The 144,179-nt window shown below is 40.3% G+C and overlaps 1 protein-coding gene and 1 long non-coding RNA gene across 7 annotated transcripts; one reads left to right on the plus strand and one right to left on the minus strand.

Moving 5' to 3' along the window:
- Nucleotides 1-2,031: 2,031 nt before the first annotated feature.
- On the plus strand, nucleotides 2,032-71,686 carry NLGN3 (neuroligin 3). 4 transcript variants are annotated; one of them, XM_075184467.1, is made up of 8 exons: nucleotides 2,032-2,298; nucleotides 45,053-45,671; nucleotides 53,595-53,654; nucleotides 64,169-64,228; nucleotides 65,464-65,613; nucleotides 66,380-66,565; nucleotides 67,575-68,364; nucleotides 69,023-71,686. In XM_075184467.1, the coding sequence occupies exons 2-8, from the start codon at nucleotides 45,233-45,235 to the stop codon at nucleotides 69,867-69,869; spliced, it is 2,532 nt and encodes an 843-aa protein (XP_075040568.1). In that variant the 5' UTR covers nucleotides 2,032-2,298; nucleotides 45,053-45,232; the 3' UTR covers nucleotides 69,870-71,686. The 4 variants fall into 4 exon arrangements, with proteins under 4 accessions (XP_075040568.1, XP_075040571.1, XP_075040572.1 ...); XM_075184469.1 differs by lacking the exon at nucleotides 2,032-2,298 and adding an exon at nucleotides 31,576-31,676; XM_075184470.1 differs by lacking the exon at nucleotides 53,595-53,654 and having other exon boundaries at nucleotides 2,034-2,298.
- A 48,015-nt stretch (nucleotides 71,687-119,701) lies between these two features.
- Nucleotides 119,702-125,069, minus strand: LOC142101626 (uncharacterized). 3 transcript variants are annotated; one of them, XR_012679083.1, is made up of 4 exons: nucleotides 125,046-125,069; nucleotides 123,483-123,851; nucleotides 120,473-120,673; nucleotides 119,702-119,732 (listed from the first exon to the last, which is right to left on the minus strand). It is a non-coding gene; the product is annotated as an uncharacterized LOC142101626 (long non-coding RNA). The 3 variants fall into 3 exon arrangements; XR_012679081.1 differs by lacking the exon at nucleotides 125,046-125,069 and having other exon boundaries at nucleotides 123,483-123,999; XR_012679082.1 differs by lacking the exons at nucleotides 119,702-119,732; nucleotides 125,046-125,069 and adding an exon at nucleotides 120,056-120,143 and having other exon boundaries at nucleotides 123,483-123,999.
- Between the last annotated feature and the right edge of the window lie 19,110 nt (nucleotides 125,070-144,179).

A 144,179-nucleotide genomic window follows, 5' to 3' on the forward strand; every position in this document is an offset into this window, starting at 1 on the left:
TAGTCAATAAAATTATCAGATGGTTAATAGCATCAAGTGTGCCAGACATGTGAGAGACAGTGATCTGTCCACTCTTGTGATTATGGTAGTGAGAACATGGCTACATGTGCTGTAGGCAATATCATGATATAAGGAGGGGAATGGAGGCAAGAAGCTACATACTGAGAGCTCTTGTGTTAATGCTGCAGCATTGAGGTATCACGTGCAATTTTATGTGAAATGAAGTAAATTCATACAACTTGTTTAAATTATTAGGGAATGAATATAAACATATACTTCATAGAGGACTAACCCATTAAAGGACAAAGGGGCATATTTAAGAAAGCACTATCGTGCACTTACCGTGGAAATCAGGTCCCGATGTGTCCTCCGCATATTTATTAAAGGTGCATCACAGTAGATATCATGGATATCTGCTGCTTTGCACTCCTCTTCGTTTTTGGGAGCAGTCACCATTCAACAGTATGGTGACTGCTCCCAGCCGCAATCTAACAAGTTCCGAATGTTTTTCCGGAAACTTGTCTTGATAATGTACGCCAGCTGAAGCTGCCGTACGTTATCAAAATTGAAAAAATCCAACGCTGTCAGCTCTGCTCCGAAGAGCAGAGCTGGACAGCGCATGTGTGGAGGGATCACATGATCCCTCCCTGTCACTCACAGCTCTCTCTCTGCAACGATAGTTGCAGAGACAGAGCGGGGATCTTTGTGTGTGTTCTTCGAACTGCACATGCGCAATTGAAGGATGAAGAGGAACGAAGAACACCTGGAGGAGATCCTGAGACAGCGCTTCCGAAAAGGGGGGTAAGTATGATTTTTTTTTATCACAGAAACAGCAGTTTTTCGGAACTGCTGTTTCTGTGATTCGTTTTTAATAAATTTGAGAAATAGTTCAATCCTTATCCATGCGATAAGGATTGATAACTATTTCTCATTTTTGCCGATGAATGATAAATGTGCCCCAAAGAGAGTTGTGTTTCACCTGCATAACAGGGGTGCTCTGGGCCAAGTACCAGAACTACCAGTAGCATCATATAAACTACGAATAACAATGAAAGTACCAGGGTTCCCTGTGGGAGTCAGAATGAAGTAAGAATCTGCATCTTACACAGTCATTACCAGTGGCGGATCCAGGGGGGGGGGGGCGATCGATCGAGGCGATCGCCCCCCCTATCAGGGGCTTGCTGCCGACGGCTGCACACTGTGCAGGTCCGTTCAGCAGTGACAGTGTGCTGTCCGGCTCCTCTGATTGTGTTTCAAACACAATCAGAGCAGCGGGGCAGCACACTGTCACTGCGGAGCGGACCTGCACATAGTGTGCAGACCGCCGGCAAACGTAGAAGTCAGAAAGGGGGCGGGGCCTAAATCGCCCCCCTAAATCGCCCGGGGTAGAAAATGTTCCTAGATCCGCCCCTGGTCATTACAGGAAGTTGCTGAGTGCAATCTATACTTGTTAACATGTGAAAATTGTCTATGTTTTTCAGATTGGCTACAATAAAAATTATCCTTTTATTTTTACTGTTAAAATACAGTGCCACTTGATGGAAAATTTTCATAAGACTGGTATTCCCAAACAATCAAACTATTAAAAAGAATAAACTTGAGAATTCTTCAGAAGTATTCCTAATCCTCCAAATTATTATCCAAATACTTTCTTGAAAGCCCTAACCTTTAGAAAGTATGGAATAAAAGAAGCTGAGCAGAAAGATGCTGGAAACCCTAGATCTGATGACACGACACAATAATGTGTGATATGCAAAGGGCTGAATGTGTAACCACTACCACGTCAACAAGACAGGTAAAAATAAGCTATTGAATTATCACCAAGGCTAGAGCAAAACTTTCCTCCATTTTAACCTCATCCTTCTTCCTGATTCCTCCTCCTACTCAAGGTCAGAGAAGTGGTACTGCTTCCCCTCCCCCCAAACCATAAACAAGGTCAGACAAGAAGGGCCCCCCCATTCAAACATCACAAATAGTCATTTACACAAGCAGTTCTGCCAATATCACAGCTAAATGCAGTTATTCCACCATGCACGGTTACTTCCTCCAGTGATAAAGATATGTTAGTACTACGCCAGACAATAATATATATCCCTGCCTAGCATCACCAAGACTGGGACTCGCTATATTAGACATAGGCAAGTGAACTAGCCCCGCCCTCGGTGCGCGCTCCCTTCATCCTTCGGTCCTTCGTCCTCCTCATCCCCCTGTGCGCGCTCCCGGAGCTGATGCTGCTGCTGCACGAGGGGAACCGGAGAGGCCCCGGGCCGGACACACCCGGAGCAGAAAGACAGCCGGGTGAGACCGCATTTGTATCAATATACCTTATACAATTTCGATGGACCTTCAAATATATAGCTTTTAATTTATATGTATGTTCTTGATGCATCATCTATATGTATAATAATATTCTTCTAAAATCACCCCCATCCTTGCATGCATACCTATGTACATACCATATTGTGTAGGTATAAAATGCATCACTATTCAATGTATCTTAGATTACATCATCTTCTTATGCATATGCCAATGTATTCCAAAATTACAAATCTTTTATTCTTGAATCATTTATATCTCAGTACACCAAAGCAGATTCACATATATTTGTAGAGTGGTTACCAATTATCTATCTATCTATCTATCTATCTATCTATCTATCTATCCAAAATTGTTTGATGTATAGAGTAAAGACACATCATTATATAGTAGCATGTACCGAAAATACAATGGCATTGCCTTTATAATGAAAAATATGTATACTCAATTGTGGTTTGTTTGTATTATATAAATACAAATACCTAGAAGTAGTGTAGAGCTTTGGCTTACCTGTTATGTTTATTATTAAATCTGCTGCTAACCTTTGAACGCATTTGACCCCTGCCATTGTATTTTCTTCAAAATAGCCATATGTCTATCAGGAGCATGTTGGTGTTTTCCTCATGTGTTTAAGTGTGTACCTGCTCTGCTGGAAAATCATTCCTTAAATCTATGTACCCTTTCATGTGATGCTGCTCTCATCTCACTGAGCCTGTCATCCACCATTTGCAATGCTAGGGCTCATCTAGTACTTATTCTGAAATATATTCCCAGTTAATCCTTTGAAGACTGTAATGTATATATGGCTTTTCTTCATATCTCTCTCCTACGCTATCTCTGTACTTAGACCTACATCTATTTATATATACTGTATAATATTTATATTATTTCTTAGTTTCTTGGTTATGCTGACACTTAGCAATGCTGCTTTTTTTCTTTACATTTTGCTAACATCAAATCATCCATAACATCATTTTAGAATCACTTCTATATAGATGTAAACTTTTCTGGAATAATTTGCTACAATGTGTGCCTTATTTAAACAGGATTGTTATTAGGTTTTGACTTTACCTATGGAAAGTTCTGTATTTATATTTTTTTTACAACATTTTTTCTTTAGATTGCAGCATAGATTGTTCTGATTTACATGCATTGCTTATCTTTTGTTGGACGTGTATGTTATTCTGTGACATACACATATTACTAATAAAGATAATTGAAATTCCCCCTATTTTAGAACATTTCCCAGGGGAACTCCATTGTAGCACTTGCATCCCACAATGTACTTGTAGCTGCATCAATCTATTCTTGCATCTGCTTAGCCTGCTGTATTTAACATATTTTGAATCCAGTTAAAAAAATCATGTCTTCAACCTAAGACCATATCAGTGTATAGAATGTAAAATAATACCATCCACAAGCTTGAATACTACAAAATCCTCGGCTTTTGCAGTATAATTTCTAACTTTAACAATATCCAGAGTATGACCACATGGCGGTGTGCATGGTCAACATAGGTCTATGTTATTATTTGACTTTTTAGTTACATATCCAGTAATACATTCAAGTTGCATACTTTCTTTGTAAATGTCCTGCTACCCACACACAATAGTCACAGAAATTTGTACAAAGAGCAAAAGATATTACTGCACTAGATACTGAAATATCCTCCTCCAGAAAGAGTATGAGTATATATATTAAACCCGGAATAGGTAACCCAGGGGGTGCACCCAACACTGGTCAAGTAATAAGCACAAAAACAAAGGGACAAAAGATGTGTATATGGGGCACTCCAATAGCAGAATTAAAATAATTAGATTTTATTGGTATGCGTTAAAAAGGTAGAATTAGGAGCGAAATAATTAAAAGAAAACATATAGACAAACAGTGATACAAAATATAAAATGCAAACTATGTTGCAAGGGCTCCAAAGCTCAAACAACACACTCGTACAACAGCGGTAAGTATATAATAACCTGTTACTGTCAAAAAAAGAGCTTTAATAAGCCCAATAAATTGGTACGGTGCGACTCCTAAATAACAGTATGCTTAATTGCCTTGATAATAAATATAAAGCGCTGGTCAAATGTCGCCTGATATGCCCTGTATGGTAATCAACAGAAGATACGATGGATAGTATCTCAATGGTAATTATGCTTATGAAGCAAGGTGGGCATAAAAAATACAGGCTCTCCGCTAGATATTAATATTCTATCCGGTGGAGAAACGCTGATGACGGCAAAGAATAACAATTTTTGTATTTTGTATCACTGTTTGTCTATATGTTTTCTTTTAATTATTTCGCTCCTAATTCTACCTTATTAACGCATACCAATAAAATCTAATTATTTTAATTCTGCTATTGGAGTGCCCCATATACACATCTTTTGTCCCTTTAGTCACAGAAATTTGTTGGATGAAACAATATTCAGCCTATCAATATACTAGACAGCACAAAGTGGGTAATGCATCAGTGATATCAGTATTTTCTAGTAAATGCATAGGTAACATTTTTAACAAAAATGGCTGCCTCCATAAGGAGTGGGCCATAGGTACACTTTAAAGCATACCTGTTGTGCATTTTTGAGAAATCTAGCATTAATAGTAAAGACTGAGTAAAAGTCTAAAAGAAAAAAATCTGCTATTAAACAGTGTCCTTCCTCTCTGTGTCATAAAAGCAATGGGCATTATTTAAATTAGTGTTAGTGTGGGCAGGAGATCCTGTATTGTTAACCTCATGTGATCATTAAGAACCAATGTCCAGAGAGCAGGTTGATTGATATAAGCTGTTTTTCAGGAACAATCTGAGCATAATCCAGTCAGTATATGGGCATCTCATTAATAATAAATATTCATAGCTGCCCAGAAAATGGCTAACGTCATACTGGCACGTAAAAAGGTGAATATAGAAGAAACTATACAGCTGTAATACACAATAATGCTCAGTAAATTTAAACATATGTTTAATTATGTGTTTTCTAATCATATATCTGTTTAGCTTGCAGTTGTGTGTAGATGGCAGGTCAGCTATATTTCCAGATTGTGAGTGCTCTTAGCTTTTGCTTTATTATATATCTTAAAGGCTTTATTATATATCTTAGTGGAGCTGAAAATTTTAATGGTTTAGCTGGCCTGACTGCTCTCACACTCCCACAACTTTGCTTTATTAGTAATAATGCATTTCCTTAAAATGTATTTTTCTAGAAATAGTTAGTTAATTTTCCCAAACGTTAAATTCCCTAGAAAGTGGGCCCACATTGCTTTAAATCAGTCTGTGTCTCCTGATGGATATCCTAGCTTTTCCTTGCCTCTATTACGTTAAGGTGTAAACCCACTGACTAAAATCCTTAAACTCTTTCGGTCGTACCGATTAGCGTTTGAACAATGCAAGTTCAAACCCCAGTGATTTCACATGTCAAATGTGAACGTTTGTCCTGCAGTAGCTATCAAGCGCTTGTACTTGCATTAAAGGAGGCGATACTCCATTGTCCTCGGTGCTTTCAAGTGTGCTTTCAATCTTTTTTGAATGCAAAAAATGGAGTAGAGGCGTTCAAAAAAGCATGCAACAGTGCAAACGCCCTAATGCAAGTGTAATGCAAGTGGGTATGGTGATATTGGAAATAATGGGTTCCAGTGTCACCGACGTTTATAAAAATTGCTAGTAAATCATGTGTTTTGATGCCAGTTGGTATTTGGCCTAAAGATATATTTTTTATAAGTAATTCCTCTTCCTGGAGGCTTCCGTTGACCTGGTAATGGCTGGTGCTAGCATGATAGTTGTTTTTGGTTTCCAGGGGAAACTGTTTCTGCCCCTGGAGTCAGGGAATAGGGGTTCCTCTACTACATACACTGGTAGCTGCAGTGCCCCCTGGTAACCAGGAGAAAATATTATGTGAAGACCAGAATGTTATCAAGGCAAAGAGAAGCCTGTGTTTTCTGAACTAAAGCTTCCAGCTCCCGACTGGCCAGAGTACGTTGGGCTAGAAGCTCTTTGTCTCTAACCTGACATATCTATACTGCATCCAGCAATGGCAGATGCGTGATACTACCAGCTGCAATCTCGGACGTGGCCTGTCAGTGACAGCCCAAATGTCCCATGAAGGGTTAGGCACTGAATTGCTCAGTTACTCCCTGCTTTATTGTGTCTGCATGCTGCTCAAAGCGAATGAAAAAGTGTTAATCACTTCCAGATTCTACAGCTGGAGATGCTAACTAACGTCATCATGAAGATGTCATAATGAAGGATGATGACTCCAGGAATTCCCTGTGGTGGGTGCTCCAATTGCAGTGTAGGGGAGCTCCAGTTTGCATATCCTGTGCTACTAAAACTATTATCCTGTGCTACTAAAACTATTATCCCGTGCCACTAAAACTATGTCACCTAGATCTAATAGCAGCCTACATATACTGTTAGATAACCCTGGTCACACAGATAAGGCCATGGCTAGGAATCAAACTTATGACCCCAGTTCCGTGAGGCAGAAGTGCTAGCCACTAAGCCACCATGCTGGGTCTAGTTACTACATACAAATAACATTGAATCTAATAGTGATAATGGGGGGGAGATTAATTAAAATCTCCCATGACTATTGGGTCTCCCTAAAGAGTAAATAAAATTTAAAAAATCTAATAATAATAAAGTAGTAAATTGCAAAAAAAAATAATACATTTTAAAAATAAATATAAAAAAATCCTACCCAAGGCCCCTCCCATCATACCTAGAATCCTTCACACTTTATGTGTGAAACTCAGACATTTTTTGTGACTGTCATGAACTCTTGTTGAAATTGTGTTGATATCACATAAAATGAAAAGTCAACCCAAACAACCTCAAATTACAGTCATGGCTAAAAGTTTTGAGAATGACATAAGTATTGGTTTTCACAAAGTTTGCTGCTTCAGTGTTTTTAGACCTTTTTGTCAGATGTTGCTATGGTATACTGAAGTAAAATTACAAGCATTTCATAAGTGTCAAAGGCTTTTATTGTCAATTACATTGAGTTTATGCAAAGAGTCAATATTAGCAATGTTGACCCTTGTTTTTGAAGACCTCTGCAATTCGCCCTGGCAGGCTGTCAATCAACTTCTGGCTCACATACTGACTGATGGCCGCCCATTCTTGCCTAATAGAGTTTGTCATAATTTGCTGGTTTTTGTTTGTCTACCAGCCTCTTGAGGATTGACCACAAGTTCTTAATAGGATTAATGTCTGGACCCAAAATTTCGATGTTTTGAATGCTGAGCCACTTAGTTATCACTTTTACCTTATGGCAAGGTGCTCCGTCATGCTGGAAAAGGCATTGTTGGTCACCAAACTGTTCTTGTATGGTTAGGAGAAGTTGCTCTTGGAGGATGTTTTAGTACCATTCTTTATTCATGGCTGTGTTCTTAGGCAAAATTGTGAGTGAGCCCACTCCCTTGGCTGAGAAGTAACCCCACACATGAATGGTCTTAGGATGCTTTACTGTTGGCATGACACAGGACTGATGGTAGCGCTCACCTTTCCTTCTCCGGACAAGCGTTTTTCCAGATGCCCCAAACAAACAATCTGAAAGGGGATTCATCAGAGAAAATGACTTTACCCCAGTCCTCAGAAGTCCAATCCCTGTACCTTTTTCAGAATATCAGTCTGTCCCTGATGTTTTTCCTGGAGAGATGTGGCTTCTTTGCTGGCCTTCTTGACACCAGGCCATCCTCCAAAGGTCTTCGCCTCACTGTGAGCGCAGATGCACTCACACCTGTCTGCTGCCATTCCTGAGCAAGCTCTGTACTGGTGGTGCACCGATCCCGCAGCTGAATCAACTTTAGGAGACGGTCCTAGCACTTGCTGGACATTCTTGGGCGCCCAGAAGACTTCTTTACAACTATTGAACCTCTCTCCTTGAAGTTTTTGGTGATCCGATAAATGGTTGATTTAGGTGCAAACTTACTAGCAGCAATATCCTTGCCTGTGAAGCCCTTTTTGTGCAAAGCAATGATGACTGCACCTGTTTCCTTGTAGATAACCATGGTTAACAAAGGAAGAACAATGATTTCAAGCACCACTCTCCTTGTAAAGCTTCCAGTCTGTTATTCTAGCTCAATCAGCATGACAGAGTGATCTCCAGCCTTGTCCTCATCAACACTCTCACCTGTGTTAACAAGAGAATCACTGACCTGATGTCAGCTGGTCCTTTTGTGGCAGGGCTGAAATGCAGTGGAAATGTTGTTTTTGTGATAAAGTTCATTGTCATGGCAAAGAGGGACTTTGAAATTAATTGCAATTCATCTGATCACTCTTCATGATATTCTGGAGCATATGCAAATTGCTATTTTTAAAACTGAGGCAGCAGACTTTGTTAAAAATAATATTTGTGTCATTCTCGAAACTTTTGTCCATGACTGTACACATGACCCCCAGTGTTGTCTTCCTAATCCCAGTGCCATCACACAATTGTCCCATTCATTGCACCAGTTTGCAGTGATGGTATATGTACATGTGTCAAGCCTTGTATAAAGTACTCATCTTTGGTATACCTATACTCATAAAGCAAGTTGATTGAATTTCAGTGTAAATATCTGAGGTTTTTGCAATTATGTGGAAGTAATTTTGGGGAGACTCATGGAAAAGCAATTTTTTTCATGTTTTAAATCATTTGTCACTATAAAATGCTAATAAAATGCAAGTATAAATTAAAAAGTTATGCTATTTTAATGTTCACAATGCAAAATGTGAACTTTGGTCGTAAAGGACACCTGTAACTTGAAAAGTATAGCATTTAGATTTGAGGGTTTCTATTAACAAAAATGTTAGTTAGGCCAGAAGGCATGTTATAGTAACATATCCGAAATATGGAGTTGGTCTAGTAAAAATAAGGCTTTTCTGGTTGACCTGGTAACCAGCCCTGTTCTCAACTATATGATTTTTGTTGCCCTAAGGGCACCAGTACAAGTAGAGTACAGGTGAATATCCTGTAGATCAGAAATATTGCCTATTTTACAAAATGTATAGCCTTTTATCATGTACCTCTTCCCTGCAGAGAGCTCATAATGCCATCTGCACTATTTATGTTTTAAAACATAATGAAGTTACCCTATGCTCCCTCTGCCTGGGGAAGAGCATAATATTTGCAAATGCCGTCTGCTATACTCAGTGTCAGTGTCATGTTGCTCACTAGCAGCTTTCTCCTGCGGTTCCTCTGCACTTGTGAAGCAGAAAAGCTGTGATACAGGGGGAAGCCCTGCAGGAGAAAGCATAACTCTGACTATTTAGCCAGCTCACATTATTTGCATAGTGAGTGTATCCATATATCATGTTCCTTCCTGGGTGGTGGAAGCATAAGTTGACTTCTTTGTAACACATATCTGCTGCTCAGAGCACTGTGTAAAATGAACTTTTTTTTTACAAACCTGATAAGTCCTCTTCAGTTCAACCCTGCTTTCAGTGAGATTCTGTGATTCCCATGTGTGTTGCTAAGATATCTCTAAAGAGTCAGGGTGCATTATGGACATTTAAAGGTAAAATATGTAAAGCTAAACATGGGAGCTAATCTTGCTTGTTCAGGTTGACCAATCATCATTATCACCATTTATTTATATCATACTTGCCAACTCTCCCGGAATGTCCAGGAGACGCTCGCTTTTCGCGAGAGTCTCACGGACTCCCGGGAGAGTGTGGCAATTTCCTGCATCTGCCCACTTCCTAGTGAAGTGGGCAGAATTAGGTCCAAAATGCCGGGAATCGCGGCGTTTGGCCCTTCCCCTTGCTGTAAAATGACGCGTTTGCGTCATTACGTGACAGGGGCGGGTCCAAAATGCCGCCAAATTTGGAGCCCCGCCCCCATCACTCCCACCTCCCCCTGCAGGCTCCCAAAAGCCAACTTTCAAAAGTTGGTAAGTATGATTTATATAGCGCCACCAATTCCGCATCTCTGTACAGAGAACTCACGCACATCAGTCCATGCCCCATTGGGGCTTACAGTCTATATTCCCTAATACACCCAACATACACAGACATACACACACACTAGGGTCAATTTGTTAGCAGCCAATTAACCTACCAGTATGTTTTTGGAGTGTGGGAGGAAACCAGAGCACCTGGAAGAAACCAACGCAAACACGGGGAGAACATACAAACTCCTCACAGATAAGGCCATCGTCGGGAATTGAACTCATGACCCCAGTGCTGTAAGGCAGAAGTGCTAACCACTATGCAAATTGGCTACTTACATTGAGTTATCGAATGTGAATAGGAGAATGTTTGCAATAGTTGTTTTATTGACGTCATTGAGAAACAAAAGAACTAAAGTACAGCTCTTACACATATGGTCCTCACTGTGGGACTGTGTGTTTTGTAAGGTGTTCTGTAGGTCTAGACATACATGTGGTGACAACATAAAATAAACTTTCCTTTTGTATACTTTGCAAATCATTATTGTATGTATATTTATAATAGTAATAGTTTGGAGAAAGGCAAACATTTTTTTTTTGTTTCTCACTGGCAGATACCATTGCATATTTTTATTCATACTTTTTCAAATAGAACTAAACATGAAAATAAATGTAGTTAAACAAAAACATACACTAACCCTACAAACATAGCAATGCACACCATCTATTTGAGGAAGACACACATTTATATATATTTAGTTTGGTATTATGTAATGACTAGAAATGTGTAACTACTGAAAAAATATCCTGAATAAATAAAGAGACTTGGTCATGGCAGTTTTTTGTTGTTATAACATAATAGAACAAGAGAATCCTCTTTTGGGCATTAATTGATATTAAAACTTTTGTATTACGGAGCTGAATAATATACTTGAAATAAGTGTTTATCCTTGAGTAAATCTATTCAGCGCTGTATTTTCCATTATCGCCTTGCAGATTTAATGAAAAGCGGATGTGTATTACTGACCTGAATAATATGCATGACATAGCTGGAGTGTTTATATTTAATAGATGGCCCTCCATGTTCTGTTTCGCTCCTCTGCGGAGGGTTGCCTTTTCTATGGTGACGCGACAAAATGTCACACCACGCCCCTCCTACCCCCTGTCACATGACCTTACATGACTGTATTCTCAGCATTTTGACCTGTATAAGATAATATTAGGACACTTCCATAAACATATTAGGGGAATTTCTGATGTCTGTATTGGAGTGGTGGGATAGAGTTGAACTTCTTAAAAGAGCTGCAATGAAATTTCAGGTTAACACTGAGCAATGTATTATACTTTCAAAGTTCTTATAAGAAAAGTACAATTGAAGATTAGAAGTCCTTTAGGAATGCTAGACGTCATCATATTATTCATATCATTCTATGTCAGTGCAAAAACCCTGAGAATTATTTTAAGTTCAACAGTAAGACTTAGTACAGATTGGTGGATTCACTCAGCAGACATATGTAATGAACAGATATGATATAAAATAAGTGTCATGCTATACTTTGTCCTGTGTCAGTGCTCTTTGTGGTTGTCAGAACTGATGTAGGATGTGCATTTTGCAGTTTCTATTAGACTGGGAGGATATTCTGATAGGGTGAGGGTATCACTATTTTTACTTTTTGAGAAAGCTACAGGGGTAAGATAGGTGAAACCCTGAACAGATCATTTTATGATTATATATAGGTTATTGGATATGTGTTAGTTTAAGACTAACTGCTTAAATATATTAACAATAATTATTGTTACATTTTAATTTGAATGATATTAAAGCTTCCTCGCCATGTGGAGCTAATTAGCTCTTCCACCTCCGCGGAGCCTGGGAGCTCCTCCGTACAGCCATATATCCAAGGGTTCCATGGTTCGTCTCATAGCCTATGTGACACTGTGGAGTGAGTGAGTGTGTCCACAGAGACCCAATTAGAAGCCGCAATCTTAAAGTGGTTAACGAAAATGTTCACTACATTAAAAGGTAATGTAGCTTTAAGAAATAAAAATATAGTGTACCAAACTGCAAATATGTTAACTTCAATAAACAAACATCTAATGGTTTTGTTTTAAAGGACCACTTAACCTAGAATAAAAGTTTCTTTTATATGTAAGGAATACTAATAACATTCTGAATTTGAAAGACAAGTCAGACTATGGGGTCTATTTAACAAGCATTGAAGAGCCAAATTATTGGCATAAAAACACCAGTAAAAGGCTCTTTAATGCTGTTTCTTATTCATCAAAGGGTTAACGCAGGAAAGAGCAGCGATTTCTCTGATGTTACCTCAACGCCATCTCCATAGACCTCTGAGACCTGTGACCAGTTCATTAAGCATCAAAAAGCTTTATTTTGTGCTGCAGACTAATGCCATCTCATGGTTGTGTTAGCTTAGCTGGTCAATGGAGTCCAGTGCCACCGGAGAAGCACAGCGGAGCAGGTTTTTTTTCACCAGGGCTCGCAAAGCAGCCCAAGCATAGTGAATAACGGCGGTACTTCATTATGTACCGCTACAATATGCATTGCATACATATTGATAGTTGCCGTCAGCCTACTGGCCCCAATGATAAATAGACCTCTGTTTGTTTAAGGAATTGAATAGACAACTACACCTACACTACAACTACACCTTGCACTTTTTGAATGTTCTCTACAAGCGGAACTTATCACACTGTTCACGTCATATGATCATGGGGCACTCATTGATTGCTCAGTATACACATCTTTATATTCAAATCGAAAGGAACACACATGACATCACTGCATGCTTTTGAGGTTTAGCCTATGTTATTCTGCAGATTACAGATCATCAAAACATTTTGAGGATAAGATGTGCCTTTTATTAGACAGTAAGCTCCTTGCCACAGGTGGTAAGATCAAATCAGTTCAAATCATGTTCTTCAACAATTAATTTTTGCACCCCTGTACCTTTTAAGAATATATGCCACGGTGGTGTCTCCCACAGCTACAGAACTTCAGAGAAGGTCATGGGGACCCACTCTAAATGGGTTATAGCCCACAGGATAAGAATCCATATAAGATAATTAAAATAGACTTAATAGAGACAAAATTCAAACAAAGGGTACAGTGAGGTGATACATATTTAAATATTTGATATTCAGACCTCACAACCACAGTCTATGAACTAAAGAATACATGTTAGACAAAGATTAGTCTTGTTATGTCCTTCTACAGATGAGTATCGGGTATCCTTTTCCTTTTACATTCTCTTTAGTTAATTAGTAGAGATCGGAAAATGTACTCTGTCAACACATGGATTATTAGAAATCAAATCAATCAATAAACAGCAAATGCTGTAATGGATTGATTTTTGCATGGCAGTACTGATTTAATAAAATAGCAATCCAATCATAAAGGCAGATCCGATACTAAAATGACACAGGGAAATGTTAGTGAAAAGTTTGACCTTTCTTTTGAGTGTTTGACGGTAGCGACTTAGATTTGAAGCTTCAGGGGCCGGGTAATTCTTCCATAGTTGCCAAGTGTCCCCTATTTCCTACTTTTCAATTATTTGACAATAGATGTCTCCCAAAAATGTAATATACGAAAGTTGTAAAGAGCTTTACTGTTTGTACTAATGTACCAAATTGTCCACGTTACACCTTAATGGGTGCATGGCTATCTCTCAGTTTTTGGAACTGCCTCTTTAAAATCAGTCTATGTCTACTTTTGTGGGATTACGGGTCTGGCAAGAAATGGAGGAAAGAGTAAAAACATAGCTACTAAGTCCTGCCCACTACCTTATAACCCTTCATTTATTTTAACTTTTCTATGTTGCTATTAAAACACTACTCAGCTTAGCCTCATTTATGTCTTCAATTAATCATGAGAGAGACATTGGGACTGTCTTTGTTACATTGTCACTTTTGTGTATTATCACCATTTATTTATATAGTGCCACCATTTAAGTTTTTGTTCAAATAACATCTGGATATGCGCTTCCATATAATGTGCACCTGAAAGGTGCAAAAGGGATTCCATTGATCGTTTAGAACAACTCTCGATTACCAGCACCTACCCAATAGAGCTGACCGAAATTTTTAAAAATCTTTGCCTTTGCATTTGGTCATGAAATGTGTGTTTGACCTTAATGGGGGAATTCAATTACCCTGCAACAATGCGGCGCTAAACCTATTACCGTTAATATGGTAATTTTAACCCTGCTTTCTGCTCGTGGCTACAGTGAGCAAAAAGCCAGCGTTGAAATTATTGTATTAACGGTAATAACGCGCTCTATTACCAACGTTACTTTACAGTAACAAGGCCAATTGAATTCCCCCCTAAGTGTTCACAGTCCTACCCCAACCATTTCATCCAGCAGAATGAATCGACTGTCATCATCTCAACTCTGTTCATAGATTATCATTATTATTATTTAATTTTAATTTATATAGCGCCAATCGTACTCAGCGCTGTACAGAGAATATGTAATCCTCCGAATAATTCACTGCCCATTTGGAGCTTACACTCTAAATTCCCTAATACACACATACACACTAGGGTCCATTTGGTCAGAAATGTGCTAAATTTTACAAATACAGTGCAGAATAGCAATCTTGGAAATGGTGAAGCAAAAGTGGAACTCAAACATTGTAACGCTGGGTGTTTACTTAGATGCAATATGTCACATAAAGCAAACCGCCTTCCTCCATTCAGCTCCTCCCATAAGATGTTGCAAAATTTTGCACCCCTGCAGATGTGTCATTTTGGCTCACAAATGCATGTGTTTCCTTGTAAAAATGAGCACATTTGTGAAAATATAGGATCAAAAGGCTTAAGAACTGCGGGAGGTACAAGTTTTTCAATGTTATAAATTACCTTTTCTTGTCCCTATCTTTTAATATTATCCAACTCATAGAAAGCAAATTGAGTGATCAACCTTTACTCATGATCAACCTTTACTCATCAATCTGAATGTGTTCTCTATGAAGGGGCACTGCTGCACGATCCCCTCTTAGAATTGTAGTCTCTGTATAAAATGCTGTAGAGTGTAAAAGTGTACATTTTAAAAATTGAAGGCTCTGTCTAAAGTATTATGCAAGACTGAATGACAGCATTAGGTTGTTATATTGAACTGCCGCCACATTTTTTTCTGTTTTTCTCTATGCCATGTAAGTTAAGATCAAACTTGCCTGATTTTCATACCTTGATTCTAGGACATGTAAAACAAGGTATGGAAAGAAGAGTTGGACTTGACTTAATGACATCATAACGTCATCAAGAGGGTAATACAAAGTATATGATAATGCTAATTGCGTTTTCCCTTCCCTGCCCACTTGTTATTCACTGAAGTGGGTGAGGCTTGATCATGAGATTTGCTTCATCGCAGCTTGTCTCGGTCCACCTTGTAGGCAAGTACATGGTTTTCCTGTAGAATTGGATGCTCTCCTGGGACTCTAGGAAGTTTTAACCTAATACAGAAGTCTCCCAGACATTTATTAAAGAGTAAACAGCTATGGTAAAGACTTATTGAAAAATAATCATTTGTGAAACATAAGGATTGCAATATGATCATGTACACTAGAGAGGCCATATTGCAGTGTACTTTGTCAATCTATCTGTCCTGCAATCATCAAATATAGATGCACCTGCTCAGCAGTAAAGTGTCCCTGGAACCTGTAATCTGCGCTCATTTTTTGTATGCAGGGATAGCCGTAGAGGATTGATTGCATGATTATGCAGTACTTTAAATATCTGGCTAGCGGCTAGCTTTTATAATCTAGGATCACCAAATAAGCTTATATAAATTTTGGTCGTCTTTTGAATCCCTGTGAAAATAGACTAGCGGTTTCTCTACCTGTATTTGCAACAAAAGATTACCCATTTACTTACATGTGAAGCTGGCAAAGTGATGGTCAATATTATTGCTGAAGGAAAGTAACAAGCAGTTTCCATATTTGAATTGCTGCTTTCCAAATGGTATCTGGCTCGCAAATACCAATAAACTTGAGGGACACAAATGATGGCATATCAAATAAATAGCAACTATTTTTATGTCTTGAGTTTACACAGTATTGTAAATCAGCAAAATAATTTATGCATAGAACACCGTTGTTTTCCCTTGAGACGCGTTTCACATCTTTCTGATTAGCTCCTTTTATTCATCCTTTTTGAACTTGCAAAGGACAGCATTGGTTTTTTAATCCAAAGCCATTTTTATTAATATCTATGCTTACGTTTCCACTTCCTTATGTATCAGGTGTTCCCGAAACCTCTTAGATTGTAAGCTCATTTGGGCTGGGTCATCTTTACTTTTTGTTTCATGTCATTATATGTAATGTATTAATGTCATGATCCCCTCAGTGTACATGTTTTATAAATAAAAGATAATAATAACTATAATCAATACCTCTGACAAGCAAGCACTTAAGTGGACCGACACACACAGTGGAGACAGTCATGTGGGCTCAACCATTATTCACAAGAAATAACATGTTTCATGCCTCAGTGTTATAACTAGTTCCTAATGAATTGATTGTGTTCTTATGAATATTAGTTCAGCCCATAAAAAGTCGATCACAGTATCGTGTAATAAACTCAGTTAGCACTTGTGTTTGTCATGATTTTATCTGTGGGAAAACCAAATCACAATTAGAGCAACCCAAATGCAGCAAAAGTATAAAGCATATATGGTTTACAGTAAGTATGTTACTTATATCATTGTCATGCTTTCAGTTTTTATAGAACAGTCAGGTTGATGTTATCAGCATAAACTGAAATGATGGTTTGTTCAGGATGAACTGGTGGGCATTTGTAAATGAAAGAAGATCTCTTAAACACGTAGTTGCTACCTCATGCACTAATCCTTAGGAACAAACATGTGTTTGCAATGTGCTTATAAAGAGACTCAGCACCTCAGTTAGTTTGGCCTAGTGATAACTTACGTAATCAAGTAAACAAGGCAATTATGAAGAACAAGAAGAGTTGATAAAAAATTCTCAGCAAGTCTAATGCTGTGTTGAACTGACATCCTTTGCGTAGTGTATAAAATAAGCAAATTTGTACTGTCCATGCCCACAAAAACACCCAACTAGAGAGGCGGAAATGAGGTTGGCTGAGTACAGTTATGGGCGTGTTTGCGTAATTCCAAACAGAAATAGATCAGAACGGACACACAGATACGCCTGTTAAATCTGCATCAGTTGTAGGTGCCTGATGACTGCTGGTGATGATAATGGTCATCAGCACTAGTTAGCCACATCTGATTGGCTGATTGCAAATTCACAGCTGATAGGTGCATTCTTCATTGATCTTAGATATGTTATTGGATTTTGTGGCCATATTTTAAGGATTATTTTTTTGCTATGTTGATTTGTACATGAGAAGGAATATTATATCTGCTGTATTATACAATGGCTAATAGTGAATTTGCTTTGCACTGTCAAAACAAATGTTAATAAACTTTTCTTGTGATTATGACCTAGATGTGTGTATGTGGGTGTATGATGCATGATTTAAACCTGGCCCATATGCTTTTAGGTGCAGAGCTGGTGCAGGTTTAGTGTTGTGCAGCAAGCTTTGCTGATATGGAGATGACAAGTCAATAGAGGGTCCAAGTAAAAACAATACATATGATGTCACCCAGCAATATCCACCAAATCGTGTCCACAAATGTTCATCACATTTTTTAAGCACCAAACAAAGATTTGTTTTTTTTTACTGTAGTATTTTAATAATAGAATAGATCTTATGCTAGTATTGTTTTAGAGCAGGGTTGTCCAACCCACAGCCCGCGGGCCGCATGCGGCCCAGCCGGCCTGCAAATGTGGCCCAGTGGTTGTGGCAAGGGGGCAGCGCTGTTAATGAAAAAAATATTCTGCAAAAAAAAAAAAGAAAATACTTACCTTGCGGTAACGTCAGCTGGCGCTCCGGCTCCCTCCCTGGTCTCCTCCTCCGTGCGGTGCTCGCAGTGAATGTCGGGGGTGACGTCATCACACCCGACATCCATTGCGTAGCGCAGCACAGAGGAGTCACCCGCGCGAACTATCAGCAGCAGTGAAAGATTATCCAGTATCTTATTGTTGTTACTCTGAATTTGGACTTTCTGCACCATGCAATTATGAACTAGCTGTGTTCTCTGTATGTATCTAATATAAATATTAAGAGAATTAATATTTTAAACCATTTTAAATGTGCAGTGCTGAGTAGGGTGAAATTATCACCCACTGTTACCCTCATCGGAGGCTGCTCCATGAGCCATTTTTCCCGCCACCCTATCTTTAAATCTCTGTAGATTTCTATTAGTCCTCCTGATGCTACTTATATCGGTGACCATTTCAAACTGGTCAATAACAAAAATTATTCATGGGTGCAGAAAGAGAGGAAAAAAAAGTTTGGCATTTAATTGCAGCTGGTAATGGGACTACTGCTTTAATCATGATTCTGCAACAGGTTTCCTAACTCTTACTAACTTAATTTCCAAGTAAGTGTAATATGTTAACTATGTTTTCTATGTTTTTTTGGATGATCAACTATCATTAATGTTAGTGTATTTTATGTGCGGCCCAAACCAACTCGTCGTCTTCCAATGTGGCCCAGGGAAGCTAAAAGGTTGGACACCCCTGTTTTAGAGTAAGGGGCATCTACTACTTTACTACTTAAATACTTGTTGAACCCATCTCCTCCCTGTACATTGATTATAGGAAGGACAATTTTGCTCCCCTAATATAATAAAAAATAGAATTTGCCCCATAAGTTAATTCTAAATTATTTTTGCCCCTTCAGCAATAAATAATGATTGCCCCTATAATGTATATGTCTCTGGTGTCTCCTCATAGGTTCTGAATGGCAGAACAGCCCAAACAGCATACAGTTTGAGCAATCTAGCCTCTCACAACCATCTTTTGTTTTGGCTGTTTTTCTGGCGGTTTCCCGGCAATTTGTCAAACAGCAGCTTAGTAAATCTGGCTGTTTGTATTTTGATCATGTTACAAATTGGAATGGTTATTTGTAAAGTGGTGTTTTGTTAAAATGTGGTCTTCTGCCTTTTAACTAGCAGTTTAGCCTTTAGTAAATCCAGCAGGTTTTAAATGCCAGAAAAACCGCCGAAAACAGGCGATTTCATCAACCTACCCTTTAGTAAATGTAGCCCTTAGGTTTTGGGAATACACGCTAGATGAAGGTGGGGTGCAAGCATTTCGAGATGTGTAGTTCAGCCCTTGTTCTCTGCCTACTAAACATGGCAATGTTAGCTGCGGGAAGCAATCCACCTAGTAGGTGGCAAATTGTTTTTTAAAAAAGGGCTCCAGCAGTCGACAAGGGAGAGTGATGCAGCATACTGGAATATCTGCGTAAAGAAACAATAATTGCTGATGTAGTGTAGGGAATTGTTTCGGTTAGGGTTTTAAGCGCATTATTATTTTTTTTGTATTATTAGACATCTCCTTTAATAGCAAAGTATTCTGTCATTCAATCACGGAATTAACAGATAAGATTCAGACTACAGGGTTTAAAACACCTTAAGGGTGTTTCTATGGAGATGTCAGTTTGTAACATGGCCAATAGTTGTGTGAGATCTGATATCTGCTTGGCCAAATATTTTACCTTGTAGATAGATAATAACAGTGTGGACGTTGTCTGATGCGATTATGTAATAAAATAATATTGTTGCTTGCTAGTATGATATAGACACCACACATCAATCAGTCTAACTTTGGGAATCAGGTTTTTTATGAAGCATGTCTTGTGAAACAGTTTTGAAAGTTTTAAATTACATTAGTATAACCACCTATTCATGGTACTGGTAAGGGTAATTAAATATCTATTTAGTACATTTTTTAAATTAAAACTGTAGTGTTGTTGAGTGTGTACAGGTTAGAATTATTAAATTGCATTATTCTTATTATTTATTTATTTATTTGTTTGTTTGTAAAGTGCCACAGATTCCATAGCGCTGGATACAGAATCAAGTAACAGATAAGGTAATATACATTAAGTAGCACAGATCAGTGTGAGTAATGGTATGCGAACTCACACAGAGTGCAGTAAAACACATGACTGGACATACAAGGGAGTCAGACAGTGGACAGACATGGGACGATAGTTGTGAGGACCCTGTTTGTAAGAGCTTACATTCTAGAGGGAGGGGTGGTGAGAGACAGTATGATTAACTATGAGAAAATGGAGATGACAGGCAAAGGAAGAGGTGAAGGATAAGATGGTTAGGAGGTGGTACAAAAAGGTGAGTTGAAAAGCTGAGTTTTGAGTAAGTGTTTGAAGGACTGAAGGTTGGTGAAGAGTCGAGTGAGGCGGGGTAGGGAGTTCCAAAGGTGGGGGGCAGCATGGCAGTAGTCTTGGAGGCGAGTATGGGAGGAGGTAATAAGAGGTGAATTGAAGTGGAGGTCAAAGGCAGAACAGAGTGGTTGGGTAGGTATGTACCACAAGACAAAGTCAAAAATGTAAGGGAGAGAAGTGTTGGTAAGGGCTTTGTAAGTGAGGGTAAGGAGCTAGAAGTGAATTCTGAAATAGATAGGGAACCAATAAAGTAATTTACGCAGAGGACTAGAGGAAGAGGTGTGACCGGAGAGGAAGATGAGCCTAGCCGCAGCATTCTGTATGGATTGAAGGTTAGAAAGTGAGAGTCAGGAAGGCCAGTGAGAAGGAGGTTGCAATAGTCGAGACGAGAATTGATGAGTGAATGGACCAGGATTTTGGTTGCTTCCTGAGAGAGGAAAGGATGGATTTGGTGAGGTACTAGATATGAGGGTTAAAGCTAGGCAGAGTCGAGGATGACTCCAAGGGAGCGGGCTTGGTTGACAGGATAGAGAGTTATATTTTCAGCCGAGAGGAAGATATTGGGAGTAACAGAAACATTGGCTGGAGGAAAGATGATGAGCTCAGATTTGGAGATGTTGAGTTTGAGAAAGCGCTGTGACATCCAGGTAGTTACAGCTGAGAGACAGCTAGACACTTGGATTAGGAAGGCGAAAGGGAGGTCTGGGGAGTAAAGGTAAAGTTGTGTGTCATCAGCATAGAGGTGGTATTAGAGGACAAATCATTGAATAAGTTCACCGAGGGGGGCTCCAATAGAAAGAAGAAGAGGGGGGGGGGTTTGGAAGCAGTTACACTAAAAGAGGGGCCAGAGAGGTAGGAGGCAAACCAGGAGAGAGCTGTTTTGCAAAGACCTAGGGAGTGAAGGGTGGTGAGGAGAAGAGAATGATCATCGGTGTCAAAAGCAGCAGAGAGGTCAAGGAGTACGAGAAGGGAGAAGTGACCTTTGGACTTAACTGAAAGTAAGTCGTTTGTTACTTTAGCGAGGATAGTTTCAGTTGAGTGCAGGGGACGGAAGCCAGACTGGAGAGGGTCAAGAAGACAGTGGGAAGAGACAAAGTGAGTCAGACGATTGAAGAAAAGTTGTTTGAGAATTTTAGAAGCAAAGGGAAGCAGATATACAGAGCGATAGTTGGAGAGGGAGGATGAATCAAGAGAGGGTTTCTTGAGAACAGGGGAGATGAGAGCATGCTTGAAGGCCGAGGGGAAGATACCAGTGGAAGGAGAGAGGTTAAAGAGGTAAGCAAGGTGACGACAGGCATTGGGAGAGTGGGAGTGGAGGAACTTTCAGGGGTCAGGGTCAAGAGGACAGGTTGTAGATGAAAAGGAGGAGAGAAAAGTGAGGATCTCGGACATAGTTACAGGAGGGTAAAAGCCAAGGGTGGCAGAGTGAGCGATAGAGAGGACAGGCGGAGGAAGGTGAGTCTGGCGAGAACAAATATCATTGTGGATAGAGTCAGTCTTGTTGAAGTAGGTGGCAAAGTCGAGCAGTGATGGACTAGGGGGATGGTTTGGGGGAGGAGACAGTAAAGAATTAATGGTAACGATGAGGTGTTGGGGTTTATTGGACAGGAAGGAGATGAGGGATGTGAAATAGGTTTGTTTGGCAAGAGAGAAGGTACAATAGTAGGAGGAAAGGATGAATTTAAAGTGGATGAAGTCAGTGATGGAGTGGGAATTCCTCCATTGGCGTTCAGAGTAACAGGAACACTTTTGGAGGAGACAAGTAAGGGGAGTGCCAGGGTTGGGGTTTATATTGGCAAAGACAGATTGGGGTGGCTGCAGTGTCAAGAGCAACAGAGAGTGAGGAGTTATAAAGAGTGACAGCGGCATTGGGGCAAGATAGGGAAGAAATGGGAGCGACAAGGAGTTCGAGGGAGGATGCATCGATGATGGGGTCAATGTTGTTGATGGGACGCAGCGTGCAAGCAAATTTGGGTGGGAGTTGGGGGGCAGTGGGTAAAGAGAAGGTAAAGGAAAGGATATTGTTGTCAGAGAGAAGTTGGAGATGTCACAGAGATGGGAGAACACTAGGTCCAGGGAGTGACCCTCATCTTGGGTGGCAGAAGTTTTCAATTGGGAGAGGCCATAGGAAGAAGTGAGAGTTAGGAGTTTAGAGGCAGCTGCTAGCAATAGGAGTGTCAGTAGAAATGTTTAAATAACTGATAATAATCATGGGAAGATCAGAGGAGAGGAAATGGGAATGCCAGGTGGTGAAGTTATCAAGAAATTGTAAGATCAATGTTTCTATTAGAGCCAGGACACCAAAGGTATGGGAGAGGAAGATGTAAAGAGAGTGAGCTTATTGCAAATAGATCTTGCACTCCTGAGTGCACAGGACAGGGGAAGGTGTGCAAGATGAAAAGATGAAAGATGGGAATAAGATTGGCAGGAGTGGAAGACCTGGGGGACAAGGTGATATGTGGTGGTTTTGGGGGTGGAGTGACAGAGGATAGAGACGATAAGCTTGGGCATGTAGTATAGAGTAATGATGTGGGGGAGTGGGTGGAAGTGTTGAATAGAGAGCAATAAGGCACAGGAAATGTAGTAGCTTAGTTCTTGCAGAGTCATTAAATAGGAGAGTAGGCCAAGTCCAGTTTCAACTTTTCATACTGAAACAATTGTTGTAGGGGGAGGGAGTGGGTAAGCAAATACAGTCATGGCCAAAAGTTTTAAGAATGACACAAATATTATTTTTCACAAAGTCTGCTGCCTCAGATTTTTTTATAGCAATTTGCATATACTGTCATGAAGAGTGATCAGATGAATTGAAATTAATTTCAGAGTCCCTCTTTGCCATGACAATGGACTTTATCCCAAAAACAACATTTCCACTGCATTTCAGCCCTGCCACAAAAGGACCAGCTGACATTAGGTCAGTGATTCTCTCGTTAACACAGGTGAGAGTGTTGACAGGGGTGGAGATCACTCTGCCATGCTGATTTAGTTAGAATAACAGACTGGAAGCTTTAAAGGGAGGGTGGTGCTTGAAATCATTGTTCGTCCTCTGTTAACCATGGTTATCTTCAAGGACATATTCAGTCATCGTTGCTTTGCACAAAAAGGGCTTCACAGGCAAGGATATTGCTGCTCACAGAGATTGCACCTAAAGCAACCATTTATCAAATCATAAAGAACTTCAAGGAGAGATGTTCAATAGTTGTGAAGAAGGCTTCAGATCACCCAAGAACGTCCAGCAAGCGCCAGGACCATCTCCTAAAGTTGACTCAGCTGCGGGATCAGGGCACCACAAGTGCAGAGCTTGCTCTGGAATGGCAGCAGGCAGGTGTGAGTGCATTTGCACACACAGTGAGACGAAGACTTTTGGAGGATGGCCTGGTGTCAAGAAGGCCAGCAAAGAAGCCACTTCTCTCCAGGAAAAAATTCAGAGACAGACTGATTTTTTGCAAAAATGACAGGGATTCGACTGCAAAGGACTGGGGTAAAGTAATTTTATCTGATGAATCCCCTTACAGATTGTTTGGGGCATCTGGAAAAACGCTTGTCCGGAGAAGGAAAGGTGAGCGCTACCATTAGTCCTGTGTCATGCCAACAGTAAAGCACTCTAAGACCATTCCTGTGTGGGGTGGCTTCTCAGCCAAGGGAGTGGGCTCACTTACAATTTTGCCTAAGAACACAGCTATGAATAAAGAACAGTATGCTGATGAACAATGCCTTTTCCAGCATGATGGAGCACCTTGCCATAAGGCAAAAGTGATAACTAAGTGGTTCAGGGATCAAAACATCGAAATTTTGGGTCAATGACCAGGAAAGTCCTAAGACCATAATTCTATTGAGAACTTGTGGTCAATCCTCAAGAGGCTGGTAGACAAACAAAAACCAGCAAATTATGACAAACTCTATTAGGCAAGAATGGGCGGCCATCAGTCAGTATGTGAGCCAGAAGTTGATTGACAGCATGCCAGGGCGAATTGCAGAGGTCTTCAAAAACAAGGGTCAACACTGCTAATATTGACTCTTTGCATAAACTCAATGTAATTGTCAATAAAAGCCTTTGACACTTATGAAATGCTTGTAATTTTACTTCAGTATACCATAGCAACATCTGACAAAAGGGTCTAAAAACACTGAAGCAGCAAACTTTGTGAAAACCAATACCTGTGTCATTCTCAAGATTTTTGGCCATCGCTGCAGGCTGGCTAAATAGAGATGTTGCAGGGGGGAAAAAATGAAATAAGGTATGAAAATAAAACATCCACTTGTGCCTAAATGAGCTTGTAATACTGAGAAATTAACAATTCGTCTTACAGGGTATTCAAATGATCCTTTCTAAAGGGAGAAGTTTCTAAATAGTTGTTTTAAAAATAAACTCCCCACCAATATGCAGACACCTGAATGGTGGATGTTTCTCCGCTATGACATCATTCTTCTGTGGTGGGGGAAACTGTCACATTGATTGCGCAGAGGATATTAGGCCAGCTTGCAGCGGACCTTTCAGCGTGCAGCGTTGTTGCATTTGAAAGTGCCACTGCTAATAGTTACTGCAAACTATCAAACAAAATACATTGGTGGACTGAAATGATGAAATTAAATATTGAGTGTCTGGCCCATTACATCCTGCTGTGGCAATCTCTGTAAATTGAATTCTCCTTTGTAGAGACCCAATTTCAGTGCAGAGGAGGAAGGTTCTGGGTCCCAGGGAAATTTAATTTTTAAAAACACTTGCAGTCATTCTTTAATACATATAATTTGTACACTTAAAGCTGCACAACCACCTACTGTAAATTCTATGTCTATGTTTACATGTGAAAAATGATTGATTGGATCTCTTACATTATCTACTCTTATTTTTGCTCCAAATCGTCTTTACATCCACAATATTACTAATACTGTACTTACTGTACTTACAGAATATGTATACTCCTCATAAAAATTTAAATCTAGAATTAAAATGTTAAAATACCTGACCCATGCAGCATAACACTGTCCTCTTCCTGCTTGGGCTGTTTCAAACAAACCAAGCTGGTGTTGATGCCCATCCCTCATGAATTGTCTTCCTATTTAGATGAGTGGTACTTTCATCATCATCATCATCATCATCATCCATTTATATAGCACCACTAATTCCGCAGCGCTGTACAGAGAACTCACATCAGTCCCTACCCCATTGGAGCTTACAGTCTAAATTCTCTAACATACACACACAGACCGAGAGAGACTAAGGTCAATTTATTAGCAGCCAATTAACATAACATACTAGCAAAAACACGAGGAGAACATAAAAACTCCTCACAGATAAGGCCATGGTCTGGAATTGAACTCATGACCGCAGTGCTGTGAGGCAAAAGTGCTAACCACTAAGCCACCGTGCTTCAATGTCACAGGGGTCTTAGATTATTGGGCCACTCAGATGATTCAGTGAACTGAGAGCAGCAGATAAGTAAAAGTTTGTATTTTATTGTAATGTTTTGTACCCCACCCACAACTATTTTTTAGTTATTTTTTTAGCCATAATTTTTTTTAGTCATAATAAAGCAAATACATTTTTTTCAAGTTTATTTTATTGCCTTTTGCAAATAAAGCAAGTACATTGTTAAAAATACACTTGAAGCTGTGCATTACTACAACAAAACATTTCAAGTTTCATTACTCTGCTCAATAAATAAGGAGGTATACCCTTGAATTGAATGGAGTAGCCACATAATGTTTATTTTACAGTATGTGTCTATTCACTAAATATTCAACAGTTCAATACAGGACAAGCGTTTAGTTTACCAAAGCATGTATGAAAAGGAAGTGTATATGATAATAGATAGCTTCATGTTCTGGTTATTAGGGACATCCTATCTTCCCTAGCAGGATTTACGATTCTGTCCTTTGCATACACTTGTACATTGTCTCTCTCCATTCACAGATGTGAATACATTCTGTCCTTCACATGCACACTACAAAGACATGTTCACCTCTCCTCTTCATATGCACATAAAGGCTTATTTAATAAAATGGTGTACACCGAACACTTGATGTCATTTCTTTTTTGCACCATATCATTAAATAAATCCCAAAAGAAAAAGAAGAGATGTACAGCACAATCCGAAACCCATTAAATAATGTATGTAATATTTTAATACAAGGTGTTCCTACCACAATATTTACTATTCTGTCTGTTATATTCTCATCTCCTTAGACTAGCCTTCTCTCTATCTATCCCTGTGTAATGCAGAGTACACACTAGCACTCTGCCTTGTATACTAACATTATGCATCTGGCCATAGCACTTTGCATTTCACACTACTGCTTTGTCTCTCCCACTACCACACTGTCTCTCCCACTGCCAATCTTACACACATTGCTTTTAACAGTAATGCTGGGTACATATCTATGCAATTATCTTGCAGACCACACAATTCATGACCATTTGATCAGATATTGAAAGAGTGTGTATGCTCCCATGATCATGTTTTATTGTACCAAAATATATCGGATCTCTTGGTTTGGTTTTCTAAACTTCTATGGAACGATTTCGGGCAAATGTGGAAGTGTGTACACACAGAGTCACAAACTTTTCAGCAGATGGTTATGAGAAATTAAGTTTTGCCTTTAAAGATGTTGTTTGAAATCTGCCCTGCAAAGTTGCTGAGTATCTGCAAATGCAAGAACCGCAGATTAATACATTTACCCCTTGTTCTCATATTGGCACTATGTTTGCATACGACTGCTCTTTCTCACACACTGGTGCTTGTCTTTCATATAGCTATCCTGCTTCTCACACTAGCACACTGCCTCTCTAACACTCTGCTGCTAACACTAACAGTTTGCCACATATACTACCAATCTGCTTCTCACATTAGCACTCTGGCTGTCACAGTAGCACGCTGCTTCTCATCATCATCATCACCATTTATTTATATAGCGCCACTGATTCTGCAGCACTGTGCAGAGAAGTCATTAACATCAGTCCCTGCCCCATTGGAGCTTACAGTCTAAATTCCCTAACATACACAGACAGACAGAGAGAGAGAAACTAGGGTCAATTTTGATAGCAGCCAATTAACCTACTATTATGTTTTGGTAGTGTGGGAGGAAACCGGAGCACACGGAGGAAACCCACGCAAACACGGGGTGAACATACAAACTCCACACAGATAAGGCCATGGTCGGAAATTGAACTCATGACCCCAGCGCTGTAGCACTCTGGCTCTCACAGTAGCACCTCTCACAGTAGCACGCTGCATCTCACAGTAGCACTCTGCCGCTCACAGTAGCACCCTGGCTCTCACAGTAGCACGCCGCTGCCTCTCACAGTAGCACTCTGCCGCTCACAGTAGCACTCTGCCGCTCACAGTAGCACCCTGGCTCTCACAGTAGCACCCTGGCTCTCACAGTAGCACGCCGCTGCCTCTCACAGTAGCACTCTGCCGCTCACAGTAGCACTCTGCCGCTCACAGTAGCACCCTGGCTCTCACAGTAGCACCCTGGCTCTCACAGTAGCACTCTGCTTCTCACAGTAGCACTCTGCCGCTCACAGTAGCACCCTGGCTCTCACAGTAGCACCCTGGCTCTCACAGTAGCACGCCGCTGCCTCTCACAGTAGCACGCCGCTGCCTCTCACAGTAGCACTCTGCTGCTCACAGTAGCATTCTGCCGCTCACAGTAACACGCTGCCTATCACAGTAGCAAATCGCCAAAAACCATCGATTTGACGAAATCGCAGTTAAGTACATTAACCCCCAAGTGTGTAAAAGGTAGTATATTATTATAAAGTAATCTAAGTCAGGGGTGTGTTGTACTATGCCCCATTTAGTGAGTTATCTTTTACGATAGCTGAAGAATAGCATGAATATTTTATGACAGCTCTAGTAATACTTAAACATTTTGATGACAAAAGAGAATGATGTCACTAAAGTGCAACAGGTCACTTATGATATCATCAACATCATCATTACCATTTATTTATATAACGCCACTGATTTGAAAAGATGGAAAATGTGTTCTTGATTTCAAAATTTATAATTAGTTTTCACTTGAATGAATAGTAGTAAATAAAATGAATTTGTGAAATGCTGTATATCTTGTTTAAATACCAATGTATTTGAGCCATTCAGACTGAATCCATAGAAACATTTTAAAGAATATGGGCCTGATTCATTAAGGAACTTAGGCAAGAATTTGAGTAAGTTTTCTTACTTAAGTTTTCTGGACAAAACCATGTTGCAATGTAAGGGGTGTAAATTAGTTTATTATTTTGCACATAAGTTAAAAACTGGCTGTTATTTCAGTCTCCTGGACAAAACCATATTACAATGCAAGGGGTGCAAATTAGTATTCTGTTTTGCACATAAGTTAAATACTGACTGTTTTTTCATGTAGCACACAAATATCAACTTAAAATTCCAGTGTACAAATAAGCTATCAAGTATTTGTGTGTTTCATGAAAAAACAGTCAGTATTTAACTTATGTGCAAAAGAGAATACTAATTTGCACCCCTTGCATTGTAACATGGTTTTGTCCAGGAAACTGAAATAAGAAGTTTCTTAAGTTAAGATCCTTAATGAATAAGGCCCTTAGTCCTCATTGCTATTCTAGAGTATCTCTAATTACATTGTGTTTTTGTTTTATAAATTGGGGACCAAGGATTTATATGAAGGCGAGATTTACATTTCATCTCATGAGACTCCTTGGCTTTAAATACATGATAATATTCTTCTATCTATATTTGGCTGCTATTGCACAGTACACAATTTGCTATTAATTGTTTAGTTTATAGTTGTAGAAATGTACTTATTACACAGTTGCAGAACTTTACATTAACTGTCATTTCCAGTTCCCTATCTGAGATGTCTATATAAGCTATCCATGCTTTCTTTTGTTTTGAAGTAAGATTCTCTGCTGGGTCTACTCTCTATAATGTGTGTTATCTGCAACATTTAAGACACTCCATTTGTAAGTGAAAACACATGTCAAACACATTTGCTATGTAGTTGTTAACTAGCTTTTTCTTGGGTTTGGAAGATCATTGTAGGCCACTCCACTGATTGCAGTATGTTTAACTTGTATTAAACGCATGGAATGAAGCAAGAATCATTTGGAAAATTGTGATTCAACACTAACGCAACGCATTGGAATGAAAGTAAATAGTGGAGTCTGCGTGCTGTCATCGGAAACAATGACAGCCATTGTCAGTCCTGTTTACTTGTGTTGTACTAGTTTTACAAATGCTAGTATATTTATTTTAACACTATTGGATATGCGTTTTGTCTTTATAAAAAAAAAATATTCCCCGTTATTGTTAACTAATGTTCCTGTACCTAATGTATCTTGCGTGAATTATCTCTGCGCATGCGGCATGCGCCAGAACGGGACTTACGCCACAACTTCATGCAATTCATGTCCAAACGCAAATGACACAGCTGCCTACAACTTGAAAGATGGAAAGGGTTGTGGATGGACGCAGGCAAAGTACAGTAAGGGCGTGCCTACGCAGATGTGGCATTAGCCGTTATAACCTATGGGGAGAGCCTCGCAGAAGAGGAATCATCACATCCCCTGGTAGTCTTCATGCTCTTCTCATTGCAAATTCTGCCTGAACATAGAAACCTGCAATTGTGATCACTTACTATAGATTGTTCGCTGGGACAGGTTCCTATAGGTGCTGCTGTCCCAGTTAATCAATTTTGATAAATTGTCACGTTAATTAATTTCAGTGCAATAAGAAATGAAAATTAACATGAACAATTTAAGTTTGGTCATAAATAGATCTCATAAGGTGAAACCTGATGTCTTCCAGCTCTGAGCTGGTGTAAAATCTCACTTTAATAACATCACTCCTGATAAAGAAGCCTATATTTTCTTCTGATATGCTACATAATTAGTAAGGAATGCCCTAACTCTGGCAAACTCCTCAACCAGTATAAACATCTGCCCTATTCGCAAACACCATCTTGCTCGCAAACTATAGACTTTGGCAGAAATCTAGATGCACCTGCCCAAATTAATGTGACATTACCAAAGAGAGTTTTCCAGGGTGCTTTGACCATTTTGGAATTGAAGCCTTAAGTATTAAGGCCATGTTAAGGTTGCTTTCATACAGGTAACAGACCTCATATACCAGTGTTGGCTAACCTGTGACACTTCTGGTGTTGTGGAACTACAAGTCCCAGCATGCTTTGCCAATATATATATCAGCTTATTGCTGGAAAGGTATGCTGGGACTTGTAGTTTCACAACACCTGGGGGTAAATGTATCAAGCTTAGAGTTTTCCGGCGGGTTTGAAAAAACAATCAAATTCTAGCTATCATTTATTTAGTACACTCTACAAAATGATAGCTAGAATCTGATTGGTTGCTATAGGCAACATCTCCACTTTTCAAACCCGCCAGAAAACTCTCAGCTTGATACATTTACCCCCTGGAGTGTCACAGGTTAGCCAACACTGTCATATACCATATCTCCTATCCACAGAACACATTCAAAGAGAGTCATGTGACATCACGGCTGTGTACCTGTAAGTTCTATGATCTTACAGGAGTGACTTCACTACTAGACTAGAAAGTGTAAGTTCTTTCTGGTGATCAGTGTGACGGACGTGGTGCTGTTTCGTACATGCAGCATGGAGTTGGTCAAGCAGCTCATTTACATAAATATTGCGCATGCAGGCAAAGCCGAGCTCATTAGGGCAGCTTTTTACAGTCTCTCCAGGCTCTCAGTGGTTTTCTCACAGGGGTGTTTGGATAGAAAATAGGTGAGCACCAGTGGAATAGAGACGGCTTTTTCACTCATTAAATTTTACTGGGTTTTTATGCATCTGATTTGCAAAAAAAAAAGGTGACTTCATCAGATGCCATACAACGATTGTTTATCTGGCTGGGTAGTGTGACTCCCGAGTTTAGTATGCTTGCTTTCTGCAGTCTGTAACCCCTGTGATCTTCTCCTGCAGTATAACTACTGATTTGTTGTCTTGCTGCTTAATCCTGGTCCATGCGTTCATATCATCTGCCTGTTGATGCAGAGAGTGGCACCTGCATTCAGCTCTTCTGCCTGTTGCTGCAGAATGTGTCAGGCAGGAAAGTGTTACTGAAAAGTTGGGGGAGGGTAGCAGGGCTGAATGGAGGCGCGCGACAGGCTGCAGTTTCCTTGGCAACGGCGTGAATGAGTGAACATGAAAATGAGCCGCAGACCCTCACTGCAGGAGAGAAGAGGTGGGGAGAGGGTGCTCCTGTGTTAGAAGGGGGAAGGGGGCAACATAGAAGCTCTTGTCTGAAGAGGTGGTGGTGGGGAGGGATGTGTTCCATATTTTCGATATTTCTGCACCTTTCCATCCCTGTGTCTAGTTCCGTTTGCTAGCTCTCATCTTATGCACCATTGCCTTTATTGCAGCGCAGAGTACTTATTTTCAGCTATGCACTGTCCTGGTCGTGTCTCCATAAATCCATCATTTCCTGTCTCTATATTATTATATGTTAAAATCGTTTCTGTTGCTCTCATATATTATGCTGCCTATAACAAAACAGGAGACAAGACTCTGCTTCTTATCTTATTGTCCTTATTCTTTTTTCAGCTGTTTTCCAGGTGTTCTGCACTCCTCTCATCTGATTCATCACCTTCTCCTTTCATTTATCTCTGATAGTCTCTCATCTTTTCACCTGATGTTATCCCCTGCCCTAGTCTCTTTTCATGCTATCATTACTTCCTTTATTCTTGCTTCTCTTTTTCCCCACTCTCTTCCTGTTCTGCATTTTCGCCTTGAGTTATTCTTACCTCACACACCTCTCCTCCTACCTTTATCCAGCCCTCCTTCTTCTTTCTATTCACTCTCCCTCTATTCTCCTCTTTGCTGCTGAAGCACATCCGTGCCTCCATATCTCATCCCCCTCCTTGTTTTATTCTCCTAGTACCAGTCTCTCTGAGTTGCTCCCACTCTTTTGTCTTCTCTATGCTATCGCTCCATTTTTGTCTCACCTACTCACTTCTTTCAATTATTTACACTGTATTTTCTCACCTTTCTTCCTCCTTCCAACACATTCCTTTCCTTATTTACCATTCACTTTTATTATGTTTCCTTTCATTCAACCTGGGTTTTCTACTAACTGCATTTATGTGCTCTTTCCTTCCTGAAGGTCCCATATGTGCAGCTTGGCATTTTGCTGTATTCTGTGTGTCCTGTTTCCCTATGTCTCACTGCTAGCATCCCACTCTCCTTGCCTGTGCCTCCATGCCCTCCCTTTCCATGACTCTCTCAACATCCATTTACATTCTGCCCTTGTGTCTCTTCTGTCACTGTCTTAAAGTGACAAAGCTGTAAACTCTAGAGGAGGGGAAATTGTTTGCTGCATAACTATACTCATGTGTGTAAAGATGTGACTTAAGTTAAAAAAAAAACCAATGAAAACCTGTAGGTATCAGATCTAATTTTTAAAAAAAAAAAAAAAAAAAAATCATCTTGCAGATGTCACTTCTTTAAATGTCACTTTGGCAGCAGAATAAAAATGATTGTATGCATGAAGAAAGGAAGGATAATAACGGAATGCCACTAATCTGAAACAGTTCCCAGAATATCATAAATGAATTAGGACAATGATATGCAACATGCGGGGGTGAAAGAGAAGGCGGAGAAGTGAAGAGGAAGAGAGAATAATTCTTGAGCATTTCGCTGTCTCCTTCATATTGTGTGCCATATTCAGTGAAGCATGCTGGGAGTTTCACCATGTACAGCCCAGGATACTGTCAGATGCAGGCGCTGAGATTTTCCATCTGGGGTGGGTGACTCGCAATAACTAGTATTAAGCAACAAAGCTATATTTCTTACTTGTAGGAAACTTGAGAACAGAGAAAAGGAAGCAGCAAAGGAGAAACCGGTGCTTTTTTATTATTCAGTTTAACTTGGAATTATGTATTTAGATGGTAAAAAGACAAGCAAACCGTGCTGGACAGTGGGAGAAGCTAGTAGAAAGTGTGGTTGTAAAGGAAGAGGTATTAGTAGTAGTAGGAAGACGGTATATTGACCACTGGTAAAACCGCGTCTTGAGTACTTTGTATGTGGGCTGCATAGCAAAACTTCTCAGGAAATATGTGTAGAGCTGATTATGTGCAGTTTGGAGGAGATAAGGGGAAGGTATGATATGATAGAAACCTTCAAATATTTCAGTTGTGTTAAAAGAGATCAGGACATATTCTTTTTGAAAATAAGGGGATTTTTACAACATAATTTATCAACCATATTCACTGTCAATAGGACTTCTCGCTTTTCATAAATATGCCACATAGGGGGGAATTCAATTCAGTGCAAGTTCCCATAGGAGCCTTGTGCGTTGTGTTGGCTACACATGGTTCCGGGTGTTACGGTACCCAGAACATTGCTGTTTTTGATGTGGGAGTTTGCTAATAATTGAGTCCCCCCGCATACAGTGAAATAATTCAAAGATGAATGGGACAAACATGTGACTATAGTTATGAATTAGAAAATAAAGAACACCCATCACAAAAAAAATCACACAAAAAGGCACTTCGTGAACCTGTAGGATATTTTGTGCCATCAAATGTTGTGTTTCTATATATTCAGAAATTTGAGACGTAAAATGTAATCTTTGTTGCAGAGTGCAATTTATGTTTCTTCATAGAGAATTATGATGGGCTTTGCATAAATGAATTACTTTATTATTTCAATTCATGTGTATTGTATATGGCAGTTACATACTCAATGGCTCTACCATAAGCGACTATGGTGTTTGTGAAAGCACAGGTTGCAGACTAGAAAAATGGTTCATAATTTGGGCAAATGTGTTTCCATACCTGATTATAATATAGATTAAGTCTGAATTACTTAAAAATATATAATGTACAAATAAAGAACAAAACAAATTACATATAACCTGATCTGCGCTACTACCTACTTTAGCTGTCATACTATCATGCTCCTACCATTAGCCCGAGCCCCAGGGTTGACTACATGCAGCTGCGCAGTGCTGACTAGGGGGAGGAGCATGTTAGTAAAATTTCACAGTAGGTGGTAGTGGAGCTCTAATGGAAACAAGTGGTCGAAGAAAAAAAATGGGAGAATCAGGTTTGTCAATTAACATCATCCTGTTCTGCAATTGTTAAACCATCTAACAATATGAAGCATTATTTACAATTAGAATCTAACCTGTTCTGTAAATCAGTGTTGGTCTCCCTATGTTCTATTGCAGTGGTTCCCAAACTTTTGCAGTTCGCGGCACCCTTAGAGTCTCCAAATTTTTTCAAGGCACACCTCCAAAATAATTACTGAGCAGTCCTGTTTTAGAAGTAGTTGGGTCAAAAAATTGTAATAAGTATTTAGGTCACGACAGAAATACTTATTTAGTTGTAGGCAAAAATGCCCCTCTGCATCCAGACACTCTGCCCCCTCTGCATCCAGGCACACTGCCCCCTCTGCAACAAGGCACACTGCCCCCTCTGCAACAAGGCACACTGCCCCCTCTGCAACAAGGCACACTGCCTCCTCTGCATCCAGGCACACTGCCCCCTCTGCATCCAGACACACTGCCCCCTCTGCATCCAGACACATGTTGCCCCCTCTGTCACGCTGTCCCCTCTTCTGCCCTCTGTCACGCTAGCCCCCTCCTCTGCCCTCTGTCACGCTGTCCCCCCTCCTTTGCCCGCTGTCCCCCTCCTTTGCTCTCTGTCACGCTTTCCCCCTCCTCTGCTCTTTGTCACGCTGTCCCCCTCCTCTGCCCTCTGTCACGCTGTCCCCCTCCTCTGTCCTCTGCCCCCTTCACTGCTCTCTGTCACGCTGTCCCCCTCCTCTGCTCTCTGTCACGCTGTCCCCCTCCTCTGCACTGTCTCCCTCCTCTGCCCTCTGTCCCCCTCCTCTGCCCTCTGTCCCCCTCTGCTCTCTGTCCCCCTCCTCTGTCCTCCTCCTCTGCCCTCTGATCCCCTCCTCTGCCCTCTGTCCCCCTCCTCTGCCCTCTGTCCCCCTCCTCTGCTCTCTGTCCCCCTCCTCTGCTCTCTGTCCTCCTCCTCTGCCCTCTGTCCCCCTCCTCTGCTCTCTGTCCCCCTCCTCTGCTCTCTGTCCCCCTCCTCTGCTCTCTGTCCTTCTCCTCTGCCCTCTGTCCCCCTCCTCTGCTCTCTGTCCCCCTCCTCTGCTCTCTGTCCCCCTCCTCTGCCCTCCTCCTCAGCCCTCTGTCCCCCTCCTCTGCTCTCTGTCCCCCTCCTCTGCCACGATCCCTCTCACTCTGCCCCGCACCACACGCCAGCCATAGAGAAAAGAAAGAAAACAGGAACTTACCAATCCGCGCGTCGCTGGGACCCAGCAGCCTCCTCGCCCCTCCTCCTCTGCCCCCCTTCTCTGCTCTCTGTCACGCTGTCCCCCTCCTCTGCCCTCTGTCCCCCTCCTCTGCCCTCTGTCCCCCTCCTCTGCCCTCTGTCCCCTCCTCTGCTCTCTGTCCCCCTCCTCTGTCCCCCTCCTCTGCTCTCTGTCCTCCTCTGCCCTCTGTCCCCCTCCTCTGCTCTCTGTCCCTCTCTCTGCCCTCTGTCCCCCTCCTCTGCTCTCTGTCCCCCTCCTCTGTCCCCCTCCTCTGTCCCCCTCCTCTGCTCTCTGTCCTCCTCTGCCCTCTGTCCCCCTCCTCTGCTCTCTGTCCCCCTCCTCTGCCCTCTGTCCCCCTCCTCTACTCTCTGTCCCCCTCCTCTGCCCTGCTCCTCTGCCCTCTGTCCCCCTCCTCTGCCACGATCCCTCTCACTCTGCCCCGCGCCAGGCGCCAGCCATAGAAAAGAGAAAGAAAACAGAAACTTACCAATCCGCATGGCGCCGGGACCCAGCAGCTGCTGGGTCCCGACGCCGCACGGATTGGTAAGTTCTTGTTTTCTCTCTTTTTTTCTATGGCTGGCCCGCGCCACCCTAGTGACAGCGCCGCGGCACCCCTGGAAGCCGCCGTTCTATTGCATTTATGTTTATTGTTCACTATGGGCCTGAGTCATTAAGGAAAGTAATGCAAAAAAAAGGGAGTAAATGTTCTCTGGGACAAACCATGTTACACTGCAAGGGGTGCAAATTAGTTTATTATTTTGCACATAAGTTAAATACTGGCTGTTGTTTTCATCTAGCACACAAGTACTTGATAGCTTTATTTGTACATTGAAATGTAAAGTTAATCTAGGACATGTCCTACCCCAACTATAAATCTGTCCCATTTTAAATTTATCTCCCCCCGCCAATGCAGCATGGTTCTGCCCAGGTGCAAAGTTACTTCTTTTTTATGCTTTGCTCTCCTTAATGACTCAGGCTCTATATGTCTAATCTCCCAATATGTGTAATTATCCTTAGTATCATTATTGCCAATGCCCACTCCCCTTTTCCTCACACCCCTCCACAGTTTGCAGTTGTTCCTCCCCTTTGTCCTCTTTTTTTTTTGTACTTTCATTTATACCCTTTGTAATTACAAAGTTGTTATATATTCAAATGATCTGTATGTCAATGATATATTTCTTAATAAAGATTCAAGTTAAAAAAAAGAAGTAGGGTCCTGTTAATAATGCTTGATGAAAAATTGTTAATGAAAGCACTAAAATGAGCAGCTTGTAAGTGTGCCAAGTCAGTCTATTAAAAAAACAAAAAAAACAAACATCTTTAAATATAGTGTGAAATACGAAATCACCATGTGTGACACAGAGCCAGTGGGAAGATTGCGTCACACAGTGGGCTCCACTCACCTTGGAAAAAGTACCCTGACATTTATTGCCGTTCTAGCACTTTGATTGGCGGTTCCCAAAGTGTGCGCCGTGGCTCCCAGGGGTGCTGTGGCCAGGAAGAGAAGAAAAAAAAATAACAAAACACCAATCCGGCTGAGCATGGGACCCAGCATTCTCCCTCCTTGCTTCTCACTGAATGTCAGGGTGACGTCTTCACGCCCGACATTCAGTGACAAGTGGCAGGAGAGAGGAGGATGCTGGGTCCTGGGTGCCGCCGGATTGGTAAGTTTTTTTTGTTGTTTTTTTTTCTTCTCTTCCTGGCCCCCGCGATGCAGAGGGGGCACAGAGTGAGGGGAGCTGCAGAGGGGGCACAGAGTGAGAGGAGATGCAGAGGGGGTATAGAGTGAGGGGAGATGCAGAGGGGGTATAGAGTGAAGGGAGATGCAGAGGGGCACAGAGTGTGCGGAGATGCAGAGGGGGCACAGGGTGTGTGGAGATGCAGAGGGGGCACAGGGTGTGTGGAGATGCAGAGGGGGCACAGGGTGTGTGGATATGCAGAGGGGGCACAGGGTGTGTAAAGATGCAGAGGGGCACAGAGTGTGTAGAGATGCAGAGGGGGCACAGAGTGTGCGGAGATGCAGAGGGGGCACAGGGTGTGTGGAGATGCAGAGGGGGCACAGGGTGTGTGGAGATGCAGAGGGGGCACAGTGTGAGTTAGCTGTAAATTATTCTTTGACAGAAATATAATTGAAAAAAATATATAAAAATATTCTTTTCCCTTGGATTTATGTGTATTATTTTTGCCTACAACTAAATAAGTATTTCTGTCCTGACCTAAATACTTATTAAGTTTTTTTGACCCAACTGCTTATAAAACGGGACTGCTCGGTAATTATTTTGGAGGGGTGCCTTAAAAAAAATTATGGAGACTTTAAGGGTGCCACGAACTGCAAAAGTTTGGGAACCACTGACTTTGATTGTTTTATAGCATCAAGGTTGTCCTTTCTGTAGTGAAATCCAGACAATTGTAGTTCACTGTAGGCTACAATAAAATCCATAGGACTAGAATTTAGTTAAAGACCTACAACCATAGTGCTATAGCCAATCACATTCCTTCCTATGTGTGAAAGAGAAAGACACATGGTGGATAATGCCTTTATGTAGCTTTAAAATGCTAATGCATTCTGCATAATGGTGGCATTTATTGAGGTTGTATTGTTCCATGGACTGACCATGTATATATGGTTTAATGTAACTGTGTGTTGGGCATAGGGAAATACTAGATGTGCTGTATATTGGGCTGCACATGATAATCTGTTGTTCACAGTATTGGAAAGTATTTACAATATTATTATTACATGCTGCACTAAAAACATATATTTAAACATACAGTGGTATGTTAAAATGTGTATTCAGATATTTAAAGATCTTTTAGATCTTCAATGAAAAAAAAGTTATTCAGCACCTATATCACCATGTGAAAAATTAATTGCTCCCCTAAACTGAATAACTGGTTATGCCACCTTTATCAGCAACCAAATGCTTCAGATACTAGAGATTATTCTTTGATATCACTGTGAAGGAATTTTGGCTCAGTCTTCTTTGCTGAATTGGTTTAATTCAGCCACATCAGAGAGTTTTTGAGAATAAACTGCCCATTTAAGGTCCTACCACAGCATCTCAAATGGATTTAAGTCATGACTTTGACCAGGCCACTCTAAACCTTTGTTTTGTTCCTTTTGAGCCATTCAAAGGTGGACTTGCTCTTGTGCTTCGGATCGTTGTCTTGCTGCATAACCCAATTGTGCTTGAGCCTCAGATGATGGACTAATGACCAGATATTCTCCCTCAGAATTTTATGGTAGTGAGCAGAAATCATGATTCCTTCAATTATGGCAAGTCGCCCAGGTCCTGAAGCTGCAAAGCAACCCCAGACCATTAGACTACCACCTCCATGTTTGACTGGTGGTATGGTGTATTAGCTTGATGCCAGATGTAGCAGGACCCATGTCTTCCAAAAAGTTTCATTTTTGGCTCGTCAGTCCACAGAACATTAGCCCAAAAAGCTTGGGGTTCATCAATGTGTTTTTTGGCAAAAGTGAGACAAAACTTTATGTTCCTCTTGGTTAACAGTAATTTTCACCTTGCAACTCTCCCATGGATAGCAATTTTGCCCAGTCTATCTTATGGGTCAATCATGAACGCTGACATTAACTGAGGCGAGCGAGGCCTGCAGTTCCTTAGATGTTCATCTGGGTTCTTTTGTGACTTCCTGGATGAGTTGTCTATGCAATCTTGGAGTAATATTGGTAGGTGAACTACTCCTGGGAAGATTTACCACTGTTCCAAGTTCTCTCCATTTGGAGATAAGAGGTCTCACTATAATTCACTGGAGTTCCAGAGCCTTAGAAATAGCTTTGTATCCCTTTCCAGACTGATGTATTTCAATAACTTTTTTTCTCATCTCTTCTGGAATTTCTTTTGATCATGGCATACTGTGCTGCTTGTTGAGATCTCTTAGCTAACTTCAAATTGCCGGAAAGGTTCTATTTAAGTGATGTTTAGATTCAACAGGGATGGCAGTAATCAAGCCTTATTGTGTCTAGTTTAATTGAACCCAATTATCAATTCAATGTGGCTTATTGGTTGAATGAGTAACTAAGGGGACAATGACTATTATACACAGGGCCAGTTGGTGTTGAATAACTTTTTTCCTTCAATAAATGAAATAACCATTTAAAAACTGTATTTTGTGTTTACTCATGTTGTCTTTGTCTTTTATGCAATTTTGTTTGAAGATCTGAAACAAATGTGCCAAATAATGCAAAAATAGAATAAATCAGGAATGGGGCAAAAACCTTTTCACACCACTTTAGCATACATGGGAAGTATTCACTTTTATGGCAGTGTAATGTCACTTCTTTTGTGATATCACTTACAGATTTCAGCATACACGGCACACTAAATATACTATTTTGCCATAATACACCTTTCAAATCTTCCTTCTGTAAGCCAGTTACGTTTGTCACATAGATCACACTGTGAAAAATTTACAGAAAAATATATTCATTTGTGTTTGTACAGGATCTAAACTTGTTTACACTTATACACTAGAGTTTTGTCGTGAACATAGAGAGCTTGCAGTTATTTATAAGGGATAAATCATAGCTGCAGTGTAAATAGGTTATATCAAATTAATCCATTGATAAGTTTAGTTAAAGTGTAAAATGTGAAGTCAGAGAGTCTGATGTAAATGTATTGGATTGCTTTGCACATCCCAGTGTGAGAAGATACGAGTCTCATCTGGGGCAGCTTCAAAGAGCTCCCGCGGTGAGATATAGCCTGGTTGTGACACCTGAATTGACGTTTAGGTACCGCTCAGCATGTGGTCTGGCTCAAACAGGCCATGTGCTAACATAGGCTATATGTAATATACACAAAGATAATTCAGTTTTAAGCTATGCCACTTAAAATCAATAAAAGTAGTGATCAACCACATAAGGGTTTTAAAACATAGATACCAACTATACAGGGAGCAGCCCTAGTCACATGTATGTCAGGACAAGATCGGATATTGTTGTAATCCCATCATATTTAGTTTTTAAGTTATGACCGGTTTATTGAAGGGAAAGTTATGTCGCTGGGATATATCGGAGAAAAGCTAAGACAGGTCAAAACTTAGGAATAGTTTTGAACAAACCATAGGTGACACCCAAGGAACATTACCGCCCACACATTAGCATTCACACTGCCTTTGTGAATGCCGTCCCATTCGAGATTGCTTAAAAACCTGTGTTTTGAAGGGACAAGCTGTCAGCTTCTTGGGTAACAATCTAATTAATGGACTGTCCATCTTTTCTGCCTACCCCCAGGCATATAGATTATTATATGTAAGTGATGCTCTGGACATTCATCCCATTTGTTTTTATAACTGCTTGCAATTTTTTTACTTGTATGTCAAATCTTTCTCTAACTGTATTTTTATTCTCTGTAAGCATTGTACTTTTTGTATATTAAATCTAAAATTTAATAGTTCTGTCCTTATTGCTCTAAACGAATCCATTGCCTGTTTAGAAGAGACAGATTGCTTGGCTGGATTAACCAGTGTGTGAAGGGTCAACTGTTTAGCTACCAGAGCACAGTGTGCACAATTGGGTGATTAAGTCATGGGTTTGCTACGGGCCTTATACGTACCTGGTGGCAGTTGCTGAGAGGTGTGAAGCGTGCGTCTGTGTTTGGAAAAGGGACCAGCGAAATCTGTAGCCTTAGAGAGAAGTGAGTGTGATATTTGGGTTGGAATCCTGTGTGTTCCCTTACAGTAAGCTTCCAAGTCAAGTGTGCAGAGTGCGGTTTGTGACCGATAATGGGGTTCAGGAGCGGTTTCCTGACAAAATAGAGGTGATATATTGTATGACTGTTGGAATATATGATAAGGTATCTAATCGGGGAGTAGCTAGAGGGGCTTATCCCTGACAAGTTTGAATTTATGTTTTCAGTTATTATTTTTTTAAATATTAAAAAAAATATATAAGTTTTTGTGTATTTATCTTGAGAGGGGTATGAAGTTCTAGGGTATATAAATTGTTAGTGTACACAGAGATCAGTTCTGTAGAAATCCATCTCATATGAAGTGATACACTGTTGTATTTAGTGTAGGTGCAAATCAAGAGACCATTTTATGTTATGTTATAGGCTACACATATTTAATGCAGTCCCAATGCTATATTGCCAGTATACCTATTCAGCTTTACCCATCAGAGAGAGTCCTAAGATAAACTAGTCTGTAAGATAACTGAGGTAACTCTGTGATAAAGATGTAGGATGAATGTAATGTCTACTACATAGATTAGTTTTTGTTCACTAGTGTTACTATAGTATATTATTTGTTAATACTGTTTTGAGTGTTGCTTATTGAACAGTATTTAAATATACAATGTAGGTCACTGCAGTTAATGTTCAGTATATGATATTGAGAAGGGACACAGCATGTTGCAGAGCTCAGGGGAGATTACTTCATATTCTCCTATACATGTAGTATTATGATGACAGAATTGAACTGTCCTTACGGTATAGAAGAGGTGTCAGGAAGTAATTATAGACAACACTGTGTATTTTGCTACGTGGGGGTGGGGTAATTCAGTTTGATGCGAGTTGCCTCGCACATTATTTTTCCACCTTCAATTTACTGATAGTAATTTAATTACAGACCTGTGTTAACGATCGCGCCTGACAATATAGGCAGTGGTCACAGTGGGCCATTATAAGAGTGATATGCCATACTGGGACTTCTACTGCTTTGATTTTAACACTCAAATTTCATTCAGTTACGTTTTCCACACCGCCACTTATAAATTTCTATTTTGACGACTGCTTATAGCTTTACCATTACTTAGTGAAACCATGTTTTGCATTACACAGAATAGCTTATTATAGGGCTGGGCAAGTGCTAATAGTCATGTAGACAATGCACCCAAAAATAATGCTGGTTCCTAATTTGGCAGGGTGATTTCTATTGGTGTCAATGGATGCACAGCTCCTAGCACCTTAAAATATCCCACTGGCACTTCGATTTGACTGAAGAATTGTATTTATTTTGTACACTCACATATTGTTAATGCTGTTTTGAAGGTAGAACTATTAGACACCAGCACATCTTGCACAAATGAAACCTCACTTCAGTTTGGTCTACCCATTAATTTAAATGTTTCCATTTTTCTCCTTACACATTGCTTGCTTCATACTTTATACAGTTCCTGTTAGTAAGTGTGCATCAAGGCTGCCTAATTTCAAGTCTTGCCTATTTTTTGTTTAAATAAATAAATACCTATATCAACATGTATTTGAAGATTGTACCTTATGTAGGTAGTGTAAGATTGTGATAGTTTAAAGCAACTTAAACGCCCTTACACAAAACACAAATTTTCTTATATGCACAAAACATAGTTAATTTAAAAATTGCAATATGCAAAACAAAATTTAGTTTTTCTAGATCTTGCTTAAAGTGTTCAGGTCCACCCTTCGTCCTGTGCAAAATCAACTTGCTCCACATTTCACACAAACAGCTATGTATAGTTCTTTAGAAATCTGCACATAGTTCGCATATGGACCATAAAAATGAAAAAAGCGTTGGAATTCTGATTCTTAAATCACTTCGGTTTTCGTGTATCGAAGTAAAAATAAATGGTTAGAGGTGTATTGTGTCATATACCCAAATCTACGCACAGTTGCCATATATTTTTGGAAATTTATCTTAATGTGTCAGATTTCATTTGTCATTTTGTGGCAAGATACATCAAGCTTTCCGCAATACGTATACTGGTTGCTATAGGTATTTATTGAACCAGTGTGTGGATTAAGGTTTTCATTTTGTTGCCCAAAATTATCAGTTAAAGTAGACATGTCTCTTGTAGGCATCATTATTAATATTTATAAGAATCTAGCCTGTCACTAGCTAGCCTTGGAATTGGTATCACCTGTATAGAAGTAAAGCATCATGAATAATAGTCAGGCAGTACCTTGGTAATATTGTTGTTAACAGCAGCACAAAGTAACAATGTGAGGCTCCTGTGAATTTAGCACAGGAAATTGCATACTTGCCAACTTTTCGAATCTCCATTCGAAAAGATCAAGTGGGGAGGGGCATTAATACCACGACTATAGCCGTGCCCCCTTCCACGGAATGTCGCTATTAGTGGCATATTCATGACAGGAGACGTGGCTTAAAGAAGCAAATCACGTCATTTAAGTCCTGCCTCCACTCAGCATTCGGGAGGATGTCTGCTCTTCCCGGGGCTCTGGGAGGACTCCCCAAAATTTGGGAGGCTGCTGGACATTCAGGGAGAGTAGACGAGTTTGGAAAATTGCATTCAACTTACCTTTAATTTGTTTTGCAATAATGTCCCTTTAAGAGTAGTTTTAGGAAGACTTGCATGTTATTTCCCTTTAGATATTATATCAGTGTGGTGTTCCCCTCTTGCTGAAAAAAAGAGTAGTATTGAGATCTCTCTCTTGTTTAGCCAAAAATGAAACTGAGGTGACTGGTCAAATGTTTGGGTTTTTTTTCTCTCAGTTGAGCAAAAGATACTAGCGTGTAAATTCCAGGAAACTATAGTTTAGTTAGACCCTAACAAATAAAAATCATGACAGCAGCCATTCTGTGATTTGGATATAATAATACAGAGGCCTAAACATATGGTTCTTCTTGAAATAAACAGTTAAACAGATCAATAGGTAATTAGTGGCGTCAAATGCAGTAGACTTTATTGTTGGTGAAAGTGATAGGGAAGAGTACAGTCACTACTTTTATTTAATTCCTTTTTTATTGCAGTTGGTACTTTTAACAGACAAAAAAAAGTTAATTTGTGACCTGGTACTGCAAAACAGACTTATTCTATATATTATTGGTGCATAGTAGTGGCAGTACACATAAAAGCAGACTCTTTGCGATACTCCTGTCATGTCATAGCATCTGAAAAGCCAAAAATAACAATCCTGAAGAGCTTTAAACAGTGTTTTCAGTATGACTCTTTCTGACAAATGTAAGACCGGATTACTGGTTCCCTACTCTTGTGGGTCATAGCCCACAAAAAATACGTAGACCATAAAGTTGTACATTGCTCGGAGAGACCACAAATACTATTTTTGTGTATGTTCAAAGATAAAACAAAAGTTATATGAAGTCCACATAGATAATGAATTAATAAAACATTGGATTCAAATAAAGGTGTGCTGTGTGTGTGCACATATGGTCACATGTCTGGTCTCTACAAGCTGGGCTTTTCTAAATCTTTGCATGCATTTTACATGTCTATAGTTTCCTTAATGGTGGGATCTTATGTTTGAGGTGGAATACTTATGGCCCTCAGTTATCTGTTTTCTTGTTCATCACTGACTGTAGTTCTTTTCTTGGCAGGTCCTGTGGATGCTGGCTGTCCTGTCTGTTTTGCTGATTGTCTGTCGTGGCCTTAGATTTTGGGATACAGGATGTGACTGAGGTGTCCTGTTTGGGGGACACTGAATTTCTGCTACCCCCATACGGCCCCCCCCCCAGTGGTGCTTACATTCTGGATGCTAGGACTGTACTGTTCATACCATGCATGTGGTTGGGCTCCGTGTGGCTCCCAGGAAGCTAAGTCTGGCCCTGTGGGTTCTGAGTGTGACTGCCCGTGTACTCTCCTCTCATGCACAGGTATATTCTCAGACTGTGAACACACACTACGGAAAGCTGCGTGGCATGCGGATGTCTTTGCCGAACGACATCTTGGGCCCTGTGGATCAATACCTCGGGGTGCCTTATGCTGCACCTCCTTTGGGAGAGAAGCGTTTTCTCCCACCCGAGCCTCCCCCCTCCTGGTCTGGCATAAGAAATGCCACACATTTCTCACCTGTGTGCCCACAGAACATACAGAATGCAGTACCAGATATCATGATGCCGGTCTGGTTCACCTCAAACCTGGACACTGTGACCGGATACCTACAAGAACAGAATGAGGACTGCCTGTATCTCAATATCTATGTTCCCACAGAGGATGGTGAGTAATGAGGGGTACGGTAAGATCCCCTCCCCAAACCTGGGATCCAAGCTGGGTTGCGTGTTTTCCCTCCAGTGTTATGTCCACAGCATGGAGGTGGGCGGGGGGGGGGGGGGGTGTGCCTGTTGCATGCTGTGTGTCAGCAACAATGAGTGCTGTTTGCTAACCATGCCTACAGCACTATCTCTCCTGTCATTCCTCTATTTTATTTCTCTGCCTCAAATCAAATGTTCCCCTAATGTTTTCCATTCTCTGCACTTCAAAGACAATAGATTGTTCCTTGTCTGCTTAAACCATCATATTTGTTTTCTTGCATCCAAACTTCTAACTCCAATATTGATCATCTCCCAACTTCTACACAGCCATAGTAGTCCCTTTGCCTTATTCCTATACCCTTGTTTTATTATGTTTTAATTCATGGGTTTTCATCATGTCGGCATATCGTGACCATTACTTAGTATAATTGCTTACATCTTAATCCCGTCTAAACCCACTTTTTGTTTAGCTCCTCCATTTTTTAATTAGATGTTTAAACTCTTGTACCTCACCTCCTTGGCTTGTATTTTGGACACTCTCCTTTCACTGACCTGGCTCCCAGCTATATCTGCCTCCACTATATTACTCACTCATTTGAGTTCTTGCATTTTAATAGCTTATCATTTCCATCTTGCCATGACAGCCATCAATATGCCCCCGCTGTTCAGACCCTAACGGCCTCCTTCTCAGGCACCTGTCTACCATTGCTACTACTGTGTCTATATTCCCTGCCTCCAGTCCCAATGATTTATTTTCCAGCTTTGTAAGGATTGGTAAACCTAAAATGTAAATTGATGTATAATTTACAAATATAAATAAACATGTATAAGCCCTTTTTTTGCTAGATAATTTCAATCATTATTCTAGTCTTCTGCTATAAACTTTATAGTTCTGAAATTGCAACATATGACTTGCATATGAAAACTCCCCAGTTTTGAATGGCTCCTAAAACATGTACATATAAAATTGAGAATCCTAGACGTTGCACTTTCATATTAAATAAGTTGTACTTTAACTGCTTTGGTAGCAAATTCCCTTTTTTGTTCACTGTTCTTTGTTTCAGTAGCTATATTTCTGTTTTCAGGACACTGCTCCCCTGCACACTGTGCATTATTTGCTCCAACCACAGTCATATCTGTCTCGACTTTAATGCAGCCATTTTTTCTGGTTTGTTCTTGAATTCATTTTATCATTGTTTTACATTATTTATATTAACCAATTAACCATACCTATTTCACCTTCTTCTTTTTTCACTTTACTTTAATAACTTTCAGTCTGTATGGCCAGTTTACTAATAGGCAACAATGTTATTAAGCTTCCTAAATAAAACATGTCTCAGTTGATGAAATGTATATATCTTCATAACAGAATAAAAAATAAAAAAAAGCATTTGCCATTTTTGTAAACTGGAGTCGTTGTCCCATTCTGAAAATCACCTCTGGCTGTGATTGATGGCCAGAGGTCATTTGTGTTTGTCCCCAGTTCATTATATTCTTTCCAAGCATCAGAATGGTAGTGATAGGATATTATGAAAGTGCTTAGATTTTCAGTGCTGATTCAGTTAAGGCTTATTCATGGACAGGAAGAAGAAGTTTTTAAATTATGGTGATCCAACTAGAAAGTGTAATTTAGAACTGAGACACTGTTGCTTCATCAAAAACAGAATTATATACGTTACTGGTGGTTGTGGTGGCGTTTTTTTATCCTTTAGTAAACAGACCCCTACATATTTTAATGTAAACCTCTTTTAATTCACTATCCCACAGAAGGAGTAGTTTTGCTAACACTGGAAGCAAGGTTCAGACATACAATCTCTAACCACTGCCTGACTGGGCATCAGTTTGAAATACTTTCTTCTGGTTTCCAGAAGATATAGTAAAGCTGTGAGCCAAGCAGCTATGACCAGGAGAACATTGTATTAGCATACTAACGTCATGCTTATTGAAAGCCCCAGGCTTAGTACAGGTTGTTGGGCAGATACTTATGCCCAGCCAGGCCGAGGTTAGGGATAGGTATCTGGACACTGGTGGCAATAGGATAAACACTTCTATTAGCAAAATACTTCTTGTAAACATGTGTCACATACATTAAAAGTTACAAACACAAAATGACAGAAATGCTGAAAAGCTGTGCACAGCCACAGATCACCCAAATAAATACAAAATCACCCAAATAAATAAAATAAATATTTTGTTTTGCATTAAAAACACAATATATAAAAGAAAATGAACATCAAGAAACAAATCAAATATTTTGAAAATAGTAAAATATTATAGAAAAGTAAAGACAATTAAAAAAACTAATAGTCGAAAGGTAAAAATGTCTGACAATAAGCCACTAAGTTAAAAATAGTGAGCCTCCGGTTAACAGTTTAAAAGGGTAAACCGGGAGACAGCCATTGCACAAAATATATCGCTGGTATTCTGATGTCACCGTCATTGTACACAGTTTTATGATAATTTCTGTGGTCCTGTGTTTGTAGAACCTTACATTACCTGCTCTGTCTTGTACTCCATCTATCTCTGTAATTGTCGTACTACATTAATCCAAGGAAGATTTCATTTCGCCTGGATCTTATTTGACTGTAATACCTGCACTGTCTGTTTCCATCTTCCTTCCCATCTGCTTTTCTCCTTGGATTCAGTGGGCCTCGTTTAGGTTGCACAAGACGGTTGAGGGTCCAGTACGAAACCTTCTCTGGAGCTGTGATCCTCATTTTGCACAGGTGTGCCTAAATTGTTGGCAGAACGCAACTAAGTGTGTTTGCCTAAGTTTGCAGAGCGTTGCAAGTTTAAAAATGAGATATAGAGGAGATTAGGGTGCATCTAGGGGTGTTCCATGTTTTTGCACACAGTTATTTTTACAACACCCCTTCCCCCCCCCCAAAAAAAATAAACCTTAAATTCTGCTCCAGTTTGGGTCTCATGCTATCTGTTTATTGGAACATCCTTTGTGAGGAGGCTTAGTTGAATGAAAGAGGTGGTACTAAAGTATTAGTTGGACTTCAGTGTTCCCTTTACAGTGTTGTACAGTGCTCCTTTCCAGATTTTACTGTCTTAATGCAAACTAAGGCGCATTTCAAGTTTGTCTCCTGAGAGTTGAGATTAGGAGTGCGCTGGGAGGAACATCTAGACTCATCATTGCAAAATCAAGGTGTTTTGTAAACGAGGTCCATTGACTTTTTTTACCCAAACGTTTCAGCTTTGATTTAAGTAAATTTCTTTCCTTATTAAGTTTCTTATATAGCTTTATGTGTTTTGTTTACTTTCACTGATTAGAAGACCACTTGTTCATGTGCTCTTTTAATTGTGCCTTTTCCCCTTAAATCCACTGTTGCTCTCCACATCCTTTATCACTGATCTGCCCACTTGTCATTCACCATTCAATCCCGGTTGTTGTCCTTCTCTGCTAGTTGCTTTCCCTCAAAACGCTTTTTATTTCTGACATTTAGTAGTGGAATAAAAAAGTTGATCGTCAGATAGGAAACATTGCTTATATATAGAGAAAGTTTTATTTTATAATCAGGAAGTATTAGTGTTATTTTACAGCCCAGACTGCCATGTTATCCTTCTTACATTACTCTAAGCTTAATGTCTCTTTACTTTGCTTTCTTAACATTTACCATACCCTTTTTGCATTTTCAGCCATAAATCTTGTGTTTTGATGACCTTACCAGCTTGCCTCTAAATTGGCTCCCATATTTTATTTTTTATTTTTTCGTTTGTTGTCCTCATTTGGCCTGATTTTTTTTGACATTACGTTTTGTAACTTTTTTTTTACCAGTTGTTGTTGACATACCACTTTATTGTTTGAGTGTTTTTTAGGGGGCTATCACCTTCACATTATTTTTGTCTCATAGCTGCAACTCAACACTGTTGTCACTATCTGTACACTGAAATGTATAGTCTCTTGTCATTGCTGCCTAGAGAATTTTGAAGAGGGTAGAGTCTATCTCTCTGGACATAGTCAGCAAATGGATGAGTGACATCAGTAAAGGCAGGGTGATATTTCATTTTCCATCTCTGAAAATGGCCCAGTTAGGAGATGTGATACTTTAATATGTAAGAAATGGCCTGCTGTTTCAGCTATCCTTTCTCTTAAAGCAGATTTCCACCTTTTCCTTTTTTGTTATTCGGTGCATGCTTTTGTTGTTGCTAATGTACAAATTTTTTTTTTTTCCATGGTCACCAGGCACAGTTGTTACAATATTTTGCTGCTTAATCTGGTTTGTGAATTCTCACATTTGGTCACTCTTCCAATAACATAGGTTTTTATCACCTTCCACTAAATTAGTCAAATGTATTTAAACTATTGTTTATGCCTCTCTGTATACACATAATTGTTTTACAAGTCACTATTCTCTGTGTTTCATTACCTCTTTGATATCTTAATGTTTTCTGTATTCAACTCAATGTACAGTGCAGTGCATCCGGAAAGTATTCACAGCTCTTCACTTTTTCCACATTTTGTTATGTTACAGCCTTATTCCAAAATTAGAGAAAAATAAGCCCACGCTTGGTATATCCCACATTATATATGGTACCAGCTGCTTGGCAATAAGCCCGCGCTCGGTATATCCCATATTGTATGTGGTACCAGCTGCGTGGCAATATAAATGCCCATATATGTATACAAAACAAAAAAGACAGTTGTCAGCGCTTATCCTTTAAACTGCATATCTGTGTGTGTCTAGCAAAATGTAAACATGAGGTATTAGTTCATATTTTGATCAAAAGACTTAAGCCTGCATCCCACGTCAAGGGTACCTCATTAGATGCAGGTCCTACACTGACCTATATGCTTTAAACACTATTAAAATGCAGTTAAAATCAGATGCACTCACCTCCCAGGTATAGGGGTTTACATCTAGCAAGGGCTGGCTTGTGAGCCACACCCAAATGTGCCTTAAATAGGCTTGATGGACAGCTGCTATGACAAAAAGGCAATATTTTGAAACAAAATTTAATAAATTCCTTTTTTTCCTCAAAACTCTACACACAATACCCCATAATGACAACGTGAAAAAAAAATTTGGGGACATTTTTGCAAATTTATTAAAAATAAAAAACTAAGAAATCACATGTACAAAAGTATTTACAGCCTTTGCTCAATACTTTGTTGATGCACCTTTGGCAGCAATTACAGCCTCAAGTCTTTTTGAAAATGGTGTCACAGGCTTGGCACACCTATCTTTGGGCAGTTTCGCCCATTCCTCTTTGCAGCACCTCTCCAGCTTCATCAGGTTGGATGGGAAGCGTTGGTGCACAGCCATTTTTAGATCTCTCCAGAGATGTTCAATCGGATTCAAGTCTGGGCTCTGGCTGGGCCACTCAAGGACATTCACAGAGTTGTCCTGAAGCCACACCTTTGATATCTTGGCTGTGTGCTTAGGGTTGTTGTCCTGCTGAAAGATGAACCGTCGCCCCAGTCTGAGGTCAAGAGCGCTCTAGAGCAGGTGTACATTGTTGCATTCATCTTTCCCTCTATCCTGACTAGACTCCTAGTTCCTGCCGCTGAAAAACATCCCCACAGCATGATGCTGCCACCACCATGCTGCACTGTAGAGATGGTATTGGCCTGGTGATTAATTGTGCCTGGTTTCCTCCAAACATGACGCCTAGCATTCACACCAAAGAGTTAAATTTTTGTCTCATCAGACCAGAGAATATTGTTTCTCATGGTCTGAGAGTCCTTCAGGTGCATTTTGGCAAACTTCAGGCGACCTGCCATGTGCTTTTTACTAAGGAGTGGCTTCCGTCTGGCCACTCTACCATACAGGCCTGATTGGTGGATTGCTGCAGCGATGATTGTCCTTCTGGAAGGTTCTGCTCTCTCCACAGAGGAATGCTGTAACTCTGACAGAGTGACCATCGGGTTCTTGGTCACCTCCCTGACTAGGGCCCTTTTCTCCCGATCACTCAGTTTAGACGGCCGGCCAGCTCTAGGAAGAGTCCTGGTGGTTCCGAACTTCTTCCATTAACGGATGATGGAGGCCAATGTGCTCATTGAGACCTTCAAATAAGGAGATATTTTTCTGTACCCTTCCCCAGATTTGTGCCTTGAGACAATCCTGTATCGGAGGTCTACAGACAATTCCTTTGACTTCATGCTTGGTTTGTGCTCTGATATGCACTGTCAAGTGTGGGACCTTATATAGACAGGTGTGTGCCTTTGCAAATTATGTCCAATCAACTAAATTTACCAAAGGTGGACTCCAATTAAGCTGTAGGAACATTTAAAGGATTATCAGTGGAAACAGGATGTACCTGAGCTCAATTTTGAGCTTCATGGCAAAGGCTGTGAATAGTTATGTGTATGTGATTTCTTAGTTTTTTATTTTTAATAAATTTGAAAAAATCTCAAAAAAACTTTTTTCATGTTGTCATTATGGGGTATTGTGTGTAGATTTTTGAGGGGAAAAAAGGAATGTATTCTATTTTGGACTAAGGCTGTAACATAACAAAATGTGGAAAAAGTGAAGCGCTGTGAATACTTTCCGAATGCACTGTATTTCTTCAACTGTACTGTGATTCCATCATTTCAATATTTTATCCTCTTTGCCCATTATTTTATTTATATGTCATAATTCTCTGTGCCAGAATATTCGGTTACTTCCCATTCTTTGTCTCATTTACATGTTTTGCATTTTTACATTCCCCCCCCTACTTTTTGATTGTTTTGCTGTTGTATTATAATTTTTTTTGTACAATTTTTGATCAGCTGAATTTTATTTGTTTCACTTTCTTGTTGCTCGACCCCTTCATGGCCACTTTTCTGTCATTTTTCTCTCCTCTTGTTTTTTTAATTACTCTCCTTTTTCGCTTGTTTTAATATGGCTGCTTTGTTGCCCATACGTTTTCCTTTGCACCCCACACAATTGGTCATGTCAGCTTTATTATTTCTACTTTAAATGTAACATCAGATTCAACTTTATCAGGTACCACAACTTGATTTGGTCTCTTGTTTTTGATTTATGTCTTACTCTTCTTAATTTTTGTCCTCTTGCTCTTTTTTTGTTCTGATTTCTCTCTCAAATTTTTTTCAGTTAAATTTACTGCCCTGTATTGACCATTGTCATTGTGTTTCCTCCTCCCATTCTTGCAGTTTTAGTCACCATAACATCACATTTAACAGACCTGTCATAATTACCATGGTTGGTGGCTCTCCACACATAATCCTTGTTTTTTTCATTGCCTTTTGTACATGTATTTAACTTCCATTTCCTTTCTCCTTCATTTGATATACTTTTATTTTATGTCTCTTCCTAAGACTCACTATTGTTCTCCTTAAGCTCATGGGCTACATTTTCTCACTTCTCTAGATTTAAACCTTACTATTCACATAGCCCTGGCCGTAGTTTCCCCTTCTGTCTGTTCACTTGCCTTTTTTGTTCACTTAGACTCTACTTCATACTCCTCACCTCATCTGTTCCCTACCAATATTGTATCCTGTTCTTGGTCCTGCAAAATATGTTTCAAATCTAACCTAACTTTTCCCTTTGACATCAAACACTTTGATTCTAGAAGTCCTTGGTGGGGGGAATTTTGCCTTTGTGGGGTTTTGGGTCAAACATTTACCTACCCTTTGATTTAAGGGGAATGTAAGATGGGAGTATTTTATGTCCCTCAGATTGCCACTTAGCATCTCTCAAATTATATGAAACAGAGAGCTGCTCAGTGTTCTATCTACAATCATGTAGACCTAATTACCCAGTTTCATTAGATGGGAGGAGGCTGCATGGGGCAAAGACCCACTAGGGTCACCTGGTGCTTAAAAATTTTACGCCCTCCTCTTAGGTTTTTGAGGGGGAGCACAGCCAATTGCGCTTGCATGACCCCCCAAGGATAGAACCTCCTGTTATTTTGGAGTCTTTTATTCATTTTACAGTAAAGCGGATTTCCAAGGAGTGTGTCCGAAAACCCAACAAGAAAATATGTAGGAAAGGAGGTATGTAATCCAAAGGTGTGTGGCAAGACCAACCACCAACCAAAAGTCAGTGGGGACAGGACCTATCCTCCCCTAGAAAGAAAGCAGTGCAAGACTGACAGTCAACTGTAGCGAGGAGGTAACGGATATGGGAGGGGTGGAGACAGGACTGTCACTCAACCAGTTAGGGAAGCACTGAGAATTAAAATGGACAGTCTTTCACATGAATAACCCTGAATAACATACCATGTGGGTCCACTAGCCCTTTACAGATCAAGAAACATGAGCATTACAGTGAAAAGATAACAATGTGGATGTAGGCTTAGAGAACATGCAACTAACTTGCATAATGGCAACATTTGAGGATTACCACCCTAAATCAGGCAAATGCAGTGCATACACTGCTTCAGATGACATTTGGGGTAAAACTGACCAGTTTGCATGACAGTGACCAGAAGTAAATGTGCACAGCAACATTGTTCAGGTGTTTGCTAAAAAGAAATAAGGGCTCTGTGGGAAATGTGGGTGACTTCATTGAACTTCCAATGCAATATATAATATAATTTAAGAAATAGAGCATACACTACTTGACCTGTGTCTTACAAGATTGCTGGATAAACAATAATGGATTTAGGATCAGCTCTTGTAAGATTTCTACTTTTTCTAGAACATAAACTCAGGGCCTCACTAGAGGAACACAAAAGACAAGTAAAAGTCTACTCAAGATCATATAAACTCTTTATTTTCCCTATGTTTTTGTCACATGTTGTAGGGACATATGTCTTGTGTTACAGGTCAAAATCAATATGCTGAACAGGGGATTTCTAGTTGTGATGTGACGGACATACTGCATTTTGATGACATAAGTGCAAATGTTGAAATGTGCAATAAGACATTTGTTTTCAATGTCTAATTTAGACTACAGAGGCAAAGCTAAATGCTAATTGTCTGCTCTGGGCTATTGCACATTTGGGGGTATATTTACCAAACTGCAGTTTTGAAAAAGTGGAGATGTTGCCTACAGCAACCAATCAGATTCTAGGGCCTGATTCATTAAGGATCTTAACTTGAAAAACTTCTTATTTCAGTCTCCTGAATAAAACCATGTTACAATGCAAGGGGTGCAAATTAGGATTTTGTTTTGCACATAAGTTAAATACTGACTGTTTTTCATGTAGCACACAAATATCAACTTTAAATTTCAGTGTACAAATAAGCTATCATGTATGTGTGTGCTACATGAAAAAACAGTCAGTATTTAACTTATGTGCAAAACAGAATACTAATTTGCACCCCTTGCATTGTAACATGGTTTTGTCCAGGAGACTGAAATAAGAAGTTTCTCAAGTTAAGATCCTTAATGAATCAGGCCCCTAGTTATCATTTATTTAGTACATTCTACAAAATGACAGCTAGAAGCTGATTGGTTGCTATAGGTAACATCTCCACTTTTTCAAACCCCCAGTTTAGTAAAGTCCTAGAACTTGTTATGTTAATAAATACCCCATGGTGCATTGGAGTCGGCAGTTGGTAGTGACCTGATCAGAAAATGTAAAGTTATGCTTAGATTACGTTTGTGTTGGCTATGTCCTGTTTTTGTTGGTCCGATAACTATATATCTGTGTCTAATGTCTAACCAGTCTAAGTAAGAAACAAGAAGTCTTGTATGTAGTTCAGTGTGGCTGTTTTGTGTGCTCAAGAATCATAGACCATGATGATATATGGATAGGACATAATCATCTAAAATAAAATATACAGTGGTTTACTAAAAGGACATGGGGCTAGATTTACTAAGCTGCGGGTTTGAAAAAGTGGGGATGTTGCCTATAGCAACCAATCAGATTCTAGCTGTCATTTTGTATAAGGTACTAAATAAATGAAAGCTAGAATCTGATTGGTTGCTATAGGCAACATCCCCACTTTTTCAAACCCGCAGCTTCTAAATCTAGCCCATGGTGTCTCAGTAATTGCTCAAATAACTAGATTTTTAGATGTAAATTTGACTTAACAAAGTGGCTGATTTTTATTATCAGCATTGAAGATCAATGTCTCTAGTAGTGTGATTTCTTCCACACAAATATTGGGGGCTATTTATGAACAAGTAAAAATGGTGACACTGCAACGACATTTAGTTATTCGCAAAAGCAGTCTGTCTAGCACATATGTGTAGTTTCACATTCACATTCCACTTTCCTGACCTGCCTCCATAAAAATGATCTGCGGGTCCACATGGTAATTACTTAAACTCAAGGAAATCTATCTTCTAGAGATCACTGTCCCTGAGCATCATAATGGCGTCCCCAGAGACTTTAGGAAATTCCAGTGATGTATTTATAGAATGTTTTTCTTTTTATTATGGTCCAAACATAATGAGAACCTCTAATAAAGTTCACACATTTACTATTCCTGCTAATAGCAGAAGCTACACAATATAATGAGTCACATATTTCCTGGGTTGAATTAATTTCTCCTATAAACCCACATTGCTGTATAAAGTATGCTTAGTTAGGCCCTTCTATCAGAAGATGCAAAATTTTGCAGACGGTCCATCTTGATGGGCAGATGTTCAAGTTGGATGCATTTGCACAGGCAGACGTGGATGCACATATGTGTCTCTGCAGTTAATATATGCGTTTCTAGATTTCACTTGCATACCCTATGTAAGTGGGTAAGTTGAATACAGTAAGGGCATGTTCATAAGTGTAACACACCCCCCGGAGATGCGATGATATTTAGATGCATCCTTAGATAAGCTTCTTTGGAAGTGTATCACTTTTGGATACTGGAGGCCTGATGTAAAGATACGTGAGGAATACGGCAGCGCTAACAATCCACTTCTGATAGGCTTTTTGCATATTGACACCTCCAGTTGATAGCACTTTATTAGCGTTGCAGCTGTATTATATCAAGTCACGGTCAGCTATTCGCATTGATCATTTGTCATTTCAATTTGGACTATGGCAGGAAAGAAGATTCTCATTGTAATTTTGATGTGGGGGTGTTTGTATTTCATTTTATATGGAAAATGCAACTTTGATAACACTGTCAGGACACTGCTCTGTTTTGTGAAGCACTTCATTATATTATTCTATTGTGTGCAAATAGAGTAATGCAACTTTTGTATTTACTACTAACGCTATCAAGCCGCATTTATACGCCTGCTGCAGAAATGCTACTGTTTTTCAGTTGGGCGCATTTTGAATTACATGCAACTCAACATACACACCTATGTATTCTTTTTTTATTTGGAGTGCAAAAACGCATCCAACTATATATAAGAATCAAAATGTCATTTTTGCTGCTGACCTGCATTTTTGATCTTTGTAAATGACCTTTACTGCTCTTTTATTCTCCTTAGTTTCCTTCCTGCAGCTGGTGAGGCCTTTTCACTTTACACTCTGCTGTGAGCTCATTGCTCACTTTTACCCTTCTTTTGCCTCCTCTGTATCATCGCCCCATTGTAGTTACACCTGCTGGTCCTCTCACTGAGTAGGTTGCTTTCAAGTATTAGACGGTCAACAAGCAGTACTGAACTTCAGCTGAAAAAATACTATTTTTCAATATAAAAACATAATACTCACAAAAGTATAGATATTTAATATTTCCAGTGCGTAACACAATTCAAGATTTTGAAAATTATATACTTTTTTATGTGTGCGAGCAACTTGATATTTTAATTTTACCTATAGTAAAGATTCACCAGCTCTTTTGGAGTTAAAGAACGACTACATTGAACAAAATGAATACTTGAAAGACTCATGCACAAGTGCCTATATATGCATGTATGAATATATATATATAAATATATATGTATATATATATATATATATGTGTGTATGTGTGTATATATATATATATATCATATGTATATGTGTGTGTATGTGTATATATATATATATATATATATATAGGCGCACACAGCATCACCGCATATTCTCTACTGTAAAACTTACAGGCTTTGGAGTCCTTCAAGTTGTATAAAAGCACAAAGCCACAGGTCATGGGACTTTCGCTGTTGCGGTCAGTTATATAATCCATGACATACAAATTAAGTCGTGACACACTTCACTACTCTCTAAGGAATAGATTCAATTATACGCAAGGAGTTTCTGCACAAAATATTGTCAATTACGTTACAAAAATATTAGCTCATTTTTGCACCTCTATGAGATGGGAGCAAATTAGAGCAAATATTTGAACCATAAATATCCCGCAAAGACTCCTGTCATGAGGTTCCTACGGAACCTCGCGTCTAATTGGATCAACCTCATAATACAAGTTATATTTTACAGGAGTGACATACCGTATATACTCGAGTATAAGTCGACCCGAATATAAGCCGAGGCACCTAATTTTACCACAAAAAACTGGGAAAACTTATTGACTCGAGTATAAGCCTAGGGTGGGAAATGCAGCAGCTACTGGTAAATTTCAAAAATAAAAATAGATATCAATAAAATTACATTAATTAAAAATAAAACATATAGGCTAATTAATATATTGTATCGGTGCATAGATGGATCATAAAATGAACAAGCACAAAGATCAACGCTGACAATGAGTGCACCCCATCAACATAGAATGATCCGTTGTATAAATAAAAACAATTTATTGATAAAATATATTATGACAATAACAGAGCTATCACTGGCCAGTAAAACAATAAAAAGCTGCAGAATACCACTAGATATAAGTCACATGGATAATAAACGTAAAAAATCTGAAGCCACAAAAATTAGAAACTAGTCATAAACACGGGTTGTTGTGAATGACTGCAATAGTCCTGCGAACACTCCAATAAACATAATCCGGAGTAAAAGATATTACCGGTGTGGCCACACCAAAAACATTTAGCTGATATGTTCCTTAAATGCTGATGATGATCTTAGCTCCGGAACTGAATGCAAATTGATTCTTTAAATACAAGTATGATAAGTGTAAACAGAATATTACCGTCAGTCCCCAGATATGAGAGCTGGAAGGTGAATGTCCCATTATCCGTATGCCGCGGGTTCATCAGTCAGACCTGTTTGAAATAATCAGTTCCACGTAACGGTCTGCGTGAACATCGATCAAAAAAAAAAAGCGGTGAAGTTCCACTAGTCCCAGACGTTGCACAGAGGCTGTAATCCGTATGGTCTCACTCAGCATGGCGTGCGTTCCACAGTGGAACGCATGTGACGATATCCGGAAGTGGGCGTCTAATCAGATGTTATTGGTTGGTTCTTTTCATTGTGGTCCTGGAGCTTCACTCGAGTATAAGCCGAGGGGGGCTTTTCCAGCACAAAAAATGTGCTGAAAAACTCGGCTTATACTCGAGTATATATACGGTAATTACTTATATAAGAATATATTTTACAGGATATTTTACATACATTCAATATTTAGACACTATTACTGGTCACCACAACTTATGCGAGAAGGGCGACACCAAGATAAAATGTCATGTCGGCATCTATCGCATTTTAGTAAGATCTAACACTTGGCATGAGAACAGAACAGCACAAATTCTCAGAAATGTTTTGTTCTGCTCTCTCTTCACTGGCAGGTTACACAATGTGCGCTACCTTGCATAGAATTCACAGAATTGGTCATACTTGCCAACTCTCCCGGAATGTGTGAGAGTCTCCCGGGCTCCCGGGAGAGTGTGGCAATCTCCCGCATCTGCCCACTTCCTAGTGAAGTGGGCAGAATTAGGTCCCCCCGCCCCCCACTGTCAAATGACGCGTTTGCGTCATGACGTCACGGGGCGGGTCCAAAATGACGCACATTTTGGAGGCCCGCCCCCCATCACGCCCACCTCCCCCGCAGGCTCCTGGATACCAACATTTCAAAGTTGATAAGTATGGAATTGGTGTAAGGTAGAAACTTAGTTTATACAAATAACACACAGCCCAGCATAAAAACTACACCTATGCCAAGTTTAATTTTTTGGTCACTCTTTGAAAGATACCAACCTTAAAAAAGGTCCCAACTATGGGCCACAAAAATCTGTTACGTAGTAAAATGCAGGTGGATTTGGGTTGAAAGAAAGTTGCACTTGCAATCCCTACGTCTGGAGAGATGGATCGGGGACATACAAGCGCAAGTAGAGTTCAGCAGAGATATACACATTTAAGTATAGCATGCCCCCAGAGGTCTGGTATAGTTATACTTAGCCGCAACTACAGATATTCCTCTTAAGTGGCATATTTATTGCAGGTACTAATAGCTTCTGTAAAGATACATGTTGCTGCTGATTACAGCATCAATACGCATCTTTTTTTTTTTTTTTTTTAAACCCCCAAATTCCGTAATGCACAACCCACACCAGTGCTATAGCCTGTCCTGGGTACTCTAAAGTAGTAGGGTAACGAGTGTGGGCTATATATAAAAAAAACCAGCACCAGGCTATACCCGGCTGTACAGGACACATAACAGATATGTGCAGATGGGGTCACCCTGTCATGGGGAATATTGCCCCATGATGACCAGGCTGAGGCTGATTTCACATTATCACAAGGGAACCCCATGCTGCAGTTCTCCCTGTTGTAGTGTGCACGGTTCTGATTGCTGTTTTTAAAGGGGGATCCCATGTTCATTTCCCCCCTTTATAGATGCTGGTTAGTTATTTTAGGGGTGGGGGGACACATTGTTTTTTACAGTGTTTTTTGAATATTAAAGATACAGCAGCAATCATCATCACATTAATGATGATTCTTGTCATCTCTTTACTTTACTATGGTACACAAACAGTGAAAATGTGTGTGTAAATATAATACATATATCCAGAGAGAGAGATACATTGTATTTACAGTTGTTGTACAACTGAGGATGAGTTACTATTTTGTTGTCAGCCATTTTATGCTAAAAGAGGCTTATAGTAGTTTGTAGGAAAATGATCGTGACCAGAATCATATTTGAAGAAGCAATAAACTAAAAATGCGAGTTGCTCTGTATAGATGAGCTTCTAATAATATTTAGAAATATTGGAAATGGATGCTATTGCTCAAACTTAAGATGGCCTCCCATGCCGTTTATGATAGTACAGTTCACGTTGACCAAAGATTAGATTGGCATGTGAGAGCAGCATTTGGGATATAGTTTTTATTATGGGAGGTAGAGAGGGGTTGGGGCATATTTTCCTATGTACATCAGACTTATCAGAAAGTAATAAGGGGAGTACAGGGAGCCTTATGTGAACTTATATTATCTAATAATGGAGACAAAGTTGGCAACAATTTTACATAATTTCCAGGGACACTTTGCTCTGAACTGGGTGCATCTACTGTAAACCTGTCATATGCTTTCTAAGAACTTTCTAGGGGAAAATGTTAACATTATAAATTCCTATCATGTCATATTTACTGAGCATTGCCTTAATGTAGTTTTTTGCTCTAATAGCCATATAATAAGAACATATGCTAAGAATGACATCCAAACAGTCACATGCCTCCCAACATGAACTCTTCTTAGAACCAGGACAGATGGGGCATGGTCCTGCTCCCAGGAGCGTGCTTAGGACTTCAGTAGTGCTAGGCCACACACAACTCCCCTCAACTGCCCAGAAAATACCCTTAAATTGCCGATGGTTGCGGCTTTCACCATAGCTTGCAAGCATACATTTAATGCAAATTACATTGTCTAATTAACATCTCTCAGCTAGAAATGATCTATGTTCCATAAAGTGTTTTAAAGATATGTATATAACAGTATAACGTATAACATCCATCATGTCCCCAGCCCTCCACTAGTTAAACATCTACAATCTATTTTTGCTTTAAAATGTACATTGTTAGCGTAGTGTGAACAAATTAAAATTCCATTGATTATATGTGGTATAGATTCAAACTAACACATATTTTCACATTATTATTAAGTGGAAATGTAGAAGTGATGGTATGGAAAATGTAAGTGAATGGAATTTGATAGTATTGTAATGAAGGCAGTAGGAGAAGTGGCGGTATACCATCATACTCCAGCCCACTTCGACCACTATATATACATAATTATTAGTTAGTACATTATATTCACGTCTTGGGGTATATTTACTAAACTGCGGGTTTGAAAATGTGTAGATCTTGCCTATAGCAACCAATCAGATTCTAGCTGTCATTTATTTAGTACGTTCTACAAAATGACAGCTAGAATCTGATTGGTTGCTATAGGCAACATCTCCACTTTTCCAAACCCGCAATTTCGTAAATATACCCCTTAGTTTCATATTTTTCCAAAAGAACACTTCACTTATTAGTCTTTAAGTTTTATAAATACAAACCAAATGTATCAAATCCTAGTACAAATACAAATCACTAAATTATGAAAGAAGTTTTAACTTTAAAATGCAAATATAAAAAAGTGTACATTACAAGTTAAAGAGTAATGTGGCACTGTATAGCTAACACTAAACACAATCTATGCAAGTAAACTTCAAATATATGAACAATTAGCTTTTTAAGTTTAAATGCTTGAAAGACCTGTGCAGGGCCAGTTTAAGATTGGTGACGGCATAAATTGTATTTCAACATCACTATTATATAACTTTAGTTCATACGAATGTCTGACACCTCACTTTCCCCCTCCTCAGCAGTCTTTGTCCCTCATGCCCCTCTTCTTATCTGCCTGTGCCACACATGCTTATTCTCCTGCAATCTTTGTATCTTGTGGTTTGCGCAGTCGCATCACAAGGTGATGTCACAATTACATCTGCACTTCCTTAACACAAAACTATGCCCTACAGTAGTGGTAATTGAAATCAGGGAAGGATGGAGACGGGATGAAACGCAGTTCCGTGCACCTGATATAAATGATGAAACAGCCTTCATTCTCATTGCTGGTCCACTCTAGGCTCGTTAGGAGTCACCGCTGTGTGGGAGTCCCCTGGCTCAAATGCTCTGATTGCCCCCAATGCAGCCACCAGGACCCCTTTTCTCTTCAAACCCCATTTCAGTGCATAGCAAAAAGTGTCTAAAGAGGGGTTGTATAGCAGCTACCTAGAAAGGGACAAGAACTGCCTAGTGTGGAGGTAACCATTGATGAACTCATTCGTGATCTCTGCTTATGGTATGATAACTTTTAGATAATCATCTGTGAATGTTACAAGATCCTTTTTCTTTTCAATTATCTGTGCTTTAGATTTAGTGATCCTCAAAAGCTGTTTACACCGACACCATCTGTGGAATATCTCAAGACAGTACTGTGTTCCTAAAATATAGGTGACAATAAGCCCTAATAAAAGCAATAATCTGTAACGCTTCATATCTCAATAACCACTTACAATAAAGTAGCAATTGCCATATAAAGGGTGTTGTTTATATTGTATTTCCTAAGTAAAGCTGTTTGAGGATAAATGTACATTTGTTTGTGTGTCTCTGATTGTTTGCCTGTCCCTATGTTCCCCCTTTTAGCAAAATAGCTATATTCATAGATATTTTGCTGAAGGAGTTTATGTAACTTTTACCTATAAGGTTACACTTACATTTTCAATACTGGTAATGCTATTTAAGAACCCGAATGACAATTACATTCTCACATAAAAATTTGCATTGATATTAAAAACATTAACAGCTGTGATTTTCCTGGTTTTCTCTTGAATTTTCACAACAGACAAAATTATGAAACCAGTTTTTGACTGAAGAGATGTTGTCAAACATCAAACTTACACTTCTAGTGTAGTGACTTTTCCAAGCTCCTGGGTTCAGATTTATTAGATTGAGGCCAGCAGTTCCAACTCTCATTATGCCCTGCAGTATCTACACACATGAAGTTTAGCAGTTCCCATACATTATCTACAACAATTATGATGTAATTATGTCAAGGATGCAACCTGCCATCCCCCTACCTGCACACAAGAAAACAATAGGCAGCATAGTTGAATGCCTATGCTGCTTTTGCAGTCTTTGGTCTGCCAATTCTATGACATCTTACTTGGGCAGGCCTCTGATTGGAGTAATGTAAGAGGTGTTCCCAACTGAATGATGTGGATGGTCCAACCACTGTGATATTATAGAGACCGCAAGCTGGTCAGCCGTCATCTGTCCATGCATGCCTAGTACCTCCAGCACTACCCTGGCCATCAACCTTAAGTTACTTTCCCTGATGCACACAGCACTATATGTTCTCCACAAAACTATCCATTTAAACACTGCTGAGAAATGTTGAACTCTGTCACACAAAAGATGCACTGTGTACATTAAACTACATATTTTAAATGTATACTTTTCTACCCACTCTACCCCAAATAGATACAAAACTCACTCATATACACTATTTACCATTTCACACACAAATGTTTTAGAAGATTTCTTCCTATATCTAACATAAACATAATGCCCTTAATATCATCAGAGCTATTTACCTACCCCATTCCTTTGCCTTTTTTGCAATTTGTGCAAGCCCCAACCCCAGGGGAGATTGCAATGCCCTCAGTTTGAGACGTCCCTTCCCCTCCTCCAATCCCAGGGTAAGAGCTCATGTCCTATACACTCTAGACCTGTTATCTCTTGAATTCTCTTGTTTGTTTCTGTTTACTCGGCTCGGTCTCCTGCTCTGCTCAGGACCCAGCGCTAAGAAACAGGGGGAAGAGGTTTCGGATAATGACGAAGACGAGGAAGGAGGTATTTGCTGGCTGAGGCTGATGCATGGAACCTGTTATCATCATACTCTCAATCCATCCATTTTGCTCCCTCCCTCTACCCATCCATTAGAAAAATACGTCAGCAGGTTATTCTTGTTTTTTGTGCACTTCTCGTATTTAAATTTTCTATCAACCCCAATTCCTCCATGACTCCTTGTTTCCATTTTTTCTCTAACTCATTTTTCTGTTACAATCAGAGTCTCGCTTGCAGCTTTTCCTTCTAGTACTTTTACTGTTCCATTTAGGAATGTTGCAGGGTTTTAACATTATGTGCTGGGTACAGCTCTAAAATACCATTTACAGGCGTGTGGCTGTAAAGTAATGTGATGACATATACGAGACATTGTTGTCTGTCTGTATAGTTTGAAAAAAATGTAGATTGAGGGATAGACAGTGTACTATACATATCCCACTCACAACCACTTTCCCGGTCCTATCTGTCACCCTATTTCTTTCTCTACTGTCCTTTTCCTTTGATTTCATTGCTAATTAGGAAATCATGTTTTTTGCTTTCAAGCTTTGTGGGGAGAGTATGGTTATTGCTTGTGTTCTCATTATATCCGTAACAACTATTTCATACCATTGTAAAATTTAGATCTCTGTATTCCTTCCTTGTTATCCTCACATACATTTTTCCAGGGATTCAGCTAAGATGACACTAATTCACTTGCTGTAACTCCTCTTTATTCTCATGTGTCTCAGTGCACCTGTAAAATATCAACATTTCTATGTTTGTGTTCATAGACCTTCTTCTGTAAATAGGACCTTTACGATGTACTGTATGTTACTGGGGAAATCATTTCACACCCTTTTCGTGATGTCCCTTCACAGGACTGTGCCTGTTCCACCAAGGTGCTATTTGTCAATGATCAAATATAATGGAAGCCACAGTCCTGAGAAAATGCTTGTTTATTTTGTGGCATGAGCTGCATGTTTGACTCGCTTTAGCATTCTGTACTGTGGGAGGGGATGGTTACATTCTAGAAGGCTGTTCTTATGTGTAAGGGGGAGGTGGTCGTGGTCTTAACAATTTTAGTAATGTTTTGTGTACTATTTTGGAATTCAGGCTGCTACTGCTCACAGGATGAGAGGGGGTTTCCTGGTTTATCTTTGTGCTGAATTATTTATGTGAATGACAGCAGATCTATTCTGGTAGGTCCTCTATGTTTTTAATGACTTAGTTAGGCTCCATTATTTTTGTTTCTCCTTTTGCAGATATCCGGGACACAGGAGCCAAACCAGTCATGGTGTACATTCATGGAGGGTCCTACATGGAGGGCAGTGGTAATATGATTGATGGAAGTGTGCTTGCCAGCTATGGCAACGTGATAGTTATCACCCTAAACTATCGTGTGGGCGTTCTGGGTTAGTGATGGATTTATATATACAATTTTTTGTTACCTTTTATGCAAACTCTTTTATTTCTGTATTTCTACTGGTCTCCCATGACTTGCCTTTTTCTATAGTCAACCCCCATCTATAATCCCCTAAATATGCCTTTGGCTCTATGTTTCTGTAATTATTGTATGGACATTTGGTGATTAATAAAGCAATTTATTTGGCATCCTTATGGTGCCATTAGATATAATGGGTTTCCTGAAGCATTCTATTATTAAAATTGGGAATTAGTGGTGGGGGTTGATTTCATTAATATAGTTTTTCTGCTACTTTTCTCACTAGATCCTCCAAACCTTATTGTGCCATTTTTTTTTATAAGGTCTACATTGTCAAATTGCAATTTGTTAAAGCAAGACTAAATGCTTGAAATATAGTACTTAATTTCTAATTATGTGTTTATACTGTATATCATGCTGCAGAAATAATGACAGCTAACATTGATTGCAGGCTAGCACTCATGAATTGGTATTTTAGAAAGTGTGATTATATGTTTATATTTCTACATGCATTTCTTTTGGTTTTTTCCTATGTATCGTTCTTCTGTGTTCACTATAATTTCCAAAGGAGGTTAATATTTTGGGGAAAAAATGTAAGTAACATTATTAATGTACCAGGCATAACCTAATGCTGTGCATTTAATGTACGCACATAGATTTACTTTTGTAGACATGGCAGATAAGAGACTTATATTCTAGAACAGAAACATCTCTGATTGAACATATTTATTTTACAGGATTCTTGAGTACTGGAGATCAAGCAGCTAAAGGAAATTATGGACTTCTTGATCAGATCCAGGCATTGCGCTGGGTGAGCGAGAATGTGGCATTTTTCGGCGGCGACCCTCACAGGATCACAGTGTTTGGCTCAGGCATCGGAGCATCCTGCGTCAGTCTTCTCACCCTGTCTCACCACTCTGAAGGTAGATATGAAATTTGTGAGGCTGTGTTTTGTACGTCCTGCTTTATCTTGATGTTGTGCCAGAATTCCAGTCTAGTGACTATGTCTCTTCCCAAAACTCCTTATATCTTGCATATGACTGAAGCATTATTTCAGTCAGTATCAGTAACATCTGTTGACACTATTTCTAATATAACATCCAATGACCATCACGCTATACCATGTTTTCATGACTGTATGCTGTAACGCCATGTCTGTATGTCTGTTCCACAACATTGAAGGTCAATGGATCACCTGACATTATTCCATGATTCCATCAGCAGATGTCTGTTTTTGGGCCAGCTCTGAAGGTACAAATATCGCTGAAATCCTCAAAAGAGCAACCGTTTACTTTGTGTGCCCCTGTCATGCTTCAGTCTCCTTGTGCTCCTTCACTTTTACATTTGTTTATTTTATTTATGCTTGCCCTGCTTCATTTTCTTATGTTGTTTGTCTTATTATCTGTTTATGGCCGCAGCTAATCTTTCAAATTGTTGCACTTATAATCTATTATTTTCACAGTAATTTCTCCTTAATTACAGTGTATATCCTGCAGTCACCTATTTCATATCATTCATTTCCTAACATTTGTACTCTTCCTTTCTCTAGTTCTCCCTCCTTTCCTCTTCTCTGATTCCACAAATTTTCTCAGTCTCCTTGTTTTTAGAAAGATCCTCTTGTGCTGTGTTTTCTTCCCTGGCACACACTGAGACCAGCTGGGCAGGAAGTTGGGCTGCTGATCTCTTTGTATCTATGTCTGTCTTTCTGTCTCACAGTGTCTGATGCTGGGATGAAAACCAGAAACACCCACTTCAAAGGCATGAACATTGTATGTTATACTGATGTGATATGATTAATAGTACATTGATACAGAGACTCAGTTTAAAACAATCATATCAGATGAAAATGTTGCATGTTTAAGTAGGTAAAATGATAGTTATGTCTCGTTTGTTATAAATTGTTAAATTAGTAAATCTGGTCTTTTGTGACAGGACTGTTCCAGAGAGCTATCATACAGAGCGGGTCAGCCCTTTCCAGCTGGGCTGTCAATTACCAGCCTGTGAAGTACACCCGACTGCTTGCAGAGAAAGTGGGCTGCAATGTACTGGACACTGTGGATATGGTTGACTGCTTGCGCCAGAAAAATGCCAAAGAGTTGGTGGAACAAGATATTCAACCAGCCCGGTATCATGTAGCTTTTGGTCCAGTCATAGATGGAGATGTAATTCCAGATGACCCAGAGATTCTCATGGAGCAAGGAGAATTCCTTAACTATGATATAATGCTGGGGGTTAACCAAGGGGAAGGACTCAAATTTGTGGAGAATGTGGTGGATGCAGAAGATGGTGTTTCTGGAAGTGACTTTGACTACTCAGTGTCTAACTTTGTGGACAATCTGTATGGGTACCCAGAAGGTAAAGATACACTCCGTGAGACCATCAAGTTCATGTACACCGACTGGGCTGACCGAGACAACCCTGAAACTCGACGCAAGACACTGGTGGCTCTATTCACTGACCACCAATGGGTGGAGCCATCTGTGGTGACTGCTGATTTACATGCCCGTTATGGCTCACCCACTTATTTTTATGCCTTCTACCATCACTGCCAGAGCCTGATGAAACCAGCATGGTCAGACGCAGCCCATGGTGACGAGGTGCCCTACGTATTTGGTGTACCTATGGTTGGTCCAACAGATTTATTCCCCTGCAATTTTTCCAAGAATGATGTGATGTTGAGTGCTGTAGTCATGACATACTGGACCAACTTTGCCAAAACTGGGTAAGGAAATAAAGCAGTGTTTTTTTAAATAACTGTAAATAGTAAAAAAAGATGTACTCTTGAAAACAGATGGCCTGAAATATTTGTCAACAAAAAATTGGACTGTTTTGGTACTAGAAAAAAGGGCATACGTTTTAGGGGGGGGGGGGGGATATAATAGAGCGTGGGTAAATAAATGTAGAAACATTCAGTTCCTTTAATGCTACAGTGGGAAATTGTATATCATTCAAGGCCTCATGTGTGGCATCTAGTTCCTCTGTTGGCAGTGCTTTATATTTGAAGGACATGAAACCGCAAAATTCCCTTGAAAGCTGCATATCCTATGATTGTGTGCACTGTCTTCCATATCAAGCAGCAGAGTGAACCTTGAGTGAATGACCAGTGAGTAAAAATACATGTCCATCCAGTCATAGATCCCTCATCATTGTCACTAGGAAGAGTTAAAATGGGGTTGTTATCAGAAAGAACCCACAGGAATCTCTTGAAGGCTATATTAGATCTTTGGACAGCATGTTTTATAGCAAAGCATAGTTTTGTATATAAATTTTTGTCTTAAAATATGGTTAAATTTATCTGTCTCTTCTGTAATGTTTTTAGACAGTTATTTCCTAAATCATTATATTTTGACCTCACTTAACCTCATATTTTTCTTTTCTAGCGATCCCAACAAGCCTGTTCCACAGGACACCAAGTTCATCCACACAAAGGCAAACCGCTTTGAGGAGGTGGCATGGTCTAAGTACAACCCACGGGATCAACTGTACCTGCACATTGGCCTAAAACCACGCGTGCGTGACCACTACCGAGCTACCAAAGTGGCATTCTGGAAGCACCTAGTTCCACACCTATACAATCTACATGACATGTTTCATTATACTTCTACTACTACCAAGGTCCCGCCATCTGACACTACTCAAAATTCACATATCACCCGCAGGCCCAAGGTTTGGGATACCAAGCGGCCGGCTATTTCACCCACTCCTAATGGTCCATCATCCAAGTGGCACCCAGAACTGGACCCAGTGGACCCAGTTGTGATCCAAGATCCAAGGGACTATTCTACAGAGCTTAGTGTGACTATTGCTGTGGGAGCCTCTCTTTTATTTCTTAATGTGCTAGCTTTTGCTGCACTATACTACCGTAATGATAAGCGTCGTCAGGACACACAGCGCCAGCCTAGTCCACAGCGTGCCTCAGTCACGCGGGATCCATCACACAGCCCTGTTCCTCCTGAGGAGCTAAATTCTCTACAGATAAATGCTGGACACCCTGATTGTGAGGGTGGTGGAGTCTCCAGCCATGACAACCTACGTCTGGCCACTCTTCCTGACTACACACTTACTTTGCGTCGCTCCCCTGATGATATTCCACTCATGACACCTAACACCATCACCATGATTCCAAATTCTCTGGTGGGACTTCAGAGCCTTCACCCATACAACACCTTTTCTGCAGGCTTTAACAGCACTGGCCTCCCCCACTCACACTCCACCACTAGAGTATAGCACCCCACCATGTTGCACTTCCCCCTTGTCCTGACACTAGGTCTACAGGAAGTGTCTGAGGCAAGGGAGAAGCTAAATGACACATTCCATACCCCCCAAAGAAGAAGGGGGCAGGTGTGGGGCTCTGCTTCTATGATGGAAAGGGTCTGTCCAGTCATGACCCACCAAGAACACACTTCTTCTGTGCTCTTGTTTCCTAAAGTGCTTTTACCCTTGTGGAGGCACATAGAGGGTAAAGGAAGCTTAGCCAAGGAAAGGATTTGCTTTTACAGATAAAAGATCTGTAACTAAGAAAATGGAGATTGTGAGTGAGGAAGAGGCAGGAGGGAGACAAGCCCAATGTATTTTCCCATCCCTTCCCAAAAATTTCGATGTCATCCTCATCTACCATTTTTTTCTTCGAATTACCCCCAAGTCCTTACCATCTCAACCTGAACAAACAGAATTGATGAGATACAGTAGATGAAATGTCTACTTTAGTAACATAGATAGGAGAAAGGGTGTGTAGATCTTTTAGAGATCAAATTTCTAAAAATGTTTTTAGAAATGTTACAAGATTTTTATCAGAATACAGCAGAAAGAAACTGGCAGTATCAACAAATTAAAAAGAAATTTGTTGTGTTGACCTCAGTCACTTACCCATTCAGATCTATCCCAAATGTGTGCCAAATTCATACACCAGCTATGGAGTGGGGCCGAAAATAATTGCCCCAGTCTCAATACTACCTTAATCATTCCAGTGCCAAATATCTAATCCATCCATCTTGGAAAGATTGTAATCATTGGTGTCTAACACATATTACAGCATAGGCAATCTGTGTCTCAAACTATCATTGAACTACAAGTCCTAGCAAACACATGCAGCCATTGGCTTACCAGGATCTGTAGGTCAAAGGTACTGGAGATCACAATTCGCCTACCACTGAATTAGTGTTTTGATATTGTCATACTGGCTTCCGTTTTAAGAGAGCAACTACTTAACAAATCATATAATTGTGCCAAATCCAACAAGCTGTTTCTACAGTGGGGGGGGTTTTAGTAAGACAGGCTAGTTTACTCAGTTAGTTTGTCTTCCCCAGTGATAGCCACTTTTTGTAAAAAAAAGAAAAAAAAATGCTTATTTTTGGTTCTCAAGTGTCTAATGGTTTGTGATCTTATAGTCATAGATGTGAACAAGGACAATAAGTAAGGTAATTTCTTCTGATTGTACAATGAAGACACAATAAGGGTTTTTGGTTTTAAATCCCACAGGGAATGATGCAACGTATATCGTCTGACTGGATAATGACACTTTGAATTAGAGCTTTGAGCTTAATATGTGCAGAAGATCTTAAAATGATGGATTATTATACAGTGATTACCATGGCAGCAGACACCTTATACTGTTTTTACATAAAAATATGTATTTCATACACAGTTTCCTACCTCTGCCTCCTTGGATAAGTTTGTATATGGGTGTAGAACAAATTCTTGGTGCATGTATGTGGGTATATGTATGAGTGTGCGTATATATGTATATACATATATATAAGCATACACAGGAACACTAACAAACTGTTGTACATATGAATACTCACATAGGTGTTTGCTCCCCCCTCCCACTTCTTCCTCCAACTGGGGCCCAACGCCTTTTCAGCTTTTCTACCATTTGCCATGATTTTTGGACATGGGTTTTGTGACACAGAGGGACACCATGGGTTCAAGTGACAGTTTTGTGACACAGATGGGCACCTGGGGTCAGTATTTATAGAATGTATTTATACTGTATCACAGGAGAGTAGAAAACGTATTCCAAATAAAGAAAACTCATATTTTTATATGTTGGTCCATTAATTTGTTACCTGTGTATGGGAAGGTGATTGTTTATAAAATGATTTAATTAATATTTAAACCAAGCACATATTGATATCCAACAGCCAATCTGTAAGTGTGCTGCATGTGTTTTTAAGACAATAATAATCTTTATTTTTAAGGAAGCGTTCTCATAAACTAAGAACTACTAACCCACAGACCTTGGAAATATATTACACTGTGGAATGCAGACAGGAATTGACATCCTAATAATTCACACCACCCAGTGTGGGGATGGGGTGACAGGTACTGAATTATTCCTTGTCTGTCATCATAATCCTTACCCTCACTTGGTGGTGTTACTTATTTTGATAAAACCCCTCCCTTGATTTAGTAGTGCTTGAGAAAATCCCACCTATTCTAACAACACAGATAGACCCACATCTGCAATTGATTATATATATATATATATATATATATATATATATATATATATATATATATGTGTGTGTGTATGTATATATATATATATATATATATATATTTGTACCTCTACATGCAAATTCTAACACTTTATTTTATTGTAATGAGATTCACCCTCCATATATTTTTTAATTAAAACGGATTTATTAAATTAAATATGCATAACGTTGAAATTAACTTATATTGACAATAGCTGCAATATATATCTCATACAGCATATTTTGGAAACTAGTAATAGAGCCGTTCTATTCAACTTATTCCCAAATAAATCTCCTGTACAGCATAGTGTTGTGAGTCAAGTGTCAAGGTTGGTATATAAAATGCATCACAACAGTTGTGGATTGTCTGTGAACGTGGAACTAAACTCAAAAAATTAAAGCACTTTTTATGTTATCTATGAGGAATCTATTGATATATGTGAATATAATACTTGAGATTTTCTTACTGATTAAATCAGCTATGTCATCTTGGCCTCAGCTGATTGGAAACTGGTGAACTCCCTCAATGTGGTTTTTGAAGCTCTTTGCTTATACTCCTGGGTTTTTAAAAGTGTGCTTTGTAAATAGACAAAGGACCTTGGAAAAAAAATTGTACTGCAGTATACAATGTATGTTGAGATGTCTATTCCTTAAAGCCAGGTAGGCTTATTTACAAATGGCAACCAATGTATGTGCCCATGGACCGTGTCAAAGTGGAGTCACCTTGTGAATGTAAAAATTTGCATATGCCAATGAGAAGAGCTAAGTGGTTATTTTTTTCGGAATGTGGGTTAGGCAACATACAGTATGTGCCTCCTAACATATGAAAACAAGGTTTAATGTTGCAGTACATGATATTTAACTAAACTACAGGTAGTTCATTTTGAGAGGCATTGCCAGGTTGGAGGAAGATTGCAGTTTTTTTGCCCTTGTAAAAGGACTTTTTAGAAATCCATTTAGGTGACCGTAAATGGAAGTAGGTATATATTTTCAGTGGGAGGCGGAATAGGTGCATTTTCCAGCAACCAGATGCATTTGATGTAGAAAATGTAATTACATTTTTATGCGCAGAAATCACAGTGTATTAAAAATATTCGATATAAAAATGTGATCCATGTATTAAAGACAGTCCTAATGTCCCCTCACTCACATAATTACAGGAGAAAATGTAAAGTTGAAATTAATTTAGAGGGTTGTCCTAAAGTTCTAGGAGGCAGAACTGTGAACTAACGTTTTTGCTTTTTCCAACATAAGCTTTCTCATATGTGCCCACAATCCCACAATGGTCATACATAATGTGTACATGGGACAACTCCAGAACCAGAGAAACATGTACCTATATATGCAAAATTAAATGCACTTCACAGTCTGTGGTTTGCAGACAAGGTTTTCTGGATATCCACTGAAATATGTCAGTATTTAGTAGCATGCACTGAACAAAAACTGTTGTGATTATCAGGAGTTGTTTTGACATTTAAGGGAAGATAAGATGACACAAATATAATACAACATATTAAACTTTGTTTTTAGATTTCGTTACACTGAAAGCTAGCTTAAAGCAATTTAATTATTTTAATTCTTGGTATTAATTGCCACAATCTGCTGACAGCTTTGCACCACATTACGCAAGTTACATATGATGAACTCTACCTTGTTTGTATGCCAGACCTATTGCAGCCTGTGTATGGTTAAGTCAAACACTTATCTTCAGGTCATTGTTGCAGAAGCTTGTATTCCACAAATAGAAAACAATCTAGTAAAACGGGAGCAGGGGAAGATGCCCTGGTGTTGAGTTACAAAAACAGTATTGTTTTGTCAAGTTATAAGCATTGCAAAGGACATTTATGGAAACTGGTGCATAGGGAAAAGGTGCATTAACCTATCGTAATCAGTCATTTTATTTTTAGCACACTTGAAAATGAAGGGAAACATCTGCTTGGTTGCTATGGAGAATCTTTTTCCTTGCCCCAATTTTCATAAACGTCTTTCTATGAATTGTGGAGATGTTTCCCGTAACCCTTTCAAGGATGAACATAACATCAAAAATTCCTTATGCAGAGGTTATAGTATTGTTAAACAAAGTAACATTTATTTCTTGGTAACCAATAAGAAACTACAAAATAAATCCCATATAACTGTCAACACCAGGACCAAGCAATCATCTATCGACAAATAATCAACTGGGATTCATTTACTAGATAAAAAGGATATCACCACAATGTACTTTTGTACTTTGCTGGTTGAAAAGCTGCCTCTAAGTACTACACTTTATCATACTTTGCTGCAATCCAGGGTAAAAAGTTGGGACAAAATTTGACTATGCCCTGGTTCCTAACGCTCACATTCAGAAGGATTATTACAGCAAATGGTCTGCTGATCCAAGGCACCAGGGGACAGCCAATAAAACTGGATTCAGGTTTTGGGCATATACACACTATGGTTAGATATGTGTCTGCCATGCTTTTCGGTGTTTTTAGTTGTACTCACTGAATGGTAAAGTTTGGACATCTGTAATAAGAGTTTATTGACCTCAATAATAAATATTGACACTTTTTCAAATATTTGACAAACCAAAAATAGAAAAAGATGCACAAATAAAGTTGCAGTTGGTTGTTTAGATTTGCACACATTGGTAGTCCAAATGTACGTAGGAAAAGTTGTGTATGTGGGTATATTGAGTCAGCTCAAAAACAGCAGTATTTTCACCAGGAATACATCAGCCGTACAAGTGTGCGTAGTTACGCCTAACGATATTATAGAGATACGGTTTAACAGTGTTTGTAGTAAATGCTAAAGTCACATTACCCCTTTTTGTACACAACATAGGGGCATATTCAATTGTTGCCGCTTCCCGCGGCATTAAAAATATTACCGTTATTACAGTAATACTAAGCCGGATTTCAACTCACAGCGCTGTGAGCTGAAATCAGTGTGAAAGGTACCGTAATAACGGTATTTACGCGCACTATTACCGTAATGAAGGTAGTAGTGCGCACGCCGCGTTACTTTTATAGGTAACGCCAACAATTGAATATGCCCCATAATGTAATAAAATGTCATATTCACAAAAGAGAATGTCTTGAAATCTAATAATGCAAAAACCACATTTTTCATATGAAGTGCAGTTAAAACAAACACCCCACATGTGTTGTTTCCTCCAGCAATACGAATAGATGGACATAATTTGATATAAATCTAGTAACACTAATGAATTAAGTATTATCAGCTGGAGAGGTCAATATGATCTGAAGCTGCTAAAGATTGCTGCTGATATTAATCACCATCATTGCCTATCTTTGCACCAGGCTCCCAGTGCCGCAAGGAATTCACCTACTTGAAGGCGTGAGGGTGCTGCTAATTTATTTTCACTTCTTACAGTTCTTGGACTATGCTGTTCCACCTCTACAAGCATAAAGGGTCGCAGTTGCAGATAATAAAAAATGTAGATACAGACACATGCGTGCCCTTCTTTTTGTACATATAAGCAATATGATGCATGTTTTAAAAAAGATGTATGTCAACTCTGAGTCCCTCCATATGTAAAGTCACTAAGCCTGATGCTGATTTGGACATCCGCCAGTTTGCGTAATGTAAAGTCTGCAAATTTGTTCTACTATACAAAAAATGGCTTATGCCTACGTCCGTATGTAGATTTAGTACTTCATCTCCTTACGCTTGGAGAGGAGCGACATGGTATGAGCAGTTGTCGAAGAATGGTGGTATAGCATACTGCCACTTATACTGCCTTCATTGTTAAATAATTAAATTCCATTAACTTATATTTAACATGCTGCCACTTTTAAATTTCCGCTTCAACCACTGGGTACGAATACAGTAACACATAATTTGCATAATTGCAAGCTGAGGCAGACCAGAATGGAGATGTAGATATACGCCTGTCAGTAGCTGTATAACTTACGGGGATCTGAGGACTGGTGCAAATACACACTGGTGATGAAGTTGGGTGCTAGCTACTAATGATTGGTCGATTGTGAATGGACCTCTGAAGTTGATAGAGCTTTCTTCATTGATCGTGCTAATATTATTTGATTTTGTGGGCGCATTTTATAATGATTTTTTGCTACCTTTATCTGTTGTATAAGAGGCTTTTTATTTAAAATGAAACCTAACTGCAAATTAACTTTTCACTATCACAAGCAATGCTAAAAAACGTTTTCTTGTGTTTATGAGCTGGTTGGGTGTATTTGATTGTCGCCTGACTACCTGGCACATTTGATACTGGTGCAGAGCTGAAGGCACATACACGGACAGGTGCAAATGATGAAGATGACAATCGGCAACACTAGGTAATCACATCTGATTGGATGATTGTGGATTCTCCGATCCAGCTGATAGTGATTCTTTCAGTACATGTGCCTATATTATAGAATTTAGCAGCTGTTTATTAGGTCATATCAACACAGCACTGGAGTTTTATAAAGGTATGTTTTTTTTATATTACATTGAATAGCAAATGTGTGTCATGCTACCAATACAAATGATAATAAACATATGTTTATATTTACCCCACCCCAAAAGATCTTTTGTGATTTGGAAACATGCCAGGATTTTTACATTGTTTATCTGATTATAATAGCCATGCAAAGCTTATGTGATCTGTCTTTTGCAAAGCTTTCATATGTTTCTTTGTGATGACATACCTATGTACATTTTTTAAATTTAACATTAAACTATTTTGTTTTGCCTTATTAGTAATGTTTATATTATGTTTTTCTCCCTTTTCTAACATATAGCATGTTTTTTGGCAAATGGCATACTTTGTCATTCCTAGAAGACTACAATGCTTCAGCAGCAGCAGCAGCAACAAGAGCAACATAGGCACAGGGAGCATGTCTACATGTCACATGTGAGCTTCTTTTGGATGCCAGACACAAGTCAAGCATCAGTTCAGGCTCCCACCTTATGTCATACTGGAAACTACAGATTGTGGAGAGTGAACTAGAGCCTATGATCTGCATCAACACAGAAATGCAGCCGCTGGCTACATTTTTGGCTGTGTTCTATTTCTGCATCTAGCTCATTTCAGACCACAATAGCTGTGGCGGCAGGAATGTCACACAATGCGTTTAGTTGGGTACTACAGGCATTCTTGTTGTGCATAAAGCATCTTTACCACTGGAGAGGTGTCAGTAACTAGAAAAACACATTGTTAATGTAACATTGCTGTATTCATGTATAATATGATGTAATGGTCATTTGTTGTGAGCAGGGCAAGTGCAGCAAAGCAATAATCACATGCTGCAGCACATGTATTTGGAGGACAAGATGTTGACATCTGGGATTGTACTTAATATTTCATTACTGTCTGCTACACAAGCTTCTACTAGTGGCTCCCAACATCCAGGGACTGTAGCTCCTGCCTGTTCCTCCCTGTCTGACTTCTCTACTGTTCTGTGTTGAAATTCCCCAAGCTGAAAATTCCTTTACCTTCTGCCAAATCTAGAGCCTGGTAAATTCTCTATAGTCCCATTAATATTGTCCTGTTACTCCTTTCTTCTCGCCTTTTTTTTTAACTTCCCTTATCTTTTTCCTTAGTTACGATCTTCTGCAACACCCACTCACATTTGTATTCCACACCCATCTAAAATGACCCTCCAAAAAGCTACTTTCCTGCTGATTTTACATGATTCTGTGAAAGACTCCCCTTTATTGCCAAGGAAACGAATCCCAACATAATCCTGAAATATAATTTCTCCTAGTGCAATTACTTGTCTTCCTACTGCCCACCAAATTAAAGTAATGTCTCCAGGGATATAACAATTAATTTCCAGGCCACATAGCAAAATTTAGGGGGAGGGGGGGATTTTTGTTGCATAAGGCCTATGCTTTGTGATCCTGAGCATGCAAAGGGGGCACTGCAAGCTCAAACATGCAGGCTTAGAAGAGTATACTGCCCAGAACATCTGTTCCCTCTGTTCGCCCCCCCACATACACACTTCCTATGACATTGCTCAGAGGTGGAACTGCCCCAGCAACCTCTGCCTTTGAAGCAAGGTATTATGTTATACCTAGCAATAGAAAGAATGAACTGAACAGGTTATATTTTGCCCTAGAAAAAACTTAGATAAAGTTCAGTGAGTACTGGGTCTTCTGGTCCAATTCTACCCTCTTCACTCTGGCTGGCCACCTACAGGTGCCTTTCTAAGCCAGGGAAGCCTACCCAGTACCTTCTAAGGTTCTGGGTAGGCTTGGAGTCCTTCCCCTAGCTGCAGCTGTAGTCCATTGGTAGAGAACGAAAACTCAAAACCAGCTACACTGCACCTTTCATGAATCCAATCTCAGAATGAATATCTCCTCCCAACCTGGAGTAGCTCCTTTTATCTAGGGTCTGATTTCCACAGTGTTTTCCCCTCCCTGGACAAAACCCTGGGTCTATCCTTAACTATTGGTGGGTGCTGTATTAGGTGGTTGGAGGGGAAGAGGAGATAAGTACTTCCACAGAAGGTCCCTTGCTGGGCTCTAGACAAAATGTCTGAACTAGTCAGAACAATGGATACTAATTGGCCTTCCCCCTCACCTATATCTTGCAATCTGATCCTTACCCATAACCCACCTGGTTTCACTTTAAGGACAATGACTAACAGCTTCCATGCAAAATCAACAAGATACAATAAATAACATTTGCAAAGAGCTACAATGTCCCCTTATCCACATGTAATTAGACATTGCAGTGGTATTCTGTTGAGTTGGTGAACAAAAGCAAGGGCTATATAAAGTACATGCTGTAATCCACATTTTGTGAGAAACGAGGGACAAGCTGGTTAAAGTGATATTAATACCTCGTTTCACAACAAGTACAAACAACATGTTCCTCACACTAATCGCTATTTGGAAGTGATCTTAAGGGTAATGCAGCATAGGCGGATATAAAAAAAAAATTGTAAATACCATAACCTACTATTCCCTGCCTGTTAGCCATAGAGCAGAAAGGTAAGTTGAAGAATGTCCATTTTCAATAGTCTCTGTGCTGGCCTAGAGAGCCTTGGATTCATAACTGGGCCCTCTGAAATGTTAGGGTGACTGAACTGGAAACAATGTTGTGCTTTTAATTATCTGAAAATGCCTGTATTTTCTGCTTAGTACATAGGTTCATGACATGTTTTTGGGAACTTCCCACTTACAGCACTTAATGCATTTTTTTGCGGGATTGTAGGTCCAGATAGAAGTCCGCATGATGGAAGGAGTAAAAATATCACTTTATTGTCCAGTCTGCTACTACTTAAGGACCAAGGCCTTCATCAATTTTTTATTTTTTTATCCTAAAATACTGCTTGGGCATGTCATATTTAATAAAGGGACAATGGGACTGTATTTATTATTAGAGATGGGCGGGTCCGGTTCTCCGAGAACCGAACCCACCCGAACTTTGGGTATCCGAGTACCGAGCTGAGCAGCTCGGTACTCTCCCGCCCATTCCGAATCCAAATCGAGGCCGAACGTCATTGTGACGTCGTCGGATCTCGGGACTCGGTTCTCGCGATACTTCAACTTTATAAATACACGCCTCCACAGCAATCCATCGCCATTTGACAGAGGGAGAGAGCAGGGTGTAGTCATAGGCTAATTAGAGCAGGGACAGAGAATACCATATTGTTCTTGCAATTGCTCTAACCAAAATCGCTAGTGCAGAGAGGAGGATAGAGGTTTATTATTTTTTCTTCATATTTGGCACTCCCCAGCGCTTTTGGGGTGTCCCCCATAATTGTGCATTAATATTTCTGGCTGTCAAAAGTCATATCTGTCAGCAGTATCTACTAAATAATTTGTAGCACACCTCAGTGTTTTTGGGGTGTCCTCCCTAATTGTGCATTAATATTTCTGGCTGTCAAAAGTCATATCTGTCAGCAGTATCTACTCAATAATTTGTAGCACACCTCAGTGTTTTTGGGGTGTCCTCCCTAATTGTGCATTAATATTTCTGGCTGTCAAAAGTCATATCTGTCAGCAGTATCTACTCAATAATTTTTAGCACTCCTCAGTGTTTTTGGGGTGTCCTCCCTAATTGTGCATTAATATTTCTGGCTGTCAAAAGTCATATCTGTCAGCAGTATCTACTAAATAATTTGTAGCACACCTCAGTGTTTTTGGGGTGTCCTCCCTAATTGTGCATTAATATTTCTGGCTGTCAAAAGTCATAACTGTCAGCAGAATCTACTAAATAATTTTTAGCACTCCCCAGTGGTTTGCGCTCAGAATGGATTCAAAGCAGTCCACATATGATCTAAATGAGCAACCAGGTCCTGTCACCAGTCCTGATGTTAGTGTTCCCAGTACGTCATCTGGCCAAGGCGATGTCAAACAACAGAGTGTTTTCAAATTAGTGCAAAAAACAAAAACCCAAAAAATTTTTACTGTATTGAAGCGAAAAAGAAGTGTAACTGAGCAAAAGTTAAGTGACGATAAAAAAAAAATTGCAAGCATGCCATTCTACACACGCAGTGGCAAAGAGAGAATGAGGCCTTCACCTTTGGCTATTAGTGGCAGATCCCAAAAAGTTACCCAGCCTACAATTGGTGCACAACTACTGTTACGCGTCAAAGCCGAGCTGCAAGATAACAGTGAGGCATTACAGGAGAATATTTGCTCTGATTCACAAATGACAACAATCCCTGTGGAGAGTCCATCCAACAGTGGGATGTCTAATCGTGACCATTCTGTTAGTCTACCCATAAAGAAGGGCCCTTTCAGCAGTTCTGCTGATGTGTGCCTGAACAGCCCGAGTGTAGCCGGTGATACACCAAGTGAGGATGACACTTTGTCTTTAGAAGAGGATGTGGGGGAGATTTGGGTATCCGACGATGAGGATGCGGTTGATTGTGTAAGTCCTGCAGCAGTGTGGCACCAGTGGGAGCAGTTCTGGCATGTGAGGTTCTGGCACCAATATGCACTTTCCAAACACAAGCAGGGATGACGCAGGGGGCAGACCACAACAGTTTGACATCTGGGCTGGTTTGAAGGATTTGTCAAAAAAATGTGTGACCTTGACCATAATTCCAACCAATCCTACTATTAACATGCAAAGGATGGTGGAGGGCCTATCAGGGATTAAACTGTATTTTTCATAATTTTCACTAATAATGTTTGGGTGTAATATACACCCAAAGACGAGTGCTCAATTGCTAAGAGTCATTGATGGAGAGGAAGACAAGCAGGCTTGTCTGTAGAATTTGCAGGCAAATTGTGCTGCGTTATATAGGTAACACCCAAAGAGAAGAGCTCCATTGCTCCATTGCTAATTGTAATTGCTGAAATAGAAATAATAGGGCTGACAGTCTTGGTCTAAATCTGCAGTTACATTTTATTGTACCATAGCTCATTGCGAAACTGGAGAGGTGGCAGGGTTTAGTGATAATCTTCCTCCAACAATACTAATTCATCCCAATATCCCAATATCATAGAAGTCTGTGTAGTATGATGTAATTGCTGATAATGGCCTTCCAAAGGGAATGACTAGTTGATTTTAGGGCAGAGCTGTCACGGTTTTTGGGCAATTCTTTTACAGCACAGCAAATATCAAAATGTTTAGCGGACTCATCTGCATCACCACTGGGTGTCTTGGGAAAGCAATTTCTTTTATTACAAGCAGTTGCCAGAGAAACTGAAGGAGAAGACGTCCCAACAAGATGTTGATAAGTCTGGGATCCTTGCAAAGAAAATTAAGTATTTCATCTACAATTAAAATATAGTTAGCACATTTACTTTGTTTTATTGCACACTATAATTTTATGTAGCACCTTTTCAAAATCTATTATTAAGGCAATCACTTGACTCAAGCTAACTGTGTCTGCACTTTCTTCACAGGTAACTACTTCGCTGGACTAAAGTATATTCCCCTCAAATGCTAGTCTTCTTGCAGCTGCTGTATTCTCCTACATGCTGTTGCAGAAACCACAAATTGACCCTAAATGTTTATGGACACAAACAGCATCTCCTGCATGTCATTTTTCAAAAGTTCTGTAACACCAAGTTGATAGTGTGTGCAAAACAGGAAATGTGATGGAATTCAGCCCCGCTGTAATGCTGGACCAATATTGGGGTCGTAATCAGAAATGACATATCCTCAGGAGACCCCAAGCAGGATTAGCCATCTTTCAATGACATCCCTTAGTTTTTGGAACAGTTTGTCAGCTGTATGCCTCTTAGTGAAGCTGCTGATACACAGAGTAGCCTACTTCTCAAAAATGTGATGCACCTGGGTACATGCTGCTGCTGTCCATGCTGGGGAAGGCGAAAGACCAACCCAGTGGGCTTTCACAGTCATATAATCTTTTGTTTGCCCAGTTCCGCTTGTACACATATCTGTGGTTAAGTGTACAGTGGGTAGAATACCATTTTGTCACCCAATAATGACATTTTTAGGAACTTTCCGGTACAGGAGAGAATAAGCTTTTCTAGTAAAATGGTATAGTGATGACATTTGCTAACAGGGACATAACACCTCAATTAAATGTCTTAAACCAACTGTATTAATAGTGGACATTGGACACAGATCTAACGCTAGCATAGTACCCAGGGCGTCTGTGATCCGCTTTGCGACTGGGTGACAGGTTTCATTCTTGCTTCCTCTTGCAGAGGATTGTTTACTTGCCAATTGTTGGGGGGGAAGATTGCAGGTGCTGGGATGTAGATGAGAGAAGGGAGGTAGATTATGCTGGAATGCTTGTTGTTAATTTTTTTTTAACCAAAGTTTCTGATTTTCCCAACAGTTTGCCAATAACTCGCTGAAAAATGACGAAACATGGATGAGGATCCCAGATGGTTAAGGTCCCTACCTCTACTGAGTGTGGCTTTCAAAATGTTACAAATGGATAGACAACTCTTGCCAGGATTCGTGTAAAAATAATTCCACACTTAAGAGGTGGATTTTTGGTCTTATGCCCAGGCATGACAATGGCCTTTTTGTTATCACTGGCAAGAACTGCAGCAATTTTTCTTTTCAAGTGTATGAAAATCATATTGTGACATAGGAGGTGTTCAAAATTGAATAAAAAATGACTGGAAATTAGTGTTACTGAGGTTAATAATAATGTAGCTACAAAATAATACCTAAATTATGTTATTTTAGCACCAATAAATGTAATTTTTATAACAAATTGCAAAACAAAACCAAAACCAAAACACGCAATGGCGGTTTTGCAAAACCAAAACCAAAACACGACGGTAATCCAGATCCAAAACCGAATCCAAAACCAAAACACGGGGGTCAGTGACCATCTCTATTTATTATACTTTTCACTACTGTACAACTGGATATTTTAATTACATTTGTAATATTGAGCCTGTAAGTGGGCTTTCCTTTATAATGTGCATCTTATTGCAGTAAAAGTTATCCCATTGAAAGTTTAAGGTGTATCAAATTAAAGTCATTTTGTCTGGAGTGAAAAGGATCATCAGCCATCAGCTAAACCAGAAACACCCCAATAAATATGCATTTAAATGTCTGGTTCTGTACAGTTAAATTTTTTTGTATGTGAGTATGATACGAGGCATATAAGTGCTCATAGCCCTTATTCAGCAAGAAATAATTTGGTCCACCAAGTTGGGAAAACTTCCCCCATCAGAAGGTGCACATTTTTGCAGCTGACACATATCACAACATCTTGATGTGGAATTCATGCACTAGACATAATATGTATGAAAAAATAGGCATATAACATCACAGTTTTGTTAATGAACATTTATTCCATTTTGCTGTCTCAAATTTTTAGTGTCCTCTCACTAAGAGACTTTTATCATTATTGCTCATCACTCCACACTTGCCTGTAAAATCACAGAATTGGTTTACTAAAAACAGAAACGTTTTAGGATTTTAACCCTCAGCAATGAGCAGGAGAAACCATGAGAAATCGGTGATTGCTATGGAAGCCCAGAGAAGCTGAGCTTCTTACTATTACTAAGCTGCAATTCTACAGTTACCGCCCTCCCACTGCGAATGCTGAAGAGCAATGTTAAAAGTAAGAAGATGAAAAAAGATCTAGATAAATAAAACACTAGTCCCCACCCTAGTCCTGGGGGTATTAAACTCTGGTACTCTTTAGATAGAGGTAACCTGCAAGTTTTACATTTAGTTGCCCCCACAAATACATTGCATAATACATATATTTTATTGTCTATAGCCTCACTTTCTATTACCTGCCTGCTGCTCAAGTCCTTGGTGGGGTTTTCATGTCCTTGGTGGGAATATTCTTAGCCCTACCTGGCGGTGTGTGGCCCGAGATATGTAATATACCCCCCCCAGTAATGAATTAGAGTAATGCCCCCCCCCCAACCTACTGCCAAGTGTCCTACCCATCCAACTTGGAGGCAGTGAGCCTAAGTCTAGTGCTAGAAGGCATGCCCATCCTCTCTGGATGGGTGTCAGATGTTACCCACAGCATTTCTTTATAGGAGCCCTTGATCATCTATCTAAAATATTCCAATCAGGAAGAAAGAATGTAATCCGTACATATTTTTTTTTTAAAAAATAACTTGTCATAGTCCAAGAATATGATAAAAAAAAAATCCCATCCTGTCCTGTGTACCAGAATGGTGTAGATTCATATAGATCCTTATCTTAGCTCTTGTAAAGATCTTCAACCAATCAGAGTAGGGTGAAAGCACGCAGCAATTAATATTTCACCCACTTCCTTGTTGGTTAAATCACTAAATAAATGAAGACTCGGATGAGAGTTTGTTTAAGAGAGGGAAGCAAAGAATAGCCACCAATAAGTAATGTGATTTCATTCTGAGATAATGAGATGTGGTGTTCCAGGCAGGGCCGGATTTACCGCTAGGCAACCTAGGCACCTGCCTAGGGCCTAGCGGCTCTATGGGGGCCCAGATGGGGGGACAAGGGAGAAAAAATAAATAAAAAGATTTCGCCCCTCCCCCGATTCGCGGCACCCCCCGTCCCCACGCAAGTCACGGGGTGTTTTTTTTTCCGCGAATTGGGGGAGGGGCTGGTGTTAGAGCTAGGGGTAGAGGTAGAGGCTGTGGTGGCTAAATCCCCTTCAGCTTAGGTACCTTGGCACATCAATATGACATCACAGGGATCGCAGCGGTCACATGGTACACTGTTAGGCGGGCTGCTGGAAGTCTATGTTAGTCGTGCAGGAACTTCCTTCATTTCTTTCGGTTCCTGTAAAAAAAGGTAAGAACAAGAAGGGAAGATTGTGTGTGTTGGAAGCTGCAGGGCACAGGGGGGGGGGTGCATGTGTGATGGAAGTTGCTCTGGCACAGGGGGGCATGTGTGATGGAAGTTGCTCTGGCACAGGGGGGCATGTATGATGGAAGCTGCTCTGGCACAGGGGGGCATGTGTGATGGGAGCTGCTCTGGCACAGGGGGGGCATGTGTGATGGGAGCTGCTCTGGCACAGGGGGGCATGTGTGATGGGAGCTGCTCTGGCACAGGGGGGGCATGTGTGATGGAAGCTGCTCTGGCACATGGGGGATGTGTGATAGAAGCTGCAGGGCACAAGGGGGGCATGTGTGATGGAAGCTGCTCTGGCACAGGGGGGATATGTGCGATGGAAGCTGCTCTGGCACAGGGGGGGCATGTGTGATGGAAGCTGCTCTGGCACAGGGGGGGCGTGTGATGGAAGCTGCTCTGGCACAGGGGGGGCATGTGTGATGGAAGCTGCTCTGGCACAGGGGGGGGGGCATGTGTGATGGAAGCTGCTCTGGCACAGGGAGGGCATGTGTGATGGAAGCTGCATGGCACAGGGGGGGGATGTGTGATGGAAGTTGCTCTGGCACAAGGGGATGTGTGATGGAAGCTGCAGGGCACAAGGGGGGCATGTGTGGCTAAAGATGCTGGGCAGAGAGGGGGCATGTGTGAAGGTGCTGGGCAGAGGGGGGGCATGTGAGTTAGAAGTCTTCCCCACACGGCCCCTCCTCAGCCAGCAATACCCTTACAACACTCACCAGCTTTTCTTTGATATTCTCCATGACACGTGCTCATTATTTATTCCCTCACATGACCCTCTGCCTCAATCCTGACACTTCTCTTACCTCAAAATGAAAAGAGGCACCCATTATATTAATATAATATGTGTGTGTGAGGGGCCAGTGTATGTATATTATGTATGTGTGAGGGGCCAGTGTATGTATATTATGTGTGTGTATGAGGGGCTGTGGGAAGGAAATAGGTTTATTTTTTAAATTGTAACACTATTAATTTAATGTTGGAGCTGTTTGGAGGGAAATAGGTCTATTTATTAAATGTGTATGCTATTAATTTAATGTTTTGGTTGGAGGGAGGTGTACTTATAAAATGTGGGTGCTATATTGATTTAACACTGGGGCTGGTTGAAGTTTACTAAATTTTGTGTACCCATATTTTTTTCCAAATAGGGCATTCCAGGATCCAGACAAGCAGCAGCTGATCTAAAGACACCAGCAGCCACAAGCCGTGAAAGTGACGAGAACAGGTAGGAGAGAGCAGCACAGTCTGCCAACTATCCTGAATCTGGTGGGATTTATATTATGAGGAGGTCTGACTGCTTTAAATGTTGCACTATGGGATTCATGCAGAAGACTGACATATTAACATGATTATTGCATTCCAGCACTTTTTCATGTTTCTGTAGGTAGAGGGCTGCAGTCAGTAACTGTAGTGGCGGACGGTCTGTGACGTGGTAGTGAGAGGAGACTGCTGGTTTTTTATTACTGGGCTTGCTAACCATGAACTGCAGTTTCTTGACATGTTAATTATGATTAATACCTAAGTTTAGTTAAATATAAAGTACAATTTGTGTGAATTGAAAGGTAAGCAGTGGTGGAAGTGGGGTGTATATGGTAGTAGGCCATACCGCTACTTCTCATACTGTCTTCATTGTAAAATAATAAAATTCCATTCACTTGTTTACATTCTCATTACATTTTTCATACCGCCACTTCTAAACTTCAACTTCGACCATTGAGCTTAATATTCAATATGTTGCCTAGGGCCCCATGAGGTCTAAATCCGGCTCTGGTTCCAGGAATACACCCTAGTGCTGATTGCCATAGTAAACATGGTGCGGAGATGGCAGACACAGATTATAAACCAATTATCGTGTTGAATCTGTGGTACAGTGTTGATGCATTGCATAGCAGCTTTCTGTTTTAGTCTCTAATTTTGGCCACTGAAACCAGATGTGTTCTTACAAGACTTTGGTGCAGCTTCTGGTAATAAGCCTGTGCCACACACACTCTTCTTCTCCTACTACAGTTCTCTGCAATCAATCCTAATTTTCCAGGGCTTACATTGATTCACAAGGAGATGAGGGACTCAGGTTTTCAATAACAGGAAAATATATCAAATAGCATGTGTGAGGCCAATGTGCAGCTTGCTGAAATCCTGATCCCAGAGTAACAACAGTATATTGGTGACTTTACATAATCTTTATTGTAGTGAAAAAAATAGCAGGCAATGTTCTGGGGGGTGGGGTACGGTAAAACGGCAAAGTGAACCCCGAAAAGGTTTTAAATGACAAGGGAATAACGATGGCTATAAGGCCTACAGTAATAAAATACCTACTTACCATATGTCAGACATGCAGTTTGTCCGGAGCTTGAAATCACCGTGCAGTGTCCAAACCGAATGCCCTAAATACCTATAGTAAGATAGGACGTCATTTAGTATGGACACACTGAAAATGGCTGTTTTAAAGCAGCTATCCCCGGACCCCATGTCTGTATTACATTAAACAGGTGTGGGCTCCGGGTATTTCCACTTTAAAACCGGCATTTTCAGTGTTGACACTGTCATGGTAATGAGTACCACCGGTTCTGGGGATATACCCCTTTGTCAAACCTTAACAATCATCCAAAAAGGACAGAAACCAAGCCCAGAGACAACATGGGAGACACTTCTATTGATAGAAATTTTTTTTTTTTAGATGTACCATATCTCAGATGTCTTATTGTAAAATAAATGAACTGCAGCTCACAGATTGGTGACTTACAGGAAAGCTGATGCAGAGTAACATTTTGTATATACTTTAAATACAATAGAACCAGGTGGTTTTATTAAAAAATGTTTCATTTGTTATATTTCATTTTCTTGTCTTGATATGCTGATCCCTGTTCACAGTCATTATATTATGTTATGCTGTATAACTGTGTCCCGATTTCAATAAGGAAAATGTGTTTTAACTGAACAGGTGTTTATTCTGCAGTCTTCTTTCACTTGTACGGTAATATGTCATTTGTTTTTATTATGACCGCTTTGTTTCTATTTATTCATGTATTCCAGCTGCATATCGTTTTTGTTGACTTATTTCTTTACTTATTTTTTTCATACTTAGCCTGATGTCACTTGTGTTTGCATGCAGTTCCACTGCTGGTTTGTTATTATAAAATACTATCTCACTCTTGCTTGCTAAAAATTCTTCTTTCAAATTTGATAGCATTTTTTTTTTTTTTTGCAACTTGTACCCAGTAGCAAAAGAGTATTTCTCCAGCCTCTATTGGGGGACACTGGGTACATTGAGGTATAGTGTAGAGATCCAGGGTTGAGGGCACTTCATGACTTTTTAAACAGGTAGCCATAGCTCCTCCCACTCTATAACCCTCTGTCTTGAGGCGTCATTTTAGTTTAAGTGCTCGCAAGGCAGGATTTACTCTTTCACTGCCGCTACTTGGCAACCCTTTTTACTTTTCATTTTATTAATCTTTTATTTTAAAGACTGATGACTCCAAAGCCCCATCAGTAGTTCTTATTGCCACAACTGCGGCTGTCACCTCTACAGTGCATAGCACAGACAGATGTGCACAGCCAGAAGCGGGAGATTGGAGGTACCAAGTGGGTACCTCCGCTGACACCCCCCCGCTCCCAATGCTGGATTCCTCCTCAGGAGCTGGTCACAACAGTCACAGGCTGCCACGAGGTTCCCAGGCAGTAGCTGTAGAAATGTAAATCGCTGCATCAACACACACTGGAGGATGGCAGATGATGAGTATTAACCTATTCCAGCACAATGCTGGGAGAGGGTTTTAGTAAGTTACAGTGGGCCCAAGGGATGGCTGGTGTCATACATTGCACCAGTTAAACCTGCATTATGGTCACTGTTCTCACCTGTCTCCCTCTTTCTGCATTCACATGCTGGTCTGAACTGAGCATACACACACCTGGTTTGCTCCATACTTCCTGCATCCTCTTGATTGGCTAATTGCCTGTCAGCTCTGTCTATTTAAAGCACCTGCTTCTATACCAAGTTGCCAGATTTTCAGGTCTACTCTCCTGTTCAGATGTCCTGTTCCCTGGCTGTTGTTTGCTAACTGTTCTCTGAAGTCTCCAGCACATCTATCTGCAGATCATCACAGCCTCTTTGTCTTCTCCACTATCCTGTGGTAGCACTCTGCAGATTATTGCTACCTGTTCTTTGAGTATCCAGCACACTTATCCGCAGATCATCAAAGCTTTTGTGTCTACTCCACTATCCTGTGGTAACGCTCTGCAGATTTCTGCTACCTGTTCACTGAGTCTCCAGCACATCTACCCGCAGATCATCACTACCAGTCTCCAGTATAACCTGCATACTTGCCTGCTGTTCCTTATCCTCAGTACATTGGCTCTGCCATTGCCCTGGGAAACTACCTCTTGGTCTCCCAGTCATTGAGCTACTTCTCTTCCGTGAGACGCAATACTATAAATAGACCTAGCATATGAAATAAGTTCATTGCGTATTGGAGCTTCTACACTGTAGAAGCTGTTTGCCGTGACTCTCATCTTTTTTTATTTTTTTCAAGCAAACATGTTCCGGAGTGGATATTACAAATCTGGGGCACTCCTGGCTGAAGATAAGAAGAGTTCAAGCTACAAGGGGGGCTTTTTGCCCAAGAAGAAGAGAAGACATTACAAGCAGGCCTTTTGGATACAAATCATTTTTGGACATTTCAAGCTGGACTTTGGGAATTACAAATTTATTTTGGACTTGTTCAAGTCGGACTTCTATCGCCGTTTATTACCCTACACCCAATGCCCATAGGTGTAGAAAAAGCCCTAGTGCATCTAGCAATGGCAACTTTAGAGTCTGGTCTGCCCCTCTTGTGTGCATAATATAGGACCAAAATAACCATAAACTCCATCACTTCCTCTTATGATAACCTGTAGCTGGATATGTATAGTTAGCCCAAACTGGGGAAATGTTGGCCTGCCTACATTTGCCCTGCACTTTAACTGATATAGAAATGGTAGGATAACAAATATCCTTAGTTTCTCCATCTCCTCCTTCAAAATATCAATTAAGTTGCCTGTCCTTACAATATGTGACAAAAGGTTTGTAATTAATTCCTGCTTCCTACCTGAGAACAAGTATGTCAATTGATGCAGTTGGCTAGCCTGATACTGAAGTATACAATAGGGTTAGGAATCGGAGGTCTCATGTTTATTTTGAATTTGCACTCTTATTTAGATATGTCTGTCCCTTCATATCAAAGAGAAATAGGAGTCCAACTTACAAAATTAGCTAACCACACTGGAGAGTTTTGAAATATATATAACACTTTAGGCATTAGTTCCATTTTAGATATATTTATTATTCCATCTACAGAAAAGGGAGATTACTTATTTTAAGTTATAATAATAAGTACCCTCTAATTTTCACAATTTAAATGTTCTCTTCATGTCATACATTCTTATGTAGTCACTGCATTAGGTTACCAAGGTTACATGTATTTGCGCAAGAAAAGAGTGACAATGTATGCACCATGCAGTTGCCAGGGAGAGCTTACTGGGCAATAGAGCAGGCAAAGATTAGGGCAACGGAGACACACAACTGGACCAATGGGGCTTAACTCAGAACTGGTGGGCCAAGAGAAGCAGGGCTTAAATTAAGAACCAAAGACAATGTCTCATGGGGCAGTGTCTTGACCTATGGACACTCCCCTAAATGTGATTTTTTTTTTTTACATTTTCTAATAAGTATAAAAGTTCCAAAGAATTTTAAGTTATTTGCATTCCATGACCCCTAACTAATTGTTCCACAGAACCCAAAGTTCTTCAAGATCATTATTAAAATGAGAATATGCCAAGCATGAACAGTATATTAATTTGAGGACATACAAGCAATACTTTAAGAAAATCATCAACTTGTGATTGTGTGTGCCTAGGCATAAATTTCCTAGCAGTTTGAGAGTCCAAAATCAGGGAACATAGCAGTAGAGTTCACATCTTTATTCTCTTCTCTCTCCCTCCATCCAGCTCGTCCATAGTGGTAAATTTATGTTGTCATTTCCTGAACTCATATACCATTATTTTCAGGCTAGAAATTTCTCGAACTGTTTTAATTCTTGATCTGTGGACTGAGTATTTCACATCCATCTGCATGCTATGCATAACTAAAGACTCTTGGCCGGCCAAGTGCAAATTTGTTCCCCAACAGCTCTTCAACCCAGTCCAGGAAATATGTCACTGGATCCCTCAGAATAAGCAAATAGTAAGTTTTGCAAATAATATCTATTACCCCTTCCCAAAAGTCAAACAGCTGACAATCCCATTTTTATGTAAATGTGTGCCCAGATCTGAGAGACCAGCTCTATGGAGTATGCTGGGAGTATTATCAGTTCTGTGGAGCACATACATTTTGGGTACTCTGATGGTTGTGGGTGCAGGCTCTGCCAAAATTACCACTCGCACAGAATGCGGTGTCTACGGGCCACCAGATGTCAGTCAGCATTATTTCAATAGCAAGGACGCACAATGAGATCAAACAGTCATTGACATCCAGTGCAACTACACCAAACCCATTTACACTTGTATATATTGTGGAACTAAAGTCCCCAACACATACTGCATGGATTTCAGTGTATGAAAAGATAAACTCTGTGGACCTGAGTCATTGAGGAAAGTAAGGCAAAAAAAAGAGTAAATATTCTCTGGGACAAACCATTTTACAAAGCAAGGGGTGCAAATTAGTCTACTATTTTGATATAAGTTAAAAACTGGCTGCTATTTCATCTAGCACACATATACTTGATAGCTTTATTGTTACACTGAAATTTCAAGTTGATATAAGATATGTCCTATCCCAACTATGAATTTCTCTCCACATTTTAAATTTACCCCCCCCCCCCTTATTCAATGCAACATGGTTTTGCCCAGGTGCGAAGTTACTCCTTTTTAGTGCTTTGCTCTCCTTAATGACCCAGGCCCTATATGTTGTTGAAGTCGTATAATTGGATGAACGAAAGTATATTGGTTAATATTGTTTTATTGGTCGATTGCACTCAGTATGCCACGCTACATGTGGCATACTGTGATCGCACGGTAAAATACGCACGTACACACTCGCATTACAACATTTAGCTATTTATATAATTCATATTCATATTGGTTCCGTTACACAGTAATTTATGAGCAGATAGTATTTAGTTTATTATTAGTTTATATATTATGATTATATGTACACCTCAGTGTTATTTAAGGTTCAGGTTATAGGAAATGTGTCATGTCTGATATCATATTAATCCCCTTTACATCAGCAGCTGTCCGGTGCATTCGGCGAAGAGATCGCACATTGCATACTCTAGTTATTAATGTTAGGGAATAAACCTTTAATATGATGACTATAAAATGCTAATAGACTAGTTGTAACTGGAGTCTTGGCTGAAACAAAGGAGCACATCCCCTGGAGAGATGACCCCCACCTTTGGATTATTTAGTTTAAACTAGCCTATGACCTGTTTACTTGGTATGTATGTATTTTTGGTATTGACTGTACTGTACTGTATTATATTATAATCATGTATTGAACTGTTTACTTTTTACATCTGCTAAAATAAATCGCTTTGTGCGTTAGAAACACAATACAATCGCTTGGGCAACGCTTATTTGAAAACGATAGAATTACTTTAATAATTTTGGGGCTCTGAGTTTGGAGGTTACGTTATTGGCAGGTATGCAACGCTTACTGTTTTCGGTTCCTCAACAAAGGGTGGATTGACGGACGCGTCTCATACGGGAAAGAACGCAATGTGTTCAAGACCTGTGGTTCACTCTGTGTTGCGAAACCGAATGTCCATAATCTGAAGGAATGCTAACTTAAATCTAGGGATAAGAAAGAAGAATGTTTCTTTTTATTGTCGTTTTTGCGTTTTAAAGGGTATTGCATTGCATAGGGTATGTGTACTTCCTGCCTTGCGTATGTGTACTTCCGGTAGATTTTCCACGTGGTTAAACAATCGATTTTCATAGTCTGTTATATATGTATAGTATAATCAATTGTTAAAGCCTCTGAAAAATATTACCATTGTTTGGGAAATCTATTTTCTGTACAGAAAACAAAAGGTTGTGTGTGTGTGTATGTGAATATAAGTACATAAAGAGAAAAGTATACTGGTAACGGAATATAGGTTTTTACACGTGCGCCCAATACTAATCACGATGTGTATTGATAACTAGTTTGAGCGGTGCGATTTGACCGCATTGTAAGGCCGTGATTGAGTATTGGGAGGGCAGCGTGGAACTGTTGAAAAATTGATAGCGCTTTGGTTCAGGTGTGTCTGACGGGGCACGGTAAAAAGAGGACCTGACAACAAAGGTTCTGTTCTCGGTGTGATCAGGATATAAAGAAACCTTTGTGTGAAGTGGTGTTCTGTTCTAACAAAGAGCAGGTGATAAAGAGACACCACAGAGTATATATGGCAGGTATACTCGAAGCGAAAATAAGAGGTTTTTGCGGCATTCCCAATAGTAATCGTAAAGTTTACTCATAGTTAGTATCTGTAAGCGGTGCGATCGGACCGCAAGGTTGATTTAGTGCAGCCGTGATTGTGACTTGGGAGATGTGGGAGGAAATACGCTGCAACCACTGATATTCTTGATTGATATTGGTTGCTAACAGTGCTAAAGTACTCAAACTAGGAAAGCAGGGTATTGCAAAGTTGGTACTTGTCTGATCCCAGTTGTGTTAGGTTGTTTCTCCAGTGAGTACGCTGACAATCGAGTGTTATTTTTTTGTGGTACTCAGTAGCGTGGAGTTGAGGGGACGTACCTGTTGAAATCATCCAGGGCCAAGAAAGACATGGCCAATTATGTGCTGTCTAATGAATGGCCGGTTGGTTCGGCAAAGTATGTTATGCATAATAAATATGGTGCGTGTACAACGGCATACTGCGACAAATGGGTCAAGATGACCCAGGAGTGTGTGGAACCTTTCCCAAACATAGGTAGTTTTGACTCAGAGGTGTTAAATAATGTTAGAGATAAAGTGCGGTTGATTAAATCAACAAAAATGAGAATTGAACATGGTGACTGTTTAAAATTGTGGCAACAAGAAGGGTACACGTGGCAAGGGAGCGCGTGTTCAGCGGAAGTAGGCGTGGCGCAAATTGCGCGCACAAAGGAAGTGAGTATTGCAAAGCATGGAGAACTGACCGCAAGCACGCCCCCGGCAAATTCGGTCAGGGCGGAAACTACAGTCAATACCAAAAATGTAAAAACTGTAACTAGTAACTTGTATGATGTTTTAGAAGAAGAAGATGTACCCACAGTCATTTCAGCCATTGTCCATGCCAATAACATGCACGGACAAGGAAAGGGAATGGTTCCACCAGCAGGGGCAGCGGCTGAAAGTGGTGAGAATAATGTAAAGGTTATCAAAGGGGGAGACATTCATTGTACTGCAACAGTGATTCAAGCAACTAGTTCAGAACATAGTGATTTGGTAGGCTTACATCCTGTCTGCACAACAGCAGTTCCCAATGGGAAAGCGGACAGAGATGGTGTAGTTCCCATGAAACATGTAGCAATGCATTTTCCATGGACTAAGACGGAACTATTTACAATTATGTCTGATTTCCCTGATCCTAGAAAAGATTTGGCCAAGTGTCAGAAATATATTAGACATTTAGGTAATGCACATGAGCCTACTAATAAAGATTGGCGAGTGGTGTTTAGAGCTTGTCTTCCTCTCGATACTGATATACAAAAGTTCATTAAGGATTGTAGGTTGGAGAAGGAAAAATCCTTAACTGAGGATGTCAATCAGGATAATATTGGACGTATAATCACACAGTTGGCCATATATTTCCCAGTGACAGTGGAATGGGGAAAAATATTCACTATCAAACAAAAAGGTAATGTGATTACAACTGATTATTTTTCTTGGGCTCTAGCGACCATGATTAAGTACACAGGGATATCAGATATAAGGGAAAAACCACATCATAGGGAGGTAGCTGTTGTAGTACTAATGGATGGCCTCCGGGAGGATCTAAGGACCTGGATACAAACCTCTTTTCCTAATTGGAGAGGTCTCACGGTAAATGAAATTCGAGAGAATGCTGTAGAACATGATAAAAATATATGTAAAAAGGAAAAAGCGCAGAGTGATAGGTTAATGATGTTGGGTATCCAGGGGTTAGGAAAATTACATTCACAACCTCAGAATTATAAAAACCACTATAAGGGACAAAAGAAACAGAAATCTTTGAGGTGTTTTAACTTTCTTAAAAAGGGACATTTGAGGAAAGATTGCAAAGAAAATATTAGAGCAAAAGCTAGGAAATTAGGACCAGGCAAGGCAAATAATAATCTGTGGTAAGTATTAATGTGCAAGTTTAGGAAAAACTGATTTAAAAAGTAATCTTTGTTGATTTTGCTTGTTTGTTTATGTTGTCACATGCTTGCTTTCCTAATCGCTGGCCGATGGTAAAGAATGAAAATGTTTGTTTCATTTGTTGTTTAAAGATAACTATCTTGTTTTTTCTTCTCACAGATAAGGGGACACAAAAGAAATATAGACTTAGGGCCTGAATCATCAAGGAACATATGTCCCTTTTCAGCGCGTAGCGAACGCAATAGTTTAGTGCGCATGCTCGGTTGCCGGGCCTGTTTACTTTTGCGAACGCAAAAACTGTACGGGCGCGATCGTAAAACCCATTTGCGATGAGCTACAAGCTCTGGGCGTGAAGTGGGAGGTTCTGGGGCGTAGTGACGTAGTCAATTTCTCATAGGGGCGTACCCGTCTAACTACGTCCAAGTCATACTGGGGCGAACGCAGACGATTGCGTTTGTGGTGGCGTACGCTATGCGCCTGCCAAGGGTCTAGTTTATCTCTCATATCTGAACCACGAGCACACACAAAATTATCCAAAGGAACGCCCCTGTGATCAGGACGCATGCAGACCCTCACCTGCATACTCTTTGCTAATTAACCACTGCTATAAAGCTCTGCGTAGAGGATGTGCCCTGTTCACTAAGGATTCATTTACTGGTATGTTTGCATGATATATTTTAAGATATTACTATGGTTTCTTTGGTTGATTTGTTTTAACATTTTATTGTTTTATTGTTTGATTTGTCTGGGACTTTTTGGTTAATTTGGGTGTTATACTTTGTTTCAGATAAAAGTTACAGATAATAGTTTTCTTGTATTGGGCTGTGTAGTACTTTTTAGATTATTTTTATCTTTTGTTTACTTTATTTTTTGCTTTTTTAGTTTTCCATTGACAATTGTTTGCAAGTGAACAGGATAATCTTGCTCCATTTTGAGGTAAGTAACATGGGTCTAGGTCTGCAACCTGACATAGCATAGAAGCAGATGCCATAACTTCTTATTCACCCTCTGACAATTTTTATTTTGTTTTTTTAGCCACATTATGAGTTTGGCCAACCCACTTGTTGGTGTAAGTATATTGTCAATGTTTCCTGTGCAAATAGGAGTGACATTTTCCAAACTATGAGTTAATTGTATTTTTTTAACATCCTTCTCTTTTCAAATATAGCGTTTCTTAGAAATGGCCGAGGCACATGTGGCAGCACAGGAGGACAACCAGCATCGCCAACCCCAAAATCAGCAAGTAACCCATCGTCGCCGACCCAGGGAGCGTGTGTTCAGGCCACGTGTCAGCCTCTTTGGCATGTCTGATGCTGAGGTGGTGCGGCGCTATCGTCTCCCGCTTCGTGTCATCCTGGACACCCTGCACATAGTGCAGATTGACCTGGTGCCCAAGCGCAACAGCCCAACAGCAATACCGCCATTGACTAAACTGTTGGCGGTATTGCACTTTTGCGCGACAGGGTAATTTCAGACCACTGTGGGAGTCGCTTCAGGGATGTCCCAGAAGTCCTTCAGTCGTGTGCTAAAGGTTGTTCTGGGGGCATTTGTGTCGCGTCTAAGGCAATTCATACATCTGCCACTCGATAAGGAGTCCCTGGTGCCGATAAAACGGCAGTTTTCCCACATAGCCAGTTTCCCGCACGTCATAGGGGCAGTCAATGGGACTCATGTAGCCTTGGTCCCCTCCAGTGGGAATGCTGCTAATTTTTTAAATCGCAAGCATTTCCATTCTATAAATGTCCAAGCTATATGTGACGCCTCTCTCCAGATTCGTAACCTGGTAGCTATGTGGCCAGGGAGTACACATGACTCCTTTGCCTTCCGGCAATCAGGGATGTGGCAAAGATTGCAACTGAGGGAAGGTGGTGCAAGGCCGAATGGTGACGCGTGGCTATTAGGTATTTTTATTATTTAACAAACATGTCATGTATGTAGTAGTTTAAAGTGATAATAGTAATGTCTTAATTTTGGTAGCTAAATAGATATATTACAAAGGCACATTGCAATATCATTGAAAGGTACATTTAATTGTGATGTTTACCTTAAAATCCTACCTGGATAGCTGCCCATATGAAAAGTTTTTTTATAAAATTAAACCTTGGTTACAAATACATTGAATATGTTATGTGTCTGATTGCTTCTTTTGCCATTATTTGTCATCCATGTTGCCTGTCTTGTTGCCATAGATATAGTTATTTGTGTCTACAATTATGACACTCGCTCATATTTTTAAACTTTTTCATTCTTGTCACCCCTTGTAGGAAATAATGAATACCCTTTTCGCCCTTGGCTCCTCACTCCTCTATTAAACCCACGTACGGAGCAGGAGATGGCATACAACTCCGCACATACAGCCACTAGATCGGTTGTGGAGCGGGCATTTGGTCTTTTAAAGGCCAGATTCCGGTGCCTAGATCGGTCTGGTGGTGCTCTAATGTATGCTCCATCCACTGTGTGTGATATAGCTCTGTGCGTGGTGTTCCATAACATCGCCATTAGGAGTGGGGTTCCTTGGGTGGAGGAGGCCGAGGTTGCTGTCCAGGAGGTGTTAGATGCTGACCCCAGCCCTCCAGAATCAGTTGATGCTGTGTCTTTCAAGCAATATGTCCTGGACACCTACTTCTCTTGTAAGTGTTTTTGTAATGTTTTTAAAAAATACAACATACATAGCTAATAAGTTTATAATTATACTATTTATTTACACAACAAAAACACATCAAACAAACAATTTTTTTTTTTTTACGGGTTCTCTTTGCTGGTATAATGGTTGCATCGCATCGAGGATGAGTCTGGCTTCTGGTAACCCGTGGTATAGAAGGCAACAGTGGGGAGGAAGCAGAGGCCAGTGGAGCAGCAGTGAGTGACTGTGCAGCAGCCGACGATTGTGGGCACGGGGTGCACGGGTGGCAGATGGGGCAGCAATGGCAGATGGGGCAGATGGGCCAGGTGGAGGTAAATAATAGTTGTATTGCTGATTAGAATGCGAATATGGGTCAATGTCAACATATGGGTTGCTTTGGAAATGATGGCGATGCATTTGGGGTCTTAGACTAGAACCAATAGAACCTTGAGAGTGGAGTTGTTCAATATGTGAAGACGGGTGCGCGCGATAAGGCCTACTTGTGGAACGATAATCGGGTGAAGTGTAGTATGATTGATACATGGGACATGGGACTTAGAGATGGAGAGAAAGAAGTAGGAGAAGATTCCTGTGATATGCGTGATTGGGGATTGGTGATATACACTGCAATAAGGTCAGTGAGACGAGTAAGGATAGTGTTGATAGATGAAAGGTTTAAGTCCATAGTGTTCTCTATACGGGTGAGGCTACTGTGTAAAGTGTGCTCCATACGGGTGAGGGTTGTGGCAATATCTGTGGTATTGGACTGAATAGTGGCATTTGTGTCTCTAATACTGTGATCGCATGCGTGCAGTGATTCCCGTTCACTGACTTCTGCCTCCTTACTCATCTGATGCTCTTCCACATCACGTGGCTCCTCCACCAGCTCATTCTCTGAAATGTCTTCCGCTGTATTGGGCCCTACAAGGGGAAAATAAATAAATAAATAATGCCGTCCTTAGGAAATTTGTGTGATTTTATATATATGTGTGTGTGTGTATATATACCTGTAGCTGTGATAGGGTCGCTGGCGGGTGGGCTACGTCCGGGGTCAATGCGGCCCATACCTTGAACCATCTCCGCATCCAAATGGGCCAATGCCCTGGTCTCCAATGCAGTCAATTCCAGCATTGCTGGAGGTTCACCACCTGACATTCTGGCATGTCTTCTATGCTCAGAAATTTTATCTTTTAGGCGGCATTTAAAGTCTTGCCACCTGTGTGCAAAATAGACACATTAGCAGGATAATATTATCCACAAAATCTGGACACATTTAACCAATTTTTGTACGCTTAAATATTTACCTTTTCTGGACCTCATTAACCTTGCGTCTGATTGGAGCCACGGCATTGACCTCATTTGTAATTTCTTCCCATATTCTTGCTTTTGATGGTGCAGAGAGTGGACGCGGAGTGGAGCCTATCAACAGCCAATTCGACCAAAATGTTGATTTCATTTTTTGTGAAATTGGGCTGGCGTGTTTTTTTGGCAGCAGCAGATAATGAGCCGGATGGCTCATTGGAATCTTGTTCAGACATTTCTACAAATGTAAATAAAAGAAGTTTATTCCATCACTAGACCAAAAAGCAGCAGACCTAGGCCCATGTTACTTACCCCAAAATGTAGCAAGGTTCTCCTGTTTTTTACCCACAGAAGTGTTCGCAATCTAAAAAAGGAAAAAAGAAAGTGCAATTATTCCATTTCCTTCGACGCTATCTATGTCAGGTAGCAGACCTAGGCCCATGTTACTTGCCTCAATATCCACCAAAATCAACCGTTTCCTGACAGCAACAACTTTGAAAAGCCATGCGGAAATTGTCAGGGCGAACTATTGCATGCTGTATGCAATTTTATAGTGGTGCGTTCGGTTGCGTACGCACCAGAACACTAGGCACGCTTGAGCAGTGATTGACAGGTCAGTCAGCCATCTTAGTGCAGGTTCCGCGATGGACGTGCAGACGCACCGACGTGCGCTGAGCACCAATCGGTAAGCAGGATATTAAACTGTCATTTCTGAGAGAAAATGAGGTCTGCAGTATTCTCACGTACCGAACTGCGAGTGCTGACAGCAACGATGGACCGTGTTTTGAGCCCACAGGGAGGTACGTGGGAAATGATGACAAACTGCAGGCATACAGAGCCGTGCGCAGGCGTCTGCGTATGCAGGTTGGTACCCGCCGCTCCATCGTGCAGTTGCAACACCGATGGAGTGATCTGCGGAGACGGCAGCCTGTCCTTCTTGCAGATTTGAGGGCTGAAATTCTTGCTAGTAAGTCGCGCTCAAAAACTATATAATATGGCAATGTAATTTTTTCTTCTCACAGGAAATATGGACAGAAAAGGCCTATTTTCTGACCATTCTCATACTAAACGTATGAATAATGTTAGTTTGCTATTCTGATTATTTAGTATTATATATATGTTAAAAATTTTAGTGTACATTTTTTTACAAATTTAATGTTATTGACATGAGTACCATTTTAGCATTCAAAGCTACCATTCGCTGCATGTATGTATGTATTCGCTGTGTATGGTGAATACATTACAAAAATACACATAAGATAACACATCATGGTCTCCAACAGGACGCCAACGCAGCTCCGAACACCACCGCCAACATCAACAGGTGGTCACACCGGAGGCGCCAGGTGGTAGCCAACAGCCACAGGTGGAGTCAGCGGTGGTGGAGGATTCACTGCAGTCCGCTGACCTGGCAGCATCACCTCTGCTATTCCAGAGCCAACCAGAATCCACCTCTCAGCAACCACAAGTGCTGGTTGAGGAAAGTAAGTACATTACATGGTAATTTTTAGGGATGTGCACCGGCGACTTTTGAGGTCTCGTGTTTTGTGTTTTGGATCCGGATTTTCGTTATTTTTGGGGTTCGGATTTGTCTCGCAAAACACTTGACGAAAGGTCTCGGTTCGGATTTAAGGTTTTGGATTCGGATTTTTTTTGAAAAAAACATAAAAAGTTTAAAAATCAAGTTTTTGGGCTTATTTTCACTCCTGCGCTATTATTAACCTCAATAACATTCAATAACAAGCATTTCCACTAATTTACAGTGTATTCTGAACACCTCACAATATAGTTATTAGTCCAAAACGTTGCAACAAGGTATCTTTCTGGACTGCGTAGAGGAGTGGGTCATCACAATATATATTAAAAACCCTGAACTTTTATGATTCGCACCAATAAATGTACCTGGACTGCGTAGAGGAGTGGGTCACCACAATATATATTAAAAACCCTGAACTTTTATGAATCGCACCAATAAATGTACCTGGACTGCGTAGAGGAGTGGGTCACCACAATATATATTAAAAACCCTGAACTTTTATGATTCGCACCAATAAATGTACCTGGACTGCCTAGAGGAGTGGGTCACCACAATATATATAATAAGAAAACCATCAACTTGTATGATTCGCACCAATAAATGTACCTGGACTGCGTAGAGGAGTGGGTCACCACAATATATATTAAAAACCCTGAACTTTTATGAATCGCACCAATAAATGTACCTGGACTGCGTAGAGGAGTGGGTCACCACAATATATTAAAAACCCTGAACTTTTATGAATCGCACCAATAAATGTACCTGGACTGCGTAGAGGAGTGGGTCACCACAATATATATTAAAAACCCTGAACTTTTATGATTCGCACCAATAAATGTATCTGGACTGCGTAGAGGAGTGGGTCACCACAATATATATTAAAAACCCTGAACTTTTATGATTCGCACCAATAAATGTACCTGGACTGCGTAGAGGAGTGGGTCACCACAATATATATTAAAAACCCTGAACTTTTATGATTCACACCAATAAATGTATCTGGACTGCGTAGAGGAGTGGGTCACCACAATATATATTAAAAACCCTGAACTTTTATGATTCGCACCAATAAATGTATCTGGACTGCGTAGAGGAGTGGGTCACCACAATATATATTAAAAACCCTGAACTTTTATGATTCGCACCAATAAATGTACCTGGACTGCGTAGAGGAGTGGGTCACCACAATATATATTAAAAACCCTGAACTTTTATGATTCGCACCAATAAATGTATCTGGACTGCGTAGAGGAGTGGGTCACCACAATATATATTAAAAACCCTGAACTTTTATGATTCGCACCAATAAATGTATCTGGACTGCGTAGAGGAGTGGGCACTGGGCACCACAATAAAATATATAAAAAACCTTCAACAGGTCTGCATTACACTACACATACGGCTGCTCCTCCATCCTCTCCATCATATACATGTTGGAGTTTTAGCGTGTGACAACCTCTTGTTTTTGATAATGTCAGTGCATTTTGAATATTTTTCAATTTGCCCCACACCACTGAATGTACTTTATCTATGATACGCATCTATCTATCTTGACTGCGTAGTGTGGTGGCCCCGGTACACAATTTGGTACCGAGGCCACAATATAATTAAAAAACCCTCCACGTGTCAGAATTCCACCAAAAAAGGGTATGGACTGCGTAGTGTGGTGGCGCCGGTACACTATTTGGTACCGAGGCCACAATATAATTAAAAAATTGGGCATCAACTGTCACCGTTGTTTAATATCTGATACACCTAAATATGGACTGCACAGTGGAGTGGCCCCGGTAGTAAATTTGGTGCCGGGGCCACAATACCTCCTCCAACTTCCAAGTGTAGTGTTTATAAAGACAGACAGCGTCGAAGTGTTATTAGTTGACTTTCTTAACCCTAAAATTGTCCCTGTTGCAAATATTCGTGCAATGGACAGTTACTTTTTTATTGAAAGACTCAAGCTTTCAAGTGTAGTGTTTATAAAATATAAACAACAATACAGTAGTTTTAGAGCACGTCAATACCTCTTGTTTTAAATTATGACAGGTCATTTTACTTTTGGTTTAATTTCTTGAATTTTTTTAAATTTGGTTTTACTTTTTGAACATAGCAAACGACTGTTGATTGGTCATATAATGCAAAAAAAAAAGGTCCAAGATGGAATTGTCCTTGGGCCCTCACACCCACCCTTATGTTGTTGAAATAGGACATGCACACTTTAACAAACCAATCATTTCAGCGACAGGGCCTACCAAACAACTTTGGCTGAAATGATTGGTTTGTTTGGGCCCCCACACCAAAAAAGCTATTCATCTCTCCCTGTACAGACTAAACAGGCTCTACTGAGGCAAGATGTCGTCCTCATCCTCAACCTCTGATTCCTCTCCCCCTACAGTGTGTACTTCCTCCTCATCACACATTATCAATTCGTCCCTGCTGGACTCCACAACCACAGGTCCCTCTGTAGTATCTGGAGGTCAGTGCTGTACTTCATTGAGGAATTGATTATTCATTTTTATAAACATCATTTTTTCAACGTTCTGAGGAAGCAACCTCCTTCGCCGCTCACTGACCAGGTTCCCCGCTGCACTAAAAACTCTTTCCGAGTACACACTGGAGGGGGGACAACTCAGGTAAAATAGAGCCAGTTTGTACAGGGGCTTCCAAACTGCCTTTTTTTCCTGCCAGTAACAATATGGACTGTCTGACATGTCTACTTGGATGGTGTCAGCAAAGTAATCATCCACAATTTTTTCTATTGTGACAGCATCCAATGCAGCGAGAGTAGACATGTCTGCAATGGTTGGCAGGTCCTTCAGTCCGGACCAGATGTTATCAGCATCCCCGCCAGTGCCTCTTTTGGGAAAACTGAGCTTTTTCCTCGCAGCCATAGATGTGGAAGAAAATGAGGGTGGAGCTGTTGGCATGTCACGGTCCTCTTCAGAGGACAATCTCCTGACCAGCAGGTCTTTGCACCGCTGTAGACTTGTGTCCGCCGGAAACAGAGACACAACATACGCTTTAAACCGAGGATCGAGCACGGTGGCCAGAATGTATTCCTCTGACTTTAAAAGAGTGACCACCCTCGGATCCTGGCAAAGCGTACGAAGGGCTACATCCACAAGAGCTACATGCTTGGTGTAATCGCAATGGCTTACCAGCTCCTCCCTCACTTTCTCCAGCTGCTTCTGCAACAGCCTGATCAGGGGAATGACCTGACTCAAGCTGGCAGTGTCGGAACTGACTTCTCGTGTGGCAAGTTCAAATGGCTGCAGAACCTTGCACAACACGGAAATCAGTCTCCACTACGCTTGACTGAGGCGCATCCCCACTCCTTTGCCTATGTCGTAGGTGGCTGTGTAGGCCTGAATGGCCTTTTGCTGCTCCTCCATCCTCTGCAGCATATAGAGGGTGGAGTTCCAGCGCGTCACAACCTCTTGTTTGAGGTGATGGCAGGGCAGGTTCATGCTTTTTTGATGTGCCTCTAGTCTGCGGTAGGCACTGGCTGAATGCCGAAAGTGTCCAGCAATTTTGCGCGCCACCGCAAGCATCTCCTGCACACCCCTGTCACTCTTGAAGTATGCTGCACCACCAAATTAATGGTGTGGGCAAAACATGGGACGTGCTGGAAATTGCCCATATTTAATGCCCGCACAATGTTACTGGCATTGTCTGACACCACAAATCCCCATGAGAGTCTAAGTGGGGTAAGCCACTGGGAGATAATTTCCCTCATTTTCTCTAATATGTTGTCAGCGTTGTGCCTCTTATTAAAGCCTGTAATACACAATGTTGCCTGCCTTTGCACGAGCCGCCATTTTGTAGTTGCTGCTACTGATGCAGCTGTTGCTGTTGCTGCGGAAGGGGATGCATCTACCCAGTGGGCTGTCACAGTCACATAGTCCTTCGTTTGCCCAGAACCACTTGTCCACATGTCCGTGGTTAAGTGGACAGTGGGTACAACCGCATTTTTTAGAGCACTGAGGACACTTGATCGTACTTCTCTGTACATTTTTGGTATCGCCTGCCTAGTAAAGTGGAATCTCGACGGGATTTGGTACCGGGGACACAATACCTCCATCAACCCTCTAAATCCCACTCCACTGATGGCGGACACCGGGCGCACGTCTAACACCAACATTGCAGTTACAGCCGCAGTTATACGCTTTGCAATAGGGTGACTACTATCGTATTTTGTGGTCATGGCAAACGACTGTTGGACGGTCAATTGTTTTGTGAAAGACTTAGCGGTCTTACGACTTCCCCTCTGGGAAGATGACCGACTAACAGCAGCAACAGCAGCAGTGGCAGTAGTAGGCGTACCGCTGCAGGATTCCTCGGATGAATCCCGTATTGAGGAGGACTCAGTCTGGCTGCTGACTTGGGCTGCAGGACTGAATCTGATGGAGATTGTGGAGGAAGTTGACGAGGAGGGTGTTGCTGGTGTGTATCCAACTGGACCACGGGATTTAGGTGTCCCTGTACCGATGAGGGTCCTAGCCCCAGTTCCTGAACTAACCACTGAACTATGAAGGTTATTCAGGTGACGTATAAGGGAGGATGTTCCTAGGTGGGCAAGATCCTTACCCCTGCTTATTTGAGCTTTACATAAGCTACATATGGCCATACATTGGTTGTCTGGATTTGGATAAAAATAACTCCAGACCGAAGAGGTGCATTTTTTGGTCTTCTGACCAGGCATGACGATGGGCTTTTTCATCCCATGGACATCAGCTGTTTCCCCCCCTGGTGCCTCATTTACAATAACCACATCACCATCCTCATCATCAAGTTCCTCCACAGCGCCAGCTACATCATCAATAGCCTCCTCCCGAGCCACCTCTTCCCGTACAGTGATGGGAAGGTCAGGCTTGACAACCACCAACATCCTTGGACTCGCCTTGTGGATTTGTGATAATTTCTCTTTAGAAGGCAGAGTTGTTTGCTGTTTTGTTGCTGACAGCATAACTCTCTTCAATTTTTTGTAGGGGGGGGGAGGAGGAGGAGGGCTAAGATCCGTGGGTGAAGCTGAACCACTAGTCATGAACACGGGCCAGGGCCTAAGCCGTTCCTTGCCACTCCGTGTCGTAAATGGCATATTGGCAACTTTACGTTTCTCCTCAGATGATTTTAAGTTTCTCTTTTTGCTACTTTTTCTTAACTTGGGCTTTTGGGATTTTACATGCCCGGTACTACGAGATTGGGCATCGGGCTTGGAAGACGACGTTGATGGCATTTCATCGTCTATGTCATGACTAGTGGCAGCAGCTTCAGCATTAGGAGGAAGTGGGTCTTGATCTTTCCCTACTTTATCCTCCAAATTTTTGGTCTCCATTATATGTAGCACAAGATACTGCAGAATGTGTGAACTTGGTAATATTGCAGTACCAATGGACTTATACTGCTGGATTGGTTTTGCAAATTTGGTTATAATTATTATATATTTTTTTTTTTTTTTAATTTTTTATTTTTTTTTACTTTTTTTTTTATTTTTTAAAAACTTGGGAATAATGGGGAAATAACTATGCCCTTAGAAGCACAGAGCACAGGACACAGCACCACTGGACTGAACAGGACACGGCACAGGACCCAGCAGCACTACGGAACTCAGCAGGACAGAGCACAGGACACAGCACCACTGGACTGATACTGCAGAATGTGTGAACTTTGTAATATTGCAGTACCAATGGACTTATACTGCTGGATTGGTTTTGCAAATTTGGTTATAATTATATATATTTTTTTTAATTTTTAATTGTAATTTTTTTTTTACTTTTTTTTTATTTTTTAAAAACTTGGGAATAATGGGGAAATAACTATGCCCTTAGAAGCACAGAGCACAGGACACAGCACCACTGGACTGAACAGGACACGGCACAGGACCCAGCAGCACTACGGAACTCAGCAGGACAGAGCACAGGACACAGCACCACTGGACTGATACTGCAGAATGTGTAAACTTTGTAATATTGCAGTACCACTGGACTTTTACTGCTGAATGTGTGAACTTGGTAATATTGCAGTACCAATGGGCTTATACTGCAGGATTGGTTGTGCAAATTTTGTGGTAATTAAAAAAAATTAAATTAGTTTTTGGTATTTTTTTAAATAACTTTTTTTTATTTTTTTAAACACAGGGGAATATTGGGGAAATAACTATGCCCTTAGAAGCACAGAGCACAGGACACAGCACCACTGGACTGAACAGGACACGGCACAGGACCCAGCAGCACTACGGAACTCAGCAGGACAGAGCACAGGACACAGCACCACTGGACTGATACTGCAGAATGTGTAAACTTTGTAATATTGCAGTACCACTGGACTTTTACTGCTGAATGTGTGAACTTGGTAATATTGCAGTACCAATGGGCTTATACTGCAGGATTGGTTGTGCAAATTTTGTGGTAATTAAAAAAAATTAAATTAGTTTTTGGTATTTTTTTAAATAACTTTTTTTTATTTTTTTAAACACAGGGGAATATTGGGGAAATAACTATGCCCTTAGAAGCACAGAGCACAGGACACAGCACCACTGGACTGAACAGGACACAGCACAGGACCCAGCAGCACCACTGACCTCAGAAGGACAGAGCACAGCACACAGCACCACTGGACTGATACTGCAGAGCACAGCACAGCACAGCACAGCACAGAACTAAACAGCACAGCACAGAACTAAACAGCACAGCACGAGATCTACCAGGACAGAGGACCACCTAACACACCCTCCCTCTACCCTGATCAATGCCCGAGTGAAGATGGCGGCGACTAGCGGGGAATTTATAGGATCCGAGTATCGCGAGATCCGACAACGGGATTATGAGTCAGAGCCTCAGTTTCAGATTTGAATTTGGCGCCAATACCCGGATCTGTCTCGGATCCGACTCGGATCGGCAACGTTCGGGTGGGCTCGGATTTCATAAATCCGAGTGCGCTCATCCCTAGTAATTTTCGTATACTTTAGTTGTGTTTTTTTTTTGTCAAGATATGATTTTTTGATTTTTTTGGGGTAGAACATGACAAACAGTTTTCACTGCCCATTCACAGTACAAGGCATCCTAAGTTCCCACAATGGGAAAAATGTCCTCCCAGCAATTCTTGTCTTGTGCGCAGGCCAACTCAGCTGACAGGCTTTAAAAATGCACCCTAGAGGGTGAGATTCTCCTTGGCAAAATTTTGCAGAAAGTTAATGTATACACCAAAACAATATAATACTATATACTTTGTATTACTTGTGTCTCCCCCTTCCCTTTTAGGTTGTAAGCTCTCATGCGCATGGCCCTCTTTTGTTGTGTGCTCCTTCTACAGTTCCTTCATCCTTTTGGCCTTCTTCGATAGGCCTGTTTTTCCTGTTTTCTAAAGCTTAGGCCTTCTTGTTGCTGATTTCTACCATCCCTTTCACTATCTGTCAGAGATAATCTGATTTGTGTGTGATTTCGTGGAACAAATTTACGTATTAGCATTATACACTTATTTAAAGCTGTTGTTTAAAAGCCAATGGAGAAGAGGCCAACTAATAGGGTCACACCTCACATCCGGGATATAATGTGATAAGGCCCCAAATAAATAACAGTTATGTACGACATAACCTCTTTCGAAAACATATACTGAAAACAGAACCAAGACACAACCTGATACATAGGGAAAACAAAGCTGCATAACCTCATTGGTGTTCTGTCAAAGTCGTATAATTGGATGAGCGAAAGTATATTGGTTTAATATTGTTTTGCCGTGCAATTGCGATCCGTACGCCACGTAACACGTGGCGTGGTGCGATCGCACGGTAAAATACGCACGCACACACTCACATTACTACATTTAGTTATTTATATAATTCATATTCATATTGGTTTCATTACACTGTAATTCATGAGCAGATAGCATTTGGTTTATTATTAGTTTATATAATGATTATACGTACACTTCAGTGATATATATAGTTCAGGTTGTGGGAAAGGTGGCATGTCTGGTATCATACTGAAACCCTATTCATACGCAGCTGTCCGGTCACTTTACTATATATAATCATAGCTGCACTCCCCCTGGCCCTCTGACACAGTATTCTAACAGATATACTGTCCACCGGGTCCCGTGGGTGCGCAGCGAGCGCATGCGATAGCATTGGTATGTATTTATCTTTTGGTATTGGCTGTACTGTACTGTACTGTAACATAATATAATAATGTATTGAATTGTTGACTATTTACATCTGCTAAAATAAATCACTTTGTGCTTTGGAAACACATACAATTGATTGGGCAATGCTTATTTCAAAACTATAGAATTACTTTAATAATTTGGGGGCTTGTGAGTTTAGGAGTTACGTTATCGGCAGGTATGCAACGCTCACGGTATTCGGTTCCTCAACAAAGGGTGGATTGACGGACACGTCGCATAACAGGGAAGAACGCAATGTGTTTAAGACCTGTGGTTCACTGTGTGTTGCGAAACCGAATGTCCGTTGTTGCATAGACTGAAGGAACGCTAATTAGAATCTAGGGACAAGAAAGAAAAATGTTTCTTTTTATTGTCGTTTTGCGTTTTAAAGGGTATAGCATTGCATAAGGTATGTGTACTTCCTGCATAAAGTATGTGTACTTCCGGTATTGTTGCCACGTGTGTAAACAGTCATGATCATAGTTTGTTATCTATGCATAGTGTAATCACTTGGTAAAATCTCTGAAAGGATAGTACCATTGTTTGGGAAATTTATTTTCTGTACAGAAAACAAAGGTTATGTGTGTGTATGTGAATGTTATTTATACATAAAGGCAAAAATATACTGGTAACTATAGGCAACTATAGGTTTTTACACGTGTGCCTAATACTAATCGCGATGTTCACAGATAACTAGTATCTCTGAGCAGTGCGGTTGGACCGCATGGCAGGGCCTTGATTAAGTATTGGGAGGGCAGTGTGGAACTATTTAAAATTGATAGCGCTTTGGTTCAGGTGTGTCTGACGGGGCATGGTAAAAAAGGTGACCTGACAACAAAGGTTCTGTTCTGGAAACAGCAGGATATGAAGAAACCTTTGTGTGAGTGGTGTTCTGTTCTAATAAGAGCAGGTGATAAAGAGACACCACAGAGTATGCATGGCACACTCGAAGCGAAAATAACAGGTTTTCGCGGCATTCCCAAATATTAATCGCAAAGCTTACTGATAGTATCCGTAAGCGGTGCGATCGGACCGCATGGTTGATTTAGTGCAGCCGTGATTGCGACTTGGGAGATGTGGGAGGAAATACGCTGCAACCACTGATATTCTTGATTGATATCGGTTGCTAACAGTGGTAAAGTACTCAAACTAGGAAGGGCATTGATATCTTTAAGGGGACGTGCCTGTTGAAAATATCCACGAATAAAAAAATCTCTAGTAGGTTCTGTTTGGAAGGAGAACAGGTAAAAGTCTTTTTTGGTAGCATTGAAAAATAGGTTGTTTTCACAATGGATGTGAAGCAAACGCTAGAGATAGTTCATGTTGTGCTGCCTAATGAATGGCCGGTTGGTTCGGCAAAGTATGTTATGTATAATAAATACGGTGCGTATGCTACGGCATACTGCGACAAATGGGCCAAGATGACCCGGGAGTGTGTGAAACCTTTCCCAAACATAGGTAGTCTTGACTCGGAGGTGTTAAATAATGTTAGAGATAAAGTCCGGTTGATTAAATCAACAAAAACGAGAATTGAACATGATGACTGTTTAAAATTGTGGCAACAAGAAGGGTACACGTGGCATGGGAGCGCGTGGTCAGCGGAAGTAAGTGTACCGGAAACAAGCATTCTGGAAGTGTGCGTTGCAAAGCGCTGCGAACTGAGCGCAAACACGCCCCCGACAAATTCCGTCGGGGCGGATAGTACAGCCAATACCAAAAATGTAAAAACTGTAACTAGTAAGTTGTATGATGTCTTAAGTAATGTTTTAAAGGAAGAAGATGTACCCACAGTCATTTCAGCCATTGCCCATGCCAGTAACATACACGGACAAGGAAAGGGAATGGTTCCACCAGCAGGGGCAGTAGCTGAAATTGGTGAGAATAATGTAAAGGTTATCAAAGGGGGAGACATTCATTGTACTGCAACAGCGATTCCAGCAACTAGTTTAGAACATAGTGATTTAGTAGGCTTACATCCTGTCCGCACAACAGCAGTTCCCAATGGGAAAGCGGACAGAGATGGTGTAGTTCCCATGAAACATGTAGCAATGCATTTTCCATGGACTAAGACGGAACTATTTACAATTATGTCTGATTTCCCTGATCCTAGAAAAGATTTGGCCAAGTGTCAGAAATATATTAGACATTTAGGTAATGCACATGAGCCTACTAATAAAGATTGGCGAGTGGTGTTTAGAGCTTGTCTTCCTCTCGATACTGATATACAAAAGTTCATTAAGGATTGTAGGTTGGAGAAGGAAAAATCCTTAACTGAGGATGTCAATCAGGATAATATTGGACGTATAATCACACAGTTGGCCATATATTTCCCAGTGACAGTGGAATGGGAAAAAATCGTCACTATTAAACAAAAAGGTAGTGAGGTTACATCTGACTATTTTGTCAGGGCTCTAGCAGCCATGACTAAGTACACAGGGATACCAGATATAAGGGAGAATCCACATTATAGGGAGGTAGCTGTTGCAGTATTACTGGGTGGTCTCCGGAAGGATCTAAGGACTTGGATACAAACCTCCTTACCTAATTGGAGGTGTCTCACGGTAAATGCCATCAAAGAACATGCTGTAGAACATGATAAAAATAAATGTAAAAATAAAAAAGCCACAGAGTAATAGGGTAATGACGGTAAGTATCCCAGCACTAGAGGGACTGCACACACGGCCACCAGCATACGACCCACATAACAGGAAACCTAGAATATTGAGATGTTACAATTGCAGAGAAGGACATATTAGGAAGGATTGTAGGAAAGGAAAACACAATCCTAGAGGAGGGTCACATAGACACCCACAGAGGTTTTCCAACAGACATCTGCACACCTCACAACAGTAAATGTTTGAGGGAGAACCATAGTCAACTAAAAAGAGGTTAGGACAGACCTGTGGTCCTACAACCAGGTGGGGTAAATGTTAATCTGTGGTAAGTATCAGTGTGCAGGTTCAGAAAGAAAAAAAATGATTTAAAAGGTAATCTTTGTTGATTTGGTTATTTTGTTTTATGTTGTAAAATGCTTGTCTTCCTAATCGCTGGCCGAGGGAAAAGAATGGAAATGTTTGTTTTGTTGCTGTTTTAAGATAACTATCTTGTTTTCCTCTCACAGATAAAGGGTACGCAGAAGAAATATAGACTCAGTGTTTAAAAGGGTGAGGTAGAGAAATAGGAAAATTACTCTTGAAAGACTAATTAACAATGGATCATTGGAACACTCTTTGTTTCAGGCTGCAGTGACTCATGATAATTTGTTTGGCCGAGAATCATTATCCAAAAAATGATGTATGTACATACTTTGCTCCAAAATATCGTTTTATGTATTTCAGAGAAAATATGAGTCACTAAGAGTAAATTTTTTCATTACTCTATCATTTAGGAAAGTCCGTTGCAAAGGTATGTAGTTAATGTGATACCGAGTTCTTAATGAACAAATGACGGACGACACTGAATTGCACGGTTAAGACCCCCTAGCCAAGTAGGGGGAGGGATCATAGTTAAATGAATACAGCCATTTCCCCATAGAGTCAGAGTCCAATCCAGCTGTCATTTTGTTGTAAAAATCTCCCTTTCTGCATGTATGTTTGTATTCAAATCTTTGTATTCCCATTATTCATTGCTTTCTTATTTCTCATTCTTAACAGAAACTCTAGTACCTCTCTCTCTCTCTCTCTCTCCCTCTCTCTGCTCTGGTAGAGATAAAATCAGACAGTCTCAACAATGGGGCTAAGACATATTTTTATTTTTTACATAAGACAAATTCAGAGATACACACACTAGATTGACATGAGTTACAGAAACAGTCAGGGGTTTTGTTTTCATGTGTATAGAAACTGCTAATTTTAAGCAGAAAGGTTCTGTTGTGGAAATACGATTCATGTTTTATAGATTGCATATCTGTTTTGTTTTTTTTTGTTTTATGATTCGTGCCTCCTGTACAAAAATGTGCCTTTATATGGATGCACAAAGGGTGGATAGGAGATTGCTGGAGGTTAGGCATACAGATATGCATCTCTGTGTAGAACATTGGAGTAGGATTTTTACCACAAGATACGACATAATGTGAAACCCTAGAAAATGTAGAATTTTCGTGTTTTATATTTTTCACTGTTAGACAGACATGTACTGGATACTGTTATATTTGAAGAAAGTGTTATAGAAATAGACCCCTTTGCCTTTCCCACTTAGTCAAGTAACTGAATGTGAGGTACTGAGAATGGCATGTGAATTGGCAGAGGGAAAATCGATTGATATACATTGGTCTTCAGCATTTTTCTAGTCTAGGGGGCGATGTTGAGGTGACTGAGAAACCGTTTTATAGCAATACCAGCACATGATTAGGACACTACATAGAGGACTTTATACAGTGACACAATTACCAACTGAAGTAGGTGCTAGTAAAGTCCACACTTACACACACGACCATACATGGCTGTCACACCAGGGCGAACATAGCTGTCAAATAGACAGCAGGGTTTTATGTGACAGCTAACAAATCTATGTTTTGTTTTGTTTTTCGTTGTATTGTTTTAGTTTTAAAATGTGAACACACACACACACACACACACACACACACACATGCACGCATACACATATTGGTTAATATATAAAGATTTGTGTTACCTGAGGAATAAACTGTCTGGAAGGTGAAGAGATGTGGTGAGGAGTCTGGTGGACTCTGGAAAGATGGACAAGGTAGACCAATAGAGCCATCCCATATCCCTCCTGCTGATGGGTTTTCCTCCAGGTAAAACAAATACACGTCATCCAATTACCACCATGCAGGATCCTCAGGTATACACTGGTGTACCAATGAAATATGTCTGGGTAAAGGGTGTATTGAAATGTGTCTAATGTATTACTGTGTCATACTCAAAGCTTTTGTTATTTAATGTGATAGTCCTAGAGTTATAATAGATGATAGGGGTATTCATGTTATTAATAACAGATGTATAATATATGCGTAGTGGTAACAAATCACATACTTTCAATTAGCCATAAACCAGTGTGAACATAAAGTAACGGTACTCGGTAGAATGAATTGAATAGAATAAGAGTTGGAACTTGATTGAAGTGACTGATAGCTTCGGCCACTAGTCCTTTCCCGCTACCAAAAGATCACTCCTGGGCAGACTCCTAACCTGTCAGTTTTTTAAATGTTCTTGACCCCTCGTGAGATGAGATTGTAACTGGGAGGCTAGGTTAGACCTAGAGAGAAGGTAAATAGTGAGACAGCAACCGAGAACGTCCAAAACACTGTTTCCTGAAAAGTCACACTAACTGTCAGGATGTTGGATCGGGAGAGTAAGTTGTGGAGCAGAAATTTCTTAGGCTCAGGTTATTTGACAGACAGGTACCAGGTGTAGGCTACCAGCATCACAGCTTCAAGGGTAGCAGAGACACACTGGTGCCCATCCCACCCACTGCAGAGGGGCCAACACTCAGAGAAGGGTCCAAGGGCACTCATGAGTCTGTTCTGGAAGGCCTCGAATGCAGTTAGTAGCACCTGAGCCAAAGGCTAAGACTGTTGTCCAGCATGAAGTTGTAGTTTTCCTGTTTTGTGTTCTCTCATTTCATTCTCTTCTCAGGATGGTTAACTCTTTTGATTATTAGCAGGTGACAGAGGCTGGTTCAGGTAATGATAAGGAGGTATTGGGGATGGAGGAGAAGTTAGTAGCATAATGGGTCCAGCCAATTACTCTATTCAATTCAGGGGTAAAGGAAAATTTGGAAACCCTGGAGCTTGGAGAAAGTGCGAGGGGCTATTGTCTGAGTAGCATTACGTCCGTAAGTACGGTGACCACATAGTTAAAAAAAGAGATACACCCAGCGATGCCAGTACAGTAATATTTGGACTTGAGCAGGCATCCTTGAGAATGATTATCATTCTTGGGAGGGTAAGGTTGTAGACCAAACAAAGTGCTGGGCGTGCTCTCACATACCTCAGTGATTATATCAAGTAGGACTAGTTCTCTTCCCACTAAATATTCTTGAGGTACCCGAACTATGGGTGGGAGGTCACTGGGGGAAAAAGTACGACACCTAGGTCCCTTAGTCTGAAGTCTCCCAATGCCTTGCAAGCCGATCACTGTTAAATCTGAGTATCGGGAGACTGGGAAGAATGAACAGACAATAGCCCGCCCACAAGTGTTGATGAAAAGAACTGATGACCTTATTAGAATTGTGTATATTAACGCAAGCTGAAGGAGATTGTATATGACATTATTGATAGACATAGGATGATGCTATCGATAAACACGAAGTGTTTAAATGTGTTCTGAGCTTAAAGACGTGTTGGACAGATGAACCTGTTGAACTTGAAGAACTGTAGTAGAGAATTCTGTATAGCTGATACATGTTCTATTGTACCTTGTACCTTTCCAAATAATGTATTACGTGTTTTATTGCACCCTTGAAGGGCATACAAAAGGTTACCTCCAAGCTCCAGAAATGTACGGTCTATAGTAAAAGAAGAAATTGTTTTGAGGATTAAGACGCTCTCTTATGATAACTTGTTTTGATCTATAAACAGTGTAGTTATACCCCAAGGGGGACTCGCATTACATAGCAATGAAACGTGGTACTGAGATCCTGCATATAACATCTTTAAGGTAATAGTTTATTGTACTATCAAAGGGTGGACTGTCAAAGTCGTATAATTGGATGAACGAAAGTATATTGGTTTAATATTGGTTTGCCGTGCAATTGCGATCCGTACGCCACGTAACACATGGCGTGGTGCGATCGCACGGTAAAATACGCACGCACACACTCGCATTACTACATTTAGTTATTTATATAATTCATATTCATATTGGTTTCGTTACACTGTAATTTATGAGCAGATAGCATTTGGTTTATTATTAGTTTATATAATGATTATACGTACACTTCAGTGATATATATAGTTCAGGTTGTGGGAAAGGTGGCATGTCTGGTATCATACTGAAACCCTATTCATCAGCAGCTGTCCGGTGCAGTCGGCAAAGAGATCGCACATTGCATACTTTAGTTATTGATATTAGGGAATAAACCTTTTGTATGATGCTGGCTATGAAAGGAGCAGACCCCCTGGAGAGACGACCCCCACCTTTGGATTCCTTAGATTGAATCAGCCTATGACCTGTTTACCCTGGACCCACCCAACGTCTGGACCTATAGAAACAATCTACGTCATCTCTATTGTTCACTGTGTATCACTGTACTGTATATAATCATAGCTGCACTCCCCCTGGCCCTCAGTCAATTCTGACACAGTATTCTAACAGATATACTGTCCACCGGGTCCCGTGGGTGCGCAGCGAGCGCATGCGATAGCATTGGTATGTATTTATCTTTTGGTATTGGCTGTAATGTACTGTACTGTAACATAATATAATAATGTATTGAATTGTTGACTATTTACATCTGCTAAAATAAATCACTTTGTGCTTTGGAAACACATACAATTGATTGGGCAATGCTTATTTCAAAACGATAGATATACTTTAATAGTTATATAGGTTAATAAAGTCATAAAAAAAATTCCTTCAGCAAAAGACACTTAACGAATAAAATTGGATAATTGTTTATTTACAAAATAATAAGCTTCCACTCTTTTTCTATGCTGAAAACTCTGATCTTAAACAGACCAGAGATGTACTTTGTGTTTCAACAAAGGAAGGTTGTACTATAATTTACACCTATCATATAACAATTGGCTGAGAAAGTATTTAGGCGTATCCTGATCCTTTTGAGTCTCCTGGATGCAATGGACAAGTCGAAGAAGTCTGTGCAAGTCTTTGTTGAAAATCTCTGGATTGGAAACATAGGTTATTTGAATAACTACTTCATTCCTGTTCATATTCTTTTCCTTCCAGCTCACACCAAAGGCTTATATAATATTATATATGTATATATATAATATAATACATACGACATTATAAAACCACATCAAATATACATGATACACTGATATATGATATACGATTAAACAGTGAAAATATTTCAATATTAATAAATTTAATTCATCAAAAGTAAAACATCTTGAAAGGGTAAACAAAGTAGCATAACAAGGGGAATATATACAGCAACCGAGAACGTCCAAAACACTGTTTCCTGAAAAGTCACACTAACTGTCAGGATGTTGGATCGGGAGAGTAAGTTGTGAAGCAGTAATTTCTTAGGCTCAGGTTATTTGACAGACAGGTACCAGGTGTAGGCTACCAGCATCATGACTTCAAGGGTAGCAGAGACACGCTGGTGCCCATTTCACCCTCTGCAGAGGAGTCATCACCCAGAGAAGGGTTCAAGTGCACTCATAAATCTGTTCTGGGAGGCCTCGAATGCAGTTAGTAGCACCTGAGCCAAAGGCTAAGACAGTTGTCCAGCATAAAATCGTAGTTTTCCTGTTCTGTGTTTCTCTCATCACATTCTCTTTTCAGGACGATCAATTCTTTTGATTATTGACAGGTGACAGAGGCTGGTTCAGGTAATGATATTGAGGAATTGGGAACGAAGGAGAAGTTAGTAGCATAATCGGTCCAGCCAATTACTCTATTCAATTCAGGGTTAAAGGAAAATTTGGAAACCCTGGAGCTTGCAGAAAGTGTGAGGGGCTATTGTCTGAGTAGCATTACGTCCGTAAGTACGTTGACCACATAGTTAAAAAAGAGGTACACCCAGCGATGCTATTCCAGTAATATTCGGACTTGAGCAGGCATCCTTGAGAATGATTACCATTCTTGGGTGGGTAAGGTTTTAGACCAAACATAGTGCTGGGCGTGCTCTCATGTGCCTCAGTGATTATATCAAGTAGGATTAGTTCTCTTTCCACTAAATTTTCTTGAGATACCCGAATTATGGGTGGGAGGTCACTAGGGGAAAAGTACAACACCTAGGTCCCTTAGTCTAGAGTCTCCCAATAGTTTGCAAGCCGATCACTGTTTCATGTACAAAGAAACCTGAGTATTGGGAGACTGGGAAGAACAAGCAGACAATAGCCCGCCCACAAGTGTTGATGAAAAGAACTGATTACATTATTAGAAGTGTGTATATTAACACAAGCTGAAGGAGATTGTATATGACATTATTGATAGACATAGGATGATGCTATTGATGAACATGAAGGGCCTGAGTCATTACGGTACGCAAAATGAGCGCAGCGTACGTACGTGCACTAATGTACGTACTTTGTGGCTGCGAACGGCCGAAGTCATGAAGCTGCGTATTCTCCCATACGCAGCTTCATGACTTGCGGCGCAAGTCTTCCTATTCTACCCGTTCACGTCCGTACACACCGGCACATACTTGCATTACGTGCAGAAGCGAATGCTACGCTGTTTAGTGCATAATAACATCATTGGTGTATCTCTCAATTGTTGAATCATGGTGCTGGTTGCAAATAACCGTAAAAATATATATTCTCCTTATTATGCTACTTTGTTTACCCTGTCAAGATGTTTTACTTTTGATGATTAAAATTTCGTAATATTGAAATATTTACAGTGTTTTATCGTATATCATATATCAGTATATCATGTATATTTGATGAGTTTTTATAATGTCATATGTATTATATTATTATTATATTATATAAGCCTTTGGTGTCAGCTGGAAGGAAAAGAATATTAACAGAAATGAAGTAGTTATTCAAAGAACCTATGTTTTCAATCCAGAGATTTTCAACAAAGACTTGCACAGACTTCTTCGACTTGTCCATTGCATCCAGGAGACTCAAAAGGATCGGGATGCGCCTAAATACTTTCTCATCCAATTGTTATATGATAGGTGTAAATTATAGTATAACCTTCTTTTGTTGAAACACAAAGTACATCTCTGGTCTGTTTAAGATCAGAGTTTTCAGCATAGAAAAAGAGTGGAAGCTTATTATTTTGTAAAGAAACAATGATCCAATTTTATTCGTTAAGTGTCTTTTGCTGAAGGAATTTTTTTATGACTTTATTAACCTATATAACACCAATGAGGTTATGCCGCTAGCCCTGTTTTCCATGTGTTTCAGGTTGTGTCTTGGTTCTGTTTTCAGTATATGTTTTAGAAAGAGGTTATGTCGTATCAAACTGTTATTTCTTTGGGCCTTATCACATTATATCCCGGATGTGAGGTGTGACCCTATTGGTTGGCCTCTTCTCCATTGCTTTTAAACAACAGCTTTACTTAAGTGTATAATGCTAATACGTAAATTAGTTCAATGAAATCACACATATACCAGTTTTTCTTGTAACAAAAATATTTTAATTTATATACTAAAACTATTAACAAATGTTAAGTAAGAAACAGGAAAAAAAATAATCAATAGAAGGTATTTAACATTTTTTTTAGATATTTATTTTTTTTTACATGTTTTTGCTGTTTCTTTATGCTTTTTATATTTTTTTTCTTGTTTTTTTAATTCACCCAGAAGCCTCTGGCTTTGCCTTGGAGGACCCATCGACTCCTCATCAGCTGCAAAAAATGAAAGACAACAATTTAGTAAATGCACTCTTAATACATTTCAATGTGGTGAAATGCTAGCTGTCGGTTCTTGTACCTTTGCATTTTGTAAGCTCGGTATAGTGCATAAATGAATGTTACCCAAACACTGGCCCCATTCATTAAATTTTGATAAATGTAGGAGTACATAACATATACTGAAAACAGAACCAAGACACAACATGATACAAAGACAGGTGACAGGGTAAACCATAAATCAGATTATCTCTGACAGATAGTGAAAGGGATGGTAGAAATCAGCAAGAAGAAGGCCTAAGATTAAGAAAACAGGGAAAACAGGCCTATCGAAAAAGGCCAAGAGGGTGAAGGTACTGTAGAAGGAGCACACAACAAAAGAGGGCCATGCGCATGAGAGCTTACAACCTAAAGGGAAGGGGGAGACACAAGTAATACAAAGTATTATATTAGTATTATATTGTTTTGTTGTATACATTAACTTTCTGCAAAATTTAGCCAAGGAGAATCTCACCCTCTAGGGTGCATTTTTAAAGCCTGCCAGCTGAGTTGGCCTGCGCACAAGACAAGAATTGCTGGGAGGACATTTTTCCCATTGTGGGAACTTAGGATGCCTTGTACTGTGAATGGCCAGTGAAAACTGTTTGTCATGTTCTACCCAAAAAATCCAAACATCATATATTGAAAAAAAAAAAACACAACTAACGTATACGAAAATTACCATGTAATGTACTTACTTTCCTCAACCAGCACTTGTGGTTGCTGAGAGGTGGATTCTGGTTGGCTCTGGAATAGCAGAGGTGATGCTGCCAGGTCAGCGGACTGCGGCGAATCCTCCACCACCGCTGACTGCACCTGTTGCTGTTGGCTACCACCTGGCGCCTCCGGTGTGACCACCTGTTGATGTTGGCGGTGGTGTTCGGAGCTGCGTTGGCGTCCTGTTGGAGACCATGATGTGTTATCTTATGTGTATTTTTGTAATGTATTCACCATACACAGCGAATACATACATACATGCAGCGAATGGTAGCTTTGAATGCTAAAATGGTACTCATGTCAATAACATTAAATTTGTAAAAAAATGTACACTAAAATTTTTAACATATATCTAATAGGACATAATCAGAATAATCGCAAATAAGACTAACATTATTCATACGTTTAGTATGAGAATGGTCAGAAAATAGGCCTTTTCTGTCCATATTTCCTGTGAGAAGAAAAAATTACATTGCCATATTATTTTGTGTATGAGCACGACTTACTAGCAATAATTTCAGCCCTCAAATCTGCAAGAAGGTCGGGCTGCCGTCTCCGCAGATCACTCCATCGGCGTTGCAACTGCACGATGGAGCGGCGGGTACCAACCTGCATACGCAGACGCCTGCGCACGGCTCTGTATGCCTGCAGTTTGTCATAATTTCCCACATACCTCCCTGCGGGCTCAAAACAACGGTCCATTGTTGCTGTCAGCACCCGCAGTTCGGTACGTGAGAATACTGCAGACCTCATTTTGTCTCAGAAATGACAGTTTAATATCCTGCTTACCGATTGGTTCTCAGTGCACGTCGGTGCGTCTGCACGTCCATCGCGGAACCTGTACTAAGATGGCTGACTGACCTGTCAATCACTGCTCAAGCGTGCCTAGCGTTCTGGTGCGTACGCAACTGAACGCACCACTATAAAATCGCATACAGCATGCGATAGTTTGCCCTGACAATTTCTGCATGGCTTTTCTAAGTTGCTGCTGTAAGGAAACGGTTAATATTGCCACATATTGAGGTAAGTAACATGGGCCTAGGTCTGCTACCTGACATAGATAGCGTCGTAGGAAATGAAATAATTGCACTCTCTTTTCTACAGGAGAACCTGAACATGCCTGAACAAGACTCCAATGAGCCATCCGGCTCATCATCTGCTGCTGCTGCTAAAAAAACACGACAGCCTAATTTCACAAAAAATGAAATCGACATTTTGGTCGAATTGGCTGTTGATAGGCTCCACTCCACTCCGCGTCCACTCTCTGCACCATCAAAAGCAAGAATATGGGAAGAAATTACAAATGAGGTCAATGCCGTGGCTCCAATCAGACGCAAGGTTAATGAGGTCCAGAAAAGGTAAATATGTAAGCGTACAAAAATTGGTTAAATGTGTCCAGATTTTGTGGATAATATTATCCTGCTAATGTGTCTATTTTGCACACAGGTGGCAAGACTTTAAACGCCGCCTAAAAGATAAAATTTCTGAACACAGAAGACATGCAAGAATGTGGACCTCCAGCAACGCTGGAATTGACTCCATTGGAGACCAGGGCATTGGCCTCTTTGGATGCGGAGATGGTTCAAGGTGTGGGCCGCATTGACACCGGACGTAGCCCACCCGCCAGCGAGCCTATCACAGCTACAGGTTTATACACACACATATATATAAATATATAAATTCACCCTAATTACCTAAGGGCGGCATTATTTATTTCATTTTTTCCCCTTGTAGGGCCCAATACAGTGGAAGACATTTCAGAGGATGAGCTGGTGGAGGAGCCACGTGATGTGGAAGAGCATCAGATTAGTGAGGAGCCAGAAGTCAGTGAAAGGGAATCACTGCACGCATGCTATCACAGTGTTAGAGACACAAATGCCACTATTGAGTCCAGTACCACAGATATTGCCACAACCCTCACCCGTATGAAGCACACTTTACACAGTAGCCTCACCCGTATAGAGAGCACTATGGACTTAAACCTTTTATCTATCAACACTACCCTTACCCGTCTCACTGACCTTATTGCAGTGTATATCACCAATCCCCAATCACGCATATCACAGGAATCTTCTCCTACTTCTTTCTCTCCATCTCTTAGTCCCATGTATCAATCATACTACACTTCACCCGATTATCATTCCAGAAGTAGGCCTTATCGCGCGCACCCGTCTTCACATATTGAACAACTCCACTCTCAAGGTTCTATTGGTTCTAGTCTAAGACCCCAAATGCATCGCCATGATTTTCAAACCAACCCATATGTTGACATTGAACCATATTCACATTCTAATCAGCAATACAACTATTATTTACCACCATCTGCCCCTTCTGCCATCTCTGCCCCATCTGCCCCATCTGCCATATCTGCCCCATCTGCCCCATCTGCCATATCTGCCATATCTGCCCCATCTGCCCCATCTACCATCTCTGCCCCATCTACCATATCTGCCCCATCTGCCATCTCTGCCCCATCTGCCCCATCTACCTTATCTGCCCCATCTGCCATATCTGCCCCATCTGCCCCATCTACCATCTCTGCTCCATCTACCATCTCTGCTCCATCTGCCATATCTGCCCCATCTACCATCTCTGCCCCATCTGTCCCATCTACCATCTCTGCTCCATCTGCAATCTCTGCCCCATCTGCCCCATCTGCCATCTCTGCCCCATCTGCCATCTCTGCCCCATCTGCCACCCGTGCACCCCGTGTACCCCGTGCACCCCGTGCCACACAATCGCCGGCTGCTGCACAGTCACTCACTGCTGCTCCACTGGCCTCTGCTTCCTCCCCACTGTTGCCTTCTATATCACGGGTTACCAGAAGCCAGACTCATCCTCGATGCGATGCAACCATTATACCAGCAAAGAGAACCCGTAAAAAAAATAATTGTTTGTTTGATGTGTTTTTGTTGTGTAAATAAATAGTATAATTATAAACTTATTAGCTATGTATGTTGTATTTTTTAAAAACATTACAAAAACACTTACAAGAGAAGTAGGTGTCCAGGACATATTGCTTGAAAGACACAGCATCAACTGATTCTGGAGGGCTGGGGTCAGCATCTAACACCTCCTGGACAGCAACCTCGGCCTCCTCCACCCAAGGAACCCCACTCCTAATGGCGATGTTATGGAACACCACGCACAGAGCTATGATATCACACACAGTGGATGGAGCATACATTAGAGCACCACCAGACCGATCTAGGCACCGGAATCTGGCCTTTAAAAGACCAAATGCCCGCTCCACAACCGATCTAGTGGCTGTATGTGCGGAGTTGTATGCCATCTCCTGCTCCGTACGTGGGTTTAATAGAGGAGTGAGGAGCCAAGGGCGAAAAGGGTATGCGTTATCTCCTACAAGGGGTGACAAGAATGAAAAAGTTTAAAAATATGAGCGAGTGTCATAATTGTAGACACAAATAACTATATCTATGCCAACAAGACAGGCAACATGGATGACAAATAATGGCAAAAGAAGCAATCAGACACATAACATATTCAATGTATTTGTAACCAAGGTTTAAGTTTTTGAACAAGTTTTCATATGGGCAGCTATCCATGTTGGATTTTAAGGTAAACATCACAATTAAATGTACTTTTGAATGATATTGCAATGTGCCTTTGTAATATATCTACTTAGCTACCAAACTTAAGACATTACTATTTCCACTTTAAACTACTACATACATGACATGTTTGTTAAATAATAAAAATACCTAATAGCCACGCGTCACCATTCAGCCTTGCACCACCTTGCCTCAGTTGCAATCTTTCCCACATCCCTGATTGCCGGAAGGCAAAGGAGTCATGTGTACTCCCTGGCCACATAGCTACCAGATTACGAATCTGGAGAGAGGCGTCACATATAGATTGGACATTTATAGAATGGAAATGCTTGCGATTTAAAAAATTAGCAGCATTCCCACCGGAGGGGACCAAGGCTACATGAGTCCCATCGACTGCCCCTATGACATGTGGGAAACCGGCTATGTGGAAAAACTGCCGTTTTATGGGCACCAGGGACTCCTTATCGAGTGGCAGATGTATGAATTGCCTTAGACGCGACACAAACGCCCCCAGAACAACCTTTAGCACACGACTGAAGGATTTCTGGGACATCCCTGAAGCAACTCCCACAGTGGTCTGAAATTACCCTGTCGCGCAAAAGTGCAATACCGCCAACAGTTTAGTCAATGGCGGTATTGCTGTTGGGCTGTTGCGCTTGGGCTCCAGGTCAATCTGCACTATGCACAGGGTGTCCAGGATGACACGAGGCAGGAGCCGATAACGCCGCACCACCTCAGCATCAGACATGCCAAAGAGGTTGACACGTGGCCTGAACACACGCTCCCTTGGTCGGCGATGATGGGTTACTTGCTGATTTTGGGGGCGGCGCTGCTGGTTGCCCTCCTGTGCTGCCACATGTGCCTCGGCCATTTCTAAGAAACGCTATATTTGAAAAGAGAAGGATGTGAAAAAAATACAATTAACTCATAGTTTGGAAAATGTCACTCCTATTTGCACAGAAAACATTGACAATATACTTACACCAACAAGTGGGTTGGCCAAACTCATAATGTGGCTAAAAAAACAAAACAAAAATTGTCAGAGGGTGAATAAGAAGTTATGGCATCTGCTTCTATGCTATGTCAGGTTGCAGACCTAGACCCATGTTACTTACCTCAAAATGGAGCAGGATTATCCTGGGCACTTGCAAACAATTGTCAATGGGAAACTAAAAAAAAATAAAAAATACAATTATTCCATCTGCTTCTATGCTTTGTCAGGTTGCAGACCTAGACCCATGTTACTTACCTCAAAATGGAGCAGGATTATCCTGGGCACTTGCAAACAATTGTCAATGGGAAACTAAAAAAAATAAAAAAAGTAAACAAAATATAAAAATAATCTACAAAGTACTACACAGCCCAATACAAGCAAACTATTATCTGTAACTATTATCTGAAACAAAGTATAACACCCAAAATAACAAAAAAAGTCCAAGACAATTAAAACAATAAAATGTTAAAACAAATCAACCAAAGAACCCATAGTAATATCTTAAAATATATCATGCAAACATACCAGTAAATGAATCAGCAGTGAACAGGGCACATCATCTACGCCGAGATTGATAGCAGTGGTTAATTAGCAAAGAGTATGCAGGTGAGGGTCTGCATGCGTCCTGATCACATGGGCGTTCCTTCGGATAAGTTGTGTGTGCTCGTGGTTTAGATCTGAGAGATAAACTAGACCCTTGGCAGGCGCACTGCACCACACATCGCCACCACAAACGCGATCACCTGCGTTCGCACCACTATGACTTGGACGTAGTTAGACGGGAACGTCCCTATGAGAAATTGACTACGTCACCTCGCCCCTCAACCTCCCTGTTCCCGCCCAGAACTCGTAGCTCGTCGCAAATGGGTTTTGCGATTGCGGCCGTACAGTTTTTGCGTTCGCGAAAGTAAACAGACCCTGCAACCGAGCATGCGCACTAAACTTTGGCGTTCGCTACGCGCTGAAAAGGGACATACGTCCCTTGATGACTCAGGCCCGAAGTGTTTAAATGTATTCTGAGCTTAAAGACATCCGTTGGACAGATGAACCTGTTAAACTTGAAAAACTGTAGTAGAGTATTCTGTATAACTGATACATGTTCTATTGTACTCTGTACCTTTCCAAATAATGTATTACGTGTTTTATTGCACCCTTGAAGGGCATACAAAAGGTTATCTCCAAGCTCCAGAAGTGTATGGTTTATGGTAAAAGAAGAAGTCGTTTTGAGGATAAAGACTCTCTTATGATAACTTGTTTAGATCTACAGACAGCATGATCATACACCAAGGGGGACTTGCATTACATAGCAATGGAACGTGGTACTGCGATCCTGCATATAACATCTTTAAGGTGATAGTTTATTATATTATCAAAGGGTGGACCTGTCGAAGTCGTATAATTGGATGAAGAAAGTATATTGGTTAATATTGTTTTATTGGTCGATTGCACGCTACACGTGGCATACTGTGATCGCACGGTAAAATACGCACGTACACACTCGCATTACAACATTTAGTTATTTATATAATTCATATTGGTTCCGTTACACAGTAATTTATGAGCAGATAGTATTTAGTTTATTATTAGTTTATATATTATGATTATATGGACACCTCAGTGTTATTTAAGGTTCAGGTTACAGGAAATGTGCCATGTCTGATATCATATTAATCCTCTTTACATCAGCAGCTGTCCGGTGCATTCGGCGAAGTGATTGCACATTGCATACTCTAGTTATTGATGTTAGGGAATAAACCTTTAATATGATGCTGACTATAAAATGCTAATAGACTAGTTGTAATTGGGGTCTTGGCTGGAACAAAGGAGCACATCCCCTGGAGAGATGACCCCTACCTTTGGATTCTTTAGTTTAAACTAGCCTATGACCTGTTTACCCTGGACCCACCCGACATCTGGACCTATAGAAGCAAGCCACGTCATCTGCATTGTTCACTCTGTAACACTGAATGTATATATCATAGGTGCGCTTCCAGTAGCTTCAGTCATTCTCTGACCACAGTATTCAAGGGTGAACTTCTGTTCACTGGTGCCCATAGTAGCGCAGCGGTATGTATGTATTTTTGGTATTGGCTGTACTGTACTGTATTATATTACAATCATGTATTGAACTGTTAAACTTTTTACATCTGCTAAAATAAATCACTTTGTGCGTTAGAAACACAATACAATCGCTTGGGCAATGCTTATTTGAAAATGATAGAATTACTTTAATAATAATGTTTGCTATGGGGATGTTTGCTATTTATTAATGGTCCACATCGGACATGATAGAGCTCAAGCAATATTCCATAAAAGAAAAACTATAAAGTAAAAATTGTAGTGTTCAGATGTGCAAAGCTGGTAGAGACTTACTCAAACCGACTCACATCTGTAATTCCAGCTAAAGGTGCTTCTACCATGTATTAAAACTCATATAATTGTTATCTTCCTGTTTTTTATTTATTAATTAAGGAAAAACAGCTATAGAGTTTTTTTTTATTATATGATATTCTAAGTTTTTTTGTGTGTTGATTAGTGGTAAGAATACCTAAAATAAACCCACTTTCATTTCATTAAATAGGAAAATAAAATCTGAATAATGGTAAAAGGGTGAAGACTATTGCCAATTTATGGTAGCACAGATATTTTAAATAAGATACATTCTGTACCATGTGGGTATGACATATAAGCAGTCTTCCAATTACATAAGTAACATTCAACTAGATTTTCCTGTAAGTGAATAATTATATTACTGTTTATATCAGCAATGAAATACTTCTCCAAATTTTAAACCAGTTTAAGAAATAGATGCAGAAAATTTCAACCAGTTAAAAAAATATACATAGTTTAAAAAAACAAGGGAGAAATCCATGTTCATAGACTCAAAATCCAAGAGAAGTGATATATTACATTACATTAGGTACCAATACTGAATGTGATGGAACTGTTACCAGATACAACATATGTAAGGGCCCTCTGATAAATTATTTCAGTATAATACATGATTGGTGTATCTATATCTATAGTTCTTCCTCTGACCTCTCTCCTTCTCTACTATCTTGTGAAACTAACCGTCTTTCTGCTATCTCCACATGGATGTCCCAACTCTACCTAAAGATCAACATGTCCCAAACCGAGCTTATTATCTTCCCTCCTGCCAGAGTCACCACCTGCCCTCAAATCTCCCTCGCAGTCAATAGCACCACAATTTCCTCAGTCTCCCAAGTCCGCTGCCTTGGTGTCATACTTGACTCCGCCCTCTGCTTAATTCCTCACATCCAGACTCTCTACAAGCCCTGTCAACTCCACCTTAAAAACATTGCCAGAATACGCCCCTTTTCCTACTCAACATGCTGCCAAAACTCTTGTCCATTCTCTCATCCTCTCCCATTTTGACTATTACAACCTTCTGCTATCTGGCATTCCTAACACCCATAAATCCATACTTCAGTCCCTCTTAAATTCTGCTGCAAGACTGATCTTCCTCTCTCACTGTTCCACATCTGCTGCACCACTTTGTAAATCCTTACACTTGTTCCCTGTGTCCTCCCGAATCAAATTCAAATTACTCTTCCTTACCTACAAAGCCCTTAACAACAATACCCCTACATACATCTCAAATCTCACATTTAAACACTCTCCCTCCCGCCCTCTTAGATCTACCTCTGACCTGCGCCTTGTCTTGTCTCTGATAACCACCTCTCACTCCCGCCTACAAGACTTCTCCCATGCTGCTTCCCACTTATGGAATTCCCTACCACGCTCAATCACACTTTCCCACAACCTTGAAATCTTTAGATGCTCTTTGAAAACCCATCTCTTTTTTAGAGGTGACCTTATCCTCGATAATACTATTCACACTAATGCACCTTCACAAATATCCCAATCTCCACTCTGAATCACATTTACGCTCATGTAAGCTCTCTAATGAGCAGGGTCCTTCATACCCTTTGTTTTCATGTCTACATTTATTTTGTCCACCTTGAATGTCCATGTTTTATGTATATATTATTTTCCCTACAAACATGCGCCAGTCCGATGTCATGTCTTAAAAATGTTAAACATTAGAAGTTAAACTCCGACGCATCTTTAAGGGGAGTGGTTGACTTGTATCTCCTTGTAATACCTTGATAAAGACCCTCACTATAAGGGTTGAAACACATTGGTTATTTTGGCGATTACTGGGGACTATCACAGGTGACATATGATGTGGATTTCTGATGTTTAACAACTTGTAAAGAACCCGCTATGCGAATGTGACAGTTATATCTCTGGTACGAGTTTTATCTACATATACCATTCCATATTGGAAATGGGTAGTTTTATCGTTGTTGCAATAAATGTTTAAATTTAATACACAAGGTCTTCTCCTTGGTTTTACCCTTCATTACATGTGCTCAGAGGAGTACACATGACGGTTAACGTTTGGGGAAGGAGAATCATTGGAGTCAAGCTATATGTTTTCTTTTATGTCGCATGAGCAACATTGATGAGGGGATACGTATAGAACAAAAGGCACTCTTTCTAAAAAATGGGTATGCATATCTGAATATCCAATGAGCAGAGAAAGAGAGTGCAAATGTATGTTACATTTATTGTTATACATGACTTGTAGCTCCTTGCCCTTACTGAACTTACACATGAACGCTATTGAACCACCTCTCTAAGTGCAAAAGACCACAACTGCATGATACTTGCAATGCATAATATGGACAGAAGTTGTTCTCATACACAGTGCCAACTTTGATGCAAGTTGCATTTTTACATGGTGCAAATAGATGTGAATGCATCTAAATTAGGCCCACTATTTTTGAACAAAAGTTTCTCTACTGCAGTCCTGTCTTTCCTCACTAAATTTAGATCCTCAATCTCCCCTATCCAGACTTCTACAGGCATAGGGGTACCCTTGTTTGAATGATGGTAGTTTCCTCTTTTAAACAAGAGTAAACTGATGAGTTGGCTATATAGGTGTACTGTTATAGTTTCTTTCATCTGTGACTTTTCTGCTATATTATGGATTTTTGTGCTCCAGCGATATATTGTGGCAATTATGGTATTGTTACCTGCTGGTAGGGTGCCTTCTTATATGATTGCAATTTGGTTCCTTTGGTTACTTGGTTTGCTTGTATCCATTGCTACTGAGATACAATATTTGGTTGCACTAGTCATTTTTTGTTTCATAAGAGATTTTGCAAGCTATTTTTCATACTGTTATGGTTCTGTTCAAAACCAATTTCCTTGATTACAGCCATGGAGCCAGACACATGATATAAACGTTTAAACTGTTTATTGCAGTAAAAGGTATAGTCCAGGGAAGGCAAATAAACCATACTTGCCAACTCTCCCGGAATGTCCGGGAGACTCCCGCATTTCGCGAGAGTCTCCCGGACTCCTGGGAGAGTATGGCAATCTAAAGGGGGGGGGGGGGATTTTAATCCGCTCCAAGGTAAGGATAAACCTCAAATTAGTATGGTTTATAATTAACATACAATATGAGGGGGTGCTCTCATAACTAGACGAATCTAGAGTTTAGAAGGAATACAGTTGATATTAGATATCAACTGAACAAAGTAGTGTACGAGGCACTCCTATCCATAGGATTTGTAAACATAGAATCAACTTTATTAGTTATTTGTTAAAAAGATTTAGACAAATGACCAAATGTCATAACAATCGGCGAATTAAAAATATAGATGTGAGAAAGATTGAAATGCAGTGAAAGAGAATATATAAAATTGACCCATAGGGAAGGTCAATTGCCCCTATTAATTATCTATTCATATATTTAGCTGGATATAGCTGATTACATAGGGGTTGGTCTAGTCTCAAATTGAGTAGTGGTTTTTAGGACCACTATTAATTGGTGTATTCGGTCTCATCAGGGTATAAATTTATAGTATGTTTAGCTATCATTATAACCATCACAGGGTCATTATACATCCCACATCAGTTAGGATACTGTCATAGATAAATATGAAGCGTTCTCATGTGTTATTGTTGTCTCCTCTGTGGGGAAAATATTAGGCTAGAGAGAGAGGGAGTATGAGAAGGGTTTATATTTATGCACAATATTAGTCGCTATAGTTAATTCCCACATACAATCCCAACTCTTATTGATAACCCTATATGAAAATGTGATCATAAGTATCTGCGTGATATAATCATATATTGTTGCACATAACCTTTATTCCAGTGAAAAAATCTCTTATAGTCTATTTGCAGATTTATAGTGGCAAGGTAGTGGATAAAGGGTCCTATCACAAAGATATCATATGTGTAATAGTAGCACCCATCAATATGTATATTTTAATATCCAAACCAAAATATGATTAAACCAGTTGTAAACCTTGTTGCACAGAAAAAATATATGTATAGAGGTTTATATATCCATCTGTGTTATTACTAGATATTGTGTTAGAAGCCAGTATGTCTGCATAGCAGTATCAGCAAGTGAGAAATCCCTCTATGCAGAGTCTCACAGCCGTAATATCTGCCCTCATATGGAGCTCTCTGAGCTGGGATCGTCTGAGCAACCCACAGATACATTGTATGTCCCTAAGATAAAGACCCTGAGATGGACTCCTATCAAACGATTTAAATTGTCTAGTAGTTACTTAGATATTGCCCTTATTTGTGAGACACGACCGCGGTGAAATACTGCTGACCTGTTCCCTACTTCCGGGTCTTGTGACGTCACGCGTCACGTTACCCGACGTACGTTTCGCCAAAGCTTAATCATGGGAAATTTCAAAGGCTTTACTCTTCCTCTGAGTAGGCGCTTAAAGCATTATTGAGAAGTGGAAAGTTAATGGCACCAACAGCACCTTGCATATATCAGGCCGTCCATCCAAACTGGATGGCAGAGCTAGGAGGATATTGATATTAATATTGAGACCAATGGCAACTTTGAAGGACTTACAAGTATTTATAGCTTAAACTGTTCAGTCTGCGCATCCCACAAGCTTTATACAAAGCTACCCTGTATAGCAGGTAAGCCTCTTCTGAAAAAGTGCCACAATCTCATTTGCAAACTTTTTGGACTGAATCTCAAGCGCTATGTTTGGTGAAAACTAGAGATGGTCACTGACCCCCGTGTTTTGGTTTTGGTTTTGAATCTGGATTACCTTCGTGTTTTGGTTTTGGCAAAACCGCTCTTGCATGTTTTGGTTTTGGTTTTGTTTGGTTTTGTTTTGCTATTTTTGTAAAAAATAGCATTTTTTTGGTCTAAAATAACCTAATTTAGTGCGCCACAAGTTTTTTTGGATAAGTGAGGTAATTCTAAAGCTAATAAATTAAGAAAAAAACAGTTTAATCCCTGGTAGGCCGTCCTTAATTCTAACACTTGCCTGCAAATTATATAGACAAACCTGGTTGTCTTCTCCTCCATCTTTGACTATTGGCAATGTAGCCATCGCCTTTGGGTGTATATTACACCCTCCACTTGTAGTTAAATAGAAAAAATCAGCCTGCATTGACTGTACGTTAAATAGAAATGGAAAAAGGCAGTTTGGTGGCAGTCTGTGTCAGACCCCCTCTCCACTAGTAGTAAAAGCCGTTATAGACTGTAGAATAGAAATAGAAATGGACAAAGGCAGTTTGATTTCTGTCTGCATCAGCCCCCCCCCCTTCCCCCTCCACTTGTAGTTAAATGGAAAAAAAGCAGCCTGCATAGACTGAACAATATAAAAATAAATGGACCAAGGTAGTTTGGTGGTTGTCTATGACCCCCCTACCCCCCTCCACTTGTAGTTAAATAGAAAAAAGCAGCCTGCATAGACTGAACAATATAAAAATAAATGGACAAAGACAGTTTGGTATCTGTCTGCATCAGACCCCCTCTCCACTAGGAGTAAAATAGAAAACTATTCAGCCGTTATAAACTGTAGAATATAAATAGAAATTGAGAAAGGCAATTTAGTATCTGTCTGCATCATCCTCATCAACATCATCATTAGCGCCCTCGTTGCCTACACAAATCTCCCCCTCATCCTCTTCTAATTCCAAAGTGTCATCCTCACTTGGTGTACCACCGGCTACACTCGGGCTGTTGGCACTTGCACTTGTAGTTCAAAAAAAATAATAGATACTGCTGCTAGATATGACTTTTTACAGCCAGAAAAATTATTGTTTCACACTGGGGAATATGAGACACCCCAAAGCACTTGACAAGCAAAATATTCAATTGATACTGCTGCTACTAGATATGACTTTTTAGAGCCAGAAAAATTATTGTTTCACACTGGGGAATATGGGACACCCCAAAGTACTTGTAGTGCAAAATATTGAAAAAAATGCCTCCTCTATCCTTCTCTCTTCGTGCTCTAACAATTGCTAATAGAATTGGTAGCAGAATTTCAATAATAATTGAAAAAATAAGGAATACAATTATTGCTCTGTCCCTGCTGTAATACAGCCTGTGACCTAACCCTGCTCTCTTCCTCTGTCAAATGGCGATGGATTGCTTTGGAGGCGGGTATTTATGCATTTCAAATATCGCGAGAACCAAGCCCCGAGATCCGACGACCTCACGAAGACGTTTTGCCTCGATTTTGATTTCAAACGGGCGGGAGAGGCTCGGTACTCGGATAGGCAAAGTTCGGGTAGGTTCGGATCTCGGAGAACCGAGCCTGCCCATCTCTAGTGAAAACCAAAGCACATCACTTAAAACACACCATACTTTCTGTGCAGTGTAGTAGTGGCAACATTATGTTGTTGGGGTGTTTCTCTTCAACTGGGCAGTTTTTCAGGATTGAAGGGAAGATGGATCCTGCCAAGTACACTGAAATTCTTGAGGAAAACCTGCAGCCCTCTGCTAGACAGCTGAAGATGGGCTGGTGGTTTACTTTCTAGCACGTCACCAACCCTAAACATGCCAAAAGAAAAAAATGCATTGGCTAAAGTATAGGAAGGCAAATGTCCTTGACTGTTCAACTCAGAGCCCTGACCTAAATCCAATAGAAACTTTGTGGAACAGACTTGAAGACAACAATCCATCACTGCTCACCACCAAATTTGACTGGACTTGAACATTTCTGCAAGGAAGAATGGGCAAATATTCCCCAATCTGGTGCACAAAGCTGGTAGAGATATAGCCAAAAAGACTGATGCCTGTAAAAGATTACTTGACAAAGTATTAAAACAGGGGACTGATCACTTTTCCAACCCTGTTATTCTAGTTTTTCATTTTTTAATTATTTTCAAAACGGTTGAATTTTTTTCTTTAGCTGAATATTGTAAGGCATTCAACGGTGTAAAGTGACAAAAGGTAACGATTTTGACAGGATATGATGATTTTCTATAGGCACTGGTAATGCTATATATACAGAGAAGCACATTCAAATCGTTTCCTCTATAGCTTATTGCTGCTAAATTTGCCCAATCTTATCCAGTGTGTCCGTGCTTAAAACAAATTGAAATCCTGCTTAATATATATATATATATATATATATATATATATATATATATATATAATGTCAAATATTGAACAGTGTCCTTACAAACTCAAAGATGTTTGGTTACAATTAAATGCAAAGTACTTGTTATACCCCATTCATACTGCACCAAAATCCCGGGTTTTTCCCGGGGTGAGCTCAAACGACCCGGGTCTTGGTGCAGTATAAATGGTACAAGTCAAAAATCCCGGGTCTAAAAACCTGGGTCTTCAACCCGGGATTTATCGAGGGGTAATTCCCGGGTCGGACCCGGAATGCCTGCACTATGAATGGTGCAACGCGGGTTTTGGCATAGTTGCATAGGAGAGAGAGAGAGAGAGGGAGAGAGAGAGAGAGAGAGAATTTTGTTTCCATATTCCAGCTTTCAGCCAATGAAAAGTGCTCTGGTGATGAGCGGCAGTATGAAAGTGGTATTAGTCACTGTAATGTTTGCTACTAGCATTCCAATAAACCACTTAAAGGTCTGCATCAGTAGCAGCCCCTAAGACCCAAAGAGTGCCAAGTTCTCACCATTACTCGGTTTCTCCCAGGTCTTGTGTGGACCAGTATAGGTTTATGGCCAGATGCAGAGAACCACAAGAGACCAACCCCTAAAAACGGAAATGACTAGGCCTACTAGGAGTAGGAACAATACCATAAACTGCTGACAGTAATCAGATACAAAATAATTTAAGGTGGTTAACAGGATCACAAACATCAGAAACTGAGGTCTGGGCAAGTGTCGGACAAAGAAAAAGGGTAACAAGCAGAAATCAATACGGCAGCTGATAAATATGAACTGTAGCAAGCAGAACGTAGTGCGGGTGGCAGACAGTATGAACGGTAATAAGTTGAGGTTGAGACAGGCGACAAGAAAGAGTGGTCAAAAACAATACGCTATAGGGCACAAACACCTATGCAAGCTAACATTATAACAGGCAATGATTGAATGGCGCTGACAGCCTAATAAATTGACCATTGACCACTACACACAGTGGACCAGTTAAGACCTTACCTCTTTTCAGTGATTACTTATAAATGGTTAGCAAGTCAATTCTGTGTGACCAACTGTCCAAAGCCACATTGACCTTTTAATTGAAATGTAAATAATTGAAGACTTTGCATATTCATCTCTCTCTGGTACTTCAGCAGTTGTGTTTTATCCCAATTAAGCAAAACATCTGTTTCTCTTCATAAATTCCTTAACATCACAATAACGTGGCAAAGGGACAAATGATTCCACTTAAACTAAAAGAATGATATCTTTTGGAGTCAGCGATCTATAAAAATGTATAGAACACACCAAAAAGAAATATGGAACTCTGAAAGGAACAAAGATCAGAGAAACTGACTTTTAAAATAGAGACGGTCAAGAGAACAAAGGTAAATCATTTCCAAACATTTGCTTTGGACCAAACAAAAGATCCCATTAATATAATAACAAAAATGAGTACCTGGTAAGAGAGATGTGCTTTTCAGCAAAGGATTCAAAACAAGAACTTTAGTGAATCCTGAGGCCTGGAATAGAAGATAGACCCCATGGTAGAGACAATTGTCTATGGAGGCAGTGAAGACTGCTAGAGGTAACCTTTACAATGGATGCCAGGCAAAGTAATGAGCTATGCTTAATGGTGCATCTTTGTTTAACTGGAGGCATTTTCTGAGCTGCGGATCAAATGAATGGATGTGAAGAATATGTCTGAGCTTCCATGAACTGAGCCTGTTCTCATTATTCAGCCCTAAGGAGTAAGTATTGTACCTTAATGCATGATATAACTGAGCTGTACCAAGGGCCTGGGAACAGATGCATATTGTGATAGGGCTCATATACACTGGCATTGAAGAACGACGCTAGTTAAAAGTGTAGATAAAACCTTATATGTTGCCCTTGCTTTAAAAGAGTGTTAGAAGCTCGTTCATTACCACATCTCAAAGCTTTCCAGCAGAATAGTGTTCTATGTACTTAAATGAACATTCAACTAGAATTCCATTATATTTTACTGAGCGTTAATGTTTCGGAATGCTGCAGGCAATGTTAAGGTTGACTCAAGGTAAAGTTAATGAATGCCTTTTTTCGGACTAGCTCATTGGCTTACCAGGAAAATCTGCAGAGCAGTGCATTGCTGGTCCCATGTTAAAATTTGGGCAGGGACCTGGCAATGCTGCTCTAGTTTCCTTGGCCCGCTGTTTTGCTCTCATAAGAGCAGACCTGGGACCTCTTCTGAGAATGCATGGTCCGGTTCATGTGCCCACTGCATGGGCCCAGCTCATCTCCATGCCACTGCACCCACTGTAATTCTGCCACTGCTTATTGGACCCATGTCCCAAGGGTATACCTACCACCAGTGAAATCATAGAGAAAAATATCTTATCAATTAGAACAGTAGCCATTTTTAATTTGTTTAAACGTTAATTTCATTAAAATGGATGCTATATCAAGGACACAAAATCTAAATAAAAGTATTCCTTTAGTGTCCCTGTAGTATTTCAGTCTGCAGTGAGACCCAGCTATTTGTCAGTAGAGGTGCATGAACCGACTGCGTTTCACTTCCCAAACCAGTTTCATGAATCGGTTCTAAAGTTCACCAGAATTTCTCTAATTTTAGAATTGCTAAAATAAAATAGAGAGGTGTGATAACCCCCATGTTTTGGTTTCGGATATGGTTTTGGTTCATTTTTTTGGTTTTGCAACAGGTTTTTCCAAAATAATAGAGAAAGGTTTTGGTTTTAGTTTTGGATCTGGATTTAATTAAAAATGGTGAAAAATACCGTATATACTCGAGTATAAGTCGACCTGAATATAAGCCGAGGCACCTAATTTTACCACAAAAAACTGGGAAAACTTATTGACTCGAGTATAAGCCTAGGGTGGGAAATGAATTGCTTCTTTTAATAAACTCAGGCTCCCAAAATGTCTCCAAATGTACCAAAAAATCAGCAACCATATTAGTAAGGTGTATATATAGTGTATATATAGTGTATATAGCGTGTATATATAGTGTATATATAGTGTATATATAGTGTATATAGCGTGTATATATAGTGTATATATAGTGTATATAGCGTTCACATGGGATAGCAGATGCCACAATTTGGAAAATATTGGAGAGGATATGTTTGTTATAAATAATTACTAGATAAACTGCTCACCCCAGGTACTGCGCCCGTCTCCTACTAGGCTGTCTTTAGGACAGTACACACATCTTGCATCTCTTTCTCATTGACGAGGAGCTCTGGATGTGTCCCCCTGTGTTTACTCTCCTCTGTGCCTGGTAGGGAGGGAGGGATTTTCTTCAGCCCTTAACTTCCACTGCGGAAGATAAGAGCTGAGGGACCGGAGAACAGGCACTCACTCGAGTATAAGCCGAGGGGGGCTTTTTCAGCATAAAAAATGTGCTGAAAAAGCAGGCTTATACTCGAGTATATACAGTAGGTAAAATAATGTCATTTTGAACTGTTTTTGCTCCTATATTACTATTTATTGCATTAACATTCTTTTCCAGTCATTTCCAGTGTATTTTCTAATGATCCCTTCACAACTGTCCCAATTGTCCACTTTGTGAGAAAATCCCACATGTGCTAATTGGTCAGCTAATCAAAGGAAAAGAAAACATTTGTGGGATAGGATAGAGGAGGCCAGATACCTATCATAAATTAGGTAGCAATAAAAGACTGGGCCAACCTAAGTTTAAACAGATAACAGTTTCCTATAACATACTTTAGGCACAGTTGCAGAGATGAATTTCACAGATTAATGATCAGAGTAGTAGTAGTATGGATGAATATACTTTAAACACAGTTGCAGAGATGAATTTCACAGAATAATGATCAGAGTAGTAGTAGTAGTAGTAGTAGTAGTAGTATGGATCAACATACCTGGAGATGAAAAGAGAAGAGAAGGATGAGGGTTAGTTGCTGTGTTGTCTAACTGTGCGTTTTCATCCACTTTGTGAGAAAATCCCACTTCATGAAGAAATCACACACGTCTACCCCCACATACATCTCCCAGTTAGACAACACAGTTGGACAAACATTGGACTACATTAGACTGGATTTTACTTCCAGCAATAAGCTACATCTGCCCCAGCCTATTTCTGCATTACTTGTCTATCTATATGGAACACTACAAAGAGGTAATTCTTTAAAATCCCCTAACTTTTTGCTTTTACTCCTTTTATCACAATGTTTAACAAATTGCTTTTCTTAGTCTCATTTCATGGCATGATCTTTAGGACTGTGTCATCTTTCACCCCTCCACCAACACACAAACTTGTTCATATTGCTCCTGCATTACTCCACTCACCTCTAGTTAACACCCATGAACTGTTGTCCTATTTATTATCTCTAACAAGTACAGCCTCCACCTGTCATCAGAAAATAAAAAGTCACACATCTTACAATCCCCTTGCCTATCTTTCTCTCACTCTGCTTCTATTAGCTGGTGATATATCACCTAATCCAGGCCCCCCACACTCCTCACACATACATACATCAGAGCACTACCGCTCTATAGCAAACCTCAAACACATCACCTGTCTCCCCTCTCTTCCAAAGTCCTTTAAATGTGCCCTTTGGAATGTACGCTCTGTTTGTAACAAACTTACCTCCATTCATGATCTCTTCCTCTTAAAAAACCTCAACCTTCTGGCAATAACAGAAACATGGCTCGTGAAATCAGACAATACCTCACCTGCAGCACTTTCACATGGTGGCCTCCATCTCACCCACACCTCCAGACCTGAAGGCAGACAAGGAGGTGGGGTTGGACTACTTCTCTCCCCACAGTGCACGTTCACAGTTCTACAAAATGTCCCATCACTCACGTTCACATCTTTTGAAGTACATGCTATTCGCATTTTTAATCCATTCTCTCTATGTGTTGTGGTGATCTATCGTCCCCCTGGAGCACACCAACAATTTATTGAGGATTTCTCTGCATAGCTCCCTCACTTCTTAACTTCAAAGATTTTCCCACCATCATCATGGGTGACTTCAACATCCCCATTGATAACCCACCTTCCAAGGCTGCTTCCAAACTACTCTCTCTAACCTCCTCACTTGACCTCTCCCAGTGGATTGAATCATCTACTCATAAGGATGGCCACTGCCTTGATCTTGTTTTCTCTAGACTATGCTCAGTTTCTAATTTTATTAACACACCATTCCCCCTCTCGGATCATCACCTTATCAGCTACAATCTCACCCCCACTGCTCTAACCTCTCTACTGTCTAACGCTACCAAGCCTCCTCATACTCGCAGAAATCTGAATTCTATTAATCTTCAACAATTTTCCACCTCTCTCCAACACCTTCTCTCCCTTATCTCTACATTCTCATCCCCTGAGATGGCAGTACCTCATTTTCACCTAACCTTAACAACGGCCCTTGATCAAGTGGCTCCAGCGACACTACATACTACACGTCGACTTCGATGTCAACCGTGGCACACCAAAGCAACACAAAATCTTCAAAAACTGTCCCGCAAAGCAGAACGTCACTGGCGTAAATCTCGAAGCTCTAATGACTTCTTCACATATACTTCTGTCTACCGCTCCTATCGAAATGCTCTGGACACTGCAAAACAAACATACTTCCAATCTCTTATATATGCTCAGGCTTCTAACCCCAAACGCCTTTTCAATACATTTAATCATCTTCTCAATCCTCCCACCCTGAACCCTCCATCTACTATCAGTGCTCAGGATCTTGCTTCCTACTTCAAGGACAAGATTGATAAGATCAGACTAGAAATGGTATCCTCTTCCTTGTCAAGCAATCGGCTCAATTCCTTCCCACTACCCTCTGACACCCTCTCTTCATTTGACCCCACAAATGAAGAGGAGATTTCTACTCTCTTCTTATCTTCCTACTCTACCTCCTGTCCTCTTGATCCTATTCCCTCGCAAATTGGTTGATCCCTGTCTCCTGTGCTCATTTCACCTCTAACTCAAATCTGTAATCTCTCAATCTCTACTGGTATCTTTCCATCACTATACAAGCATGCAGTGATTTCTCCTATTCTAAAAAATACAAAACTCCGGCCCAAATTCTCTCTCAAATTACCGTCCCATCTCTCAGCTCCCTTGCCCCTCCAAGCTTCTTGAGAGACTTGCCTACACTCGCCTCACACGCTTTCTTTCCGCAAACAACCTGTTGGATCCTCTTCAGTCTGGCTTTCGTTCTCAACACTCCACAGAGACTGCGCTGACCAAGGTTGTCAATGATCTGATCACTGCTAAAACTGAACGCCATTACTCTCTCCTAATTCTCCTGGATCTCTTGGCTGCATTTGACATCATTGACCACTCTCTTCTCATACAAATGCTGCAATCCCTAGGTCTTCAAGACACTGTTCTATCCTGGTTCTCATCCTACCTCTCTAATCGCTCTTTCACTGTTAATTTCTCTGGAGCCACCTCTGCTCCACTTCCCTTATAAGTTGGAGTACCACAAGGCTCAGTACTAGGTCCTCTGCTGTTCTCTATCTATACCGCTTCTCTTGGAAATCTAATAAGTTCCTTTGGCTTTCAGTATCATCTCTATGCGGATGATACCCAAATCTATCTATCCTCTCCTGATCTCTCGACATCTGTGTTGTCCCATGTAACTGACTGTCTTTCTGCCATATCATCTTGGATGTCCTCCCGCCAACTCAAACTTAATCTTTCTAAAACAGAGTTAATAATATTCCCACCCGCCAACAAGAGCATACCTGACATTTCTATCTCTGTTGATAACATGACCATAAATCCCACCCCACAAGCTCGCTGTCTAGGTGTAATCCTTGATTCACACCTATCCTTTGTTCCCCACATTGACTCTATATCTAAATCATGTTACATACATCTAAAGAACATTTACAGAATCCGCATATATCTCACGCAAGACACTGCTAAAACCTTAATTCATGCACTTATCATCTCCTGTATTGACTATTGCAATTCCCTCCTTACTTGTCTTCCAGACTCAAACCCCTACAATCTATTTTGCATGCTGCGGCAAGGCTGATTTTCCTTGTAAATCGCTATTCCTCTGTTTAATCACTCTGTATGTCTCTACACTGGCTGCCTGTCTTCTACCGAGTCCAATATAAAATACTTTTACTAACCTACAAGGCCATCAACAAAGCTGTACCAACATACATCTCTTCTCTTGTCTCAAAATATCTCCCAACTCGGCAACTCCGTTCTGCAAAAGATCTGTGTCTCTCATCCACCCTCATTACATCCTCCCATTCCCGGTTACAGGACTTTTTTTGAGCTGCACCCACTCTATGGAACTCTCTCCCTCGCACAATAAGACTCTCCTCTGGTCTACAAACTTTCAAGCGTTCTCTGAAAACCTACCTATTCAGACAAGCTTATAATATTCCTCAACCACCCTCTTAACCTCACTACCCTGTTACTGCCTGTTACACAATTTCACACAAGACAACTACCCCCTGACCAACATTGTTGTGTGACAGGATCATTTAGCTTATGAGTCACTTTTACCTTTGTATACTTAACCTCATGTGTTAATCTCCCATTGTCCCATAGATTGTAAGCTTGTGAGCGGGGCCTTCTCACCTCTTTGTCTGTTTTACCCATTTTGTTTATTAGTTTATTATGTTTGTCCCCAATTGTAAAGCGCTACGGAATATGTTGGCTCTATATAATAAATGATGATGATGATGAATTGTCTCCAATTTTGGACAAAGTTTGCAGCAGGGGCAGACTGGAGTGGGGGGCAGGGGGGGCATCTGCCCACCAAACTGGTTCTATAGTGGGATACCTTGGGTTGGGTCACTCGGTCATCTGCATTTTTTTCCTTTAAAATGTTCCTAATAGACTGCTGAGTCAAGTCTTGCCCCCCCGGGCTAAAATTTGCCAGCCCGCCCCTGGTCTGCAGTAGGCTGTCTTAATGAAGGATTTTGTAATTGTGCCATTGTTGCATTTGCTTTCTCCCATTCAATTCCAAAAATAGTTAATCAGTCTATACGGTTCTCTAACTCCATTACCTAGCGTAGGTTGTCAGCCATCATATCGCCATCTCTACCTGTATTTTTGCCAGGGCCAAAATCTGTCTTCTTAATTTCTCAGAATGTGGACTTTCACTTGCATTGTCAAGACATGTTTTGGGCAACCAATTCTGCATCAATGTTTTGGGCAACCAATTCTGCATCAATGTGAGTATTGTATATACTTTCATGTGTGGGATGGACAACTATTGGCCTATCTGAACTGTCTGTTACATATTTCTTGCATGTCACTAATAGAACATACATATATTATTTATATACATTCCATATTTATATACATGTGTGTTGAGGACCACTTCCGCTGCAAGTCTTGGGGCAGTCCCCTTTACCCCAGGTTTGGACTAAGCTTTTTCCAGGGGGATGATTCTCCAGCCCTTGATCCCCATAAATATATATGAGTCCCTTGGTTTGATTCAGAAGAACAGCATTATGGCAAAGAGCATAATATAAGTAAAAGAAGGTTTGAAAGCCATGGTCTTTGCTACTGATGAATAATGCTCTGGCAACTGAAAAATGTACTCTGTGTAGTCTTTGAATTTTTGTAGTATGGGTGCAGGGCACCTTTGTCTATTATCATCCACATTTATTTATATAGCGGCAAAGTATGAAAGCCCTGCTCTTGGCTACCGATGAATGTTCTTGGCCATTGAAAAATGTATTTTGTGCGTAGTCTTTGAATTTTTGTAGTATGGGTGCAGGCCACCTTCGTATATCATCATCAACATTTATTTATATAGTGGTAAGGTAAGGAAAGAGATGCTCTTGGCTACCAATGACTGCTTTGGCTATTAAAAAATGTATTGTGTGTGTAGTATTTGAATTTTTGCAGCATGGGTGCAGGATACCTTTGTCTATCATCATCAACATTTATTTATATAGTGACAGCAAATTATGTAGCGCTTTACAATTGGGTATCTACTTGTCTCAATATCTACTGATGCCTCTGTCCATCTAATGACTTCTGACTGTTACAGCCTCTTCACTCTCCAGGATGCATGCTGACCTATCATGGCCTTCGACATCCGCACCATACCAAGGCCCATCAACATGTGGTGCCAGGTATATCCAGAGCTGAACCACAGCAAGTACCTACCATGGCCTTCGACATCCGTACCATACCAATGCCCATAAACATGTGCTGCCAGGTACATCCAGAGCTGAACCACAGCCCGTACATACCATGGCCTTCATTCACGAGTCGCTGCGCCACCCTCTACTGATCCTGTGGCCATTTGTACTGTACTTTGATCATGTAGCGACCACTTGCACCAGGATTCGGGAATGGGAGGGAGGGATTGTTGTTCTGGTCTAAGAAAGTGAGCTAACTCCACCCCACTCCTTTTAAACTGATCCCTTGTCTCTGCTTCTTCATGACACTTGTTTGCACATTACCACATCTACTCATTTTGTTAACCCTTAGTAATCCAAAAATGGTTATGTACCCAAACCACAGCTTTTAGATTCCCTTGAGTTTAATCCATCCTTCAGTTCTAATTCAATCTATATACTAGTACTATTATATATGCAACAACCAGTAGTCACTAGTCTGTCTACTTTAAACTCTCTGAAAGATTAACATTGAAAGCAATCAATCAGCAAACTATTCTAGCTGACTAACCTCTACAGAACCGCTTTACAATAGTCACACGATTCTATTGCTTTCTGTGTCCC

The sequence above is a fragment of the Mixophyes fleayi genome, chromosome 9 (genome assembly GCF_038048845.1).
Source record: "Mixophyes fleayi isolate aMixFle1 chromosome 9, aMixFle1.hap1, whole genome shotgun sequence".
Classification (NCBI taxonomy): domain Eukaryota; kingdom Metazoa; phylum Chordata; class Amphibia; order Anura; family Limnodynastidae; genus Mixophyes; species Mixophyes fleayi.

Excerpts from the sequence above, each read along its gene's own strand:
- NLGN3 (XM_075184467.1), top strand. The coding sequence starts at position 45,233 with ATGCATGTGGTTGGGCTCCGTGTGGCTCCCAGGAAGCTAAGTCTGGCC. Across the intron at positions 45,672-53,594 it reads CTATGTTCCCACAGAGGATG|TAAAGCGGATTTCCAAGGAG; the intron begins GTGAGTAATGAG and ends TTCATTTTACAG. Across the intron at positions 53,655-64,168 it reads GAAAATATGTAGGAAAGGAG|GACCCAGCGCTAAGAAACAG; the intron begins GTATGTAATCCA and ends TGCTCTGCTCAG.